At 41.5% G+C, this 144,179-nt stretch overlaps 1 protein-coding gene across 1 annotated transcript; it reads left to right on the top strand.

Annotated features, from left to right (window-relative positions):
• Nucleotides 1-32,453: 32,453 nt before the first annotated feature.
• LOC145344312 (synaptopodin-2-like) lies at nucleotides 32,454-137,515 on the top strand. The gene is made up of 5 exons (XM_080191413.1): nucleotides 32,454-32,615; nucleotides 88,919-89,070; nucleotides 101,874-102,694; nucleotides 104,508-106,690; nucleotides 131,752-137,515. The coding sequence occupies exons 1-5, from the start codon at nucleotides 32,511-32,513 to the stop codon at nucleotides 132,337-132,339; spliced, it is 3,849 nt and encodes a 1,282-aa protein (XP_080047539.1). The 5' UTR covers nucleotides 32,454-32,510; the 3' UTR covers nucleotides 132,340-137,515.
• Nucleotides 137,516-144,179: the final 6,664 nt, after the last annotated feature.

Genomic DNA, 144,179 nt, shown 5'->3' with positions numbered 1-144,179 from the left:
AAGGAGTATAGTAGAGGGCTGAGATCACCGCCTTGAGGGGCACCAGTGTTGAGGATGATCGTGGAGGTGGTGTTGTTGCCTATCCTTACTGATTGTGATCTTTGAGTTAGGAAGTTCAGGATCCAGTCGCAGAAGGAGGTGCTGAGGTCCAGGCCACGGAGTTTGGAGATGAGTTTCATGGGAATGATAGTGTTGAAGACTGAGCTATAGTCAATAAATAGGAGTCTGACATAGGTGTCCTTGCTATCTAGGTGTTCTCAGGGAGATGGTGTCTGCTGTGGACCTGTTGCGGCAGTAGACAAACTGTAGTGAATCCAGGTAATCCAGAGGGCTGGAACTGATTTGTGTCATGACTAGCCTTTTGAAGCGCTTCATAATGATGGCTATCAGAGCCACTGACTGATAGTCATTAAGGTACGCTGCTTGGTTTTTCTTAGGTTTTTGCTGGCTTCAAGGTGTCTGCACAAACTAACTGCAACTAGACATGGTGGCTATACTGGTACTTTTGGTCTGCAACATGACAGGGGCGAGGCAGAGTAAAAGTAAAGTAAAGTTTATTTATTAGTCACAAGTAGACTTACATTCATACTGCAATGAAGTTACTGTGAAAATTTCCTAGTCGCCACACTCTGGCTCCTGTTTGAGCACACCGAGGGAAAATTTAGCATGGCCAATTACCTAACCTGCACATCTTTGGACTGTGGAAGAAACCAGAGCACCTGGAGAAAACCCATGCAGACATGGGGAGAACGTGCAAACTCCACAAAGACAGCAAACCAAGCCAGGAATCGGTCCTTGGCACTGAGGCGCAGTGGTAACCACTGTGCCTCCATGCCATGTAGGTTCCAATATATTCACGGCTGGTCTGCCACATTCTACCCTTTGTTATTGAAAACTTTGCTGCCCATGTCTTAGTGTACTGCAAATCCTACTTACACTTGTGCTACATTAGCTCCTGGTCAAGCAGTGTCTTGATTTTAAAAGTTCCATCTTTGTTTTCAAATCTTTCCCTGCCTTGTACCTCTGCCTCCAGTCCCACAACATTGACAGATCTGCTAAGATCCTATAATTCTGAACTCCTGAACATGCCAACAATTGTAATCACTCCATTGTTCGTGGCCATGTCTTCTGTTGTCTAGGCCCTATGGTCTAGAATACCCTTCCCAAGCCCTTCTATCTCATTGTTCTCCTTAAAGATACTCATTAAAACATAGTTCTGTGACTAAGCTTTTGATTATCTGATCCAGTCTTCTATATGGCACAGTGTCATATTCGATTTTATAATGCTCCTGCGAGGTGCCTTGAGACATAAGGACATAAGAAATAGGAGCAGGCGTAGGCCATCTAGCCCTTCGAGCCTGCTCCGCCATTCAATAAGATCATGGCTGATCTGAAGTGGATCAGTTCCACTTTCCCGCTTTCTCCCCATAACCCTTAATTCCCTTGTCTATCAGAAACCTATCTACCCGTGACTTAAATATATTTAGCGAGGTAGCCTCCACCACTTCAACGGGCAGGGAATTCCAGAGATTCACCACCCTTTGAGTGAAGAAGTTCCTCCTCAACTCCGATCTAAACTGCACCGCCCCAACCCCCCCCTCCTTATCTTGAGGCTGTGCCCTCTAGTCCTGCTATCCTTTCTAAGCAGGAAGAATCTCTCCACCTCTACCCTATCCATCCCTTTCATTATCTTATACGTCTCTATAAGATCCCCCCTCATTCTTCTAAACTCCAACGAGTACAGACCCAGTCTATTTAGTCTCTCTTCATAGTCCAACCCCCTCATCTCTGGTATCAGCCTAGTGAACCTCCTCTGCACTCCCTCCAAGGCCAAAATATTTTATACTGTTAACAGTACCTATCTAACTATCAAGTATTGTTTTTGTTGGCTAGGTGCTAGATGAAGAAGGAAAAAGATAGAAGAGCTCTCAGCAGGAGACCACACCAGAGGGCACTACTCCTGAGTCACATTAGGAACAACGCATGAGACATTAAGCCATTACGGCACAGCGGCTAGCACTGCTGCCTTACAGCACGAGGGACCCAGGTTCAATTCCCAGCTTGGTCACTGTCTGTGAGGAGTTTGTACATTCTCCCCGTGTCTGTGTAGGTTTCCTCCAGGTGCTCTGGTTTCCACCCACAGTCCAAAGACGTGTGGGTTAGGTTGATTGGCCATGCTAAAATTGACCCTAGTGTCAGGGGGGATTGGTAGGGTGAATGTGTGGGGTTACGGGAACGGGGCCTAGGTGGGATTGTGGTCGTACAGACTTGATAGACCGAATGGCCTCCTTCTGTGCTGTAGGGTTTCTACGATTCTGTGATCTATGCTTCAGCAGAGCCAGCCTCACTGAAATATGTCATAACTGCAAACTTTGAGAAGGGGGCCAGGTCTGCATTGCCGGCGACTGTGACAGTGACCAAGGTGATAATATTTGTTTGTCTGCTTGGCCATGCTAAATTGTTCCTTAGTGTCAGGGGGACTAGCAGGGTAAATACATGGGGTTATGAGGATAGAGACTAGATGGGATTGCTGTGGGTGCAAGCTCGATGAGCCGAATGGCCTCCTTCTGCACTGTAGGGATTCTATGACCTTTTAGACAGGAGCTGGAAATATTTGCAACAGCTTCCAGTTTTAACAGAATCCCTACAGTGCAGAAGGGGGCCTTTCAGCCCATTGAGGCTGCACTGATTCTCTGACAGAATATTTTACCCAGGCTGTCTTCCCCATCCTATCCCCATAATCCCACAGATATACCATGGCTAATCCATCTAACCTACACATCTTTCGACTGTGGGAAGAAAAGGAGCACTTGGAGCAACCCTACACAGACACAGGAAGAATGTGCAGTCTCCACACAGACAGTCACCCTAGGCCGGAATTGAACCTGGGACCCTGGCGCTGTGAGGTAGCAGTGCTAACCACTCTGCCGCCCAATTTTCTGACCCTGATGCTTTCTATTCAACTCTATATTTAATTCTGTTCTGCTGGAGACAAGCAGAGTGAGGTCTCAGCTTTGTTAGGATTGCAAGCTTCCCCATGGCGCAAGGTGGCATTGACTGCACACACATCACTATGGTGGATCTTCATAAAATCCTACAGTGCAGAAAGAAGCAATTTGGCCCATCGAGCCTGCACCAACCACAATCCCATCCAGGCCCTATCCTCAAATCCCCATGCATTTACCCTAGCTAATCCTCCTGACACTAAGCAGCAATTTAACATGGCCAATCAATCTAACGTGCACATCTTTGGACTGTGGGAGGAAACCGGAACACTCGGAGGAAACCCATGCAGACATGGAGACAGCATGCAGACTCCACACAGACAGTGATCCAGGCCAGGACCCAGGTCCCTGGCTCTATGAGACAGCTCTGCTAACTACTATGTTGCTGTGCCAATTCTACTCCTTCAATATCCAACTGGTGTGTGAACAAAGCAGCGATTCTGCAGGTCAATGGCTAGTATCATGGCAGCTGCCACATTGCCTTCAGGCTGTAGCAATCTGCTATAAGAAGTCTCACAACAACAGGTTAAAGTCCAACAGGATTATTTGATAGTAAACGCCACAAGCTTTCGGAGCGCTGTTCCTTCGTCAGGTGAGTGGAAAGTTCTGACCAGAAACAGGGCATATGAAGGCACACACAGTTTATAGAATACTGATTAGAATGCGAGTCTTTACAGCTAATCTGCTATTCAAGTCATAAAGGTGCAGACAATGTGAGCGGAGATAGCATTAAGCATAGGTTTCCGCACACATGAGGACAGCCCCAACTGGGATCTTGGGTTCACGTCACACTATATGTAACCCCCATGACTTGCCTGAACCTGCAACATCTCACTTACTGTCTTGTCTGGAGACAATACACATCTCTTTAACCTATGCTTAATGCTATCTCCACTCACATTGTCTGCACCTTTAAGACTTGAATAACAGATTAGTTGTAAAGACACACACATTTTAATCAGTATTCTATAAACTGTGTGTGCCTTTATATGCCCTGTTTCTGATCAGAACTTTCCACTCACCTGACGAAGGAACAGCATTCCGAAAACTTGTGGCATTTAAGAACATAAGAAATAGGAGCAGGAGTAGGCCATCTGGCCCTTCGAGCCTGCCCCGCCATTCAATAAGATCATGGCTGATCTGTCGTGGCTCAGTTCCACATTCCCGCCCTCTCCCCATAACCCTCAATCCCCTCTCTTATCAAAAACCCATCAACCCGCGCCTTAAAAATATTTAGCGAGACAGCCTCCACCACTTCAACGGGCAGAGAATTCCAGAGATTCACCACCCTTTGAGTGAAGAAGCTCCTCCTCAACTCCGTTCTAAACCGCCCCCCCCCCCTTTATCTTGAGGCTGTGCCCCCTTGTCCTACTGTCCTTTCTGAGCGGGAAGAGCCTCTCCACCTCTATCCTATCCATCCCATTCATCATCTTATACGTCTCAATGAGATCTCCCCTCATTCTTCTAAACTCTAACATTTACTATCATATAAACCTGTTGGACTTTAACCTGGTGTTGTGAGACGTCGTACTGTGTTTACCCCAGTCCAACGCTGGCATCTCCACATCACAATCTGCTGTGCCCGCTGCCAGAGCCAGCACACAAAACCATAGGCTGTTTACTGGGCAACAAGAGATATCAACTGCAGACCTGGCTGACGGTTCTGATGCACAACTCATGCAGACTTACTGCAGCATGCATACAGTGAATGTCACGCCACCACAAATATTTAACAGAACAAATTGGTGCGTTGAAACATTTGTTGCCTGAAGCACACTGGAAGAGCCCTAGAGTACTCAGAATGGTATGTCATGGTTAAAAAGAATTTGACATGCAAAAAGAGAAGTATACTAGCAAAGTCTCCAAAGTTTGTGATTGCTGCACTGGAGATCTTTTACCAGTGTTTTTCAGCCCATTGAGTTTGCACCAACTTTTCTACCAGTAGTGCCCTTGCTGTCACCAAACCAGTCTCGGCCAACTGTCTGACAAGCATCAGCGAGAGCACTGGCAAACAGCAAAAAGGTAGGAGGATGAATGCTGTCTTCAAGCCAGAGGGCAACTGGTTCATGCTTCATGAAGCTTCTGTTGACGGCTTGCACACCACAATCCAGGATCATGATAGCAGCTGTCCCAACCTGCAAGATAGATAGCTGACTTTATGTGATGGCTGTGAGCTTCCACCGTAAACTTAGATATTGGGTGACTATTACTTGTGCTGCAATGAAAGTCGTGATATCAAGCAGAATCTGCATTACGATGGGATGGACATTTGCACCACCCCTCTACTCCACCGCCAAAAGCTGCTTGACCATAGAACCATAGATCCCTACACTCAGCCAACCGAATCCGCACCAACTCTCCAAAAGAGTATCTATCCAAGCCCACCCCTGAGTCTAGTGATAATGTGGCTATCATGGATGAATAACTATTAACGTGAGATGTGGGTAAGTGGCTTACAGCAGGACTAAGTACGTGAGAGTGAGGTTAAACGTATGAATGTGAGGCACGGGGACTCATTGATAAAGATTATTGCTAGGTGGATGATGGGGTGTGCTGAACTGAGCACTATCTGAGGATAGCAAAACAGTTTATAGGATATAGCATTTGAAGATGCATTCACTACTCGTGTAAGGTCATACTCTTGCGACACTGTATCAAGGGCCTCACGCTAGACTTCTAGCATTGATGTCTACAGATATCTGTTCCCATTGTTTGTGGCAATGTGTCTGGATGGCCCCTTTCTCTCCTGCTGATAGAAGAGATTGCTTATACTTCTTGCCTCCTCCATCACAACAAACATAGATAAAAGATCGCCACTGCAACAATCACAAACCTTGGAGCCTCCACTAGTACGCCATTCTTCACTCTTTTTGCATGTCAAATTATTTTCAACTATGACTCCCAGTGCCTGGTCCAGCTCAACGTATTTCCCTTTAAGACGTGCAGGCTAGTTTTAAACACTACTTTTGGGGATGCTTGCCACACCTATTGATACATCCATCCAGTGTCATTAACATCAATTTGTTACAGAAATTATGAAAGAGGCAGCATGAAGCTGGGGCACTACAATCAATGGGCATGGTTTGACAGTGCATTGCGATCCATGTGGCATATTTTGATGGGAATTGTTTTTCTGTCAGAGGATTATGGGTCTTTGGAACTGTCCTCTCCAGAGCATAGCAGGGGCTGGGTAATTATAATTGTAAGGCAAATTAACAAGGGAGTTAAAAAGTATAGGGATTGGGCAGGAAAATGGCAGAGGCCACAATCAGTTCAGCCAAGATCTTACTGAATGGCAGAGCAGATTTGTGGAACCAAATGGCCTGCTCCTGCTCCCAACTTTAATGTTTGTACACATGTTTACAGGGGCTATCCATTTCAGCCCTGATGTTTATTGCAAAGTGTGAAATCCAAACAATTCTTCCAGCTTGAAATTTTCATTTCATAAAGACAAGCATCCTGAAAGGAGGGATAAACACGAAAACAAATCTTTTAAATACACATTATAAAGGCAAACATACAGACCATATTGATCAGGGTAGTTTAATATTTGACTTTTAGTGCAGCAATTAATGTAAAATGTTCTTCGTATTTATATAAGTAGCTGGAGATGATGCAAGGCCTCATGTTTCTTAAGCATTTTTTTAAATGACAAGAGAATAAAAATAATACAAGAGCCTAAAACATACATTTGTCGAAATGTTGCATTGTCCTGTGTCAGATAATAGCTGAAATATTACTTTCCCTTTGAAGTGACACCTCAGACCAGTTGTCAAGTCCTAATAGTGAATGAATTGCCACGTCAAACTACCCACAAACACAAGACTGATACATTACAACCCCTTTACTCCAAAGGAATATTCAATTGGTAAGAAAATGTTGAGCGTGGCAACATTTGCCACCGTTTGTTGACAGAATGATTGCAACAAAAGAAACATTGTAAACAGCACGCTTGAAAATGAATTATCACACGAGTGAAATGTAAAATGATGAAGGAGAGGGCTGCTATTTTACCTGGTGGCGGGCTGGTGCTGAGTGCTGACTGCTAGCCGGTGCCCCGGTAAGAGCCGGTGCCCTGAGCCTTTCTCTGCTGAGATTGTGGTCCCGATGTTACTCTGTATCCACCAGCTGAGGAAGTGCCACGTCAAGAGGTGGCCGCCGGCACTCACAGCGCAGGGCAGGCGGCAATGCACGCATGCGCGGGTCTCGGAAGCACACGTCAGCGCTGCAGCACAATGGGAATCCCGGCAGCTGAGAGAAGCAATGGGAAACCATGGCAACGGGGGCTGGGCGAGGGACAGAATCAGATGGGTGAGGGGTTTGCACGGGGTTTGGGGGGGGGGGAGGAAACCATGGCAACGAGAGGGAATGATGTGGGTGTGCCGGCGTTGGACTGGCGTAAACACAGTAAAAAGTCTGACAACACCAGGTTTTAGTCCAACCTATTTATTTGATAATATACTCACTAGCTTTCGGGGTTACCCCCTTCGTCAGGTGAATGGAGAGTTCTGGCCTCAGACAGAGCATATAAAGCACAGACAGTTTAGAGATTACTGATTAAAATGCGAATCCTTACACCTAACCTGCTGTTCAAGACCTGAAGTGGCTGATAATGTGAGTGGAAGGAGCACTGATCACAGTTTAAAGAGATGTGTATTGTCTCCAGACAGTACAGTAAGTGAGGTTTTGCAAACCCAGGCAAGTCATGGGGGTTACAGATAGTGCGACATGAACCCAAGATCCCTGTTGAGACCGTCCTCATGTGTGCGGAACTTGGCTATCAGTCTCTGCTCAGCGACTCTGCGCTGTCGTGTGTCGTGAAGGCCGCCTTGGAGAACGCTTACCCGAAGGTCAGAGGCTGAATGCCCGTGACCACTGAAGTGTTCGCCAACAGGAAGGGAACAGTCTTGCCTGGTGACTGACGAGCGATGTTCATTCATCCGTTGTCGTAGCGTCTGCATGGTCTCCCCAATGTACCATGCTTCGGGACATCCTTTCTTGCAACGTATCAGGTAGACAATGTTGGCCGAGTTGCAAGAGTATTCACCATGTACCTGGTGGATGGTATTCTCACGTGTGATGATGGTATCCATGTCGATGATCCGGCATGTCTTGCAGAGGTTGCTGTGACAGGGTTGTGTGGTATTGTGGTCACTGTTCTCCTGAAGGCTGGGTAGTTTGCTGCGAATAATGGTCTGTTTGAGGTTGTGTGGTTGTCTGAAAGCAAGAAGCGGGGGTGTGGGGATAGCCCTGGCGAGATGTTCGTCTTCATCAATGATATGTTGAAGACTCCGGAGAAGATGTCGTAGCTTCTCCGCTCCGGGGAAGTACTGGACGACGAAGGGTACTCTGTCCACTGTGTCCTGTGTTTGCCTTCTGAGGAGATTGGTGCGGGAGTTGCAAGAGTATTTACCGTGTACCTGGTGGATGGTATTCTCACGTGTGATGATGTCATCCATGTCGATGATCCGGCATGTCTTGCAGAGGTTGCTGTGGCAGGGTTGTGTGGTATTGTGGTCACTGTTCTCCTGAAGGCAGGGGGTAGTTTGCTGCGAACAATGGTCTGAGGTTGTACCGCAAGCCCACAGACAACCTCACAATGTTCCACTTCTCCAGCTTCCACCTTAAACATGTTAAAGAAGCCATCCGCTATGGGTTTTTGATAAGAGAGGGGATTAAGGGTTATGGGGAGAGGGCGGGAAAGTGGAACTGAGCAGCGACAGATCAGCCATGATCTTATTGAATGGCGGGGCAGGCTCGAAGGGCTAGATGGCCTACTCCTCCTCCTATTTCTTATGTTCTTATGTTCTTATATACACAAGATTTGCTCAGATGAGGAGGATCGTGACAGACACCTCCAGACGCTGAAAGATGCCCTCTTAAGAACAGGATATGGCACTTGACTCATAGATCGACAGTTCCGATGCACCACAGCAAAAAACTGCACCGACCTCCTCAGAAGACAAACACGGGACATGGTGGACAGAGTACCCTTTGTTGTCCAATACTTCCCCTGAGCGGAGAAGCTACGAAATCTTCTCCAGAGTCTTCAACATATCATTGATGAAGACGAACATCTCGCCAGGGCCATCCCCACACCCCCACTTCTTGCCTTCAGACAACCACGCAACATCAAACAGACCATTGTTCGCAGCAAACTACCCAGCCTTCAGGAGAACAGTGACCACAATACTACACAACCCTGCCACAGCAACCTCTGCAAGACATGCCGGATCATTGACATGGATGACATCATCACACGTGAGAATACCATCCACCAGGTACGTGGTAAATACCCTTGCAACTCAGCCAACGTTGTCTACCTGATACGTTGCAAGAAGGGATGTCCCGAAGCATGGTACGTTGGGGAGACCATGCAGACGCTATGACAATGGACGAATGAACATCGCTCGACAATCACCAGGCAAGACTGTTCCCTTCCTGTTGGTGAACACTTCAGTGGTCACGGGCATTCAGCCTCTGACCTTCGGGTAATCATTCTCCAAGGTGGTCTTCACGACACACGACAGCGCAGAGTCACTGAGCAGAGACTGATAGCCAAGTTCTGCACACATGAGGATGGTCTCAACAGGGATCTTGGGTTCATGTTGCACTATCTGTAACCCCCGTGACTTGTCTGGGTTTGCAAACTTCATTTACTGTACTGTCTGGAGACAATACACATCTCTTTAACCTGTGATCAGTGCTCTTTCCACTCACATTGTCGGCCACTTTAAGACTTGAACAGCAGGTTAGGTGTAAAGATTCGCATTCTAATCAGTAATCTGTAAACTGTCTGTGCTTTATATGCTCTGTCTGAGGCCAGAACTCTCCATTCACCTGAAGAAGAGCTTAACCTCGAAAGCTTGTGAGTTTACTATCAAATAAATCTTAAACCTGGTGTTGTCAGACTTTTTACTGTGTTTACCCCAGTCCAACGCCGGCATATTCACATCAAGATTCCACACAGACAGTGACCCAAGATGGGAATCGAACTGGCAGTGTGAGGCAGCAGTGCTAACCACTGTGTCCCCCCGCCCCCCCCCCCACCTCCCCAATGCTGCCATTATAAGACTACAGATTCACATACTGAAGGACTCTTGACACCAATTTTAGGATTCCACTGCCAGAGTTGGCAGTAAATGTAAAGCTTTCAAATTTGGTTATTCAACTCTAATTGGTATATTCATACAGGTTTTATCATGTGACACTTGATCATGTGATATTCAAAAACCCACATGGACCTCTGGAATTTGCAAACTTTATTCACTTTTATTAACGAAGTATTCTCAGTGAAGAAGAAAGCAGCCTGTTTTCTATGACACTCAGGGCTTGTTGGACAGAAGATAAGGAGGTTTTCTCCATTGTAAATCGTGGAAAGTAATGTTCATAGGCATAGGGAATTTCTTTGTGATGGGTACCAGGGAAACAGTCTCTTACTCTTGGATCATTCTATGTTTTGCAGAGATAGGTTTTTGCTTTCAGTAGGTATTCTTTTCTCCCCTTCAATATGAAGTTGGTTTGTTGAGAAGCATGTAACTGAGGATATTAGTTTATTATTTTGTGTGCAGAGAAAGATTAAATTATTTTATATTAACTAATTCCTTCAACAATATTTATAAAGCTTTAAAATAATATTTTTCTCCAAGTGAAGGTAGGGAATTAATTTTAATTGCGAATGCACTGTAATATTTGCAGTTTTGAACAAAAAGTTTACATACTTGAAATGTAGTAATTAATCTGCACCATTACTGTCTGATCTGATGCCCTTCATTTTACCTCCTGGGTAGGAACAGATCTCATTAACCTGCTTCTTGCTAATTTCTGACCAAAACAGCCAAGAATTGGTGAGAAATGGCTAATTTTAATTACTCCATCATTGGTGGCCAGGCCTTTAGCTCCTAGGCTGTAAGCTCTGGACATCTCTCCTTAATCTTTCCCTCCCTTTCCACCTTTAGGACCCTCCTTAAAACCTGTGTCCAAGTCTTTGGTCATCTGCTCTAATATCTCCATACTCAGCTCAGTGTCAGATTTTGTTCTGTGATGGTCCTGTGAAGCATTTTGCATGTTTTGATATGTTAAAGGGACTATGAGTTAAAATAATGTGGCAGGGGACTGATGCCAGCGACTAGAACATAATCCTTGGCACAAATATTTCAGGAGAGTGGTTCCTGTCTGGCGATGGCATCAGCCAAGATAGAGTAAGCCCTTGATTTCCCTGGGTGGACCTTGTTAAAAATGTATGCCAGGCCCCTTTCCTGTAATCAAAGCATAAACTATATATTTAAAGAGAATCTTGGAATGGGTGTCCAGATCACTAGCAATTTAGAATTGCAGTTGGCAGATTGGAACAGAATCGGAGTGGGCAAGCACTTCAAAATATTTTAACTGCTGTCTCACCATCCATACATCCAGCAGAAAACACCCCTAATAGAGTTACAATATCAAAATACTCTGGGCGCTGAAAATCTGAAAAAAGAAACATAAATGGAAATAATTAGCAGCTCTGGTACCACCTTTGGAGAGAAAAACAGAGTTAGCCATCCAGGACTGTGATCTTTCCTTTAAATTCTAATAGTCAGAAAGTCTCAGAGTCTTTTACTGCAGAGAAGGAAGCCTCCTCAAAATTCCCATTTGAATTTAAACTTTCATCATGCCCTGAGGTAGACACAATTCTGATGACAAGATATTTGGACGTACCAGAGGCTTGAGAATCTTGGGCCTTATCAAAATAAGTGTAAGAAACTAAATGCCGAGAGTGACGTAAAATAGGATGATCTCTCACTATTGCCTATTATATTACAAAATCTGGAAATGAAATCCCAATTTGTCACTCAGGCATTTCTTAAAGAAAGGTTTTACAAATCTCTCCTTGATCCTAGATTCACCCCATCTTGCACAATCTTGTTTAAAATTGAGCAGAAGTTTGTCACACTGATGGGCTAAAGTTTCTCTGAGAGTGAGAATCCCTGATCACCCATTATAACTTTGACACAAAAATGTCAATATAAATACATGAGAAATAGCATGAAGGGCTTTTACAATAACTGACCTTGATAGGAACCTAATCCTATGACTTTAATGCTTCTAGAAATGATTTCTAGATCAGCCTACTCCTGATCATCAGTAAAATGGGGTAATCAACAGTTCTGTCAAGTGGCACTTGCTCAGCAATAACCTGCTCATGGACACTCAAGTCAGAATTTGACCACCTCACTTGCCCCAGAATTGGGGCAGGTGAGACTCGCAGAACGGTATCCTTCGTTGGCCTTATGCAGGATCTTATGAGTCTTGGGCAGGCGAAGCTGTAAATGTCCGCCCTCAGTTTGCGTTCCACCAGAGTGACTCAGCTCCTGCTCCAGTTTTGCTCGGTTTCCTTGTTCTAATGCTGCCTTGACGTCAAAGGCAGTTAATCTAACCTCAACCTCTGGCATTCAGCTTTTTTGTCCATAGAATCATAGAATCCCTACAGTGCAGGAGGAGGCCACTTGGCCCATCGAGTCTGCATCGGCAATGAGCCAACCCGGGCCCTATCCCCCTTAACCTCACGTATTTATCTTTCTAATCCCCTAAGGGACAACTTAGCATAGCCAGTACACCCAACCTGCACATCTTTGGACTGTGGGAGGAAACCCATGCAGATACGGGGAGAAAATACAAATTCCACACAGTCACTGGATGCTGGAATTAAACCCAAGTCCCTGGTGCTGTGAGGTACTAGTGCTAATCAGTGTACCACCGTGTTGCCCATGTTTGAACCAAGGCTGGAGTTAAGTTTATTTATTCATTACTATTTCCCATTTAATTTCTCTCACATCTCAAGCCACAACTAGATTTTCAAAAAATACTATTTGTACATTTGTTTCGTATAAATGTAATGAAACATCATATGGAACCTGGGGATAGGCTGCAAATTGACAATGTACAGCACAATTTGTATGACAACTTCTGGGTAAGGGATAAGAATCCAGTTCTTGAGGAAGGCTGTGCTGAATTTTTGTACCATGGATCATTCTTTGAAAAATTCAGATCAATTCAAATGATGTTTTTCCTGAGCTGTTGCCAAATACTTATATATCTGACAAATTCTGGGGATGGTGTCATTAGTGTAAAACACGCAGATACCATTCACGGTAAATTGTGGGTTGACATTAGAGAAATAAGATTGTATCAGCTACAGAGTTGAATTGTTTTGTAAATGTGATTCTTTTGTACCCACTTCCTAACATTAGTTGTCTGCTCTGTGTTTAGTTATCCTTAGAGAATCCTCATTGCTGTAGTCACTGCCTAATGTATGCTTGTGCAATGAAAGAAAGACAAAATCTACATTTTTACAGCCCCTTTCATCATGTTCCAAATCACCTTTCAGCCAATTTAGTACTTCGGCATTATAGTCACTGGTATTATGTAGACAATATTATTAAATGACTTCAAGGGCTAAACAGCTCACTTTATGTTCCTAATGCATATGTTTGTATTTCGTTCTGGATGGATGAGATGAGCTTGGCTGTTTCACCTTTGTCATCCATAATTACCTTGTGAATAAAGAGTGGAATTTTGACTGAGTTCTGTTTATTTTGCTGCAAATGAAAGTTTGTTCTAAGCAGTCTTGTCGGTGAAATTGCCAGGACATAAGTACGTAATTGGTTCATAAGTGAATCAGTAACCTACTTTACACTGCAGATGATACACAAGAGTCTTTTGCATTGACTTCAATATTGTCCTTTTATCTACTCACCTATTATCTTACTTTATCTTGGTACTTTCGTGAGTTGTTTGAGGAATGAAACATTGTGATAATGTTATATTGTACAGTAGTTGGAAGAAGCAGCAATCTGCGGAGTCTTCATCCACACAGCAATAAAACACAGATATAATTGTGAACAATCCTGTCTTTGTCCTCTGGACTCTTAATGGAGGGCTCCAATGCTTCTCACTGACAGTGAAGACCTAGGTCGTTCATTCATTCCATTTTGTTGCTTAGGAGTCATTTGATCTTTCTACCTTGTGAAGTTACTGGTAAAATAAAATGTAATTACTTGTATAAAATAATTATATTGAATAATATCATGCAGCTTTAAGGAGAAAATCTTTTAATTCATCTACAGAACAGAAAAAGATCTTGTGCAGTTTATGTAGAGGGCAAGTGTTGAATCTTTTCCTTCAAAAATTAATTTACTGTCACTGAGTTCATATGGTGCAATGTGCAGAATGTTAATGGGAGTTATCTAAAGTAGTGACTGAAATCTGTGTTATCGTCAGCACAGTGTTGAAAATAACAAAAGGGATATTTTTCTGTTAAACTAACAATATTGCATAGTGCTGTTTAACTAAAATTCGTACTCTCTGGTTTGTTAAGTAGTTATGGTGGGATCACTTATAAGGTGGATAATTGAAAATAGTGCTTGGCCTGAGTTTGGGGAAGCCATGAGTACACAGATTAACATTGCATTATATTGTTTCTGCTGTTAATATTAATGGTGCATGCTGCATATATATTGGATGACATTTGTAACCAGATGCCAACAATGGCTATTATTTTGTTAGCACCTTTCTGTGATTGTCTGGCAAATTGATCAGGGAATCCTGAAAGGGTGACAATATCATGCATGATTGAGGGCTAAGGTCAGGGTGGGGGGGGGTGGGGGGAATAAAATATTCTGTCCCTGGGCCTGGTCTTGTCAGGTGGATGCCAAGAGGATGTTTTCCTTCATGAGGAATCCAGAATTATGGGGCATAGTTTAAAATTAAGAGGTCTTCCATTTAAGACAGTGTCAAAGAGGATTTTTTTCCCAGTGCGTGATTAATCTTTGGAATTCTTTTCCACAGAGAGCAGTGGAGATTGGGTCATTGAACGTATTGAAGCTGGATTAAACAGATATCTGATCTACAAGGGGGACAGGAAGGAAAGTGGAGTTAAGATCACAATCAAAACATCCATCATAACTGAATGCCGGAGTAGGTTTGATGGCCGAATGCCCAATCATGCTTCTATTTCTTATGATCTAATAACCTTATTGAACACACTTCTGATTAACTCCTTTGTGTGCTTTAGAAGAGAAGTAGTAACAGTTTGAAACCATGCATTTTAAAGGATGATAAAGGTATCTAATTACAAATATGTTAGATATTTGTCCAGAAAGGCTTTCAGTCAGAAAATGTAACACAAGCAAAGCAGGGAAGTCAGGAAATACATATCAATGAAAAATTTTCATGAAAATCAGATATTGGAAAGTCAAAGAAAATCAAGAAACCTGTAGCAAAGCACAAGTTCAATCTGAAACTTGCATTTGAATTTTTTGTCATGTTGACATCTTAAAGATGATTTGCACAGTTTATTTCTAGAACCTATTGCACAGAACACTCATGCGCAGAATGGACTGCGGGATGTGTACTTGGTTATCACTGTATTTGTTCTTGAAGTTGCCAACATCTCAAGACCACTTTTCTTCCTGCAAACAAGGGGGAATGTTAAGCTTGAGTCCATTCAAAGAATGGATGTCACGGAGTATGAAAATTTAGAGGAGATCGAAGAGGGTAAAGCTAGTGGCTTCCTCAGATTCAGGATAAGCACCCTTCAAATTTCCATCGGTGTTCTTGCAATTGTCTACTACTTAGTAGTCAGCATTGTAACATATGTTTCTCTTCTGATTGTGTAGGCAGAGCAAGACCAGCAATTCCTATGAGGCAGAGGGGCCAGCTCCTCACAACAATCTAAAACATTCTCAACATCTGACTCAGGCTTCAACACAACTGCATCCACCCAAAAGGGTATGTAGTTAGTGAGCCAAGGAGTTTGCAAACAACAAACATGGTGATGAGTGTGGAGTGCTTGCAGTGGATAGTGGGGCTTAATGGCAGCGGACTCAATTGTTTCTTCCTTCGTTAAAGAACCAGGAGATTTCAACATCAAAATATCCTTCTTGTAAAAGGAGATTGCTCACTGCTGATGGATAGAACATGAGCTCTGAACTACCAACAGCTCCATGTCTGTTTCAACATGATCAGAAACCAGGCTGTGAAGAACATGTGACAAGGATTCACGTACTTTGTTCCTGCCTACAATCTTAGTGGAGGTTGCCTCATGGAAACATAGAAAATTCAAAACACGGAAGGAAGCCATCCAGCTCACTATGTCTGGGCCCAGTGAAAAAGAGCTCCCAGCCTATTCCTACTTTCCAGCTCTTCGTAGCTTATGGGACCCCAGAGGCATATCTAAGTATTTTTAAAATGTGATGAGGGTTTCTGCCTCTAACACCTTTTCAGACAGTGACCTTTGGGCCCCCAACAATCTCCAAGCCTTTCTACTACATGCAACATCCAGCCCTTCTACACGGGTGGCTCTAGATCATAGAATCCTACAGTGCAGAAAGAGGCCATTTGGCCCATCAAGCACCAACCACAATCTCATCCAAGCCCTATCTCCATATCCCTACATTTTTACCCACTAATCCCGCTAACCAATGCATCCCAGGAGACTAAGGGGCAATGTATATGAAGCTGGACGAGCTGCCACAACATCAGTGGAGGTAATTGCGGTGCCATTATAAGAGCTAATATGAAAACAGTCACCTGAAAGCAAAGCAGCCGCCAGGAATACTCAGTGGCCAACCAGCACCTTTACTCTTACAACTGGGGAAATCAATAATGTCATAGGTCTGGTGTTAGAGGTCACACATAAAGCATTAAATTGACTGTGAGGCCTTTATGTCAAGTGAACTTGGGCAGTGTTGACTCAGTGACCAATGAGCATCCACCAAATACAGAAAGTTGCTCAGAATTCAAGTCCAAGATACAGTCAGGAAGTTGGTATTGGATGTGTTGAACTTCACCCTGCTGCAGTAAGAAGCTTAAGCACAATACTGGGGATGTTAGAGGAGTTTTTGCACCACAGTCAATGTGTATTGTGCCAGACATGGGCACCTGAATGCTGAAGATTCAAAGTGAGAAATGTTTACCCAGTGTATGAATTCATCAACTTGACTGTTTATTTTCCTTTAACAAATTAAGTAAATCATACCTAAAAAAGAAAAATCATCGGCAAAGCATTTCTAATATCCATCAGAATAAATTAGCTGCATGGCATTTTTCCAGATAATGTATTTCCTAACTGTGCAGAAACAGCAAAAGGTGCACATTGATATCAATTGAAAGGAGGTATCCTGTAGTTCTGCCCTAATTTTGCCTTGGGATAGGGAGTTAGCAGAGCCCATGCATTGTTATTCCTCAGGAAATGTATAGTGAACATTTGAGATGAAGAATGAGCTTTGCGTCAATTGTATAAAATTGTGATTCAAGCATGGGCCCTCATCTGCAAAATATGCATATTAGGAATTGGGAGTTCCCAATGATTTCCATCCAACGTAGATGGATAATACTAACAGGAGCAGGCCATTTAGCCCCTCGGACCTGTTCCACGATTCAGTGGACTTATGAATGACCTGTGACCTAATTCCACATGCCTACCTTTGTTCCATATCCCTTAATATTTTTGGTTAACAATAACTTATCAGTCTCAGATTTAAAATTAACAGTTGACTGGACTATTTGTGGAAGAGAGTTACAAACTTCAACCATACTTTGCATATAAGTGCTTCCTAATTTCACTTCTGAAAGGTCTGCCTCTAATTTTCAAGCCATGGCCCGGCCCTTGACTCAGGAACTAGTGGAAATACTTTCTATCAACCCTAAATGTTTCCCTTAATATCTTGAAAGCTTCTGTCACCCCTTAACCTTGTAAATTCCTTTTAATCCTGTGAAGTATGCCCCTGAATTACCAGTGTGTACTCTAGTAGGCGAGGCTTTCCATCAGGAGGCAATTTCGTAAAATTGTCTACTTTTGTGTAATTTTTATATTTCTCAAGTAGCAAATCCATCCTGCTTTAATAGGAAATTTAGCTTATAATTGCTAGCTTCAGGTATGTCAACACCAAACAGAACAGAAAGTTGAAATTCCTTGTTGAGAAACATGACACTGGCCCACCCAGATAAAGAATTCTCAGAGCTTGTGCAGATGACCTCTTGGTGTGCTGACACTGTCTAAATCCTGGTGTATTATTCCTCCTGTGGATTGTGAGTATTCAAAAGCTCTTGTTGGTGGTTCCAAAACACTGTTTGAGGTTTGTGCTGATGATTTTTGTATGGACGCTCCTAAGGCTTTTTATAAATAATGTGGTGCACACTGTTAAATTATCCTTCATAAATTTCAATATACATATATTGAAAATCAAAAAAAAAGTGGCAATGTTCTTCCAAGGTTAAATCCAATCCAAAAATTGATGGATTTTATATTTGCACTAATGGGTTGTTACTTTTAAAACACAGCAGATTATTTCTAAGGGCATACATTACTACTGATACAACATCAGTTCTTGCATTGATCATGTTATCGTACCTTGATACACAAATCTGAGAATGTTTGATTTATGTATTTTTTGGTTGAGATTTCTGTTGGTTAGCTTTGCTTGTTCTGTTTTTCCAAAAATACTGACCAACCACTAGCATACGCAGAACCAAACAGGAGGGGTAGAAATTACAAATTGCATAACACAGGGAAATATCTGAACACTCAACAATTCGAAATGAAAAGTAGACTTCATAATTCTGGAAAACACAACTATTGTCAAATTGAAATGAAAATGGCATTGCACTCTCAGAACAAGCAAGATAGGTGGTGGAAAAAGTAAATTAAACCAATTTCACCTCATTATGAGAATTTAAAGTATTTGAAATTTTCTCATACTGGCCATGGGAATAGCCGAAAGAAGAATTAAATAACCTGGGGGTGAAGTTTGTTGAAGTCAATAGAAAAGGAAATTGTACAGGGAGTACAACTGCAACAGAAACCCATAAACATTGGCAATCAGGTCTAACTGACCTTGGGAGAAAAAGTGGAAATCGTGGCAAGAGAAAGGCCATGATCTTCAGGAATAGGCCCATCCATTTTGTTTGTCCCCTTCATCAGGTCAATCTACGTGAAGGAGCTGGGGATACGTTGCAGAGGTGCCAGAACTAGGAGGAGTGAACAGCTAAGTTCAAACAGAAACTAGATAAGAGAAGCAGCACACCCTCTCCAGTAAGTTAAGAACAGAGACGTCAGGTGCAGAGGGCTGTCGGTGTTGCTATGCATGATGTAATATATTTTGATTTATTCCTTCATAGGTGTGGCTATCACTGGCCAACATTTATTGTCCATCCCTAATTACCCTTGAGAAAATGGTGATGGATTGATTTCTTGAACAGGTGCTGTCCATGTGGTACAGGTATCCAAAAGTGCTCTTAGGAAAGGGTTTGCAAGATTTTGACCCAGGGACAGTGAAGAAACTGCGATATAAATCCAAGTCAAGATGGTTTGTGACTTGAAAGGATACTTGCAGGTGGTGGCATCCCCATGAATCTACTAGCCTTGCCCTTCAAGGTGTTGAGGTCACAGGTTTCAAAGGTTCTGTCCAAGGAGTCATTGTGAGTTGCTGCAGCGCACTTTGTAGCTGGTACACATTGCTGGCACTGTGCATAGTGGATCAAGTGAATGTTTAAGATGGTGGATGGGATACCAATCAAGTGTGCTACTTTTTCTTGGATGGTGTCCATCTGTTTGAATGTCATTGGAGCTAACTTATCCAGGCAAGTCAGGAAGGGAGTTACTCACCACAGCATTCCCAGTCTCTGACCTGCTCTTGTAGCCATAGTGTTTATAAGCTGGCTGAGTTATTTTTCTGGTCAATGATAACCCCCAAGATGTTGATAGTGGGAGATCCAGCAATAGTAATGATGTTGAGTGCCAAGGGGTTATGGTTAGATTCTCTCTTATTATGGATGGTGATTGTCTGGCACTTGTCTGGCGTGCATGTCCTTGCCACTTATCAGCCCAAACCTGAATATTGTCCAGGTCTTGCTGTACATGGGCACATACTGTTTCAATATCTAAGCAGTCACAAATGATCCTGAACATTGTGCAATTATCAGCAAATATCCTCACTTCCAACCTTATGATGGAGGAAAGATCATTGATGGAGCAGCTGAAGATGGTTGGGCCTGAACACTATCTTGAGGAATCCTTCCAATAATATCACCCTCACCTCACCTTGTGAATTCAGCTCTTTTGTCCATTCTTGAAGGTCAGGAGCTGAGTAATCGTGGTGGAAACCAACTGCACATCAGTAAGCAGGTTATTTCACTGTCAGCAACACTTTCCACCACTTTACTGATGATCGAGAGGAGATTAATGGTCTGGTTGGATTTTTCCTGCTTTTTGTGGATCAGACATAATAGGGCAATTTTTGGCATTGCTGGGTAGATGCCAGTGTTGTAGCTGTGCAGGAACACCTTTGCTAGGGTGTGTTAGTTCTTGAGAACAAGGTTGAAGTCCTTTTATCAGAATGTTGCTCAAGCCCAGTGCCTTCAGTCATTATTGGAAGGGTTATTCACAATAGTGTCCAGGCCCAACCATCTTCAGCTGCTTCATCAAAAGCAGAACAAATCCAACCAGGCCAGTTACCGCCCATGATGTCGTCTATATGGATTTCAGTAAGGCGTTTGACAAGGTCCCTCATGGTAGGCTGATAGAAAAGGTGAAGGCTCATGGGATACAAGGCCAGGTATGTAGATGGGTGGAGAACTGGCTTGGGAGGAGGAGACAGCGGGTAGTAGTGGAAGGCTCCTTTTCCAATTGGAGGTCTGTCACCAGTGGTGTGCCGCAGGGCTCGGTACTAGGACCTCTTCTATTTGTAGTATATATTAATGACTTGGAAGAGGGGGTAGGTGGTGTGATCAGCAAATTTGCTGATGACACTAAGATGGTTGGATTGGCGGGTACTGAGGAGCAGTGCCTGGCAATGCAACAGGACATAGACAGGCTGGTAGATTGGGCAGATAGATGGCAAATGGAATTTAATCCGGAGAAATGCGAGGTGATGCACTTTGGCCGGAATAATGTGGAGGGGAGTTATACGATAAAAGGTAGAACTATCCGGAGTATAGATACGCAGAGAGACCTGGGGGTGCAAGTGCACAAGTCCCTGAAGGTGTCGGTGCAGGTGCAGAATGTGATGAGGAAAGCGTATGGTATGTTAGCCTTCATAGGAAGGGGTATAGAATATAAGAGTAGGAGTCTGATGTTGCAGTTGTATAGAACGTTGGTTAGGCCTCACTTGGAGTACTGCATCCAGTTCTGGTCGCCGTACTACCGGAAGGATGTAGAGATCCTGGAGAGAGTGCAGAGGAGATTTACCAGGATGCTGCCTGGTATGGAAGGGCTGTCTTACGAGGAAAGATTGAACGAACTTGGGCTGTTTTCCCTTGAGAGACGTCGGCTGAGGGGGGATCTAATAGAGGTTTATAAGATTATGAAGGGGATAGATAGAGTAAATGGTGGTAAGCTTTTTCCGCTATTAGAAATGGATAGAACGAGGGGTCACGGGCTTAGGGTGAGGGGGGCTAGGTATAAGACAAATATTAGAGGGCAGTTTTTCACGCAAAGGGTAGTGGGGGTGTGGAATGCACTGCCGAGTAAGGTGGTGGAAGCAGGCACGCTAGGGTTGTTTAAGAGTCACTTAGACAGCCACATGAGCGGTCTACATATAGGGGGATATAGCAGGCCTTACTAAACATTGTAGGCTTGGGATTCCGTTTTTGCCTCAGGGATGTTACAGTCTTTGCCTGTTTAATAATGAATTTTTTGTCTCCACAGGCATTTAAGTCCACCTTGTTGACCAGCAAGGGGCATGCATGCGGCAGGTTGTAGTGGGCTGCTCTTGGATGTTGCTTCGGGAGTTGCCTATTGCTTCATGTCGTTAGTGTGCTTAAACTGGACCATCTCGAGGGCAACATGACAGCTCAGAGACTATCTCTGTTGCTGTGCGGACACATGGATTTGGGCCTGTGTCTGTGGGAGTTTGCGCGTTCTCCCCGTGGTTGCGTGGGTTTCCTCCGGGTGCTCCGGTTTCCTCCCACATCCCAAAGATGCGCTTTTAGGCTGATTGATTGGGTAACAAATTGTCCCTATATTGGACCTCCCTGATCCTCGCACATTAGGCATAGACTAAAATCATGAATAGGTCACTGAGACAATGGGGCGGCGGCGCGGGCTCGTTGGGCCGAAGGGCCTGTTTCCCGTGCTGTGTTGTTCTTTGTTCTTTGTTCATTAGTTTCCTCTCAATCATCAGTAAAGTGGTGGAAAGTGAAGTGAATCGAATAGGCTGAAGACTGGCACCTGTGATGCAAGGGACCTCAGGACGAGGCTGAGATGGTTCATCCATTCAACACGTCTGGTTGAAGATTGTTGCTAAAAATCAGCCTTGTCTTTTACACTCATGTGCTGGGCTCCCATATTGAGTTTGGTAATACTTGTAGAGCCTCCTCATCCAGTTAGTTGTTTAAATGTCCATCACTACTCACATCCACGTGCAGCAGAACTGTAGAGCTTAGAGCTGATTCATTGGCTGTGGGAGCACTTAGCTATGTCCATCACATGTTGTTTCTGCATGCAAGCAAACCTGTGTTGTAGCTTCAACAGGTTGACTCCTAATGTTTAGGTAAGCTGGTTTTGCTCCTGTCAAGCTCTCATGCACCCTTCATTGCACCAGGTTTGATCCTCTGATTTGACAGTAATGGTAGAATGGGAAAATGCCAGGCCATGAGATTACATATTGTGGTTGTGTACAGTTCTGTTACTGTTGATGGCCCATATCACCTCATAGATATCCAGTTTTGAGTTGGTGAATATGTATGAAATCTATCCTATTTAGCACGGTGGTAGTGCCACAAAGCATGAAAGGTATCTTCATTGCGAAGATGGAACTTTGTCTCCACCAGGTGTGCAGTAGTCACTTTGACCAATATTGCCATGGGTAGATGCTGCTGCAACATGTAGATCAGTGAGGTCGACGTCAAGTAGTTTTTTTCCCTCTTGTTGATTCCCTCACAACCTCCACAAACCCAATATAGCTGCTACGTCCTTTAGGACACAGCCAGCTTAGTCAGTAGTAGTGTTACCAAATCACTATGGTGGACATTGTTGGGCCCATGCCCAACTCCTGCACCACAGTGGCCTGAATGAACCATGTCTGCAGGACCATCATGTACAATTCTCATAATAAAAGAGGAAGCATACTGACATGCTTGCATCCTGTTGGCCACCTTTGTGTGCAGCTGCATTAAGCTGAATAAATTCTCAGTACACAAACACCAAGTGCTGCTCAGTGCTGAGAATCTATTTGTCCCTGGCGTTGCAAAGAATGAGTCTGGTCAGTTTTCTGTGGAAAATGCCATTCATTTGGATCATGTCCTACCACCTCTCCTTCATGGAAAACCACCTTTGACTGGAATGTCCATCAGTTTGTAATTTGTACATAACTTTCCTGACACTCTGCAGGATAAGGAGATGATCAAACTATCAAGGTTATTTGATAAAATGCCTGATTGCCAGGACTTTCACACAAACACCACAACCCATCCTGGCTATGAGAAGCACACCAGTACCCTGCATCACCCCCCAACTCACCTCACCCCCAATCAAGTGACTTCACACACATCTGGAGTCTCAACTCCACCACTCACTGGCTTCAAGGGGGAGGAGCTATTCCCCACCTCCTTTGTTCCACTGTCAATGGTTCACTCCCCAGATTGATGGTCCTCCACCAACAGTTGATGCTTGTTGTGTGCATCCCTGGAATGGTCCAAAGAGTCTTATGTTATGGAATTGTTCGTGATAACCTCCTTCTGCAATGTACCTTTGTAAAAGAGGTTTGGAAAGAGAAGTGTGTTTTTTGTTAAGTTTCATTCTTCTGTTACTGCTGGTAAATGCACTGGAAAATTGATCTCTTAGTGCTACTGATTTACCCTTAGGATCATGTAGAACTCTATTGTCTGCTTTGAAATGCCCATTTCTTCCTTTTTGATTTTCTTAATAAATGACCAGAAGCTCAGAGGATTCTTTTTAATAGAATAAGATACTCAGAAACATAATTTTACCTTGCTGTGTTGAGAACTTTCTTTACTTTCCACTGGCAAGATTTGAATTCATTCCAATCCTCCTCTTCCCGCACTTCTTAGCCTTGTTGTAGAGATGCTGTGTCTTGCTGCATAGTCCACAGTGTTCTATACCAAACCTGTTGGATGATAACTTGGATGGTGCATGTGTGCGCATGGCTTCTGTCAAGACATTTTGCAATGTGTTCCCCTTTTCTTGCACTGACCTTGAATCTAAATTAATAAATTAACAATTATTAAAATTCTGAAGATTTTTCATTCTTTTCTTGTTGGCTTTTTTCCTAATGAAAATTTTCCTCTTTACCTTTTTCTTATACTTACGTAAGAGATACAGGTCAGATACAGTGACTGAGTGATCACTGATCCCTGGTTAGCGAGTCACCCTTACAAAGAAACTTGTCATGTTGGTGAACATAAGGCTTAGGAAGGTGATTCCTCTTGTTGGTTCTTCAAGCAGCTGTTCCTTTCCATTATCTACAATCCACATCTAAAAGATATTTTACAGGGATATTTGAGGTAGTGTCTTCTGTACTCCAGTTAACACTGGATTTATTAATTACTCCTATTATTATTGTCAGCATATGGAGTGTGATTTTGGACCCTTTTCAGTGCTTTGTTGAGCTCCTCAACTGTATGTTTGGGTTTACAGACTGTTCCTATGATAACTGTACATCTTTTGATTTTTAGTTGACTATTTCAATACTCTCAATACTACTAGGCTCATGACAAGTTTAGTCCTCCAAGCTAGTAGGACTTCCTCCATGGCGATCTGTTTGCCTGCCTTTCTGAAAAATTGTGTAGCCTGGTTAAGGGAATATGGTGGAACAGACTCAATGGGCTGAATGGCCTATTTCTGCTCCGACGTCCTATGACCTATGGCAACATTTAGTCATGTTTCTGATCCTTGAATAATATCTGGACCATGTAGCTTTATTAATATTCCACAGTTTATTCCCAGAGATGCATTCCATGGACAAGGATCAACTGCTGGATGACCATCAATTCGAGAAGTAAACTAATATTACTGGGACATACTATATGGCAAGGGACGTATGGCTTTAAGAGGTTTGGGCATAACTGTGGAGGCATGTTTAGGATACAAAATTGCTAAAATTGGCCACTTGAGGACTCAACTTGGATAAGGACAAGCTTCTCATTTGATGTCTTGCTCACCCTAACATAAAATCCGTGTGTAGTAAGGCAGGCAGGAACCCAGAGGGAATCCCATCGCTTGAATTTCATGTTGCCCTAAAGTCATCCTCTTTACGTAAGTGATAGATTCTTTGCCCAGCTATGCCACCGACCACTCGAGGGTTTCAATGGCCTCCGCATGCCCCAGTGTGGCAATCACACCTGGTCTCAGCTATTAGTGACCAGTACTGACTCACGCCTGTGTGACGTTTCCAGAGAGGCAGGAACATTCCGGGAGCAAGGGAATAATCATGTGCCAACCTCGCTAATGAGACTGAAATCATATCAATTTCATGCCAGTTGGCCTTGTGCCCTTTCTGAGCGAGATCCAGTTTGCATCAGTAAGAAGGGGCTGGAATGATTGTGAACCTTTGACACTGGATGCAGAACGAAGTTTTAAACCCGCACATTATTTTCTGGGATTGGCACAATCTGCGCCAGGCATGGCGAGGTCAGGAAATCGCCCTCCCCCCTCCCAACCCACATGTTCTATATGGTGAGGGTCTATGTCAGTCCTAAGTAGCAAAACATTTATCAACACGAACAGAAGGAGTGGTCTAGACAACAACATGTAAATTAATGCTAAATAACAATTCTGATCCCTAACCAAGTTATAGGAATTTGAGAGAATAAATCTGAGGCAAGCATAAAATCCTAACTGTGACATCATATTTATCAATTGTTTCTGAAAGGAAAAATAACTTTTTTGGAGTAAAAGTCAGATGTGATTGTTCAAGAAGAGCATGTAATCTTGCTGAAAGAAAATTCCATCAATGATTTTAGCCACTTACATTTATTTACTAGATATCAAAATGGCAAAATAATTACAATATTCCCTTATTTTCAAGTGTGTTTAGAATTGCTAGAAGTATCAAATGAAAACCACAGAACTCTCCAAGTTGCACATGATTATGTGCACAATGCATAAAAATTTGGGAGACTTCAAGTCAATAGACACATTTACCTTTCATCAGTCCCACTCAACCAACTTTACATTTATGATTTCAAGCATGCAATATTTTAAAAGAAAATTTATGTAACCCCTTTCACGACATCAGGATATCCAAAATTGTTCTACAGCCAATGAAATACTTTGGTGAAGTACAGTAAAAGGAAATATAGGGGGTGAATCTCCCAAAATTACTGAATTGGTGGGAGAACTGTTCTAAAACCCAATTGTTCTGTCAGTTCAGCTTCTCACCTGAATTTCCACACTCTGTGCATTGCGAAGGTCCCAGTCATGAATCTCATTAGAAACCCAGGGGGTCAGGGCTTATTTGCGCTGGAGCTTGACAGTTCTGGCACCCTGCACATGCGCAGTGTTCCAATCTGTCAGATTCCCCATTTGCTGGCCAGCTCAATCGCGGCCCCCACAACAATTCCCAGGCCAGCCCTGAACCCCTGTCTCAGAGTACCCTGATGCACAGCTCCCCCCCCCACAACAATGGTGATTTTCCCCTACTCCCTCACCCCAGCAGGCCCCCCCAGCCCACCTCAAACACTGCCTTCCATTCATCAAAGACCGATCCTGTCTGTAGAGTGGCAGCAGGACCCCATGCCCCCACCGATCACTGCTAGGCCCTGCTCCCTTGGCACTGCCCAATGCCTAGTGTGCACTACCAAGATGCCCCCTGGGCATGGACACTTTGGCCCTTGGGCAGTGTCATGGGGCACAGGCTGGCACTACCAGGCTGTCCATGTCCAGGGGGAACCATCCCCCACCGCCTGACCCCTAGAAGGGCCCCAATTGGCCCCCCTTCACTCTGGTGAGGATTCCCATTAGTTCCCCGAACATGGGGAGCTAGTCTGAACCCTGCCAGAATGAAGTACTCCTGTTGGGTGGGAGATTCAATTGGGACCTGAAAGGTCCCGGTAATTAATTAATAAACATATTTAAAACATATTAAAAAAAGATTTAAATTACTTACCTGCCTTCCCACCAGTTTCCAGTGTGGTCGACCAGTGACTGTTTGCTGGCTCTGGGAGATGCGCATGCATTCTCCGTGCATGCACATCTCCCACCCAGACACAACAGAAAAGTTGTGGGTCACGATGAGTGAATCACAGCCGTAGCAGCCAGTCTGCACAAAGCAAGATTCCACAAATAGCAATGAGATAATGAGCAGGAAAATGAGGACTAAAACTGAGACTCCATCCATTCGTATTAGCGTTAGGATTAGCAAGTTTATTAATCTGAAGTTATTTAGTGTGTGAATAGACTACATGATGTCGGTGGGCATCGCAAACCAGACAAATTTCATTACCTGGTCTATTCTGGGTCAGCAGTCATTAACCCCATAGTAACAGTGAGATATTATTATTCATTTTACTCTCAGCTCCAAGTATATTTGTGCATACTAAATGCGGGAAGATTTTAGCTTGAATACATCAGTACTCAACTCCCCCAGCTCATTCATTATGAATATTTGAGTGAGATAACAAAAAGCCAGATGTCCTACTTGCCTTCAGAAAAAGAATGAAGACAAAAAAGGAGAAGGAATTAATTCAACAATCAATTCTAAGCAATGGTCAGATAGGTCATTTGATCTACTATCTTTGCTATTATCTTTGATCAATAATCATTACTTTCCACCCTACTTCTATCAGGAAAACCAAGATAGTTTAAGTGATCTATATTTGTGTTGTTAAATATTAGAAAAATAGGTACAGATTTAAGTGAGTTTAATTTAGTGTTTCTCTGATTTCAGAGTAGTATAGAAGTAGGCTAAGCAAAACTCTAGTTTGATTTATTTTGGACAAAGATGTTGGCATGTATGGGGGTTTTGGTTTCAGTTCAAAGTTTCTATTAAGCTCAGAGAGTTTATAGCGTGCAAAGTAAACAAAAGCTTGGAGAAGGAATAAATGGTTACTTAGCAACCAGGAACACCTTTAGGGTAGGAAGGTGTTTTGTGATTGTGTTAACTGAATTCATATCGGTTACTGCCAGGAAGCTAGAGGTTGACTGGTTCACAGCTTTAGAAGAAAAGGCATATGATGGAGTAATGATTAAGAAAACCAGTGCCAAAATCTAAAAGAAGGCTAGTTAAGGAAACTAGAGAAATTAAGAGAAAGCCTGAAGTTAAAGGAACAAAGGAAAGTGAATCTAGAACAGGGAAACTGTCCATTGAAGTCACAGATAGACCTGACAAAGGGATGGTTAATGGAAAGCCAGAAAGGTATCTAAAGTGATTCTAAACTTTGTAAGATCTTACTACTGATTGTGTAGCGATAGGTGAAATAATTGTGGAACAATTGGTAGCTGGATCTGAGTTTGTGCAAAAGCATTTAAGATAAAGGTATACTGAAAGGAGAATTGGAAAACTGAGAAGCGGATCCTGGCTAACACAACTGTGAGAATGCCTTTTTTGAAAGAATGGTTGGAAATGGCTATGAATTGGGAGAGGGGAATGTGCAGTGGACGTGGGTGTCCATGTGCGCCAATCACTGAAGGTAAGCATGCAGATGCAGCAGGCGGTAAAGAAGGCAAATGGCATTTTGGCCTTCATTGCAAGAGGTTTTGACCACAGGAGGTGGGAAGTGTTGCAATTATACAGCGCCTTGGTGAGACCACACCTAGAGTTTGCATGCAGTTTTGGTCTCCTTTTCTGCTCTCAAGGGAGCGCAACAAAGGTTTACCAGGCTGATTCCAAGGATGGCGGGACTGATGTACGGGAGAGATTGACTGAGTTAGGATTGTTTTCAGTGGAGTTCAGACGAATGAGAAGGGATCTAATAGAGACTTATAAAATTCTAACAGGACTAGACAAGGTAGATGCAGGGAGGATGTTTCCAGTGGTGGGGGAGTCCAGAACCAGCCTGAGGATTCAGGATAGACCATTTAGGATGGAGGTAAGGAGACATTTCTTCACCCAAAGAGTGGTGAGCCTGTGGAATTCATTATCACAGAAAATAGCTGATGTCAAAACATTGAATGCATTCAAGATGTGGCTATTTATAGCACATGGGGCAAATGAGATCAAAAGCTATGGGGATTAGACTATTGAGTTAGATGATCATCCATGATCATAATGAATGGAGGAGCAGGCTCGAAGGGCCAAATGGCCTCCTCCTGCGCCTTTACGTTTCTATGAAAACCTGGAGGTGGATCATTGATGAAAACAGCTGAGAGAAAGCACTGATTTTGAAGAAAATTTTAAAGCATATCTTCTTGAGAGTGTGATTGGAAAACACTCACATGACAATCATCTGGGGTGAATTTGAGGAAAAATCCATGGAAGATTGATTGAGTGGCATCTGCTTTCATTGCAGGGTAGGTTGTTGTCTGATCACAGTCAGTGTGGAGGGTTAAACGGACTGTGAGTTGACTGAAAACATTGTAGAATGAGATATTTTGCACACCTTTGTTATCTTTAAAATTTGTGTACCTTTGTGAAGCTAATTGGGAGTGAAGGAGTGTTGTATTATCGTTAAACCTTTCATGTTTAATAATTGTTTTGTTGTTAAAAGCTAATTGGTAGTCCTGTGACTCAATTACTCACATTTTCTGAAAAAAAGTAGAAGTTATGATCTTTGGAGTCAGGATTCCATTCTGGAACCTTCTTATTCTGTAGGTCATAAAATGTAGGAGCAGAAGTAGGCCATACGGCCCATTGAGTCTGCTCTGTCAACATTGCTCATTTTACTTGCATATTGCAAGATATTTGGGAATAGTGATCCATTGGGATTCACTATTCTTTCTTGATTTAAAGCTTTTGTAAGGAAAATAATATGCAGTGTTTAATTCACTGAGGTTTATATTTCTCTCCTCAGGTACCGCAGATTCATAAAGTTGTCCTTATAGGCCCTTATTTTATGTCCTTCATAGTTTTTGTATTCTGACTTTATTCCAGCTATTAAACTGTTCCCCTTTTCCTTGATATGAGGAAAGTACTGGTCACTCATCTAAAAGGCCTCTTCCACTTCATTTCTTCTTAATGTAGTAACATCTATAACTGATTGGAAAAATATGTTCCATCCAGTCCGTGGGAGCTGTGGACATTTGTCTTTCTCCGTCTCAGCTTTAATGAAGAGTTTTCCACGCCATCACTCTTGGGAAGTTAATCACACAAAAAAGTAAATTGTGTTCTCGCCTTCTGCCCTTGGAACAGATGCAATATATTTTTCCATTGTCTCTGGTTATCTTTTGTATCAGTTTTGAGGAATAATGAGTTGCTCACTGATGCTTTCCTTGTGTTCAGAATTCCCACAATTTACAAACAACTTTCTATCCCTCCAGCAATGACACACTCTGAACTATTTTCCATTCCTAGAATTCAATCACTGCAGATTTGCTGTCCATGTTTAGTACTAACTTGGTTGCCTGATCCATTTTTGTATTTAGGAAATGAGTCAGTTTGGCAAGTGAATGTCCCTGGACAGACTGACTGCCGGCTAACTTCACTTTTCTACTTTGCACTGACTTTACAAAGGCCAATTTTGTAAATGCTTATTTTGATTTCACCTTTTCGAACTCAGAATAATATTCCAAGCCATTTGCTTTTGGTTGTTTTGAATTGATTTTAAGTGTTTTCTTTTGTAGCAACGAGAAATTAATGGGATAAATTTTCCAGTCCTGCCTGCCGTGTGAATTGTCATGGACAGGAACGGAAAATTTAATGGACCGTTTCAAGGTCCATTGACCTCAGGTAGAACTTTACAGTCTTGGGGTGGGCGCAACTGGAAAACCCCACACCATGTTTCAGTATTTTGTTTCGAGTCCACAGAGCTCGATCATTCTCTGCAAATGCTGAATTAGCACCAACAACTCTTCAATTGATCTGGTCTCCTCTCTTTTTTCCCATTCTCCTTACTTGAAGATGTTGCCTGCACCAGCACACATTTTCACAAATGGTACCTGCCATCAGGTACTTCAAGTAATTGGTAATTTTTCATAAATAAGCCTACACTGTGAAAGTTATCAGGCTATTTAACTGGGCATCACATCTAGGCTACTATTCTTACCCAATGCCCAAGGTGCCTGATTTCCAACAGGGGTCATTGAAATATGGAATAACTGCATGCTAATGTGGCTAATTTTTCCATTTTTTAGCCGAGAAGGTCTGGGATCAGTAATGCCCTCTGTTGCTGCTAAGATCAAGTAGCTTAGCAGGAATCAGAAACTTTAGCAGCACGGTAGCACAATGGTTAGCACTGCTGCTTCACAGCTCTTGGGTCCTGGGTTTGATTCCTGGCTCAGGTCACTGTCTGTGTGGAGTTTGCACATTCTCCTCGTGTCTGCGTGGGTTTCCTCCAGGTGCTCCAGTTTCCTCCCACAGTCCAAAGATATGTGGGTTAGGTTGATTGGCCATGCTATCCAGGGATGCATAGGTTAGAGGGATTAGTGGATATAATATATAGGGATATGGTGGTAGGGCCTGGGTGGGATTATGTTCGGTGCAGACTCGATGGGCCGAAGGGCCTCTTTCTGCACCGTAGGGCTCTATAATTTGGTGTTTTACACAAGTACTGGATAGTACAATGCACAGTGGCATTTACCTCCCTCGGTGTACCCGAGCAGGCGCTGGGTTGTCACAACTAGGGGATTTTTGAAGTATCTTCATTGCAGTATTAATGTAAGCCTACTTGTGACACTAGTAAATAAACTTAAAACTTACATATCAGTGTTTTGATCTGACATTCATAAAGGTGTCAAAACTCCCCGAGATTTGACCCATCTGATATTCCATGCAAGGGAAAAAATCCCCCAAACAGCAATAGCCCTAATCAATACTTTTCAATATATTTTTGTAGCTAGCCATATTTTTGAAATTGCTTCAGATTACAATTTCTTTCAAGTCAGCTCTTTTCTCCTCACTGTGCAATCCTTGTAGGTTCAATTTTGCTGACTGTTAAGATTTCTGAATTTCCCTAATATCTGTTTGCTATGTTACTTTCTGGATTCTTTCCCAGCTGAACTGCTTTTTGTGTTTTTACATGAGATGGGAGGAGTTTCTTTTCGAATAGGCAGGGCTGCCTGCCCTCTGTTTTGGAATAGCGACTGCTCTCAGTTTGGAAATAATAACTGCTCTGTTTTTTTTTCCTTACATTTCCTTTTGTTTATCTTGAGCTAGTCACTGGTGTGTTGCAGTTTGCCTCTTGTGTGCTCCACTTTCTGGATAACTTTGTTTGGATGGGCTGAGCTGTTTCCTCTGACGTACATTATACTGTGGTGCTGTAAGTGGTTGGTAAGTGTGTTGAGTGACTGCCTTTTTTCTCAGACAAACTGAGCTGTATCTCCTAACTAGAAAGCAGTTTGAGTCTGACCCACACTCCATCTTAGAGGTTCACCCGTTCCACAGAGAGGAAGCTGTATACAAATTCACCTCCATGGGCATTGGGGATTATGTCTGTGTCACAATCGGTGGTGGAGCACCTTGGGGATTCAGACTGCAAGGTGGCAAAGAGCACAAGCAACCTTTACAGGTTACAAAGGTAAGCAGAACAATTTAATCATGATGGTCATCAAAGGCAGAATATTCCAAAGTAACACCCTGGAACTCCTTCAATGTAGTTGCTCAAATTAGTTAATAATTTTAAGACTGTGCATATTTATCACCCACTTAAAATCGGTGGGATTCATGGAATTAAAATTATTTATTCTTTTGGAACTTTTTGCAAAGTTTTTCCAAGTGTAACCGTTACCCTTTTTTTAGCATTCAATGATGATCTGTTCCTGTTTCTTCCAGTTAACACAAAATCATATATTTTAAAATTCTTCCAATGAGGCAATATTGCATGAAAATCTGATAGTGACCGTGGTGAAATTAAAGTTAACTGTGAGGTGAAAATAGTATTATCAGCAATAATCTTAAAAGAACTTCCTGTTGCATATGATTATGGAAGAGATTATGGTCTGCGGGTTGTTCTTGTTTTTTTTTGCTGTAGGTAAATGAATATTGAATCTTACACTGGGCAATTGCAGGGATCTGCTTTTGATTAAACCACACCAGTTAAGTAGCATGAAAAGCATTACCGAACATTAATTGACAGCACATAATTCAACTTCAGGAGAAAATTCCTGCTTTCAAGAGGGTGGGAGTAGTATTTATGTTCACTAGTCTATATTTAAACTTTTGCGTAATAGAAAATTTTCTGTTTAAAAGAGACAGCAGAATACAATGCAAAACTCATTCTACCCGATAAGATAATGCATCACAGATGGCCAAAAAAAATGCACTAAATGGCTGTTTCTACCCAATTGGATTTAAGATTTGAAGTTTTATATTATTGATAAATAATATTTTACTATGTTATCTTTTAATTAATTTTTTGAAACTTTTATAAGGCTTGAACAGTTCAAGTGTTGGAAAACATGTGGTTTGCTGCATTATCCTCAAGTCGATTATTTGAAAGATACGATCATAGAAATGAAAATTTACTTGATTTTAACCCAGCATGTTGACCAGTGATGTTGTACATGTTCTGCCCTGTCGCTTTTGATTTAGACAAAATATAGTGAAATACTTTGTGCCTTACAATCTGTTAATAAAAACTTGAAATTCAAATGTATCTGCCTTTAAGAACAATGTTTGAATTATTGTTAAGTCAGGAGGAAACATTAACAAATCTCTTATTTATAATTTGTAGCCTGTAGCATTATTTTAGATTTAGTCATAAGGTGATTTATTATGTAGTGCCAGTGTGAGTATTATTTTCTTTTGTAAGAAATCTGGTTCAATAGCTTAACGAGTAATGAAAAAAATTGGAAATAGTTACCAAGCTACATTGAAAAGTGGGAAAGAACAACAGCTTAGAAAGTCTGACATCTAGTGAATCTTTTGGGCAGTTGCAAAATTTTTTAAAAACCCTGCAGGGTGAGAGACCAATTTAGCCATATGTCTGGGCTTCATGAGTGCACAGCAGGATTTAGTATTCCTCAAAACAATTTTCACTCTACAAATTTACAAAACTGAAAGACAAGTAAAAGAAAAAAACGCACATATCATGATTACCATCTTCATTACAATGTATTTGGTTCATCTTTTTTATTTGTTTATAAATGCACAATGTTAAAATGCATAGAAACACATTATTGAAACATTTCATTGTCTCATTTACACAAATGTACACCATTACCATGATGAAAGCAACACGTGATACTTCATAATCCCCAAAACAGAAAATAGTTTTGCCAAATATTTCTAATCAAAACTTTGACCTAATAAGTAATTGTGATGAGATGTTAAACAAATGATTCAGCTGTAAGGATTTATGCAGGCTATTTTAAAAAGGTTTGCTGCCTGATAAAGTTATTCTAATTATTAACAGATCAGTTATCCCACACAGTTTACATTGCGCTTGATTTTGGATACAAAAGTGAAGTGAAGTACAGAGCATAAGTCCTTCACACAATATTCTCACACAATTTCAATGTTTTATCAGTTGAGGTGCAAAGAAATATTCGGCTGGTATCTGATCAATCTGCCCTTCAGCCTCACATTTTGTAGACTTGGAAGGGATAGAATTTTACAGGACAGGTTAGCCATTATTTCTCAGAATTGATTGTCATTTTTGACAAATACCTCCCATCATAATCATTAAACTATGCAGAAAACATTCTTCCATTATTATAATCCAGTCATTAAAAATTAAGAATTTGTTTGCATTAAATTACCACTTTCATAAGTAAAGTACGGTCTGTCATCCCAGTTAGGAATAGAGCCCTTATTGCTTTGGTAAAGAGAGGTTTTCGGTCAAGCCATGGGAAGACATTGGTTTAGGCCTGTTTTTGGGTGCAAGATGATCAGTGAACTCTAAGCATCACCAAAAGCCAGAAGTCTGTGGCTTGTCCAAAATTGGGTCTCGCCTGAATAATCCTAATGAGTGCTAAGTGCCAACTGGGTATCCAATTTTAGTTCTCCAGTTTTCTGAAGACCAACTTGGACCACCTGTGACCCAGCTCAGGTCCTGGGTGAGATAGGTATGGTGGTAAGGGAAAGGTGTGTAAGAAATTGAGATTGAAGAAGAGAGAGCTTGAAGTATTGCTGTGGAGGTTGGGTGGAGGAACAAAACTGTGCCTTCTGGCTCCTCGTTAAGGTAGGATAAAATTTTAAAACTTAATGGCCAGAATTTATCACTGTTCATGCTAGCAGGATTTTCTTATCCTGCTGCAGTGAATGCAGGTTTGGCTGGGCCACCAAATTCTCTGACCTCGCTACAACAGGTGTGAGGCATGAATGGCAAATAAGATTGCACCCAGTATGAGGTTTACAGCCTCCAGAAGATGCTTACTGAGTCCTGATCAGGCCTGATCAGAAGACATTGACAATTAAACAGAACTTGTCTGATGCATCCTCTGATCAATCTTTAATAAAATTTTGATCAGGCCCTTAAATATGCATTAGGTCTTTCACTGAGTTCCTTCAACATGGGAAAAAAATTCAACACCATATATTAAAAGCTTTATCCTTATTGCTAATTTGGAATAGATGGCTGTTACAAGTCACATGACCATAGGAATGACCCTTTGTCTGTGAATTACACCCCCCCCCCCCCCCCCAACAGGGGCCTCGAGAACAGGATAAGTATTTTCTCTGCTTTTTGAACCTCATACCTCAGCATACAGATCCCTGGTAATCACAAAACCCTGCCTGCAAATCTGCTAACAGATTCAAATCACACAGAGGACTGCCCAGTCCCATGTCTGAAGGGAACCATAGGAAAATCATTTGCATCCAATAAGTTGACCTTGCTGGCAGAGTCAGTGAATCTGTCTAAACAATGTCAGACCCTCAGTATGAATAGTACCTCTTTCAACAACTAAAACCTGGGACATAATCAAAGCCAGTTCCAGACACATGATGAATATCCTTATTGAAGTCATTGTAGAGAAAAATGGCCACATGATCCAAGTGACTACTTTTAAATCTATATATTCATTTGTGAACTGAGAAAGCATCAGTCTGCTGTTTTAACATTCAATTGGTAAGCTACGAAGAAGCAGACCTCTCCAGCAGAGCAGCAGCCTGCACACCAAGCATGTTTCTGATGGAAGATTACCTACTATCACATACAGAACCAATCCCATCTCTGTACATTTACTTTATCTTGTGTTATCAGCATCAACTGAAAGTGGATGCTATAACTTCAGACTTTAGCCAGCCGAACACAAATGTCAATGTGAAAGAATTCCTCATTGGACTCTGACTTTGGATTCTGAAAACACAAGAACTCTTTTCTGTTTTTATTTTTATCCCTGTGTGTGTAGTTGTGTGGATGTATCTATGGAGTGCGGAGCTGCTAACACTCCTCCCCAGGTTTTGAATGTGAAAATAAACGGGGGGAGCCAGCCAGGCAAAGGGGTTAGGTTGGGTCTGGGGTTGAAGGGTGTTCTGTGCTGGGGTCAGTCTGGGTGTTTAAAATAGTTGCATAGAGGTAAGAAGAGGTTTTATTTCTTTGAACATTTTCTGCTCAACTATTAGTGCAACCCTGGGTACCGTCCAAAGTTAGCGATTTAAATCATTTGGGGTTTCTGCCAATCCAGTGCTAGGGAGTCCAGCTGTTATGGCTCAATAATTCAAAGCTTTTGCTTATAAACAGGTGGTTGGAGAAAATTGATAAAGTTTGCTGGTCTGTAACAATTAGCCAATGCAAAAGCTAAGATCTGGTGGCCAGGGATGCTTGAATATCACCCACAACAATATGGCATTGAATGGATTTCAGTGGACATGCTTTATGTAAATACGTTTTTTTTTTGTCCTGTTTCATGATCAAGAAACAAGGCCTATTTAGTTTTTTTTGTGACCTTACTGAAAGCCATATTGTATTTAGAAATTTCAAATGGAATCCCCTCATTAAGAAGAATTGTTAATTGTAAGCATGTAGAAGGCTTATGGGCCCTGCACTGTCTCAAGAGCCCGGCAATGCATCAGAGGTGACCACACTGCAAGCGATTATGCGGTCAGAAGCATTCTTGTCGAGGAATCCTCCTCTATACTGGTGGCAGTAGCAGCTGAGACCATTATTTTTATTAGCCACACTGAAGCCTTTTAACAGAACTCCCAATTGAGGTGCCTCACCCATACCATCTGCTTCAGCAGCACTCACATCTCCCAAGGGGCTGCTGGCTATGCATTATTGTGGGCTCTCCATTAGATTTCGCACATCCGTGTCCCACACACCATTGCTAATTGTTCTCCTCCTGTTGGATCACACCACAGGGTGCCTCTCTAACGTGAGTGAGGTCGGAATCGGCAATTGGTCTTGACATTTGACAATATTTAAAGTGGAGGTAATTCCTCTCATGATGAGAAAGGGATTTTGCCACCTCAGTACAATACTCATAAGACTAAAGCTTTCTTATAGCTCCCACAAAAAGAAATTCCCCATTGTAGCCCTCACGCCCATCTTCTCACTTGGTTGTTCCCATAGGCTGAACTCATGAACTCAACAATGTATAATCTCAGGGTAATCTGAGCATAGATTTAGGCCTCATTTTGACTAATGTGAAAATTGCTGTGTTTTATTTTTTATGATATTAGACAGCATCATTTGATGTAAAGCTGGCTTCAGTCAGTATGACTTTGGGACCGTTCTATTGTTTTGTGGCAGTATTGGATGGAACCTACTTCACTCAATCAGACCCATTTAAAGACTGCTACCTGTAAAATTAGGAAATAAGGCTGCCAGTTTCCCCAGTGTGCTACAACATGCATTTCCTGCCAGTATCAGCCTGTCCATCTAATGGGCAAAATTCAACCCAATAAATATATTTCTTTTTTAAATTAAGTGGTTTTGTTCAGAAGGTAACAAAGCCAAACATCCTGGGTGGCTGGAAGAGTTAAAGCATTGTTCATATGTGGATTGACAGATGGAGGCACTGACCATTCCAATCTCACTCATTGCTGAGCTATTAAGGCAAACCTGGAAAGAAAATGATGAGAATCCAGACACCAATAGCTCACCTTATAAGGTGTAAGATCCACTACACACACAGTCCGCCTGTTTGTTTATGTTGAGGGAACGGTAGTAACAGAAAAGGCATTCCATGGTATAAATCACAGGTTCATGCCTGCCAAGATATCTGAACTCTGGGTGAACTGAAATTCAAACTGTTTATCTACAGCATCACTTCTTGAGGATCTACCAAGAGACTGACAAGGTATTCATCCAAAAGTCCCTGCACTTATCATAATTGAAGAAACATGGGAGTGATATTGATCTTCACCAGTTGTACATGACAGCCTCATCCCTCAGCAGTCGGTTTTAGTGTATGTAGTTTTCCTTTTCGTTGCCTTCAACAGAGAAGGAAATCAGGCATTGCGTAACACAGGCTGCTAATTCATGATGAGCCTATCTCTATGGCAAAAACAGTTTTCACTCCCACATTCAAGGAAAAGGTACATTACATCTTTGTGCATTATACCTCTTTGTATTGCTTTGCTGTATCGCCTGGCTTACACAAACTTTTCAAGTCATAAGTAAACATAATCAGATCATTTGGGGCAGCATGGTGGCACAGTGATTAGCACTGTTGCCTCACAGTGCCAGGAACCCGGGTTCGATTCCTGGCTTGGGTCACTGTCTGTGTGGAGTTTGTACATTCTCCCTGTGTCTGTGTGGGTTTCCTCTGGGTACTGTGGTTTTCTCCCACACTCCAAAGATGTGTGGGTTAGATGGATTGGCCATGCTAAATTGCCCTTTAATGACAGGGGGGCTAGTTCGGGTAAATGCACGTGGTTATGGGCATAGGGCTTGAGTGGGATTGTGGTTGGTGCAGGCTCTAGGGGTTGAATGGCCTCCTTCTGTACTGTAGAATTCTATGATGCTATTTTAGCCTGTCATGGTATATACGGATGTATCCCTTAGCATCCCCTCAAGGGATGCACAGTATTTAAATATCAATTGTACATGATAAATCCAGATGCAGGCTTCAGATCAAAGGAAACTCAGTGATGGAATGGATCTCAGAGAACACTGGATCTATTTCATTGTCAAATATATCACATCTTAAGATGTCCCAGAGTAATTAACAGCCAGTGATTTGTTATGGAAGACCACTTTCTTTGATATTTACATCATTCTCCCACAGCAGTGCTATGGTTCCTTCTAGTTGCTGAGGAATATATAGTACAAAAGGACAGTGTCAGCTATCTCAGGGAAAAGGATGCGAAGTAGAAAGGGACTACAGCACTGCATTAGGAGAAAGTGAGATTAAAGAATTTCAGTAACTTTTTGCCAGCATTCTTTGAGAAAATAGGTCAAGTTGGACAACAAAGGGTCATAGGGCTGTTGATGGGCCTTTTAGCAACAATCTTTTGCCATCGCAACATCTAGGAAACTAATTTCAACAAACTAAGGAGAAAAAAAGGGAGTTTAGCTGTTAGGTTCATCCATTAAAAGTTAAAGTTAAAGTTTACTTATTAGTCACAAGTAAGACTTACATTAACACTGCAATGAAGTTATTGTTATTAAGTGAAACATCTCGTGAACATGCAGAGATTATAAGCATCTCTTGTTCAAACTCAGTATACAGAATGTATGCATTAAGATAAGAATTAGGTCAAATATATTTCCAACATTGAATAGTACTACAGATGACCATGACATGCACAATTGTTCAAAATGTACAGAAAAAACAAATATGAGGAAAGCTGAGCCTTCAGTTAAGTTACACTCTCTGAGTGAATTGTACCACCAGTGTCATTGGTAGAGGATGATTGTTCACCATTGCATCTGAAGCATAGATGACGAGGTTACTGTAACATCCTTAAGTAAGCAGCCACAAAGATACTGGATGCATTGGTTTTAATTTTCCAAAAATCTTGGATTCCAGAAAGTCCCATCAGATTGGAAAATAGCAAATGTAACAGAATGCAACTGAAAGCAGGTGTCTGCAGGTCAATTAGCGTCACATTTGTCATCAGGAAAATACTGGTATCTACTATTAAGGATGTTTTAGTAGGGCACCCAAAAATATTAATGCAATCAGATAGAGTCACCATTGTGAAAGAGAAACAATGTTTGAGTAATTTATTGAAGTTCTTTGAAGTAACAAGTGATATGCATAAAAGGGAAATGTGGTTCACTTGTATTTCCAAAAGGCCATGTCAAAGATTACTGAACAAAATAAGAGCACTCAGTGTAGGGACAACATATCATTCTGGATGGAGGATTATTAGCTAACAAGAAGCAGAGAGCAGAGACTAAATGGGCTATTTTCCAGTTGGCAAGCTATAACTAGTTGAATTCCCAAGGGTCACTGCTCAGGCCTCAACTATTTATAATCTATATCAATGACTTGGATGAGGGGACTGAACGTATTGTTACTAAGTTAGCAGATGATACAAAGATAGGTAAGAAAGTAAATTTTGAGGAGGACACAAGAAATCTGCAAAGGGGTTTAGACAGGTTAAGTGAGGGGACAAAAAATTGATAGATGAAGTATATAGAGTGAACCTGTCCAATTTAGCAGAAAGAATAAAAAGTAGTAAATTATTTAAATAGAGAGAAATTGCAGGACTCTAAGATACAGACAGATCTGGATATCCTGGTACTGGAATCACAAAAAATTGATATGCAGGTAAAGAACATAAGAACATAAGAAATAGCAGCAGGAGTAGGCCATCTAGCCCTTCGAGCCTGCCCCACCATTCAATAAGATCATGGCTGATCTGTTGTGGCTCAGTTCCACATTCCCGCCCTCTCCCCATAACCCTTAATCCCCTCTCTTATCAAAAACCCATCAACCCGCGTCTTAAAAATATTTAGCGAGGTAGCCTCCACCACTTCAACGGGCAGAGAATTCCAGAGATTCACCACCCTTTGAGTGAAGAAGTTCTTCCTCAACTCCGTTCTGAACCGCCCCCCCCTTTATGTTGAGGCTGTGTCCCCTAGTTCTACTGTCCTTTCTGAGCGGGAAGAGTCTCTCCACCTCTATCCTACCCATCCCCTTCATCATCTTATATGTCTCAATGAGATCTCCCCTCATTCTTCTAAACTCTAATGAGTACAAGCCTAGTTTATTCAGCCTCTCCTCATAGCTCAACCCCCTCAACTCCGGCATCAGCCTAGTAAACCTCCTCTGCACTCCCTCCAAGGCCAAAATATCCTTGCGTAAGTATGGCGCCCAAAACTGCACACAGTACTCCAGCTGCGGCCTCACCAATGCCCTATACAGCCGCAGCAAGACCTCTCTACTTTTATATTCAATCCCCCTCGCTATGAAGGCCAGCATCCCATTAGCCTTCCTGACCACCTGCTGCACCTGCAAGCTGGGTTTTTGCGACTCATGCACAAGGACCCTGAGGTCCCTCTGCACCGTCGCCTGCTGCAGTTTTTTGCCACGTAAGTAATAATCCTTCCTACCATTATTGCTACCAAAGTGGACCACCTCGCACTTGCCAACATTAAATTCCATTTGCCAGTTCCTGGCCCATTCGCCCAGCCTATCTAGATCCTTCTGCAGACTCTCCACACTCTCCGCACAATTTGCCGTTCCCCCAATCTTGGTGTCATCAGCAAATTTCGACACCATACACTCGGTTCCCTCCTCCAGATCATCTATATAAATGGTAAATAGCTGAGGTCCCAGCACCGACCCCTGGGGCACTCCACTAGTCACCAAGTGACTAGGAAGACAAGTGGTCTTCAAGCAAGTGATTAGGAAGACAAATGGAATTTTGTCATTTATTGCAAGGTAGGGAGGCTATAATTGGATAGGAAATTGGTGAGATCATATCCAGAGTACTGTAAATAGTTTCAGTCTCCTTAATTAAGAAAGAACATAATTACTTTAGAAACAGTTCAGAGATAGTTCACTTGACTGATTCCTGGGATGAAGGGTTTATCTTATGAGGAAAGATTGGAAAGGTTTGGCCTGTAAACTTTGGGGTTTAGAAGAATGAGAGGTGATTGTATTGAAACATATAAAATCCTAAGGGGACTTGATAGGGTGGATGCTGAGAGAATGTTTCTCCTTTTGAAAGAGACTAAACTAAGGGACACAGTTTAAAATCAAGGCGTCTCCCATTTAAGAAGGAGGTAAGGAGAAATGTGTTTTCTCACAGGGTTGTCGGTCTTTGATATTCTCATCCATAGAGAGCATTGGAAGCAATGTCATTGAATATGTTTAAGGCTAGGTTAGATAGACTCTTGATTGACAAGAGAGTCAAAGAGTATAAGGGGTAGACACAAAAGTGGAGCTGAGGCCACAGTCATATCAGCCATGGTCTTATCAAACAGCAAAGCAGACACAAGGATTCCAATGCTATAATGCTGGAAGTATTTAGCATCTGTATAGAGAGAAATGAAGTTGATGTTTCATCACAATTTCATCAGTGCTGTGACTTCCTTTCTGTGATGGGAAAGAGGGAATGATGGAATACAGCATACAAAATAGGAACAAAAATAAACCATACGGCCTGCCTATCCTGCTCTGCCATTCAACATAACCGTGGCTGATCTTCGGGCTCAATTCTATTTCCCCATTGCTCTCCTTATCGCTTCAGAGACCAAATCTGCCTATTTGAGCCTTAAATCTATTTCAGGTGCAGCTTTCATCATCTTGTAGGTCAAAGAATTCGAAAGATTCACAACTATATAGCTGAATAATATTTTTCCTCATTTCAGCCCAAATGATTGATCCCTTAATTTGAGACTATTCCCTGTGTTTTAGATTCCTTGACCAGTAGAAACAACCTCAGTTTCTACCCTATCATGTCCCTTCAGAATCATATATAATTTAATGGGATCACCCCTCATCCTTTTAAACTCCAGGGAATATGGGCCCAATTTACTTGGCACTGAAATAACTCCTCGGAGGAATTATTTGTCCCTTCAGAAAATTCAGATTTATTTACCTTGTAAGCTACACTCAGACAGGTCTTTCCTCATACAGAGTATATTGCTGGAATGCCAGTAACTCTGACACTCCACATTATGTGCATGCGTGGGGCTCCAGATTGGACTACCTTAATCAGGGAGCTTGTATTTGAAGAGGTCCACATTGTGGACCTCATTAAAGTCATCACAGGCACCTCATCATTAATACTCTCTCATCCCAGGAACAAATCTATTGAAACTGTACCATATTGCCTACAAGACAAATATATCCTTCCTTTGACATGAACTAGAATGATCAGCATATAGCATTGGTGGCAATGATGGCCTGATATTAGCCAGCAGGTTCCCATTGGTGAGGGTGGCAAGGCATGGAAAATGCAATTGTTTTTGGTGGAATCAGAAGATCCCACTGCTAGCCAATGCCGAGCTACCTCCACCATTGGAAAATCCACTGCAAAGGGATTGGAACACCCCAGCCATGGAGGCTAAAACTGTGCATAGTAGTCCAGGTGTGGTCTCACCAAAGCACCATAGAATTAGAGTAAGAGTTCCAATCTATTGTAATAAAGGTCAAGATCCCATTTGTCCTTCCAATTCCTTGCTGTAGCTTCATACTAACTTCCTATGTTCCTCATAATGTGTACCCAAGTCCCTGTAAACATCAACATTTACAAGATTCAAGCCTTTCATTAACATTTCCAAGTTTCACAAACTCAGATAACCGTTAACAGCAGGAATTTTTTCCACATTTGTAAGACTGCAGAGATCAAATTACATGATCATATTCATGGAAATTCCCTATTAGCTCTGTCATATGTATCAAATTAAATCACACATTTTATCTAGCAATTTTCTATCCATCATATGTCTGTACATGCAGACCAAAAAATTGAGTGACCACCTTATTTTTTTCTGACTTTAAGTGCAAATGTATCCTCCATTGAATTCCTTACAAGGTTTATGCTCATGTTATTCACACATTTATTTTGAGGGAGGAAGTCTAATTATTTCTGTACTTAGCACAATTACAGTCATTAGCAGCTCAACTTACATTCCTAATATTGATGTGGAGATGCTGGTGTTGGACTGGGGTGGGCACAGTAAGAAGTCTCACAACACCAGGTTAAAGTCCAATGCCAGAGGATGAAGGGGTAGCCTGATGGTAGCACTGTTCCGAAAGCTCGTGCTACCAAAAAAACCTGTTGGATTTTAACCTGGCAGTGTGAGACTTATTATTCCTAATGCTTGGATGGTGGTCAAGATGAGTGATATTTTCACCTGGTATAAAAGGACATTAAAGAGAAGTTGGCTAAAGTTCCAATTTAATGGGATGGAAAGAAACAGTCTAATTAAAAAATATATATATTCATATGGGCCCCAATACCCATGATGTGGCACATCACAATAATTGCCAAGATTAGCCTTCTCAAGAGCTGGGTCTCTGTTTTCACCAAAGTTCATTGGGTTGGGTAATATGGGTTTAAAATGCTTTGTCCTCGAACTGAAGAGTCCTGAGCTGGGGTGGTGGCAATTCCTCACCTTGAAAATAAATATATGTCCTGGACCAAATTCCTTTGCTTAACAAACACCAGAGGAACAGTAATGTCAGTAGTAGGCAACAGCTCTAGCATACTTTTCCTCCTTCCTTTCTGTGGATATCATTTTGCACTATCCGTCACCATCATACATCTGCCCATAAATGGCTGATACATCAGTTGGCATAGCGAATAGGTTATCTCCTTTGCTATTGATCAGGAATCATACATGCTCCTGCCCAATTGCTGCATTTCCCAAATTACTCTGGGAAGAAAAGGAAGAGGATATGCAGCAGTAACAATGCAAGAGGTTTACCTGGAAATGGCACTATTGTTTGGCAGCTATCTTAATGCTTGTCATCTTCTTCGCTGTTTGTTCCCAGAACTATATTACAGCCACCGTTGATGTTGTAACTGGACAGGAAGATCCCAGAATGGCATTCTGGTTCAGAAAACTGTAACCTTTGTTTTTTTTTCATTAAGCATGAAGAATCAGGATCACAGGACCGCCAATCAGTTTTAATAACAAGAAAAAGCATTATTAAGCCTGAAACATTGGATTGCTAAATAATACTCCTTTACCCCAATTTAGCTTAACAAATACACACAGATTTTAAGATTCACATAGATTACAAAGTACATCTTAAACTACAATGGTCCAAATTAACCCACGGTACTGGACTTTCCATCCGTGCGCGCCATGAAAATGGAAAATTCTGTCTGAGATCAATGGATCTTTCCATGGTCTGCCCCTTGCCCCCTTTGAATCAAATGCGGGTGGAATGGGAAAATTAGCCTTTTTTAGGCATACAAATAACTGGTTGTGGTCAAATACACTCCCCAACACCCCCAGTGAACCCAAATTGGCACTATAGTTTTCTCCTCAGTATCCGCCCCACCCCTGAGTTTCCAAACTTCATTCCCAAAAACACGCTTTAAAATCTTTTCTCATAAGTATTTCCCTTAGTGGTTTGCATTCCAAATCCAGTCTAGATTTTCCAAATGATACTTCTAAACAAAACATCCGCTCCACTTTTAATAGTGAATCCAGTCCAGGATTTTCAATTCCTCCTTTTAGGGTTTCTTTTTATTAATTGTACAAACTGTTCACAATTGCTTTAACACTAGATTCCCAGACTCTAGTACAATGGCGTCAAACATTTCATTTATCTCTGAAGTCTACTGTCCTACTTTAAATCTGGTTACTGCAATTGTCTCTTTAACTCAGAACGCTTTATTTACTGTTCCTTGAATTCTTCTGATAAATACCTTTGTCTCTATTCTCTTAATTCCAATAATCTTAAATGTTCTTTCTGTCCCAATTCCCTAGTTATCTGGCCAGTAACTTGTCCCTTAGAAAGCCTGCATCTTTGCAAACTCCCTTGTCCCATCCAGCTTAGAATCATAGAATTATAGAATTCCTAAAGTTCAGAAAGAGGTCATTCAGCCCATCAAATCTGCACCAACAACAATCATACACAGGCACTATCCCCATAACCCCATGTATTTACCCTATTAATCTCCTTGACACTATGAGGCAACTTAGCATGTCCAATTAAACACTTGGATTTTACAAGTTTTAATAAAGGATGAATAGAACATAGAACCAGCACATCTTTGGAATGTTTGAGGAAACTGGAGCAACTGGAGGAAACACATGCAGACATGGGGAGAACATGCAAACTCCACACAGCCAGTCACCCAAGGCCAGAATTGAAGCTGGGTCCCTGGCACTGTGAGACAGCAGTGCTAACTACTGTGCCACAATGCCACCTGCTCCTCCTGGCAGGGTTGAAAGATGTTCGCTCCCTGGTATCCTGTGTCCAGCTGCAATCTATCCAGCTAGAAGTAAAATTTCAAAGTTTTTTTTACAAGGGCCTCCAGTTGCTAAGCAATGCCAGCAGACTTTTGCTGGTCTATTTATTCTTCATGCCATAGCCCACTCTAAGCACAATAGAAATACAGTTGGAAATTAACCAACCCCCACACATACAAACATCTTTGTCCAGCATGAATATAACTATAGGTTTTAACCTTCCAGACATATAAAGTTTAAATTAAACACAATTAGAACTATACCTTATTTCTAATGTTTACCAGTACAAACATTAATCCCTGAAAACTACCTTTGTTTTCCTAACATGCAATGTTTTACAAAGTGTACATTCTACCAGCCAGGTTTCTCTAGTGTCTTAAAGTGACAAATAAAGCAATGCTGTCAAACTTACCTTTTGCAAAGGCATATCCACCTCACCTGCCATCAAACAGAAGCTTTGGATCATGGAGATTACGCATTGATTTGATTTGTAATTTTATTTTGGCAGCTGATGTGTTGTTCTATTCATCTTTCATTAAAGCTTGTAAAATCTTAGTGTTTAAGTGTTGTTCATCAAATTTTAGTAACAATTGTTTTCATTAATAAAACCTCCATTTTTATCCCCATATAAATGACTACTTAAAATTAAATGGTCATATACCTTTTAGTATTCACAAGCTATACTCACCTTGCATACTAACCCCACTGCCACAACAAGCTCCATTTTTTTTACAAGGGAGGAATGTCCTTCTGCGGATTTCAACCATTTTTCAACCTATCATGAGACCCTAGTGAAACTGTTATTCATCAAAAGTGACAGGCATAATAATAAAGAAACTCTTGAAATTCCTCCATTGGACCAGTCATAAAGCCAGTCTGCAATAAACCAAAATCTTGGTAATGCAAAGCACATCCATCAGCAGTTGGAATAGAAGATTGAATAATATTTAACGATGCGAAGGAGAACAGAAAAGGGAAGGTAGACAAATCTCTTTATTGAACCAACCAATACAAAGAGAGGTGAGAGGAATAACAGATAGAGGTCATCACTTAAACATATCTAAAGAATAATCTAGTTGACTTTAATGGCCTGTGAGTGAATTTAACTGAACTTTCATTGTATTTTAATTTGTTTTCCTTAAAGATTCAGTCAGTCTACCTCCTTGTACTTTAGATCAATTAGTTCTTAAGAATGCCACAGCATACACATGTTGAGTTCATGAGGAGTGTTATTTGTCTGAACTGCAACAATGGGTTAGATTTTTTGGTGGCATTGGGACATTGATATTGGGCATATATGGGGTTTCAAACATGCACATATTGACAGCCTGTCCACCAACAGACCCTTCCAGGACGCAATCTCCAAACCAGCTACCTCTGTGCTTGCTGTGCTATGAGAGACTCCTGATGCTTCAGGCCAAATCAGAGGGAATACTTTTTTTGTGACATTAAACTGATTCCCTGTCTATCCTTTCATGTGGTGGCACAGTGGCATAGTGATTAGCACTGCTGCCTCACAGTGCCAAGGACGCAGGTTCAATTCCTGGCTTGAGTCACTGTCTGTGTGGAGTTTGCGCATTTTCCCCGTTTTTGATTGGGTTTCCTCCAGGTTTCCTCCCACAGTCCAAAGATGTGCAAGTTAGGTGGATTGGCCATACTAAATTGCCCCTTGGTGTCGGAGGGACTAAGGGATAGGGTCTGGGTGGGATTGTGGTCGGTACAGACTCGATGGGCTGAATGGCCTCCTTCTGCACTACAGGGGTCTGTGATTCTATAAAAGACCCCGTAGCAGTGTTTTGAAGAAGAGCAGGCTAGTTCTTGTCAATGACTTTCTCAACATTTGTCCCTCAGTTAAACATCATTAAAACAGATTATCTGGTCATTATCATATTACTGTCTGGGGGACCTTGTTGTGGGCAAATTTCCTATATTACAACAGTGACTATAATCCAGTATTTGTACAAATGTATTTCAGTTGCTGCAAAGTACTTTGGGATAGCCTGAGATTTAAAACAAGCATGAAATAAATGTAAATTAGTTATTTTACGTTGTATTGTATTGTCAGAGTTATATTGCTTTTGAAAATGAAATTGCTGAATAAATTAAATCATAACATTTAATAGAAAGGGATCTCCTCCTGTTGACACACCTCGCCAAAATGTGTTCCTGAGACTTCTTGACACAGCAAATCCTTTGCATAATGATGGCAGTTTGATTTCAATTTTATCTCCTTTTGGCAAAAGCACTATTAAAAGATATCCAAAATTAAAAGATGGTGAAGAATTTGTGACAAATACAAGACTTACAGTTCAATAGAAGAAATCATTAAACCTTTACACCAAACAATGATGGCAACTTTGTAATACTCTGTGCTGTCAGCATGTGCAGCTCCAACAACTCTCAAGAAGCTTGACACCATCCAGGACAAAGCAGCCTTCTTGATTGGCACTATGTCCACAAACATCCATTCCCTCCTCACTGACACTCAGTAGCAGCAATGTGTACTATCGACAAAATGCAGTGCAGCAATTCACCAAAGATTCTTAGACAGCACCTTCCAAACCCACAAGCACTTCCATCAAGAAGAATAAGGGCAGCAGATACATGGGAATACCACAATCTGTAAGCTCCCCTCCAAGACACTCACAGTCCTGACTTGGAAATATATTGCCATTCCTTTGCAGTCGCTGGGGCAAAATCCTGAAATGCCCTCCCTAATGGCTTTGTGGGCCAACCCACAGCATGTGGACTGACTGCAGCGATTCAAGCAGGCACCACCTTTTTGAAAGCAACTAGGGATGGGCAATAAATACAGGCCAGCCAGCGGTGCCCATGTCCCATGAATGAATAAAAAATTAACTGGACAGTTTCTATCACTTCATCAGTCCATTTATATTTCTTGTTGTCTTTTACCTTCATGCTGGTGAAACATGTTGAAAGAAAGTAAAAATGCATCAAATAATTCGGGAATGGTGCAGCCCAAATGTTCAAAATACTGAATCTGAAATGTATGTACATATGGTGGGGAGAGAAGATACTGAAATAGCTATTAGCACTGCTATTTTGACATTCTGCCTTCTATTGGTTTGCAGACTGGCAACCTTCAACCTAAATAGTCATATTTATTTAGCATTAAGTAACACAATTCTCTTTGGTGCGTGAGTTCTTTCTCTGGTCAGCATCTACAGATGTGAATATGAGAACAAGTTTAATTCAACTGCAGGGATTGATTCCCTTATATGGAAGTTGCTTCTAACTGTGTGCTTCTCCAAAGAACTGGCTGCAAAGTAGGAATTATTATCTTATGACTCACAAAACAATGGCACAAGTCCATAGTGCCAATGTAAAACAATATTTTTATAGAGTCCTTCAGCCTTATAAGCCCAAAGATCAACAATTAAAAAGCTTTAACCTAACACAAGCAATCACATATCCCCCTTAATGCTTTGCATAAACTGAGTTTAACATTAAACATCACAGACATGTTGAAAGCTTTACTGCAGTTTCTCTATGTGTGTTCTAATTTAGCCATCTCCAAAAACTGCAGTAACATAATAAGCAGCTATGCATTAAATGGCAGTAATTCAATTAACATCAATAAAACTTATAAATATTTTTTGGATGACATCAGATTCCTGAAATTAAATTATTCCATTATTAATACAAGTTTGAGTGGCATGTAAAACATATAATTTGTCATTATTTGGCCCCTCAAATTTGCCTTCCTTTTAAAGTTGTTTTACTAACATCTCCCTTACCTGTTCAGTGTGGTAGCGGTGACATGAGATGAGCAAATGGATCATTAACGCAACAGTAAATAAAATTAGAGCTAAAACATAGGGTTGATTCCTGTTTGCAAGTAATGCATCATACAGAAGCTTGTGGGCATTCAGCCTCTCATTTTCACACATTAAAATAAATTGTGGCATTGTGGCACAAAGGTTAGCACTGCTGCATCATAGCGCCATGGACCTGGGTTCGATTCTGGCCTTGGGTGACTGCCTATGTGGAGTTTGCATGTTCTCCCCATGTCTGTGTTAGCTTCCTCTGGGTGCTCTGGTTTCCTCCCACCATCCAAAAATATGCAGGTTAGGTGGATTGGCAATGCTAATTGCCCATTAGTGTCCAAAGATGTGTAGATTGTGTGGATTAGCCATGGTAAATGCACAAGGGCTATCGGACTAGGGCAGAGAAGGATGGCCTGAGTAGGATGCTCCTTTGAGGCAGCGCAGACTTGATGGGCCAAATGGCCTCAAGAGTTTGCACATTCTCCAGCACTGTCAGGATTCTATGGTTCTACCCTGCGGTTCAAGCTCAATTTTACACCAGCCACAAAATTTAGCTTCTGGCTACATTGTTTAGCTGCAACAGATGCTGTTTTGATTGAAAGTAGTGTCCACAGCATGACTTTTGTGCAAATGATTTCATAATATGCCTTGAAGAAATATCAGCATGACATCACTAGAAGAGAATTGCGTCATGTGATCCAGTCTTAGTTTCACTTTTGCTTTGAGCACAATACAGCACATAGCTCTGATATCATCAAGCTGTATACCAACGTATAACTGTTCTCATGCGCCTAGTTTTAATAAACAAACATAATATGTTTGCTCAATCCCTTAGGAGCAATTGGTGGCTTGTGTCCTATACAGTAAATAAGGCCAAGGTACTATATCATTATAATAACATAATAGAGATGCTAGTGTTAAACTCAGTGAGTACTTTAGCTCTGACAAATGGAGAGCATGCCAGGGGTTTGCAGATTCGGCAGATGATGACATCAGTTAGCTTGCAATGTTGATTTAATGCCAGAATGCTATTTTGGAGTGTAACCCCCCAATTAATGCTCTTTCTCAAAATTGCATTCAGCAGCAGGAAAGATCGCTAATTAGAAGAGAATATCAACCACTTTCCGGTTAGTTGATGATTGATTTGTTACTGACTGTTCCTGAGTTTGTAGAAGTGTTTAGTGGTTTGTAAAACTATTTAAAACATGTGGTGATGTGGCAAGTGCTGCAGAGCTTTTACACAAGTAAAATATTGTAAATGCTGGAAATCTGAAATGAAAATATAAAATGCTGGAAAATACTGGCACAGTGGCACAGTGATGCCAGAGACCCGGGTTCAATTCCAGCCTTGGGTGACTGTCTGTGTGGAGCATGCACCTTCCCCTCGTGTCTGTGTAGGTTTCCTCTGGATGCTCCGGTTTCTTCCCATAGTCCAAAGCTGTCTAGGTTAAATGGATTAGACATGGTAAATGCACAGGGTTACAACGATAGCACAGGAAAGTATGTCTGGGTAAGATGCTCTTCCACACAGTCGGTGAAGACTTGATGGGCCAAATGGCCTCCTTCTACTCTGTAGGGATTCAATAGTCAGTAGGTCAGGCTGTATCTGCGGAGATAGAGAGAATTGTGACCTTTCTTCAGGAGCGAGAAAGTGAAGATTGCATACTTAATGATAGAGTAGGACATCATTAATTGCATGCATTTCACTCTGAAAGGTGAGCATTTGTCACCCATCTCTAATTGCTCTTGAACTGAGTTGCTTGCAAGGCAAGGACATGGGCACTCTGCTGAATGCTAACTCAGTTGTGACCATATTCTTGTCCCACCCAATGGAGATGTCTGGAATGAGCTTCATATTCTATCCTTTAAATTCTGGGGAAAGAATGCTATCGCAAAAGTTCACACAAATACAATAGTAGCACTAATTTATTAATTAGTCAAATTACCTGAAAATATGCATTGACAAGCATGCTGATTAGTTCAGTTAGCTTGATAGCTAAAGTGTAGTTCAGGCTAACACAAAAGCTTGCGATTTGATCCCTTTTCCGGCTTGCCTCCCTGTTCTACTCATAGTATAAAATCACAGCACTTTGCCAAAGTTGACCAAAGATCTGCCTTTAGGCAGAGAATGCATGAAGAATGGATTGTTAATATAATATTTCATATATCTTGATTTTATTTTTATTATTTTAGCAGCTTAACTAGCCATTACAATACAAATACAATTAAGATAAAAATCAATTGGATAATTTTAAACTGTAAATTCACATTAATACTTTTTAGTTTATTAATAACAGCTTATAGAAGATACAAAAAAGACAAAAAATATCACTTGGTCCATCAAGCCCTCTCTAAACATGATGAAGCCATTTGTATGATCAACAATCTATTCATCATTTACCCGCCCACCTCCCTGCCACCCATCCCCACTCCTCCAACAATTCAATCGCACAGTATCCAAGGAGAGGCAACTAAACCTGTAGTCAATTTAGGAAAGGTTCCAAGGAATTCTTCTCCAGCTCCCTGAGGCAATTATGCAGGCTCCGGGAGATCATATTTACATATGATGGAGTGAAGAAGATGTGTACTTTTTGTTTTAGCTCTGAATGAAACAGACAATAACTTATTCGATCTCCTGTAAAGTTGCATTCCAACTTGAATATTCCAAACTGAAGGATAAAATGTTCAGAGTTATCCTAGTCTTTTCAAAACTGAAATAAAAGTTAGGGTTTTAGGTAGAAGTGTGGATAGAATCTCCCATCATCCACAATAAATGAGAAGAAAATCCTGACTGTTCAATTCTTCCATTATGCGTGTTTGTGCATTTATGTGTGTGTGTGCGCCTCTGTGTGCGCCCATGTGCATGTGTATGTGTGCCCGTGTGTGTGTGTGTCAGTGCAATTCTGCGTGTGTGTGTGTGTGTGCACCCATTCATTTGTGTATGCCCGTGCATGTGAATATGTAAAAATTAAAGAAACTACCGGAGATTAATTTTTACTTTTCCTTTCCAACCTCTGTATTGATCTGTTAGATGATCATGTAAGTGTTGCAATGAACTGGTCAAAAATACAGCTTGGATTTACCAATATAGTTTATCATGATATCTGATGTAGGCGCCCACGTAAGAAGTTTCAATCTTAAAATTTAACAGCCCTGTTTGGCAATCTTATGTTCAAGTATAACAGGCAAATTTGGCTGCACTTTCTGAATTTTCTTGTGACTGGCTCATAAATAGTACAAGATTATATGTTTCTACTGAAAGTGCTGATAATCAGGAAAATTTGATTTATAATTAGCTCATTGAATTTCCAGTTAGCTACAGCTTGTTAAGAGTGAGATAAGGCCAGGATTATTAATCAGATCAACCAACAACAATCCTTGTGAGACTTGTTGACATTGGGCAGAACTTTACAAGACCCTATTCTCAAGCAGGTCTTTAAGGATCGCTTATTGTAAATTATGTGTATGCAGCATGCAAATTTTGGTCTGTTGATGTCAATGGACAAAAAACTGTGGACAGTCCATCTGTAGTTTTCTGATATAACGCACACTTCCCATGCGGCTTAATCAGTAAGGTCTTGAGAAAGTTCCTCCCAATGTTTCCAAAGATGAGTGTTCCAGATGTTTGAGTTCAAATAGTTCTATGAGATATCAGCAACAAAAATATTAAGGCATTCCTATGAAACTTTCTTGTTTTGCTCTTTTAACAAAGGCATGGACCTGTTTAACACTCTCAATAACGTAGTGGCCAGGATAACTTCATAAGATGATGTGCAGAAAGTGTCAACACAGATGGGAAAAGTGAGATGTAGCCTGCCGGCTGCACTACTGGCTTTTCCAGTCAAAATAACCCTGGATAAAGGCAAAATACTGGGGATGCTGAATTGTACACCAAAAACAGAAAATGCTAGAAAATCTCAGCAGGTCTGACAGCATCTGTGGAGAGAGAATAGAGTCAATGTTTTCAGTGAGGATTAAGGCTCAAAGATAATAAAGAGGCCTGGAGGTATGTGGTGCTGGTGGAAGTCAAACTGAGCATCAAATAGCAAGCTATTGGTGAGTGGGTGTTGTTGATGACACTCTCGATTATATTTTTGATCACTGCACTGATGATTGGGAATAGTTTGACCTGGCGGTCATTAGCCAGGTTGAATTTTTCTGCATTTTGTGTACAGAACACATCTGGGTAATTTCCCACTTCTTGGGTGGATGCCAGTTTTGCAGGTGAATGGAACAGCTTATAACAGCTAGTTCTGGAGCATGTTTTCAGTATCACACCGACAATGTCAGTTGACTTCATAGTCTCTGTTGTATCCAGTGCATTCAGTTTCTTTCTTGATCTCATGTGTTAAGAATGTTATTAAATGAAAAATGGCATATGTGATGGTAGAACCTCAGGAGGAGTTTGAGAAGAATTATGCATTAAGGACCTCTGAGTTAAGATATTTGTGAATGCAATATTGTTGTCTTTTGAATTCACATGTTGACCCCACTGTCATTCAAAATGGTAATGTTTATGGAGCCATGTTCTCATGTTATTTGATTGCACACCACCATTCATGACTGCATGTTGTAGGAGTCTAGAGATTGGATCAAATTTGCTTGCTGTAGAATTGTTTAGCTCTGTCTGCGGCAGGCTGCCTTTGCTGTTCAGTACGCATGTAGCTTAGTTAGGATGCAGGGAACTGGTGCCGGAAAAGGTTACAGATTGTGGTGACATTCAATTCTACAGTTTCTCAGAACCCACAGCATCTCATGGACTACAATTGTAAGTTACTTGATCTGGCCTTAATCTATTCCACTTATGCAATGTGATTGGTAACAATTTTGGTTCTACATATTTATTAAATCTGATGACACAAATAGGAGATGCAGTGGTATTGCCACTGGACTAGTGACCCAGAGCAAGATCTGGGGACCTGGGTACAAATCCTGCCAAGGTAGATGGTGAAACTTCAATTCAATAAAGATCTGGCATTAAAAGACTAATGATGGCCATGAAACCATTGTTGATTGTGATAAAAACCAACTAGTTCACTAATGTCTTTTGGGGCGACAATTTGTCATACTCTCAGATGCCCTCTGAAATTGAGGACAATTAGAGATGGGCAATAAATGTTGGCCTAGCCAGTGATGTTACATCCTGTAAAATGAATTTAAAAATATGCACAATGCTTATATATGGTAATGTGGAGTTGATGGTTTCAGAATGGATTCATGATGTTGGGTACCTGGGTTAGCTGACTCCAGGTCGTAAATATATTTTGCCATTTGCTATGGTTCAGGTTATAAACTCCAAAGAGTTTTATGAAGGCCACCCGCATCATAAATTTAGCATTTTGAATTTGGCTAGGATAAGCATGAAATGGTTCACTTCAGGTGTAATTCAAAAGATCCACAAGGGAGCTTTTATCAAACAAAATTTATTTAAGAATATAGTTAACATGTATAATAAGAAAATTAGCCAGAATTTTAATTAATTACAAACAGGAAACAAAACAACTACAATGTATAACCTTTAATGAATATATATAAGTTGTCCCAATCAAAGCCAAAAGCTCCCATAGACTAAAGACCCTTTCACAGGTTTAACATAGCACAGACAAATGCTTGCGTGACTAATGGAAGTTTGAGTCCTTTGGTTGAAGTCTGCTGTTCTCTGGATTCACTCCAAACTGTTTGAAGACAAGATAGCTTCCCAAAGCACCAGAGAGACACTGGTCCAGCCCCCCTAGAACAACAGATTTTCACCCTTCAGGAAACCAACAGAAGTTTCAAAACAACAGGGAGGGAGGGAAAATACATCTTTTAGCTTCTAAAACTCAAACTCCAACCTGCAGCTCCAAACTGAAACTGAAAATGAAATCCTTGTCACCTGAGTTGCACACAGTTTTTTTTCACCAACAATGACATCACCTAAGGCTGTGAGCATGAATTTTTAATAAGCTCTTAAAGTTACGCTAACATCAACCTTTGAGTTTTCATTCACTAATTCACATTCTGGATTAAGGTTTTTATTATTTAAATCATAATAAAATATTTATCAAGGTGTGAGATGAAACTTTCCAACACATATTTGGAAAGTAAGCTTAGACATTCTTTCAGATAATGCCTTATCTTTGTAACTCAAAGCGTATTTAGGGACATATTAATCTATGTGAGTAGTATTGATTGGTTACTATGATCTTTATTAAGTAAGATATAATATTTGAGTTTAACAGCCATGTCTGGAAACTGAGGAGAATCTGCCCAAGTGAAGGTCAATATTTGAACACCAAAGTTCATGTATCAGTTTGACTTGCTTAAGTTTGAGTTCACTTTCGCAGTGTAATTAAGTTAAACTTTCAAAATCCTGAAGAAAATTAGTCCTATTCGTTTTGGAAATGAGTCTCACTCCACTGATTCCAGACAGTATAACGGGGTAGAGTTTCTAACTGATTGCACAATCAGAATGGAGGAATCAAAAAGTTGAAAGTTAAATTTGTAATCATTTGCATTTAATACTCTGTTTATGATTTTTGAACAAGCTACATTTTGTTTGTAAGTATACTGCTTACATTTCATGCCATTGTTTCATTTTGGCCAAACAAATATTAGTTGCTTTGCTCTCAATAATTTTTTAATGCCTTGTTGCTTTATTAGGCACTACTCCTGTTACTTCTGTACACATAAGGCACCCCTTCCCCACATCTTGATGCCAGGTCCCTCAATCAGAGACTGTTTGTCTCTTTAAATGAGAGGCTCCTCACAATTAATAGCTTAGAGGTTTGTTGTGAACATGGTGAACCTTGTAACCACTACGGAGTTTGTGGCAGGGTAGGAAGGCTATTCACAAATAGCCACCACCTTCTTGCCTAATTGAATGCCCCACCACCATCAAACTCACCATGGGCGAGGGCACAAGATGATGCCTATGAATCTTATTAGCACAATTTTTATTTATTCTTCGAAGCCTGTGCGCCTTGGACAATTACTGCCAAAGATAAGAGAGCCAGTGGAAACACTCAATATTTCTTCATTGAGCTATTGCTACAAATTCCTCTGCATTTCGTCCTCCCCACCCGGGTCAGCTCTATCTTTGACCGTGTTTACCACTTTGCCAATCATCCCACTTCCCCCACCCCCACCCTCTCCTCCGCCGTCCTGATGGTTTCTGCTTAGCTAGCAAGCTTTTAGTTGCTGTCCTCAGCTCACTGTCTCAATGGAAATGAGACCCAATATCAGAGTGCCCAAGGCCTGGCCATCCCAGACTAACACACCTTCCTTAACATAAATATATAAGCACCAGTGTAAACTTACTGTGTGAGAGTGAAGTTATTGAAATATTTCTAAGTGCTGTTGTCTAGTGCATCCCCAATATCTGCTGATTTGGTGGAAGCAGCTGCCGCTGTCTCTGTCCCATAACCTTTGATGGTCATGATGGTCATCATCTTGCAGTCTGAGGCCCCTGTGGGCCAGGGTATGTAAGATTACACTCTCTGTGGCATTGCCACTGGAGGTCATTGGCAGAGAGGCTGTGAAACTCCTGGCAATACGTGGAGTGTAAATTGTGCGGAGGGTGTGGAGTCTGCAGAAGGATCTAGATAGGCTGGGCGAATGGGCCAGGAAATGGCAAATGGAATTTAATGTTGGCAAGTGTGAAGTGGTCCACTTTGGTAGGAAAAATGGTAGGAAGGACTATTACTTACGAGGCGAAAAACTGCAGCAGGTGACGGTGCAGAGGGACCTCGGGGTCCTTGTGCATGAGTCGCAAAAACCCAGCTTGCAGGTGCAGCAGGTGGTCAGGAAGGCGAATGGGATGCTGGCCTTCATAGCGAGGGGGATTGAATATAAAAGTAGGGAGGTCTTGCTGCAGCTGTATAGGGCATTGGTGAGGCCACAGCTGGAGTACTGTGTGCAGTTTTGGGCGCCGCACCTGCGCAAGGATATTTTGGCCCTGGAGGGAGTGCAGAGGAGGTTTACTAGGCTGATACCGGAGTTGAGGGGATTGAGCTATGAGGAGAGGCTGAATAAACTAGGCTTGTACTTGTTAGAGTTTAGAAGAATGAGGGGAGATCTCATTGAGACGTATAAGGTGATGAATGGGATGGATAGGATAGAGGTGGAGAGACTCTTCCCGCTCAAAAAAGACAGTAGGACTAGGGGGCACAGCCTCAAGATAAAGGGGAGGCGGTTTAGAACGGAGTTGAGGAGGAACTTCTTCACTCAAAGGGTGGTGAATCTCTGGAATTCTCTGCCCGTTGAAGTGGTGGAGGCTGCCTCGCTAAATATTTTTAAGAAGCGGGTTGATGGGTTCTTGATAAGAGAGGGGATTAAGGGTTATGGGGAGAGGGCAGGAAAGTGGAACTGAGCCACAACAGATCAGCCATGATCTTATTGAATGGCGGGGCAGGCTCGAAGGGCTGGATGGCCTACTCCTGCTCCTATTTCCTATGTTCTTATGTTCTTATGTTCTTATGTCTTCATGTAGTAAGATGAATGTGGTCGAAGAATTTCATAGAATCCCTCTAATGCAGAAGGAGGCCATTTGGCCCATTCAGTCTACACTGTCTCTTGAGACAGTGCATCTAACCAGGCCCTATCTCCGTGACCCTGTGTATTTACGGCTCTAATTCCCTGTAACATATTGGAACACTAAGGGGCAATCGTGTCAGAAAGTTACTCACCAGTCTATCTGGGTAACATGGCACCATCCTGCTTTGAGAGCATAGGCCATTGTTCTGTGACATAGGCTTGATGTGATTCTCTGGAATAAATGACTGAGGAGTTTTATAAAATTAGTGATAACTTCATGGAACTGAAAAGAACATGGGTGACATGATGGCACAGTGGTTAACACTGCTGTCTCACAGTGCCTGGGACCTGGGTCAATTCCGATCTCAGTCACTATCTATGTGGAATTTGTATGTTCTCCCTGTGTCTGCATGGGTTTTCCCCGGATGCTCTGGTTTCCTTTCAAAGTCCAAAGATGTGCAGTTTAAGTTGATTGGCCATGTTATGTGTAGGGAAATTAGTGGGGTAAATACATGGGGTTACAGGGATCAGGCCTGGTCAGATGCCCTTCAGAAAGTTGGTACAGACTCGATGGACCAAATGGCTTCCTTCTGCACTGGAGGGATTCCATGAAATTCTTTGAACACATTGCAACTTTGTTTTCAGAAAATGTTGTCACAACTGTCTTACTTCATGAGCTATGGTGCACTATAATATGACCATAAAAATTGTAACTGAAACTTCTAAAAGCTGTAAACACAATTATAACTTCCTACCACTTTACTTCACTCTTCAGTACTATGGACTGGGGTACAGTCCATAGGCATCAACACACAGCTGGCATCTCAATCATTTCTCAAATATGAGTCTAGATGGTGAACGTTGGCATGTTATGCATACATAGAAGGCATCACAGCTGAGCTTGATACTCAATTCACGCAGTGTCCATTCCCATATTCTTTCCAGCAGATGACACACAGTACTGATAAGATTACTGCTGACTTTCCATAAGACATAGGAACAGAAACAGGCCATTCGGCCCGATGAGTTTGTTCCACCATTCAATGAGACCATGACTGATTAGCCAAGATAATCTTCAACTCCACTTTTCCATCTTATCCCTATAACCCTTGATTCCCTGACTGATTAAAAATCTTTCTAGCTCAGCTTGAACATACTTAATGACAATTCTTTGCAGTAAAGGATTCCACAGATTCACCTTCTGAGAGAAGAAATTCTTCCTCATCTCTCTCTTAAATGGGTGGCCTCTTACTCTGAGATTATGCCCTCTGGTCTGAGACTCTCACATAAGGGAAACACCCTCTCAGCATCTACCCTGTCAAACTTCCTGAGGATCCTGTGTGTCTCAGCAAGGTCACATTCTTCTGAGCTCCAATGTGTACAGGACAACTGACATAAATTGACCCTACACTATTCTCCCCTGAATCTGGTTATGATAGGGGTACCATTAGCATACACACGGGGCAAGGTAGGTGTAGGAAAATGCTTTGTTAGGATGGCGGCGTGGGCTCGTTGGGCTGAAGGGCCTGTTTCCTGTGTTGGGTTGTTCTTTGTTCTTTGTATAACCTCCCCTCATAAGAAAATCCCTCTGTATTCAGAATCAACCTAATGAACCTTCTCTGAACTACCTCCAGTGACAGTATACCTTTTCTTAGGTAAGAGGACCAAAACTGCTTCACAGTATTCCTGGTGTGGTCTAACTAGTACAATGTATAGTTTTAATAAGACTTTCCCATTTTTGTCCTCCACTCTTATTTGAATGGCGGGGCAGGCTCGAGGGGCTAGATGGCCTACTCCTACTCCTATTTCTTATGTTCTTATTCCAAAGAACAAAGAACAATACAGCACAGGAACAGATCCTTTGGCCCTCCAAACCTACACCAATCATGATGTCTGCCTAAACTAAAACCATATGCACTTACGGAGACTGTATCCTTCCATTCTCATACTATTTATATATTCATCTAAATGCCCCTTAAATGCCACTACTATACCTGCTCCGACCACCTCCCCAGGAATGCATTCCTGACAACATTTCCCTTTGAAATAAAGGCCAGCATTCCATTTGCCTTCCCAATTACTTGCTGAACTTGCATACTGGCTGTTCAGCCAAACACCAGTTGCCTTCACCAACACCCTTTATTGTGGACTAAAGGAAAGCTCTTGAGGCTTGCAGTCAGGTAGTCCTCACCTCAGGACCTACAACACTGGTCCAGCTAAAATCACCAGCTTAAAAACCCTGGTTGGCTGCTTCTCATTGGGTGAGCCTCTACTCACTCAATATGGCGGAGTATTCCACAAAGCCCACAGGTAGATCTACTGATGATCATCATAATGTCCATCCCCACTTAGGTCTATGTCTCTCTTAGCATCCCCCCTGCGAGGAGGTACTTTCCATTTCTTGATGCTCAAGCAGAGGTCCATTGAAGACAGGGCTGGGTCAGGCAGTGCAGACTGAACAGGGGACTTTCTCTTTCAGGGGGAGCGCTGCAAGGTTACTGAAGCAGGTTCCTCCTTAGGTTCTGCTTCTGTCCGGAGGCCCACTTCTTCAGCCTCCATCTCCAAAGTCTGTACCTTGGCTATCCGTAGGGATAAATGCAGAGTCAACTTGAAACTGAGGACTGACTCTGTCCATCTGTATGGCCAGTGGTGGGGCAGCTCAGGTAAGGACTCCCTGGCCCTGAGGTGGTCTAAATGCTTCTCCAGGGTTTTCTTCTGAAATTTGACCTTGTAACTTATTGGTCCTGTTTTTTTCATAATGATCTGGGGACTCATCTGGGACCATCCCCAAAGTTCTTTACATGAACCAAATCACCCATTGCAAAAGTTCTTTCTGTCTTTCCAGAATCAAGGTTTCATTTTTGCTTTTCCTGTCGGGATTCCATCTTCCCTGCCAAGTTTGGGAATAATAACCTCAATCTGGTACAAAGCTGGCATCCCACCCACAGTTCTGCTGGAGCAACACCTGTCGTGGTGCGTGGTGTGGTCCCATAATTGAATGAAAATAGTGCCAGTTTAATCTTCATGGACGCTGCCCATTGTTTCTTTGTGTCATTTTTGAAGGTTTGAACTGCCTGTTCTGCCAATCCATTTTACAATGGATGATAAGTTTCAGTTCAGATACCATTGGAGAGCACAAAGTTCTGGAAATCACTGCTAGTAAAGGCCACGTTATTATCAGAGACCAAGAGCTCCTGTATTCCATGTGTGCTGAAGCTTTGCTGCAATTTCCTGATTGTGGCCTGAGTAGCTGTGGAGCTTGTGCAGTGCACTTCCAAACGCTTGAATTGTGCATCCATCATGATTAAAAAATGTAGAACACGTGTAAAGGGACCCATGTGGGTTTCCTCCAGGTGCTCCAGTTTCCTCCCACACTCCAAAGATGTGCAGGTTAGGTTGATTGGCCATGCTAAATTGCTCTGTAGTCTCAGGGGGATTAGCAGGGTAAATATGTGGGGTTACAGGGATAAGGCCCAGGTGGGGTTGTTGACAGTGTATATTTGATGGGCTGAATGGTGTCTTCTGCAGTGTAAGAATTCTATGATTCTATGACATGTACACATACCCATGGCCTACAAGGCCACTCCCATGGGGGGTGTTGAGGGTGGCAGTTTTTGATTTTCCTGGTACAGGTCACATGACTTCACCGAGTCTAAGATGTCAGAATCAAAACTCGGCCACAAGATTTAACTCCTGGCCAGCCTCTTCATTTTCGATACTCCCAGGCGGCCATTATGTCTTTCTGTTAATGTTGGATGTCAACCTTGGAGTGGAACAATTACCCGGGACCCTAAAGAATAATCCCATCCTCAACAGTAAGTTCAGATTTCTTAATGAGATAGTATTTCATTTCTTCAGAAAATCATCTCCAGAGTTTACTGTGTAAAATCATGTGCCTAATTTTGGATAAGATTGGGTCTTTTTTGAATCCAGGCTTTAATCTGCCTTGTTGACACTGGCAACATTTCCAAAAGATTTCAGGTTCATCACAGCCTCTTCTACTGCTGGTAAAGGAGCCAGGCTTGTGGGCAATGGAAGGTGACTCAATGAGTCTGTATTAGCTATCCAGGTGCTTGGGCGATGTACCAGAGTGTATTCATAAGCTGCCAATCACAAGGCCCAGCACCGTATCCAAATGGAGGTGACGGAGGGAATTGCTTTGTCCTCTTTGAAGAGGCCCAATAAGAGTTTATGGTTGGTTATAGGGTATCTACTGATAACTTTGTACAGGCCCCCCCATGTCTTGGCTGAAAACCTCGAGTCACATGAGCTGAATCTGCTGAGGCCCATCTGTTCTCTTAAGGCTTGACCCATGCTCCCATACAACGAGTGGAAGATGAGCTGATTGCTGTCTATAAGTTACCAGGGTCATTGTGGTGTCTTATATTAATAAAGGTCTCCCCATGTAGTTGGCTAGCCTGGCTTTCATATCTTCCAGCCTCAGGAGTTGAATGCCTATTGGAGGTGCTTATAGATCTTTTCTTCTATAATGGGCTTTCTCCCCAGGCAGCACACATTTTGCCTTTTCCTGAAATATCACTGTGGCTTTCATAGTCCTTGCAATAATCCATCAACTGGAAACTGCACCATTCTGGAGTATGTTCTTTAATGCACTTGGAGTCGGCACTGCCATTCCTTGACTGTCTGGTGATGAACATTGGGGTTCTTAAATCAAATGGGGCCCATTAATACCTGATTTACACTTTCCATTGAGGACTGGTGGCATGATGTTCCTCCCCCATCCCCCCCAACACAGTTGGAAAACATTGCTGCCTGTTCCCGATTGTAGTTCCTGAGCCCCTTTCTCTGCATTCTCAAATGATAAAGCTATATCAGTGACTTTTGTAAAGTCCACATTGGGTTTTGCCAACAGCTTCTTTTGTATGGTTAGGTCATTTACACCACATTATCAATCTGTCTTGCAACTGTTCATTAAGAGGAGTTCCAAATTCACAATTTTCAGCTAGTTTCTGTAACCAAGGGGTTCTCCCAGCCATATTGAAACAATATCCCTGGAGAATTACTGGGGGCTTCATGTGTAGTGTGTTTTACCAATTCTACTAGTTCATTATAGGTTTTTGAGTCAGGGGCATGCAGGTAGGTCAGACCTGTTATTGCATTGAATGTTGGTGCCTTGTTTGCTGTTAGCAATATCACTCTTTGTTCCTCATCGTCTTCAATGTTGTTAGCATGGAAGAAGTAATGGCATGCGTCAGACTTTTTATCAAACTGAAAGTTGGTGCTCCACAGGCTATCAGCAATATCATTTTTTTGCTTTTTGTCTCCTTTAATATTGTTAACACAGAAGTAATGCATGCACTCAGCATATTGGGCCCAGTCTTCCCCATTGGCGTTACAGGGCTCAGGTTTGCTGAAAAGGCATAATGGCTTTTTCTTATTGGAGAAATTCTTGATATTTGGAAGTTGTGCAGATGGAAAGATGGAGGATTTTTTTTCCCTCATTGCCAATGAGGTAATTCAGCCAAACACCAGTTCCCATCACCAACATCCTTTTTGTGCACCAAAGGAAAGAGGCAGTCCTGTGACTTACAGTCAAGTGGACTTTAGTTCAGAGAAAGTTAAAGATTTAAAAAGCCCCATTGGCTGCTTCCCACTAGGTGAGCATCTGCTTATTCAATAAGGTAGCCTGTACTCCATGAAGCTCACAATTGATCTATTGATGATTCTCTGTGGCCTTCATGGTCATCATATCACTCATTTTTTGTGAGTTATGCACAAGGAACCCCAAACCCATTTGTGCGATAGTTTTCTGCAGTCTTTCTCCATTTAAATAATATTCAGCTCCTGTATTCTTCCTACTGAGGGACATAACTTCACATTTTCCCACATCATATTCTATCTGTCATGCTTTTGCCACTTTGGTTAGAACTTTCTGGATGTTCACGCTGGCAGGCCTTCCAGTCCTGCCAATGGCACATCCCTGCCGTGGGTTTCCTAATGGTGTCATAGATAGTGATAGAGGTTACAGCATGGAAACAGAGGCCCTTTGGGCTAATTGTGTGGTGGATTCAATGGGAAATGCCACTGATAGTGGTGGGATCAGAAGATCCTGTCACTGGCGAATGGCGTGCTACCTCTCGGTATGAGAAACACATGGCGGGGAGGCCAGAAAATCTTGTCCCACACCACTCTAATCAAATTCCTAATTATGGCTTCTGTAATTATGGCTATAGTGCATCATCCCTCCTTGTCCTTATCAATCTTTCTTTAGCTTCTGGTACAGTGGGCCGCACAATCCTACTCCAATGTCCCTTTGACTCAGGTTTTGGCCATCTAATCTAATATCCCTTCTTTTTGTCTGATTTCACTGCTGTTAAATATATTGGGATTTCTTTTCACATCAAAGATGCTTCATTGCTGCAAGTTCCTGTGTTGTTCATCTGTTAAAATAATTAGGAAACTCAGTTGTAAACAAGCGATGTGTTCTGATGACCCAGTTGGACTTATAAATTATAGTGCTCTGTATTAAATAATTAGCAAAAAGATTGTTAAAAGAAGTTAAATATGCAAATTTTTATTGTGGCTGAATAAGTCAAATTCCACCTGGAATTCCAAATAGAGATCTCATTCTGCACACAATTCTGTCTGTTTAAAAGTGGGTTTGTAGTGAAGGGGCAAGTCAAATTAAATTTTATGACATGGTATTTTTCTGAAGTTTTACCAGTGGTGAAAAGACTGTGTGTTTCAAATCCACTCCTTTTTTGTAAAATAAAAAGCAACAAAACATTTGCCTTGAATATCCATCATGCAAATCAGGCATAGCTCATACTACAGCAGAAAGCAGGTCCATACATGGTATGATATAAGGGCACTGTTGGATTAAAACTTTCCAATCAAGATTTGCCTGACCATTCCAGGAACTGATATTGTTTGAGAAGGTCCAAACATTTTATTATGCTGGATTTATGGACCTCGTTTATTTATTTATTATTTCATTTATTTATGCGTGCCACAAGTAGACTTACATTAACACTGTAATGAAGTTACTGTGAAAATCCTTTAGTTGCCACACTTCTTTACCTGTTCGGGTACACTGAGGGAGAATTTATCACGGTCAATGCGCAAAACCAGCACGTCTTTCAGATTGTGGGAGGAAGCCAGAGCACCTGGAGGAAACCCATGCAGACATGGGAAGAATGTGCAAACTCGGCACAGACAGTGACCCAAACAAGGAATCAAACCCAGGTACCTGGCACTAGTGCTAACCACTGTTTCCTGAAACATATGTGCCAACGTGCTGTCCCATGTCAGTCAGGGTTTAGCTAGTGCTTAACATCGTAATACATTTCAAAAGAGAAGAAAATATTTTGCTATTATTGAAGATTTTGATGTACATTTTGACGTAGATTTTGAAGGGTAATGCCACTAAAACAAGCAAATCTTTTGCAATATAAAATAATGAGAGGGACACCCTAAAGTCAGTTGGGGAAATGTACTGCAGTAACTGCATTTATCAACTGATGCCTTTGCAGATCAAAAGAAATACCTGCCAGTGTTTTCACTGAAGACTAGGCCACAACAGGCATAGAAAAATAAGTTCTAAGTTGTATGGTTATTTAAAAAAAAGTAGTGGATAAGATGAACCATTGTTGCTTTTGGAACCTGAAAATACCAATTAACTTGAAGTTTTCATTGATTTCATCATTTGAGTATGAACATACAACAAACCTGTGTATTGTTTGAACCGCCTACATTATATTTGGGTTCCAGTAACTCAATCAAAATGAGGGGGAGATCATATAACAACAGACTACATTGGGTGCAGGATAGATGAACCAGATTGTGCCGCTATTTATTGGATCAGGTCATTTTGTGGCCTGTTTGTTTTGTCAGACTTTTTCCTGCACCCAAGAGTTCAAAGATGCTTTGTCCTGTAAATTGTTGGATGTATGAGCCAACAAGGGCAACCAGGCAGCTGGGACCTTGGTGAACAACCAATGAAATTGAAAGATGGAGAACAAAACAGCGGTAATAAGACTGAGAAAGAGGTTGAAATAAATTACATTACCTTACAGAATCAATTTTCTGAATTCATGCTGCTCTCACCACATTAAATTGAGGGAAAACTCTGGCCAGTGCAGTGCAATTTCCTGACATGTGCAGCCGGTGGCTTCTGGCCAACAGCACAAACTCAGCAAATTGCCCCATGCTTGTGGGTAAGCTGCAAGTCAGAGCGGGTGTCTTTTTAATGGCAATGATGCACTTTAAAAAAGTCCCACATGACAATTGGGATGCGATCAATTCAGGTGAAGCAGCATGGACTTGTCCACACCAGGAGCCCACCATTCCTCCCCCTCCCCAAAGCACTCTATTAATCTTCTGTCCATTATCAAGTTCCCAGTATGCAGACCTAATATGCAAAGTTTTGCATCAGGAGCACAGAGGGAAAAAAAAACAATTTTTATCTCCAAAAGTCTTGATCAAATTCAGTCCAAATTGACGTAATGTTTCCCTGCTCACTACATGAGCTGTAATTGAAATATGCTCAGACAGTTTAGGTTTGCACATGCCCTGTGTTAGATTGAAGTGCAGAGAAGGCTTCCTGCATGACTGCACAAGATGCAGATAGTAGATTTGTTCACACTCTTATCCAGTACTTAAGAGTACTGGATAAGTTCAAATTACTATTGAAGATAACAACTTGTCTTAATATAGTGCCTTTAGCATAGAAAAAGAACTCTCAAGAGGACAAACTTGATGCGCTGCCAAAAGGTGAGAAATTCAGAGAGCAAAAAGGTTTGAAAGCAAGTCTAAATTGGAGGAGAGGGAAGTGGAGAAGTGGAAGGATTTAAGGAGGGAATTCAGGACAATGGGGCCTAGGCAACTGACAGCAAATATACCAATGGTTATAAGACACAATCTTATGGTACTTAGGAAAAAAAGAGGCAAAGTGTGATTCTTGCTAGTAGGGGAGTAAATGGAGTCTATTCATGCCAGTAAGCCAGCTGCAGACTGCTAGATGGCACTACTGCGCATGCACCCCAATCTCCCAGTGCACTGTGCATAAGTGCCCCCCCCAATGATTGCCACAGCTCCCCGTCTGATCGCTGCCTTTGATTCCATCCACCAGCCAATCGCTGCCCTGATTCCCCCTCACACTAGCAAATCGCGCCTCCGAATCCCCCTCCCACAGGCCAATTGCTACCCCCCAATTTCCCATTCCCTCCCTGATTTCCCATTCCCTCCCTCCAACCGACTGATCGCCATCCCAGTGATATATGGTAGGTCCATTCAAAGGTTTGATGGCAGCAAGGAAGAAGCTGTTCTTGAGTCAGTTGCTACGTGTTTTCAGACTTCTGTATCATTTCCTGATGAAAGCAAGTGGAAGAGAGTACGTTCAGGGTGCATGGGGTCCTTAATGATGCTGACTGCTTTTCCGAGGCAGTGGAAAGTGTAGATGGTCAATGGATGGGAGACTGGTTTGCATTATTGGCTGTGCTTTGCCTCAATCCTTAATAATTTCTTGGTCAGGTTTGTCACACCGGTCAATTGGCGTGACGAGCCAGTAACGCCATCCCCTGAATGTTTTATGAATCCTAATATCAAAATCTTAACAGTGCAATAAAACTCTGATTTTGTACCCAATATCAAACCCATTTGGGAATAATCATATTCATAAAATGCCACAACCACTGAAACTTATCACACTGTTTCTGAGTGAGTGTTGACAATAAATGGAATTTGGTGAAAGTTAGTTACTATTGGCACAGTAGCTCTTGAGTTGGAAGTAGATTCAAGGTCATTCTAAAGATTTGAGCACACAAACTCACTTGAACTCTAGCACAGTACAGAGGGAGTGTTGCACTGTCAGACTGTTAAACTGATGTTAAACCAACTATTTGCCCTCTTGGGTGAATGAAAAAGATGTCATGACACTACTTAAAGAATTGCAGGGAAGGTATTCCTCAACTAACACCCACGGTAGATAATCGGTTCATTTATATCATTGCTGTGCACAATAGATGGCACTACTGCTGCATTCCCTCTATTGCAAAATGAACAGCACTTCAAAGTACTTAATTGATTGTACATGCTTTGGGACCTTCTGAATGATATAAGTGCAAGTTCTTCCACTTTTATACTTTTTTAAGTGCTTTAGTGATGGTGCTGTGTCTGACCCTGTTGTTAATAAATCAGTTAGTAAGGGATTGAAGACGATATTGACGGTATGAGATGTGTTTTGTTAAACTGAAGGACTTAGCTATCCGTCGCAGTCCATGGCAGTGAAACATTGAGACACATGTAGAAAGGCTGCTCAGCAATGCACTATGTTTGACAGATAACGCTCTGCATGCCCAGCTGTCATTAATCAACTTCATTGTTATTCAACCATTCTTTCTAGCCAGCCCATAACTGGTGATACTGCTCTTCCCTCCCACCAGAGAACAAGACACAATTCTAAATGTTTTTTGCTGTTGCACTGTATTACTAGTCGAGATTCTGATTTTGCTTTTTGTGGAACTGGGCCACATTCAAATTAACCATGTCATTGCTGAATCAGTTTTTCTAGTTAATCCAGAAGCTGTCGCCATCTGGCAAAAAGCATAACAACGAAAGCCACAAGTTGTTTTAAGGGGGAGGGAGAACATAATATGTTACAGCCAAAGGCAATTGTTCTAAGGAAAAATGTCTCCCAAATTTGATCCACATGTTTCCTTGGGGCAAAGAATAATCTGCGGATATAGTACAAACAGGCAATTGAGAAAATCCTGCTTTTGGCAAGTAATTAACTGCACTGAAATGATTGCACTGAGGAATCAGACTCATGGCAGCAACCTTATACAGAAGAGAATTCCACAAGTATCACGTATGGTGGATGAAGATTCATTGGTGGTACTCAGTGCTGATTTTTGCACTGAATAATAATAAGGTGTAAGCATAGCAGTTCCTTTGTCCCTGATATTGATATGCGAGTCTGTTTAAAGTATTAACCATAACCTGTAGAAACCAGTCAGACCTGACACACCTGTTGAGGCAGGCAGTCTTTCAGATGTGGTTCACAGTCATGGTGATGGACTGGATATAAAGTTTGAAGCTGTGCTCTGGGAAAGAGTTTCAGCTGGAAGCCAGATCGGCTGCTTTTTGTCTTGCTGGTGTTGATTTCCAAAAGGTTTGTCCACAATATGATGATGCCTGTGAGGCAGTTGGACATTGTAGTGGGGAAGGCAAACCTGGATATCATTGCCTTACATGCTGAGAAACAATTCCAATGGGCAACATAAAGTTGAGAGGACGAGATCAAAGATTGAAACCTTGCAGGACACTGTAGGTGACTGTATAAGCAGATCTGTATAAGCAGAGGAGCAGGAAATCTGCTGATGCTAAACAGGAATAAAATCTTCTGTGAAGTATGAGGAAATGATGAAAACTATTATTGTATTGATTACTGTCACAAGTAGGCTTACAGTAACATTGAAATGAAATTACTATGAAAATCCCCTAGCCGCCACACTCCGGCACCTCTCCGAGAGAATTTATCATGGCCAATGCACCTAACCATCAAATCTTCTCTTTCTTCAGACTATGTTCCCTCACTAATTCAACTCCACTGAATTCTTCCTATGCCTTCAGCTGCCTTTCTTTTACCCCTTTGCCTCTTCAATGACAGTCTATCTCCAATCTTTCCTTACACACCAGTGACATCTGCAGGTGCTAGAAATCTCAAATACGAACAGAATGTTCTGGAAATGCTCAGCAGGTTAGCAGCTGGAGGGAGAAACAATTAATGTTTCAGGTTGATGAAGTTTCATCAGAACTGCTTTCCATGTTCTTCAAGGTTCTAGAATCAATTGCTCCAACTGAATGACTTCTCCATCTCTCCCACAACTTTGTTTGAATTCGCTCAGTCTGGATGTTGTCCCTTGTATCACCCGGAGATGTCCTGGTCAAAGTAATAAACAATATGCTGTCTGACTATCACTATGGCATGTTAGCGGCACAGTGGCACAATGGTTAGCACTGCTGCCTCACAGTGCCAGGGACCGGTGTTTGATTCCAGCTTGGATCACTGTTTGTGGGGAGCCTGCACATTCTCCTCCTCCGGGTGCTCCATTTTCCTCCCACAGTCCAAAAGATTGGGATATAGTATTTTGAGCTTGAAACTGTGTTTACAAGATAGATTAAATGCATCTTTTGAAAATAGTATCGTAAGCAACATTAACTTAGATTTATGTAGTGCCTCCATTGTGGGAAAACATTCCAAGGCACAGCATTGAAATGTAGCCAATAAAAATAAAAACTCTAATCCTAATGGATTCTGAGCCATGGAAGGCGATATAGGGAAGAATGAATAAAAGTTTGGTGAAAAGAGTGGGTCTTAAGAATGTTTTTAAAACAGCGGAGGGTAGTAGAGAAGCCGAGTAATTTAGGGAGGGAATTCCAGAACTTGGAGCTGAGGTGACTGAAAGAAAATCTGTCATTGGTGCAACAAAGAAAAAGGGAGTTATAAAAAGGTCAGAGTCAAAAATGAATCTGTAGGACTGTAGGGGGTTATGGAGATAGTGAGCAGTAAAATGCTTTCAGATTCTTCCTCTATTACCTACGAGTACAAATATCCATTACAGTCACATGGTGCAGAGCCTCAAGCATTAAGAGCAGTTATTGGGAATTTTGTTTGATACGCATCCTTCTGTGATTTTCCATCCCTTAGTTTTAATGGGCAGAAAATTAGGTGGACCATAAATTGGAAAAATTCCTAAAATTTCTTTATGTGTGATTATATCAATCAAAGCTCTATATCTGAGGCAATACGGACAAAATATGCCTCATATCTGAAAGTAAGTAGTTCGTACTTCGGTTACCACAGCAGCAACAGCAACTGATTGTTTTAAATCATCCATGCATTAAAGGAATTTTGCATATACCCTTTTTTCACATATTTTTACTTGCTGAGTCACACACACCCTCAGTGCACATCAAGCATGGAGGGCAGTGCATTGCATCAAAATTATTGTCTCGTACCTTGATACTAAAATTTGCAAATCATATTCACAATATATTGAACGCTGCATCAGCAATGCAAAATCTATCCTGGAGAATCTTAAGGCTCGTTGCATTTAAGCTGAAGATGTTTTGTATAAGAACATAAGAAATAGGAGCAGGAGTAGGCCATCTAGCCCTTCGAGCCTGCCCCGCCATTCAATAAGATCATGGCTGATCTGTCATGGCTCAGTTCCACATTCCCGCCCTCTCCCCATAACCCTTAATCCCCTCGCTTATCAAAAACCCATCAACCCGCGTCTTAAAAATATTTAGCGAGGCAGCCTCCACCACCTCAACGGGCAGAGAATTCCAGAGATTCACCACCCTTTGAGTGAAGAAGTTCCTCCTCAACTCCGTTCTAAACCGCGCCCCCTTTATCTTGAGGCTGTGCCCCCTAGTCCTACTGTCCTTTCTGAGCGGGAAGAGTCTCTCCACCTCTATCCTATCCATCCCATTCATCATCTTATATGTCTCAATGAGATCTCCCCTCATTCTTCTAAACTCTAACGAGTACAAGCCTAGTTTATTCAGCCTCTCCTCATAGCTCAACCCCCTCAACTCCGGTATCAGCCTAGTAAACCTCCTCTGCACTCCCTCCAAGGCCAAAATATCCTTGCATAAGCATGGCGACCAAAACTGCACACAGTGCTCCAGCTGCGGCCTCACCAATGCCCTATACAGTCGCAGCAAGACCTCCCTACTTTTATATTCAATCCCCCTCGCTATGAAGGCCAGCATCCCATTCGCCTTCCTGACCACCTGCTGCACCTGCAAGCTGGGTTTTTGCGACTCATGCACAAGGACCCCGAGGTCCCTCTGCACCGTCGCCTGCTGCAGTTTTTTGCCACGTAAGTAATAGTCCTTCCTACCATTATTCCTACCAAAGTGGACCACCTCGCACTTGCCAACATTAAATTCCATTTGCCATTTCCTGGCCCATTCGCCCAGCCTATCTAGATCCTTCTGCAGACTCTCCACACCCTCCGCGCAATTTGCCTCTGCAATTTGCCAAACTTTATGTTTATAAAGTTAATAGTCATGGGTGTTCCTTTTAAGCTGCTAGATTTCAAAAGACGTTTCCGGTTTTCTATTTGTGTTTCATAATCTTGGCTGGAATTCTCCAGTCTCGCACACCCTGCCACCAGCGAGAATGGAGAATTCGGCGATCAGCCAAATCTCCGTTCACTGCAGCAGGACTGGAGAATCTTAGCCGCAGGCGAGGTCAGGGAATTCCAGCCATTATATTGAATCAATGAAAAGAATATAGTGAAAGAAAACAAAAACTAAGTCAAGAGGGGAAATGACAAAGAAAGATACAGAAAGGAATGAAATGACAAGGATTGCATACCACATAAAATGCCCTAAAGCTCTGTAATCCTCACCATCCCTTGCTGAATGACGAGGGAGTATCTCCCCCTCCCCCACTTTTCTCTCAGGATGACATTTTCTTAACCTTGAACAGGTGTGTGCATTTATGGAGCAATACCACTTACTTACATACCAACCAACTCCAATTCAGTAAATACCATATTCAACCGTATAACATACATTCCAGAACCATTGTAAGCTACTGCCTGAAATCTGCCTGTGCTTCTGTTCATTGCAAAGGAAACACAAAGATATGGAACTGAAGCCCTTAGAAAACAAAATGAAATTAAGCTTCCCTGATAAATTGATTTGATGACGTGTTACTGAGGCTACAGACCACACTGGTCTAGGTGTGATCCCTGCTATGAACGCTGAAATTGAGAATAAGCCAGACAAATGCTCTCCCCTCCCTCTCACACCTCCCTCTTACACACTCACGCCTCTGTCTCTCACACACATACACACATGTGCAAGGCTATGCCACTGGCCTCTCCAATGAAATAGGCCCCGCCCATAGCTTTTCAACAGGATTTATACTGAGGCACTCTGCATGCACAGAGTGTGGGAGATTCATCTTAAACTCCCACTGAAAAAAACAGCATGATTTACTCCAGGTTTTTTTTTCACAAATTCGACCAGTTTTTTTGGGAGAATCGCCCCCACTGTTTTTCCCTTTATGGAATAATGGGGAAGGATTCACAAGCTGATTATCATCAATTGAACCGCATTATAAACACTCCTTCTGTAATCAACAAATCTTGGCATTAGATTTGAAATATACAATGAGATGAAAGATTCATTCACCAACTGAAAATACTTCACTTCATTACATAATCTCTTAAATATGGTGGCTGTTTTTAAAATTAAGAATCAGATATCACCTAACATCAGCTGTAGTCTCGTTTACCACATCTTTTTCACCTGAGATGTCAACGTCAGAATTGGATTCAATACTCTTGAATGATTTTTTTTTCAGTGCTTTGAAGAATGATGCATTTTATGTGATGATTTGTGAACCAGGAATAAGAGTGATGATTGATTCTTTTGTGCTGGTCACAGAAAATGGATGGGTGTCATGACTCCAAAATGAGACTGTCTACTGAGCTTAAAGGTGTAGTTCTAGATTGCATATTGCACTCCTGGTTGATCCTTTCATTCACAATTACGTTTGTGTATATGTTGTGTGATTAGCTCTGTAAGGTAGTTCAGGAAGACATGCGGATTTAGAATGTGCAAGGATGAGTGTAGTGAAGCCTTTCCAGTAGCAAAATGAGGAGTTGATCTGTAATTACATAAGAACATAAGAAATAGGAGCAGGAGTAGGCCATCTAGCCCTTCGAGCCTGCCCCGCCATTCAATAAGATCATGGCTGATCTGTTGTGGCTCAGTTCCACTTTCCCGCCCTCTCCCCATAACCCTTAATCCCCTCTCTTATCAAGAACCCATCAACCCGCTTCTTAAAAATATTTAGCGAGGCAGCCTCCACCACTTCAATGGGCAGAGAATTCCAGAGATTCACCACCCTTTGAGTGAAGAAGTTCCTCCTCAACTCCGTTCTAAACCGCCTCCCCTTTATCTTGAGGCTGTGCCCCCTAGTCCTACTGTCTTTTTTGAGCGGGAAGAGTCTCTCCACCTCTATCCTATCCATCCCATTCATCATCTTATACGTCTCAATGAGATCTCCCCTCATTCTTCTAAACTCTAACGAGTACAAGCCTAGTTTATTCAGCCTCTCCTCATAGCTCAATCCCCTCAACTCAATTGTGAGGAAAGCAAGGCAGCTCTTTTTCCCATGAGTTGCTCTCATCTTTAGTTGTATTTGTCACTTTTTTCAACATACAAATAAATCACTCAACTTTTCCATTGGGTCCTGGATAATGGGTGTGATTTTGCAATGAGCATGTCACCATTGATATTCTGCATGCCTTCAAGTCTTTGTGGTACAGACTGAATAATGTGCCAAGACACCTCAGCTGCTGAATTGACTCCAGAGTTGAGTGTCTTGTATTGAAAAAATCAAATCTGAGTGGAGAATACTGTAAAATACCTCATTTTTCTGCAAGTTCAATTTAATGTATCCTGAACTGAGGTCAAGTTTAGCAAAATGCTTAACAACATACACTTTATTTATGATGTCATCATTTGTTAGTGTCAAGTATCCTTCTCATTGCATAACTTGGTTGTACATCAACACAGATTCTAATCTGGTTCATAGGATCATAGAAGAATTATAGAAACCCTACTGTGCAGAAGGAGGCCATTCGGCCCATCGAGTCTGCACCGACCACAATCCTACCCAGATCCTACTCCCATATCCCTACATATTTACCCGCTAATCCCTCACAATCCCTCAAACCTATGCATCTCAGGACTCTAAGGGGCAATTTTTAGCATGACCAATCAACCTAACCTGCGCATCTTTGGATCGTGGGAAGAAACCGGAGCACCCAGAGGAAATGTACGCAGAATGAGGAGAATGTGCAAACTCTACAAGTCATCAAGAAAGCCAAGTCTGGTTCTCAGACTTGGCTTTCTTGATGACTTGTATGGGTGACACCCAAGGGGTAGACCAATGGCCAATTTTCTCAACAATATCAAAGTCAAGTAGGTGCTTAGGTTTCTTCTCAGTCTGCTTCCTGATATGAAATGGTATTTGTCACTGTCGATACATTGTGTGGAGCAAGTCAACGTTTGCAAGTGACTTGCATATAACAACTTTCAGTTTGCAGATATCAGTGAAGCAGTCAGCATACAATTTAAGAATGTCGTTGGCGTGTGTAGGAATCGTGTATGTGGTTGTAATTAAGTGCAGATCTGTTGTTCTGTGGAAACTGATAAGCATGTCACATTCTCCGGATATGATACAACATACAGTCTTCAGTCTGATGACTTTGAATGAGATAGGCATTCCAAAAGGCCTGAAAATTTTTGACAGTTTGTCACTGATGGAAAAGAAAATGTTCATAGTCCCTGATTTGAGGAGAATGGGACAATCCTGAAGTTTATTGCCTCCCATGACATTGACAGATGCCCCTCTGTGGGAGCACCTATGTCTGAGCAGCAAATGATCTTTCTCAAGTTGGAGGGCAGTAACCAGTGGAGTGCCACAGTGATTAGTGCTGGGACCATTTCATAATATGTATTAATGACGTGGAACAAGGAACAGAGTGTACTGTACTGTGGCCAGATATGCAAATGATATGAGTACGGGAGAGGAGGCAGGTTGTAAGGAGAATTTAAATAGTTTACGAGAAGATATTAAAGGTTAAGTAAATGGGAAGAAAATTGGTAAATGAAATTCAATGTGGGAAAATGCGAGATTGTTCATTTTGGAAGAAAGAATGAGAAGATGGATTATTATCAAAATGGAGGGAAATTGAAGAAAGCTGTAGCACAAAAGGATTTGTCCATGAAACACAGAAAGCTGGCATACCCGTACAAAGGTAACAAGGGAAAGAAAATGGAATGCTAGTTTTATTTCAAAGGGGGATAGGGTATAAAAATAAAGAGGTGTTGTTGCAACTGTACAAAGTACGAGTAAGGCCACGTTTAGAATAGTGTGCACTGTTTTGATCCCCTATTTTAAGGCAATATTGTTATTGGAGTCAGTACAGGGGAGGCTTTGTAGAATGAGCCCAGAAATGGAAGGGCTGTCATATGAGAAAAGAATAAATAGGCTGGGTCTGCACCCATTGGAGTGAAGAAGAATCAGAAGTGACATGCTTGAACATATAGGATTATTAGGGGGCTAGGCAGGCTAAATGTTGGGAGGATGGTTCCTGTCATGGGAGAGTGTAGGACCAGGGGGCATAGTTGTGGAATAAGGGACTGCTCATTTAAGACAGTTTTGAGGAAGAATACTTTCTCAGAAAGTTGTGTATCTTTGGAATTCTTTACCCACAGAAGCTCTGGAGGCCAAGTCCTTAAACATTTTGAAGACTGAGATTGAAAGGTTTTTAATCAGTAGGGGAATTAAGGGTAATGAAGAGAAGGCAAAAAAGTGGGTTAGTGAATGCTAGATCATTAAATGGCGGAACAGACTCGAAGTATTGAATGACCTAGTCCTGTTCCTGTTTCCTAGGGTTACATGTTACATGTCATCCGCTTCTACTTTGGCTACCATCTTTTGCCCTTTTGCTGTGTATGCAAACATGGCACCCTTCTGTTGGGATTGGTCTGAGTGGTTGATTTTGCACTGTTTATTGATAGCATGACGCTGTTCGGTGATGGATATGCACCACTCTATTGGAAAAATTGAATATATCATGGCCCTGATTGTGTGATTGCTGCTGTTGGTTTCCTGGCACATGGGCAATGAATAATATTTACAGGAATTCAACTTGGAATGTGGTAGTTACTGTTAGCAGCCTCAACTTCAGTAGCTCTGGACTCTCTGAAAGTGATAACAATTTTGCTAACTTCAACAATTGTGATAGCTTTCTGCCTTTCTCAGTAATTTTTCCATAGTTGACAGGAGAGACATTGTTTGATTATTTGTGTTTCCATTTCCCTTTCAACAGATTCAATGTCACCAAAGTTGACTCAAACATGTGCAGTGTTGGTTAATTGTTTGCTTCTTGCTTCATGCATCAGAAGATGATTTTCCTCATATCGCTTTTTCCCCCGGGCATGAAGTAGATTGTGAATGCGTTTATAGCTGATTCTAGTCATTTTGCTCAACGTTTCAAAAATATCTTCCAATTCTTCTCCACCATAATGGAGTAAAGCCATTTTCTTTTCGCTCTCTGTGATAACAAATCTGACTTCACATCTCAAAATATTGCCGCTACTTTTGCCAATGTGGAAATAGAGATGATGGCTCCAGATACACAAGGAAAGGTAATAGATTGGACATAGATAAAAGTGTATTCACCAGTAATATTAATGAAACTTATCAGTAAAAGTTTTCCTGATTCCTTGTTGCTGCACGCTTAACGTAGCCCAAATGTGTATCTATATCCACAACTTAAAATGCTGTCTGCAACTTAAATGCTGTTTCCTCTGCAGAAAAAAGGAAAAAACCCTTCAAAAAGGTTGATACCTGGAAGGAATGTTTTGTCGTTTTTCGTCGTCCTTATTGCCAGTATGAAGCTCTTGGGACATACTCAAAAGCAAATAATACCTTCCTTCATTAAACTGCTTCTGCAGGTTCTAGCAAACTCCCTCTACTGGCACAAATGTGTATATTAGTTTCAAGTGAACAAAATTAACATTGCGTTTTTCAAAAGACAACAGTGTGGTCTCACCAAGGACTTGAGTAGTGTAGAAACAGTTCCCTACTTTCATACAGCATCTCTTTTGTAATTAAGATCAATATTCTATTAGCTTAATTACTTGCTGTACCTGCATACTGACCTTTTGTGATTCACGTGCAAGGATACCCAGATCCCAGAATTCTGTAGTCTCTCCATATTTAAATTTTCTGATTTTTTTGTCCACTTATGTAACCTTTCTATGTACCTTTGCAGACAATTCATGCTTTCCTATCTAACTTTGCATCATCAGCAAATTTGACTACAATACACTCTGTCCCTTCATCCAAGTCACTAACATAAATTGTGAATAGTTGAGGCCCCAGTTTGCCAAACTGAAAATGTATTCCTCTATAACGACACTGCAGTGATAGCTATACCACATGGACTGCAATAGTTTAAGAAGTCAGCTTACCATGGCATTTGCAAGGACAATTAGTAACAGCTAACTGATGCCGTCTTATTAATAATGCTCTCGTCTCTCTCTCTCACACACACACACACACACACACACACACACACACACACACACACACACACACACACACACACACACACACACACACACACAACTTGGCAGCAACACAATTTCTAGGCCAATTTTGGCAAGGTAAGGGATGGTAGTGACAGTTTGCATTGAATTTTAATTCAGACACATTTATAATTTATATTGGCCCAAATCATCTACGAGGATTTTTTGGAGCTCCTGATGTGGGGACATAAGTGGGAATTTGCTGAGAAGTTTAAACATCCAATGGGAAATATCCTGCAGTCTAGGACCTGCCACAAAAGTCTTTGACTCTGAGCTAGAGTTGGAGATTTGTGCTACGTCTGTGCAACTTACCTCGATAGTTACCCAGGGAATGGTAGACAGTTTAAAACCTGGTCTAACAGTGGGTAAGCCCACACCTGACCTCCACAATCACTCCTTCCTACCAGCCATTTAATCCCTGACCGCCTGACTATCTCCCGACCTGTCTCGAATATCACATCTGACTATCCACAACGACCCAACCATTCAACCATCCTCTCTGACCACCCAACTAGCCCTTTAACCCAACACCATTCCCTGCCCCAGCCAACCACCACCTTGACCCAACCCAATCCATTAACTACCAGTAACTTATTGTTTCACTGCTCTTCACTTACCGAACCATTCATTCATTCATTCATTAACTCATACATATATGAAAGGATTGGACTTTTAAATACGTACCAGAATGTAGCAGCTAAATAAAAAGTGTTGTGTCCTCACCTTTCCCTGACTCTATTTTCCTTGCTGAACTTACATGGGAGAGAGATGCTGCAGTGTACATTTCTTCTTCAACCAGGAGCAGAAGATTCTGGAAGAAATGGATAGTAGTGTAAAGTTGAGAAAATCTTCATGGGCAGCAGCAATTCACAGAGTATTGCTGCTGCGTTGATAGCAGTGAAATTGATATGTATATATATATGTATTGTATTGAAGGAAATGTTTAAAAAATCAGCTTTATACTACAGGCAGTCAGTATGCGGGTGGGAATGCAACTCGGATGCTGGGAGAACTCATTCTACCCTTGGAAGTGGTTGTGTTAAGTGAAGTTAAAGGAATTTTGTTTACTTAAGTTCCCCTGGGATTTCTGATTAGAGTGATTGACATGGCCATATTATGATGTGACTTATTTGCAGTCCTAAGTCTGTGGCAGAGAAAAAAGTTTTTATAGAAAGTAGTTTAGCTTGCATCTCAAGCACTGTTGAAGTTAGAAGGATTCACAGGCTTCTGGAACTCCATCTATCTCTGAAAGCTCAAGACTGTTAACAAATGTTAAAGCAAGTCTTCTTGGGTTTGTTAACTATATTTATTTAAAAGTGGATTTGATTTATGCATAAATGGGGTATATTTGGACCCAGAACAGTCATAAGTAGAAAGTAAAGATGCTTCCTTTCATTTTAAAATATTGTTTAACTGTTGATGGTTAAACTGCTTCATTTGTTAGAGTTATATTTAACTGTGTTATTAAATAAAGTTTGTTTCACAATTTTTTAAAAAATCCTTACTTTGTATGTGGAATCATTCCTGGAAGGAAGTATCCTTTCTTTACATTTATATCAAAAATAGTTGCCACACTCCAGTGCCTATTCGTTTACACTGAGGATGAATTTAGCATGGCCAATGCACCTAACCAGCACATCTTTCAGACTGTGGGAGGAAACTGGAGCACCTGGAGGAAACACGCACAGACACAGGGAGAACATGCAGACTCTGCACTGACAGTGGCCCAAGCTGGGAAAGGAACAAAGATCTCTAGCGCTGTGAGGCAGCAGTGCTAACCACTCTGCCACCATGCCGCCCCTTTATTTCCCTCAATGTCACATTGCTTCAGTTTTGACTTTAATTCCATTCTATCAATTCATTATATCAACTATATCACTCTTACACAGAAACAAGTGAAAACTGTTTGAGAAATTATAATTACAGAGGTATAACACTGTAATTTTGTTGGTGTTGTTGCGCTAACAGAAAATATTCACAGAATCTGCTAAAGAAAACATTAATTTTATTTAGAAAAATCTTACAATGGCTTCATCTTGCCATTGGGTCTATAAGATAGAGACATTGCACCACTTCCTGTAATTATGTCTACAATGCTTTATTAGTATATCGACTGTTAGAATTAACCCATTATTCTAAATTTCCCCCTCCAAAGTCTCTTCCGTTTCAAATTATAGAGACTACCTTGACTGAGTGTGGGTTAAGGAGCCCTAGCAAAACTAAAGTAAATAGGAATCGGGGGAAAACTCTGGAGTAATACCGAGCACAAAGGAAAATGGTTGTATGGTTGGAGGCCAATCATCTCAGTTCCAGAACAATACAGCAGGAGTTTCTCAGGATAGTGTCCTAGGCCCAACCATCTTCGGCTGCTTCATCAATTATCTTCCCCCAATCCTAAGGTCTTAAGTGGGGATGTTCGCTGATGATTGCACAATGTTCAGCACCATTTGCAACTCCTCAGATACTAAGGTAGTCGATGTCCAAATGCAGCAAGACCTGGACAATCTCCAGGCTTGGGTTGACAAATGGCAAGCAACATTCAGGCCACACAAATCTCCAACAAGAGACAAGCTAACCATTGCCTCTTGGCAATCAATGGTATTACCTTCACTGAATTCCCCTAATATTAATATCCAGACTGATAACATTGTCCAGAAACTGGACTGGACTAATCAAATAAATACTGTCACTACAAAGTGGGTCAGTGGTTAGGAATCCTGTGTTAAGTAACTCACCTCCTGACTCCCCAAAGCCTGTCCACCATCTACAAGGCACAAGTCAGGAATATGGTAGAATGCTCTCCACTTGCCTGGATGACTGCAGCTCCAACAACACTCAGGAAACTCAATACTATCCAAGCAGAGTAGCTCACTTGATTACTAATCTTTCCACAAACATTCATTCCCTTCACCACTGATGAACAGAGGCAGCAGTGTGTATCATCCTCAAGATGCACAGCAGGAACTCACCAAGGTTCCCTAGGCAGCACTTTCCAAACTCATGACCACTACCATCCAGGAGAACAAAGTCAGCAAACACATGGGAAACCACCATGTCATAGTCTGGCAATTAGGTAAGCAACAGTGACCTCTGCTGACCAGTAATCAATATTACATTGACATCAGAGATTGTGTATATTATGGGCTGAATTGTACAATTTTGATTTGTTTGATTTATTATTGTCACATGTATTAGATAACAGTGAAAAGCATTGTTTCTTGCACACTATGCAGACAAAGCATGCTGTACATAGAGAAAGAAAGGAGAGAGTGGAGAATGTAGTTACAGTCATAGCTAAGCTGCAGAGGAAGATCAATTTAATGCAAGGTAGGTCCATTCAAAAGGCTGATGGCAGCAGGGTAGAAGAGTTGGTTAATACATGTCTTCAGACTTTTTTACCTTTTTCCCGATGCAAGAAGGTGGAAGAGAGAAGGCCCGGGTGTGTGGGGTCCTCTGATAGCAGTGGGAAATGGTAGATAGTGTCAATGGATGGGAGGCTGGTTTGTGTGGTGGATTGGACTACATTCATGACCCTTTGTAATTTCTTGCAATCTTGGACACCAAGCTGTGATACAACCAGAAAGAATATTTTCTATGGTGCATCTGTAGAAGTTGGTGAGAGTTGTAGTGGACATGCCAAATTTCAAGGTATCAGATTCCCCAAGCGTTGGCTAAAGAGTTGGGGTGGGAGTCTGCTTAGGAGAGCACCCAGAGTCCTGCAACCATTCAATGATCAATTGGCCGTTACAAGGCTGGAAGCAGAATTTCCACAGCTCAGGAACAGGAAATCGTGCCTCAGAGAATTGCTGGTTATTCAGAGGTCAGCTCTTCGGCATTTCAGGACAGAGGCTTACGACATTGCATTTAAATTTTTTAAATTGTTTGGGGGTTTCACCCTGTGCCCAGCTGGCAGACCCTGGTGAGGGGGGAAGAAGAAGCTGAGAGGGTGGGTGAGAGGCCAATGAGGAATGGTAGGGACTTTGTAAAATCTTGGGGGTCCCTCCTATGGATCCAAGGTACCAGATAAGAATGGGTTCCTCCCTTGCCTGCCACCAGCCCACACTTAGAAACCTGCCAGGCCAGCTGTATTCCCCTGCTGCTGCTTAAATTCCTGCAGCAATGGGATGAGGCCTTTATGTGGTAAGTAATTACTAGCTTAAAAGTCTCAATTTGCCCATTGGAGGGCCACCCATGCCATTCCAACAGTTGGCATAATTGCAGTGTGGGCAGGGGTGGGTAGATGGCAGGGAAGGGTGGAGTCCAAAGATGTGCAGTTTAGGTTGATTGGCCATGCTAAATTTACCTTTAGTGTCAGGGAGATTAGCAGGGTAAATATATAGGGTTACGGAGATAAGACCTGGGTGGGATTGTTGTTAGTGCAGTCTTGATGGGCCAAATGGCCTTCTCCTGCACTGAAGGGAATTCTATGAATCTATTCTATGATTCTGAAGTGAGTAACCTACCTCCTGACTCTCTGGTGACAATATACAAGTCACAAGTTAGGAGTGTGATGAAATAGTCTCCATTTGGCTGAGTGAGTGAAGCTCTAACAACACTCAAGAAGCTCAGCACCATCCAGGGTAAAGCAATGCACTTGATTGGCTCCCCAACTGTTATCTCAAATATTCATTTCCTCACTATTGGTGCACAGTAACAAATGTATACAAATCTCTGAGAAGCAATGTAGCATCTCACCAAACTTCCTTCAACAGCACTTTCCAAACCTGCAATCTTCACCACTTAGATGAATGAGGGTAGCAGGTGCATGGGAACATCATGAACTATAAATTCCCCTCCAAGTTACAGAGCATTCTGACTTGGAACTGCCTCACTCTTTCTTCAAGGCCACTGCATCAAAATCCTGGAATTCCCTTTCCAACAGTACTATAGGATGTAGGAGTAGAAGTAGGCCATTTGGCCCATTGAGTCTGCTCTGTGTCATCCTCTGTGGATGCACTACAACCATCTGAGGTACCCCACCATCACATTCTCAAGGGCAATTAGTGATATGCAATAAGTGATGCGTATATCCCATGAGCAAATAAAAAAAGACAAATATCTAACTTTAATTTATGAAAACTACCTCAATCTCTCAGCTGGCCCAGTCAGTTCTCACTGCATTTAGAACAGAAGCAAGAGATTAATCATAATTTAGGAACACATAGGCACAGTAGTTAAATTTCATTTGGCTTCAGCTGGATAAGTGATGGATCAGTTGACAGGACTGCCTAACAATGAATCAATACGGCAACAACCGTGGTCTTTCAGAATTTATCATCTATTTCCATTTGTGGAATAATTTTGGTTCACTGAAATAATAATAAAACTCTTGGTTCATAGGGAAGCCCTCAATTTATACAGCAGGTTTAACAAGTATAAGAATTAAGCAATTACAGAAACAATCAGTAATAAGGTAGCACCTTAGGATGTGCCAAAACATTTTACAAGAAATGGGTTAGTTTTGAAGTGTAGACCATTCTGAGGGAAACATTGATTAAATACAATAAGACATTTATAATCTTGCAGATTGGGCATGTAATAAATGAATTTTCAATATAGCAAAATGTGCGATGGTGCATCATTTTGGTAGGAAGAATAAGGTGAGTGCATGGTCCTAGGAAAATAAGAATGTAAACGTAATAGACGAGCAAAGGGGTTTAGGATTATAGATGCATAAATCATTAAAAGATGCAGTTGATAACTTGACAAAAGCCACAAAAGATGCACTGGGATTCATTTCTATAAAGATAGAATTGAATAGCAGAGAAGTTGTGTTAAACTTTTACTGAACATTGGTTAGACCATACTTGTATCAATTCTGATCTTTATAGAATGGGTATAGAAGCACTGGAGACATTACAATAAAAATTTACAAAGCTTTCACTCTCAGGAGTGATTCAATGGGGTGGAAGATTTAGGCTGGCCTGATAAGGTTATGAAAGGGTTCAATAAGGGTAGATTAATAGAAGATGTTTCCACTTCTGGTGAGACAAAAACTAGTGTTCATAAATGCAAGATAGTCATTAATATTTCCAATAGGGGATCCTTTACCTGGAGTGCGGTTAGAATGCGGAATTTACTACTACAAGGAGAAGTTGAGGTAAATAGCATAGATGAATTTAAGGAAGAGCTAAGTAAAATGAAGGCAAAAGGATTGGAATAGTATGTAATGAGCTTTAGATGAAGTAGAGTGGGAGTTCATGTGGAACATAAACATCTACATCAACTAGTTGGGTTGACTGGCTTGTTTTTGATAAGAGAGGGGATTAAGGGTTATGGGGAGAGGGCGGGAAAGTGGAACTGAGCAGCGACAGATCAGCCATGATCTTATTGAATGGCGGGGCAGGCTCGAAGGGCTAGATGGTCTACTCCTGCTCCTATTTCTTATGTTCTTATGTTCTATGCCATACATTCTATATCATGCTCTGTACTGACCACTGATAGAGGCATGTCAACCAAATCACCCTGTTCTTCTTCAAATAATGCTGTGAGATCTGTTACATCCACTTGAATTGGCAGTCGGCATCTCAGTTACATTATTAATTTGAAAGGTAACATCCAAAAAAAATGAAGCATTCCCCAGTAGTGCACTGAAATAGCAACCTAGATTCTGTGCTCAAATCTGCTGTGAGACTAATTCACAACTTTTTGACTTAGCATCAAGTGTGCTATCAATGAAGCCAAGTATTATGTACAGTAAATGAGAAAAGCAACTAACTCTATTTGAGTGGCATTCTTACAAAAACATCAGACAACTAATATTTGAGAAAATTCTGCTGTATTCGATAGGAATCGAAAGCTTCTTTGGATGGGAATGTTTTTAAAGTCACGTGAATGTACTGATTTAGGTCGGATTAGGGAATATAAAACACAACTTCCATTATACAGAAGTTATTTTTAGATCGAGCTGGGAACTTTCATGTTTGGCTCAACCAGAACTTGCACATAAATGGCAAAGATTAGACTGCAAGATACTGAAGAGCGAGATCACTAATTAACAGTGATTGAATAATTTCCTGATCAACGATTTTTACTGGTATTTTACGTTGTATTATTAATCCTAATAAATCCCAATATGTGAAAGATTTGGATTAGAATGGATGATAAGCAATGTAAAATGGTATTAACCTGAAGTTGGACTAGCCTGTTGTGTTGGCTTCCCCTACCTCTTTCCTTGCTCTTATAGAATGGGGGTTGGGGTGGGGGGCTGTGATTTGAACATTGCCCAGCTGAAACTTGAATTATGTGCCAGTTATTGTGCATTGTGCAAACTGGACTCAAGATGCTTTAAGTTGAAGGAATCCATCCAAAGGGGCAGAAAAATGCTCATTCTACAGGCCAGCCTTACTATGTTCCCTCTAATTTCTCTACAGTGCACACCTTCCATAAATTGCACAGGTTCTTTAAGATTGCAGCGCTGCCAAGCATGCAAACATCTTTAAGGAAATACATCTTGTGGGCAGCCTATTGTTTCCCTGCATAAGAACAAAGAAAATTACAGCATAGGAACAGGCCCTTCGGCCCTCCAAGCCTGCACCAACCATGCTCCCCGACTTAACTAAAACCCCCTACCCTTCTGGGGACTACATCCTTCTATTCCCATCCTGTTCATGTCCTTGGGAAAAAAATAAGCTTTTAATTGTACCTTGCACCCAGAATCTGTTCCCTGCTTGGGTATGGGTATGAATGAGATGAAATAAAAAGCAGCAAGTATGTGTGAGGGACATGGCATGTGCCAACAGTAAATGTGAACCAGTTGCCGAAGAATACATTTTCTGACCTTAATGCAGCATTTATTTCCTTTCTCCAACACTGGGCAGAACTTTACATCAAAAGTTTGGATTGACTCAGAAGTACATCAAATTTTGCAAGAAGAATTCAAGCGTGCACTCGAACAATAATCCAGTTGGCGGCATGAGCAGTGGGTCCAATATGTGCCCACCGCGAATTAATAAGGCAATTTAAATGAGTTGAACACCAATTAACCTGGCTTTTACTTCACCCATAAAAAGCTGGCTGTTGAAGCTACTCAGGCACCCAAAGACAGAGGCAGAGGAAAGATACAATCGTTGTCATGCCTCCACAAGGGTAGTCACAAAGAGGACAATAGGTCTGCTGAGAATTATGTTCCGATTTCTGTACTGCTCGGGGAGTATCCTGCAATATCTGCAGGGTAAGTGCTGCTCATCATTGTTGTCTGTTGTGCCCTGCATAATCTTGCTCTTTCAACAATCAACCAGAAGGACACTGAGGTAGGTGCACTCATCTAAGTGGAGGAATCCAATGATGTCTCAGTTGTGGAGCTCAGGCAGGCTACATGGTGAGGACAAGAAGCCAGACATGAGGACAAAGCTTTGACAAATAAGAATGCAAAACATTCTGCTTTGACAAAGGGTCATCTGGACTCAAAACATCAGCTCTTTTCTCTCCCTACAAATGCTGCCAGAACTGCTGAGATTTTCCAGCATTTTCTCTTTTGGTTTCAGACATGAGGAAGCTTCAGGGATGCAGGGGCACTAGGAAGGCATTGATTCAGTATTCCTCCAGCTAGGTTTCCAAGGCTTGCCTTCTGTCTGAATGCAGGGACACTGCCTCCTTCTCAAACATTTCACACAAGACCATGACGTGAAGCCAATGTCACATCACAGCCTCTGTAATAAAATTTGCTGTCTCAATTGTCTTTCACCAGGCACTGAAGAAGCCAAAACCTGTTGAGTACATAGAATACTCAGGGCTTGTGAGCAAAGTAGTCATTTATCTTTATGACATTTAAGAAGTGAAATAAAAAGAAACATAACCTTAACTGATAACTGCACATGTGAAATTGAACAAACCAGATTTAGCAATGGAAATCAAGAAGAAACAGCTTCTTTAGACACTCTCTGGGTGTCTCTTAGACTATTTCTCTGGGCATTCCAGCAAAAGTATAACTGAAGAACAGGAGAAGCTCCCAGGCACATTTTCCCTCCAGACTACCGGAGATAAAGTAATTTATTAAAAAATAAACGCTAAAGCACTATGAAATAATAGCATGGTAGGGTAATGTACGACACTATTAGGAGTCCTAAATAAGACAAATAAACACAAAGATCTTAACAGAAACATATATCTCTTGTAATAGATGCCACTGTCATTAATTATTATGTTGAGGTAATTGCCTAGAAATATTTGGGCCTTCTCTTGATCTCCGAGATAATGTGGTAAGAAGTTGGCAGAGCCCCAGAATAGACAATGTAAATGACCAAATGTGTTTCTTGTTTCTGCTCACTTTACATTAGAGTTGCAATGGGAGATTGGAAAATTAGAAACATCTTTGTGGAAATTTTCCCTCACTTTTCTTTTCTACTCATTGTTTCTCATCTTTATCTGGATAGGTGGCTTTCCCTTGTACCTTGTCTAACGAAACGCAGTATGCTTTCCATGTTATTGATGAAACACCAGGGTACAGAAATTTCTTCACCCAGAGGGTGGTGAATGTGTGGAATTCACTACCACAGAATGTAGTTCAGGCCAGGGCATCATCTGATTGCAAGAAACTAGACATAGCTCTTAGGGCTAAAGAGATCAAGGGATAAGGGGGGGAAAGGGGTGATCAGGATATTAAATTCGATGATCAGTCATGATCAAAATAAATGGTGGAACAGGCTCGAAGGGCCCAATGGCCTACTCCTGCTTCTAGTTTCGATGTTTCTACAGCTATATTGTTACATTAATATTATTTAGTGAATTAACTTGCTAGGACACAATTGCCTAGATATATCAGTTAGTGAGATTACTCCAGTCTAAATCCAGCGTTTAAGTACAAAGGGGTGAATCCTGCACCTATCTGCTCATTCATCATAGTTTTCATGGAAGAGCTGACAAATATCCTGGAAAAATGGCAAAAGCTACAGAGCAGAGAATTTAGCAGAGAGTCTCATGAATAATATGCCCACACTTCATGATATATTCAATGATCCTTACATCTATTGCTATCAGTAAAAAGATTTATACGCTAAAAAATGTTTCCAGAATTATAAGTGACAATATGTGTACAAATCTACCTTTACCCTTTTGATTAGATCTTCAGTGCTTTTATTCCCATATACCATTCAAATGTACATTTTTCTAGCTGGATCTGCTTTGTTGTGTCCATTATATTTCTAGGTTCGTAAGAAGAGTAAAGCCTGCAAAGCTGGATTATGTGAGGGAGATGAACTTATCTCGATCAACAGTAAACCTTGTTCAGAATTAACCCATTCCGAAGCCATGCAACTCATAGACGGGACCAGTGAAACTCTGCAAATCCTCATTAAAAGGTAGAACCATCTTTGCTGAAAACTAAAACGGTCTGTTTTTTTTTATTTATTGGACATGGCCGTCACTGGCTAGCCAGCATTTATTGCCCATCCCTAGTTGCCCGAGGGCAGTTGAGAGTCAACTGTTGCCCTGAAGTTACATGTGGACCAGACCAGGTAAGGACAGGAGATTTTCGTCCTTAAAGGACATTAGTGAACCAGATAGGATTTTCCAAAAATTGACAATGGCTTCAACTGATTCTTAATTCCAAACTTTTTTTTAATTGAATTCAAATGCTACTATCTGCTATGGTGGGATTTGAACCCAGATCCCCAGAACATTAGCCAAGTTTCTGGATTAATGGTCTAGAGATAATACCACTAGGCCATTGCCTCCCCTATATTTATTGATTAGCACTTACATTGTTTGCAGTCTACAATGATAAAACCTAACATTAAAAAATGGGCGGCATAGTAACACAGTGGTTAGCGCTGCTGCTTCACAGCTCCAGGGGCCTGGGTTCAATTCCCGGCTTGGGTCACTGTCAGTGTGGAGTTTGCACATTCTCCTCGTGTCTGCGTGGGTTTCCTCCGGGTGCTCCGGTTTCCTCCCACAGTCCAAAGATGTGAGGGTTAGGTTGATTGGCCATGCTAAAATTGCCCTTAGTGTCCTGAGATGCATAGGTTGGAGGGATTAGTGGATAAATGTGTAGGGATATGGGGGTAGGGCCTGGGCGGGATTGCGGTCGGTGCAGACTCGATGGGCCGAAGGGCCTCCTTCTGCACTGTAAGGTTCTTTGATATCTATGAAGGAAGTGAAACAAAGGAAACTGGGCCTTACAATAGTGTCATTTAAAGCAGTGGTTCCCAATCAGTGTGCTGTGAAAAAGGATCCAAATTATTCAAAATACATGTAATTAAACTAAAACTAACCTTGGCATTTAGCTCTGTGGTTAGCATCTCCAAGACCTGACAAATCTTGGGCCTCTCTTGTATATGCAAACTTGTGGTTTAGATATTTTATGTTGGCCAGGCCCATGCACATAACTAACGGATTTGGGGCTGAAGACAAAAGCCCCATGCATTGGCACAAAAGACAAAATCTCAGAAAGGACACATAAACCCTGGGAGAAGCGAGAGAGACAGGGAGAAGTTAAAAATGAAGTTCCCAGTAAGGAAAGAAGAGAGAGAAAATGGGAGGTGATTCTCAAAGTCTTTTCATAATATAAAGGTGTGCCAAAACATATAAAAGATTGGGAGCTACTGATTTAAAGAATCTTGCATTCTGGTTAATGGATAAGTGACTTGCCCACATAAAGGCTGCACCACATGCAGGGACAATAGTGTCAGTGCCTCCAGCAAAATACAGGGATGAAGCAGAAGCTGGGGAGAATCATCCACAGCATTCCAGTTGCCGAGTGGGGTTCAAACTTCTCCAAGCTCTTCACAACAGTCACAAGAGGCTATATGGCAGCCAGTCAAAACAGCCAGCATTTTGGTATTCATGCTCATTCAGCACACTCCCAAATGCCCAACAAGGTCCTTATCTGAGTCTTCATAGCAGGATTTGTTACAATCATTGGGTTCTCAAGAACGGTACTGCTATAATTGTGGGAGACTTTAATCTGTATATAGATTGGAAAAATAAAACTGGCAAAGATACCTTGGAAGGTGGGTTCATGGAGAATATTCAGGACAGCTTCTAAGAACAACATGTTCTGGGACCTATAGGGAACAGGCTATCTTTGTTCTAGTAATGTGTATTGAAACAAGATTAATTAGTTAACCCATAATAAAAATCCCCCTTGTAAGAGTGATCATAGCATAAGAGAATTTCACATTCAGTTTGAGGGTGGGAAATATAAAGTTTATTAGCCAAAAGTAGGCTTAAATTAACACTGCAATGAAGTTACTGTGAAAATTCCCTTGTCACCACACTCTGGCGCTTGTTCATGTACATTTCGTAGAGAGCGCTGGAGGCTGGGTCATTGAATAGATTCAAGGCTGGGTTAGGCAGATTTTTGATCTACAAAGATATCAAGGATTATGGGAGCAGGGTGGAAAGTGGTGTTGCGGCTACAATCAGATCAATCATGAATGATGGGCGGGCTCGATGAATTGAATGGCTCTCTGCTGCCCCTATTTTCATCCTATAAGATGAACTTACATCACCGTCCATTTGAGTGGCAATTGAAGCATTCCTCACCCCAGACTGGCTGCAGCCCTCTCATTCTCAAATCACCCACTACATTGTTGATCCCAAATCTACATGACCCTCCAAGGTACATGCAGTGCCAAATTTGGAGTTGGTGGCAGCAGATGTTCAAACAACTGATGGGTCTTCTTCATCAATGTTTTGTTCTTGCTCTCTGTTCTCCTGCTTGGGCTCATGTAGCTGATCAGACAGCAGTTCTTAACTGTTTGAAAGCAGGAACTCATAGAGGAAGGTTGAAGTGAGGTAAATGGATTTGGGTGTAACATAAGTACATAAGAACTAGGAGCATGAGTAAGCTATCTGACCCCTCGAGCCTGCTCCGCCATTTAATAAGATCATGACTGACCTTTTCGTGGACTCAGCTCCACTTATCTGCCTACCCACCGTAACCCCTAATTCCTTTACTGTTCAAAAATTAGTCTATCCTTACCTTAAAAATATTCAATGATGTAGCCTCAACTGCTTCACTGGGCAGGGAATTCCACAGATTCACAATCCTTTGTGTGAAGAAGTTCCTCCTCGACTCAGTCCTAAATCTGCTCCCCACTATTTTGAGGTGATGCCCCCAGTTCTAGTTTCACCCGCCAGTGGAAACAACCTCCCTGCTTCTATCTTATCTATCCCCTTCATAATCTAATATGTTTCGAGAAGATATCCTCTCATTCTTCTGAATTCCAATGAGTATAGAGGTCCTTGGTCACAGACAACAGCTTGCTCATTGTGCTAGATAACACGATGAAGTTGTGTTGCGAACTGAAAAGGGGCATAAAGCAGGGACATCATCCTAACTGTCTGCAACATCATTGATGTCATAGGTCCCATCGCAATTCGTCCCATGATGCACAGAACCACCTCCTCCAAAGGCTCTGGCAATGCTGGTGTTCTCGTCCTCCATTCATTCTATTCTTTTCTCTTCTATTGTGTCCTGTGAGAGTGCAGAACGTCAGTTGTTGTGTAGCGTTGTGCTTGGGTGATATGTCTGTCACAACTGAATATTTGGAGTTAGGTGGAGGCAGTGAAGGGTGACTGTGGGACTGATTATTGGCATAGGTTTCTGAGGCTGAGCATCTGGATATTAGGCATGGCTCTCAAATATCAGGACTGCCACTGTAGAGTGATGGGGATGTGGTGCATTGAACAGTGTATGAGGACAGAGGTGAGATGGGTAGATGTCATTGAAGTTGCATTCACTAACCTTGAGCACTTGCAATGAGATCTTTAGACTTCTTGTGGCAATGCTGCCAAATCCTCAGTTCTGGTCTCCAGGAATTAATGATCCTGGTCACCTCCTCCTGCTCATATCTGAGGGTGGGCCTTGTAGGTGTCCTGCTCCCCTGTAGGATATGACTTTTTTCCTCTTGCCTATCTGCACCATTAATGCCTCCAGTGCCACTTACATTACTAATAGGGTCTTCTGAGTGCCCTGATATTCACATTCCAAGAACTTACATTTCAGCAATCCTTTTGTGAACCTTCTCTTTAAGATACAGCCTGCTTTTAAGGAGAATGGGCTGATTGTACCACATTGTTTGTAAAGAACACATGAGGGGCATCCTGCAGTTTGTGAAGTTCACCAGTAATATTCAGGGACCGAAAGCAGCACTGGAGGTGCACCAGTTAGTGTTACAATAATGTAGATGGGGGGTACTGGGTACATCTTGCCTACTTCAGCTGAAGTGGGCACAAGCATTTCAGTTGACCCATGCACCCAAAAACAGGGAATCCAATTTCTCATCAATGAATGCAAGCCTGCTTGTTTGCAAATCATTCATTTGCAGAGCTGCAGGAGCTTTTTCATTTCATATCCAAGCCACTAGATGGAGAACCACATGGAAACAAGACATTCCAACTCAGGCACAGGGAAGAAATGGCATCATTCAGCTCATCTGATTCGAATTACACTTCCTGGCACTCTATGACAAAGTTGCATTAATAGCAGTTAAATAATTTGTGAGCCAGATCATCTCACTCTCTGGGCTACAGAGGACCATGTGACAGTGAGTCAGTCATGACTGATAGTAGAAAATCGATGATGAAGGTAGATTAGAAAACTACGTTACACGTTATAGAGTTTTGCTGCTTGTCAATTTAAAAGGTGTCACTATTAGGAAAAAATATTAGATACTTCTCACACCTGGCATTAGCATCAAGCAGATTTGGGTCAAGTATTAGACAGTAAATAGAGGGAGGAAAGCTCTCCTATTTCCCTCCAAAAGAAAGCTCCAGGGTAACTTTTATGTTTTTAATATGTCAGCTTCCAACTTCCTCCTGTCATGGAGTATTACCCAATGGGAATATAGATCAGAATGCTTGATAGGGAGGTCAGTATGTTGGATTTGCAGTAAGTGGCCTGAACCTTCTGATGAACGTTGGGGGTGGCAGTGGGCGGCACGGTGACACAGAGGTCAGCACCACTGCCTCACAGCGTCAGGGACCTGGGTTCAATTCCCAGCTGGGGTCACTTGGGACTGTGTGGAGTTTGCACATTCTGATCATGTCTGTGTGTCAGGGTGCTCTGGTTTCTTCCCACAGTGGGTTGAGTTGATCAGCCATGGTAAATTGCCCCATAGTGTTAGGAGGATTAGCAGGGTGAATACATGGATCTATGGCGATAGAGATGGGTGGGATTGTGGTCAGTGCACACTCAGTGGGCTGAATGGCCTCCTTCTGCACTTTGCGTATTCTATGATTCAATCAGGCACGTGGCTTCCTCATCCAATTTTCCATGACAGAAGCAGAGTCTTACACAATTACCCTAATATTTTCAATTAATATTCAGGCCAAGAGCTAAAGACGTGTTACTTGACAATCTTCACGGACAGTTACTAATTGTTGCTCTTACTTCCAGCTGCTAGAGTTGTACACCATTAAATAATTAGTGATTTAAATCATAATTGAATAGCTTGACAAGATGCATTAAGAAGCTGAAATGATATTTATTCTTTCTTCATGTCTGGCAGTAAGAAAGTTCAACAAATTCGGGATTACATTTGTGCACAATGTACTACTAGAATGTTTTGAATTGATTAAATGTCATGAAAGGTACCTTTGCATAATAAATTTGCAGAAATTTTTACAGTTCCAGGAATATTAACTTCTTAAAAATGAGTTGTGTTACTGGTTGTGCTAATGCCACAGAATTCCATTTCATTAACACGTTAAGGGTTAACCTATAATGTAGTACATATTTATGTGGTACGTGTCACTTCCAAAGCATTTGTGATTGCTTATGCATTAACACTGTCAAAATGCCTTCAGAGATTAATTTAATGGTTGTGGGGAGTTATAGACTTGACCTTTTAACATACTTCTTTTACAATTTAATTGACTTGCTGATTGCTTGCATTTTCTTGAACATTTAATTAACTTTAGTTTGGCTGGTGAAAAAAAGGCTCGAAATCTGAATGATGTCATCTGGAGCTTTTCATCTTTCTGAATGCCTGGCTCATTAGAATGCTTTACAGGTGCAATTTTAGCCCCCTGGTTTCGATATCTTCAATGTATATTTAGGTAATTAGATTAGAGACTCGTTACTTGATAGTTTGTACAGGCAACTGCTGATTGGTGCACTTCCTTTCTATGTCACCAGTCTAAATACAATCTCCGACCATTACATGATAAATTCTAACCTCAAAACATTACACATGCTGATCAGAAACATATGCCAAGAAAGGTTTAAGCACAGTTATAGATTTCTATATTTTAAACATTTCGCAAGTATGACAAGATTCTAAATCTTTAAATATCTTGACTAGACACAGATTTAGATCATAATGCCAACTATGAAAGATTAAATTTAACAAGTTAAAAACCAAGTCTCTGCAGCTACAGAATCGTTACATTTCAACAACTTCCATCATGGTAAAATTCAGGTGAAATTTGTTGAACAGAATAGCTCAGAATTCAGGTACATTTTCCACTTGGAGCTCAAGTGGGAATTATAGAAACCATCTGATTTTAATCTCCATTGAAATCAAGCTGAAATCCACCCAGTGGTTTTCCTCTGATACAACAGATTCTGGGTAAGAATTTGGGCTCAGCATTTTTTTAGGGTGCTTTGGGTGCCCTCACAACTCCAAAATAACATCCAGTCGCGTAATTATGGGATGAATCAGGCCGGACACCAAACTGGCAAAAAGCATTAGCATGATCACAAAGTGAATGTTCGCAGAGTAGACAGATCTTGAGATTAATCAGCATCCAGCATTAATTGAACACAATGCCATTTCTGAACTTAAAAGCTCCAGCTAATGGCCTTTTGTAACCTCAGCTGAACATATGGTCAGCAGTAGGAAGGACCCTTCCTCTGCAATTTCTATTTAAAGCATTATCAACTAGTTAGAGGTTATTTGCTGGTTTGTTTCTTTTGATTGTTTTTAGAAGTCTGCACTGCTTTCAATATTTGCTTCGACTTGTAGAAATCCACAAAGTAATGTGGAGGTGTTCAAGGGCTTTTGCTGACCTCAAAGCTTTTATGCAAATCAACTGCTCACACCCATGAGTGTGCTGATAGGCAGTGTCCTTGACGTGGAGAATGAACAAAGGGCATGCAAGAGCATAAGATCAGAAGTAGGGATGTTGCACAATATTTAGCACCATTCATGACTCCTCAGCTACTGAAGCAGTCCATAGTCAAATGCAACAAGATCTGGAGAATATCCAGACTTGGGCTGACAAGTGCCACACAAATGCCAGGCAATCACCATCTCCAATAAGAGACACTTTAACCATCGCCCCTTGACATTCAATGGTATTACCATCACTTAATCCCCTACATCCTTGTCAATCAACCAATCAACATCCTTGGGATAGTAAGAAGTCTCAGAACACCAGGTTGAAGTCCAACAGGTTTGTTTGGTAGCACAAGCTTTCAGAGCGCTGTCTCTTCACCAAGTGACTATCCTTTGGAAACTTGTGCTTCCAAATAAACCTGCTGGATTTTAACCTGGTACTGTGAGATTTCTTATTGTGCCCACCCCAATCCAACACCAGCATCTCCACATCACGTCCTTGGGGTTACCATTGATCAGAAACTCAACTAGACTCGCCACATAAGCACAGTAGCTACAAGAGCAGGTCAGATACTAGGAATACTGCAGCAAATAACTTACCTCCTAACTCCCCAAAGCCTGTCCACTATCTAGAAGGCACAGGTCAGGAGTATGACAAAATATTTCCCACTTGCTTGGATGAGCGCAGCTCCACTCTAGAAACTTGACACCATTCAGGACAAAGCAGCCCACTTGATTGGCACCACATCCACTAACATCCACTCCCTTTGCTACTGACGCTCAGTAGCAGCAGTGTGTACTATCTACAAGATGCACTGCAGCAATTCACCAAAAATCCTTAGACAACACCTTCCAAACCCACACCATTTCCATCTAGAAGGACAAGAGCAGCCAATAAATGGAAACACGACCACCTGCAAGTTCCCCTCCAAGCTACTCACCATCCTGACTTGGAAATGTATCTCCATTCCTTTACAGTTGCCGGGCCAAAATCCTGGCATTCCCTCCCTAATGGCATTGTGGGTCAACCCACAGCAAATGGGCTGCAGTGATTTAAGAAGGCAGCTTACCACTACTTTCTCAAGGGCAATTAGGGATGGGCAATAAATGCTGGCCAGCTGGCGATGCCTATATCCCAGGAATGAATAAAAAAAAGGAAAAGTAGTGGGAGGGGAGAAAGTTTTTCAGCAAGAGATCATCTTTATGCATGGTGTTGATAAAGTAATTCTCCAATCTGGAGCTCAGTGAGGAACAACATGTGAGAAGTCCTCACTGAAATCTGCTACCTGTTGCAACCAATTTGCAACTTCAAAGCAGAAAGTACTTCATTGTCAGTGGCTGTGAAGGTGATCGTAGCAATTAACATTTATGCATCTGACTCCATCCTGACTGAAGCTGGAGATATTTGCAACTTTTCACAGTTTTAGTGGGTATGGGTGGCCACTGAGGTTGCCTATTCATTAAGAACTGATTAAGCAAGCGGAGTGAACATAGGGCTTCACATATATTGAACATAGGTACTTCCCTAGAGCGGAGAAGCTACAACATCTTCTCCAGAGCCTTCAACATGTCATCGATGAAGATGGACATCTTGCCAAGGCCATCCCCACACCCCCATTTCTTGCCTTCAAACAACCGAATAACCTCAACAAACCATTGTTTGCAGCAAACTACCCAGCCTTCAGGAGAATAGTGACCACGACACCACACAATCCTGCCACAGCAATCTCTGCAAGATGTGCTAGATCATCGACACGGATGTCATCATCTCACATGAGAACGCCATCCACCAGGCACATGGTACATACTCTTGTGACTTGGCCAACCTTGTCTACCTGATATGCTGCAGGAAAGGATGTCCCAAGGCATAGTACATTGGGGAAATCATGCAGACGCTATAACAATGGATAAATGAACATAGAACATAGAACGTAGAACATAGAACATTACAGCGCGGAACAGGCCCTTCGGCCCACAATGTTGCGCCGACCAGTCTTATTTTTTAAAAAAAAAACATTGACCCACTAATCTAAACCAATCCCTTTTCGTCCATAAACCTATCCACCAATCTCTTAAACGCCCCCAAACTAGGCGCATTTACAACTGCAGCAGGCAGGGCATTCCAGTCCCTCACCACCCTCTGGGTAAAGAACCTGCCCCTGACATCCGTCCTATAACTACCCCCCCTTAATTTAAAGCCATGCCCCCTCGTGCTAGATTTCTCCATCCGAGGAAACAGGCTATCACCATCCACCCTATCTAAACCTCTAATCATCTTATATGTTTCTATAAGATCCCCTCTTAGCCGCCTTCTTTCCAGTGAAAACAACCCCAAATCCCTCAGTCTCTCCTCATAGGACCTCCCCTGCATACCAGGCAACATCCTGGTAAACCTCCTCTGCACCCGCTCCAAAGCCTCCACATCCTTCCTGTAATGTGGGGACCAGAACTGCACACAGTACTCCAAGTGCGGCCGCACCAGAGTTGTGTACAGTTGCAACATGACGCTGCGACTCCTAAATTCAATCCCCCTACCAATAAACGCCAAGACACCGTACGCCTTCTTAACAACCTTATCTACTTGATTCCCAACTTTCAGGGATCTATGTACACATACACCTAGATCCCTCTGCTCCTCCACTCTATTCAAAGTCCTCCCGTTAGCCCTATACTCAACACATCTGTTATTCCTACCGAAATGGATTACCTCACACTTCTCCGCATTAAACTCCATCCGCCACCTCGCGGCCCAGCTCTGCAACCTGTCCAAGTCACCCTGCAAACTTCGACACCCTTCCTCACAATCTACCACACCTCCGACTTTGGTGTCATCAGCAAACTTACTAATCCACCCAACTATACCCTCATCCAGATCATTAATAAAGATTACAAACAGCAGTGGCCCCAAAACAGATCCCTGAGGCACACCACTCGTAACCGAACTCCATGATGAATAATTACCATCAACCACCACCCTCTGTCTCCTATCTGCTAACCAATTCCTGATCCAAGTACCTAAATTACCACCAATCCCATACATCTGCATTTTCTGCAGAAGCATACCATGGTGAACCTTATCAAACGCCTTACTAAAATCCATATATACCACATCTATACCACATCCATATATACCACATCTAAATGAACACCACTTGACAATCACCAGGCAGGACTAGTCTCTTCTGCTGGGGAACACTTCAGCCATCATGGGCATTCAGCCTCTGATCTTCAGGTAAGCATTCTCCAAGACGGCCTTCATGGCACACGACAACGCAGAATCGCCAAGCAAAAACTGATAGCCAAGTTCCGCACACGTGAGGATGGCCTCAACCGGGCTCTTGAATTCATGTCACACTATCTGTAACCCCCATGACTAGCCTGGGCTTGCAAAATCCCACTAGCTGTCCTGGCTGGAGACAATACACATCTCTTTAACCGGTGTTTAACGCTCTCTCCACTCACATTGTCTGTACCTTTAAGACTTGATTACCTGTAAAGACTTGCATTGTAACCATTATCTTATAAATTGAGTTTGTGTCTATATATATTCTGTCTGTGAACAGAACTCCCACTTACTTGAAGAAGGAGCAACACTCCAAAAGCTTGTGCTACCAAATAAACCTGCTGGACTTTAACTTGGTGTTGTGAGACTTCTTATTGTGCTTAGTCCAGTCCAATGTCGGCATCTCCATGTCATACTGTAAGCCATAGCCATGCTGGCATCAATCTGATCTTGCATGTCAGCAGTCTGAACTTCCTCTGAAACTTTCTACCACTGGTATTTGTTGCTTGTACTGCAATGGAAGCTGTAACATTGTCCTTCAGATACTGTAACATGATGGGATCTACAAGTCTGCAAAAGAAGATAACCACACTTTCTGACATGGAATAGATGTGGAATGGACTTGTCCATTTTCCTTAACATCGACCATAGGCTCTCTGGTGAATTTCCTCAACATCCAGCCAGTATGCGACCATAGGCTGTGAATTAATCTTGGCATTATTCACGATGCCTTAATTCTGCCACGGTATTTTGCATCATCTACATTTGAGCCATCATGAAATACCAAAGTTTGGCACCTGGATGACAAGGGCAAGCAATGATGTCATTGAATTTCTTGCATCTACTACTTTACTCTTGCATTGACCTCAGGACTATCTGCTCCCACTGCCTTTTGAATTTGTTTCAGGAAGGCTATCAGATTGAGAACATCTCTTCTTCTTTCCACCTCCTCCACTAAGACCACCAGTGCAGTGACTAACAACCTTAGAGCATACTCTCTCCTATATTATTCCCATGCACCGAGTATTTTGTTATGCATATCCATTGGTATTCTTCTGTACACTTCCTGATTAAGATGTTCATTTGAGTCCTTGGTAGCAGAATCCCTGACTCCCAGAGATCTGGCACCTGTGTGATCCTTCCTGCTGCCCTGGTTGCAGATTATTAGTGCCCAGTGACTTAACCTTCTGCAGATCCTACTTCTAATCTATTTGCAAAGAAATGCACAACATCAGAACTTGAGGAATACATGACAGTGCTATGTTTTCATCATCATTGTCTTCTTGTTGTTCCTCCACCACCTAGACAGATTGGGTACATCAAAGGTGCAAGGATAAAGTAGTGGTGAGGGGAGCATGGGGAAAAGCAAGTATGTCTACACCGTCTGCAGAACAGAGTGTAGTATGAGAGGGAAGTAGGATGTGGGAAGGAGGAGTAAGTATGAGGATGTCATTACCTTTGAAGTTTTCAGTCCTCCTGCTGGCTATGGCCACAGCAATAAGCATCCTATTAATTCCCAGCATCGATTTCTCTAAAGCGCGTGGGACATGCTTCTGTCCTGCCCCAGTTTGCTCCTCCAACTTCTATTTGTGCAATTGCTTGCCTTACAACAAAGAGGGAAGTGTGTTGGTGAGTGCCATGGAATATGTCAATTTATGTGGTTGTGACGACTGAATAACTGGTAGCGTGAAAACTGTGGGATGTGGATGTGAGGCTTTCAGCAGTGAAAAGTGTGCGAGGGTGACGTAATGCATAAGAAGCTTACATATGAGTCCTGATTCAAGGAGACTGTTGTGAAGTGAGCAATAGAGTTGTGGTGATTCAGTTTAGTTGGTAGAATATGGCATTAACTCACCTAGAATGCTCATGTGAGCTCATTGAATTTTTGCATTTACTCTTGCATTGTCCTCAGGACTATCAGCCCCCAATGTTTTTTGTATTTGTATCAGGAAGACCTACAGATTGAGAAGATCTCTCCTACTTTCCACCTCTGCCACTAAGACTTCCAATGTAACGACTAACAACGTTGAAGCATATTCTCTGCTATGTTATGCCATTTTTCAATATTTCCCAGGTTAAATTCTCTTTAATAACAACTCCAAGTAACTGCTTAAGCAACAATTTACTTCCCATTTAAGCAACGTAAATTAAGTGCAAGTAATACTGGAAAATTAGAAATTTTGCTGCTTTGTTCAGCCAATGAACAGTGTGCTTATAGAATCATAGAATCCCTATAGGGCAGAAAGAGGCCATTAGGCCCATCAAGCCTGCACCGACAACAATCACACCCAGACTCTATCCCCATGACCCCACATACTTACCCCACTAATCCCTCTAACCTACGCATCTCAGGACACAAATGGGCAAGTTAGCATGACCAATGCACCTAAACCATACATCTTTGAACTGTGGGAGGAAACCTGAGAAAAATGGAGGAAACCCACATAGATATGGGAAGAATGTGCAAACTCCACAGACAATGACCCAAGCCAGAAATTGAACTCGGGTCCTTGGCGCTATGATTAGTGCTATCTGAAGAATATTTAAATGATAGTAGCACTATGTTAGCACGATGCCAATATTATAGTAAATAGGCTATTTGCACATCACGATTTCTGCACGTTTTCATGGGCTATCCAACTTAGTCACCCATTGTGCCTGTTTTGTAGAAACCAAAGTGCAACAGACTCAGAACTAACATCAATGTGAGGAATCTAGAAATAAGACCTAGCAGCCTGGTGAATGAATGCAATAGAATAGAGATGTGTATTTGTTTCTAATGCATTCGGGGAATTTTTTTTTGTATTCTTTTTAGGCCCATCAGTGAGAAAACTGATCAGCCAGATTATGAAGAATACGAAGGAACAGAGAACAAGGAGACAGTGGAAACGACATTAGAAATTAGCGGCAGCAAAGCATCTTGCAAGCAGGCCCTGCCTTTTGAACTTTACATTTCTGAGTCTCAGGATGAAGCTTACTATGGAGAGACAGAAAGTGACACAGATATTACAGGGAGGAAAGAAGAAAGGCAGAGGCAGAACAGCTCTAGGTTGTTTTTGAAAGAATGCACAAGCTCTGGAGAATCACTGCAGGACTCCAGCTGTAAAGATAGAGAACCCCAGCATATGGCCATGGTAGAATTCCAGTTGTCCCTTACTCAAGGGAAGCCAGAGGCAACTGCTGTAACCATCACTGGGGCCGAAAAAATCAATTCTGCAGACAGAGATCCAACTATACTGCACGAGAGCATCCAGAGAACTGAATCAGCAGCACCAGAGCCTAATGGAAATGTTGCAATCCAGACGGCCTCGACTACTATATCACTCCAGAGCAAGAGTGACAAGAAGGTCAAGCTGGTCGAAAGTGAGCTGCAAGGAGCAGAAGGGGATTCATATCAGTCCAGGGTGGAGCCTCCTTTAGATTTCTCTGACAGAGAGCAGAGTGGAAGGGAAGCCTCCACGTCCGAAGTTGGCAGTGGGTGTGCTGACTCTCTGGCTGAAGAGGGACAGTCAAAAATACGTAGCACGCCTCCTTTCTCCATTGGAATTTCATCAGAGGGAACAGAGCACGGATCAGAAGGGACACGCTCTGGGAAGGATTTGGCCAGAACTCACAAACACAGGGCTAGACAAGCCAGTGAGTACAACTCTTCTTGTAAACTTACACAAAAGGAAATGTGCTGTTAATTTTATTTCCCTATAAGATATCTAACGGAGATCCAAGGAGACAGTGTACTAATGTGCCATTTGTCACATTAAATGGCAACAGATTTAAAGTAAAGGTTGCAGACTGATGATGCTTGCAGAACTGAGTTTGACAGACACAAACAGTTGTAATCCTGGGAGTTATCTGATCCCCTGAAATAGCAAATCTTTGCTCCAGTGAAAAGTGAACTCAGAATCTTGCCTGCCTTGTAGTCGGGAGATCAACTTTTGATACTGTAAGCATATTAAGATTTTTACCTCAGTCCATTTGGATTGAATGCTAGTAATTTATTATTAAATTATGTTTTCAGTATTTTCTACAGAAAGAGTAAATGGATGGAACCCAAACTAAGTTACGTTTGAAGGATTCATATAATTTACAAATACTTTATATATTGACCATGCAGTAAAAATTCTAGGACTCATGTATTAAGCACATGGAATAGGTAAACAAGATACATTATGATATTAACATTGCTTTAAATGTTATTAAATTAGTGCATTATTTCTGTAAGTGTTTCAGTTTAGGAATTGTGCAGATCTTGAAGCCAATCTGGTTAAAATTATTCTGGTTTAGGTTCAATGGTTAACCGATCAGTGGCCGAAAACCACTAATTATTTTACTTGACCTGCAGTTCCTGTTCAGAGATGCAAAGGATCTACACATTTTGTGAGTTGTAGAAACAAAAGATTTTAGAGATTAAATGCATTTTAATTGAACCCACTCAAGATTTATTGTGTTAGCAGCAAGTAGTCTGATTGAAAGGATTGCCAAATTCTATAATTTCCCTGCTATACAAAAACAGTTTAAAATACATTTTAAAACTGAATAATATCAAGTAAGCATGAGTGTTAAATTCTAAATACAAATGGCTTGTAGATGAGAATTATAAAGGTAATTGCTTCCCTAATAAGAATTTCCTGAGAATAATAGAGAGCATTTAACTATCCAATCATACCGTGGTGGTTTATATAGTATGTAATTAATATCAAAGTGTTTGAGTCTATTGTGGTAATTTACAGAGTAAACACTGTAAAGTCTCTCCTACATACATAGCTATCTATTGCCTGTGTTTTAAAAGGAAATGTCTTTTTGCAGACCATTTTTAATACCCAACTTCTGTATTTAAGACATAGGATTTGAAACATGTGAAAATATAATATAAATCTGTTGACAGTTTTGAGAGTTAAATGTTTATTCCAGTTCATAGGTACACAAATTATGATATTCGCAACAATCATGTTTCAAATGTGATATATATAATGTACGCGTTCTCTGAGGTACTCAACAAGTCTTTTTTAAGGCTCCGATTTATTTAGTGAAGTATAAAATAAGCCAATTGAAAAACTGCAAGTGACTGAAATTCTATCTCCTGTATCATACATTCTGCAAAGACTAACGAGTTATTTCATAATCAAGAAAGTAAATCTCAGGAAAATATTTATTTTTCCTTTAAAATTTATAGTTTACATTCTTATTGCTTTTCTGTAAAATCTTTACAAGTCAATAGATTTTTTAAAATGCTGGAATATAATTTAAGAACATTGCTTTTAACACAGGGAAGAGTATTATTCAAGTGGATTAACTGACTCAAACGTATTGGTATTAATTTATCTTAAAAGGTCAGACTGTCATGTAGAAATTGCCTGTTTGACTTTCAAATTTTTGTTTTTAATGGTGATATTTTGTTGAACGAGTTATGTGTGTTTTATTTTAAAACCTGAGTTTGATGTGCTCCCTACAGAGATCCGGCGGAGTGAAAGCCTGTCAGAAAAACAGGTTAAAGAGGCCAAGTCAAAGTGTAAAAGCATTGCCCTACTGTTGACAGCAACTCCTACCCCTAGCTCCAAGGGGGCGTTAATGTTTAAGAAGCGTCGCCAGAGGGCAAAAAAGTATACTTTGGTCAGCTACGGCACTGGCGAGTTTGATCCTGACGACGATCAAGAGGATTCCATAGAATTTACTCTGGTACCAACCAGTGACTCTGATCTCGACGAGGACTTTTGTGCCGATGTCAACACTGCCCAGGTTGTGACATTTGATTGGGACACAGGTTTAGTGGAAGTCGAAAAGAAGGAGAAGATAGAGAACGAAATGCAGAGATTACCAGATACCAAGGGCAAAGGTGCCTTATTGTTTGCCAAGAGGAGGCAGAGGATTGATCAGTTTACAGCTGAACAAGAGGAAATGAGGAGAGCTGGAGTTAATGAAGCTGTCTCTGCTCAGACTGTAAAAACAGAAAGTTATTACCAAACAACAAAAGGCAGTTTAAATGATTCATCAAACATAATGCAAAATCATGCCACTGAAAATTATATTGATGTAAGTAAGTTACGTGGGATTGAAAATGTAAGTGGAGTGAAAGGGAGATCTGAAATGATTATCCAGAACTCGAAGTCTGCTGAAACCAGTAGAGCAGGTGCAACAAACAGAACAGCTACACCATTCCCTGGTGTGCAAAATCGAGCTGCCGCTCCTTTCTCGCCAACAAGAAATGTGCCAAGCTCCTTGTCAGATTTACCTCCCCCACCCACCTACTCTTCCATCAGCCCACAACCTGACAATGTCTACCGCATTACATCTCCTCCTTTGGCTGCCATGGCTCAACCAGCCATATGGTCACCAACAGGAATTGCAGGGGAGCAGATAGCATCCAGAGATGAGAGAATCTGTGTACCAGCAATAAAAACTGGTATCTTACAAGATGCAAGAAAACGGAACACTGCAAAGCCCATGTTTACTTTCGTTGACCGCCCTAAGGTAGCTCCAAATCCAGAACTCCTGTCCATGGTCAAAGGTAAGACAGACAGACGTAGAGGAGTAGATCAGCCTGGTGGAGGTTTTGAGTCAGGACCTGAAGAAGATTACCTTAGTTTAGGTGCAGAAGCATCAAACTTTTTGCAGACCCCAGCAGTAAAGCAGAAGACACCTCCTCCAGTTGCACCAAAGCCATCTGTTAAGAGCCCTCCTACTGGGGCAACCCCAACGCTACCGCCATTGTCACCTGCAGAAGTAACCAATCCTCAAGCTCCAGTCTATCCTTCTAAAAGCACTAACCAGATGCCAGTAAAGTCACATTCAGTTCAACCTGTTAATGCATGGTATCCGTCCCAAGGTGCTGCCAACCAGCCTGTATCTTCAGCAGGACCCCGGTCAGTAACATCAACACATTCATATCCTTCAAAAGCACCACGCGTAACTCCCCTAGCAAATTCTGCACCAGCTGGAGGTATGGGTCCAGCCTATGAGATGCCAGCTTTGAAAGGTAAAGGAGCACAGTTATTTGCAAGGCGACAATCTCGAATGGAGAAATACGTAGTAGACTCATCAACAGTCAAAGCCAGACAAGCACGGTCATCATCCCCAACCCCTTCCATGCCAGCATCTTGGAAGTATTCATCTAATATAAGAGCACCTCCCCCTATGGCTTACAACCCTATTCATTCACCATCTTATCCTCCTGGCATTTTGAAAGCACAAGCACAATCCTCATCTTCATCTAAGCCAAATAAAAGTGCCAAAGGTAAAGGCACTAAAAAACCTCTCAATGCTTTGGATGTCATGAAGCACCAACCATATCAGCTTAACTCATCTTTGTTCACCTTTTCATCCACTCCTGATGCTAAAGCACCTCTGTCCACAAGCTCATCACTTTCTAAGCAAGCTATAACATCTGATCCTGTTCCACTTCAACCAGTTAATGCTACATATCCTGTTTCTAAGAGTGTCTCATCTGTGCCAACAGGACCATCTTTCAATCAAGCTAATACAGCTTCTGCTGATGAAGAGCATGTCTATCCTTCTGGAAAGAATACCTTTGTAGCCCAAGGTTATGCATCATACCCAAAGAAAGAACCATCATCTCTGTCACTTGCCATGGCGCCAAGACCAAAGTTTTCAGCAAAGAAAGTTGGAGTTACAGCACAGGTGTGGAAACCCTCTACAATAGTAGAGTAATGTAGTTGTTGGAAGACAACATTAATTTTTCTTTGTGCTATTTATATTTACTTTTGCTATGATGTAGAACTGGAGTTATTGGCAGTTTAAAGAGGTACACTATTCTCTACACCCCTCTCCAATAGATCTTTTACTTAATCTCTAAAGCTCTAATGTTTTGGGGGGTTTGAACAGTAGGCTACAACAAATGTACCTTTTCTCTTCTAAAATAACTCACCTTTTAAAAAAAGTGAAGAGGTGGGCAGAAAAATATTAATAATTCCAGCAGCATATTGCCTTAAAAAGCATGAGATAAAAGGAGAGATGTATGATGGTGTGAAATTTCTTCACAATAGGCCTTGGGTGAATCTATGCTGACCTAATGACCTATTCAGGTCTTCAGCAGGTCAAGAGAAAGGATAACTAGAGAATAATCAATAAAAGTTCAACTACTTTGCCTAGAATCAAATAAAACTTGAGGATCAATTTTAATGCGGGAACTTAAATTATCTCTAAGATGTAACAGAAAATGTGCAGAGGTGGATTGTATGAATAAAGTCAGGGAAGAAAGAGCCTGGGAAAGATGGCAATGTTTGGTGATGTGATACAGGGACAAGATTTCTGTTTACTTTTCAAACACTTGGGCTCCAAAATAACAAGAGCCTCCTAGACAAACACTAAAGGTGATGAAAGCCAATTTCAAGTGTAATTTTTGGCCAATGATTTATTTTCTTGTATGCACAATGTATAAGGATGGAATAAATTCTGCTTAGGACAAGGGCAACATGTAAAGTATGCCTTACCAGTGTCAAGGATGCTTTAAAACATCAGTTATGGCTCAGGGGGCATGCTCTCTTATCTGAGAGTCTGAGGCTTGTGGGTTTAAGACTTGAGAACAAAAATGGCTGATGCTTTGAGTATTTTAGGGAGTGTTGTACTGTCGGAAGTGTCCCTTTTGAATGAGATGTTAAACTGGGGACCCAACTGTTCTCTGAGATGGGTTCATGAGATCTTCCAGCACTATTTCGAAGAATCGTGGGGAATTACACCTAGGCTGGATCTTCCAGCACTTCCTGCTGGCAGGATCCACTGGTCCTAACAAAGGCACTCCCCCCTCCCCTATGGCGGGTTCCGTGATGGTGTGGCTGGCAAGCAACGTGAATGGCCATTGATTTCAGCTAACGGCAAGCTGCCCCCACCAGCAGAAAGCCTGCCTCAAGAGGGTGGGGGTGGGAAGGGGGGGTTGGATGCAGGGAGCGCTGGTGGTGGGGGTTGGCGGGTGGGGAGGAGGGAACAGAAAATCCTTGCCCTTGTGTCCTAGCTAATACATATCACCCAATCAGCATCACTAAAGACAGATTATTTTCTCATTATCAAAATTGTTTTTGAGAGCTTCCAGTGACAATGTGGCTGTTGTGTTTCTAGATTACAACAGTGACTACAATTCAAATGTACTTCATTGGCTCTAAAGTGCTTTAAGATGTCCTGTGGTAATGAAAGGCACTATATAAATGCAAGTCTTTTCTTTATCAGTTTAATAAATTCACTTCATCTTTCTGTTCTAAGACATCTTTGTGGTTTTAATGTGTTCTTATTATTCTTTCTTTGTTGTATTCGATCTGCTTTCACTTCTGCTGTTTCTTAGAGATTGCGAAAGAGGTTGTAGTATCATCCAAATAAATAAGAACATAAATTGTGTTCTATGCTTCATTCTGCCAAAGAAAAACATCTTTAATTCCAGAAAAAAGTACGCAGTTAATTACTTACATTCACCTTTTTGCTGATGGATGATACTGGTATCCTCATGACTTGTGACTTTCTTTCATTTCTTAGTATAATTTATTCATGCCTCTTCCTGTATTCTTCTCCATTGTCATTATTAAAATCCCTATTTTGTGTTTATATACTTTATTTTCAAACCTATTTCTTTCCCCTTGTGGAATAAGCTTCAGTTTTATCAAGAAAGCACCGGCAAAATGTTACAGGAAGCAGGCATGCAATGGCAGCAAGAACCATCTCACATTATGATCTTCAGACAGGATTTTATAAATAAGCCCAAACGCTAGTGTAGAGACTGCAATAGGAATTGTAAATTGACAGAGCCGTCGCCTGCTGCAGCACTATCAGTCTGACAGTGACTCTCCTAATAGTGAATTGGCAACATAGTCAGATAATGATACTGGGTGACAGCTGGATCCTGTCAAAGTCAGTCTGAAATGTGTTGAGCGACTTGTAACAACTATCTGTGTATAGAGAAGCAGAAAACAAGTGCACTGAAAAAAACTGATCACGAGAAAATAGAAGAGTAATTAACTACGTTTCTTCTTAGCTCAGTGTATTCAAATCTCAAAAGATAGATCATTCGACATCTGAATTATTTGAAAAAAATTAGAAATTTTATCATTTTAAATCAGCTATTTAGCATTTAATTATTCAAGATAGTCCATACAGCACTTTCAATTGCTATGGTTTATTAGCATTAAACACAAATTTCATTTTAAGTAATTACCAACTTACACATTTACAATAGCCCATCTGCTAATTGAACATATTGAATTGTGGTCATATTCCTCATGCCAGAAATGTATATCCAAATGAATTTTACAGCATGATTAGAAAACATGCAGAGTGTGGTGATTTATTAATGATTTATCAGGATAGTGCTTCCAGATAATTGGCTGACCAAATATGAGCTGACCAATTTTCTCACTAAGACCTTATGGAAGATTTTTATCTCCCATGATTCCACTTCATTCTATTGCTTCACTGTACATGCTTTATTTTCTTCTTTACAACGCACATCCTGGAACATAGTTATGAGTTATGTTCCATACTGTCTGGTGCCTGTTTCCTTCCACTACCTGTTCATACTAAATAAGACAAGATATTATGATGCTGAACAGATTTTATTTCTGGACCCACATATGCAATCATGAGATGTCATTTGCTGCTGCAATATGAGTTCACTGATGTGTCATGAACTCTTTAATAGCAGGATTATTCTGAAACCTGGAGGCATACTCAGGTCCCTTTATTTTGATTATCCTAGAATACCTCAAATAACGGTTACTTGAGTTGTGCTACATTTTGCAATCGGGCAACTTTTATGGAGATTTTTAAAAGTGAATAAGCTAGAGGCATTAGGTGAAACATCAGAACGTAACTTCTGAGATGGTCTTGTTTTCACAAATTTTGATGAAAACAAATAAATCACTGAGGGCAATTTAGACTTTGTATGATCTTATAAAATTGGTGATAGCAAATTGGCAGGACATTCAGCTCTTGCATTTAATTCTTTTAAAGTTAAAAAAACTGGGAACAATGTAAACAGGTTGCTGATTCATTATCGCAAACTTTATAATATCGCAGTATTTACACTACTTTCATTTTGATCTGTAACCATTAATTGTTGCATTGCTCTAAATTATATCCCCAAAGCTGGCAGTGGACACAAGGAGGGAAATTCAAAGATCTGGCCCAGTTACGTGATCTTCTACTCATAATCACTTGATAATACAGAACTTGAGTATTGATGAAAAAAAAGAGACTTTTTTGCCAAAATCTTTGTTTTTCATGCATCAGAACAATTCACAAGAATACTTAATGTAAAGGGAGCAACAATTTCTACTATAGAAGAGGAGAGTTTTGCTAGGTTGGCCAACCCATGAATTTCAGCTCCTCAGTTTACCTCAATAGGTATTCAACTCAAGCAAGAACTAATTATTACTGGAATATAAAATATCAAATAAATTGTAATTCTCTACAGTTTACCTCAACTAGCATTCCTAATGGACCTTTCCTTCAAATGTCACTAATAAACTATCCTTTGGCATTTCCCACAATCAAATGATGAACAAAGTATTTTTAGATGCAATATGATGATTGATTTGGGAAAAAAACAGTTCAGAAGCTGTGTGTAATTTTGATTTTTGGTGATAGTGTAAGATGAAATGGTTTCAATGGAAGTAAAAATGATAAGCTATAAAGCAGGCCACCAATTTACTGTCATACATTTTACACTGTCTCATAAAGTCAATATATCAATTTCAGTCTAGCATTTTCCAAGGAAGAAAACAAATGTGGAGAGACTACCCGCCCCAAAAAACAGACAGACAATTTGCATATGTAAAGGTTCAAACAAGGGCCATGTTACATTGCCACTGGCATTTTGCTGAATACAGGCAGCCCCTCCATGGCAGCAACAGGGAAGGTATTAATTACCAAAGAAAGGGTCACAGGCTGGGAAGGCCTCAAGGGATTTCCCTTCAAACATGGCCCCGTGATTTTTTTTCCTTACCTTTATGTTCGATATTTCCTATATACCTCAGCAGTAACTGCCATTCCCAATGATGCTTCTGAAGTTTTAGAGTTGCCTGCCCAGTGATTGATCTCCCAACATCAGGAGATAACATGCCACCCTTAATTAGATGGCAGGCCCACAGACAGCCAATTAGGAGGATGTTCTTGTTTGGCAGCAGGAGTAGAGGCTACAAAAGAGAGAGCTGATTGATAAGTAGTGGGCAAAGTTGGGTAAGTATGTACTAATTTTATCACTTATGGTTTGTAAGGTTTTTTTATAGTTACCAAGGGCTATATTCTATAGTAGTGAAACAAGTAAAGAAGGGCCCTAAAGTAGTTGATATTATATGATATTAAGTATCTTCCAAAAGGTTTAACTTAAAGGGGCAAAGTCACAGCAGAAAAGCTCAAATTTGTGGGTACGCTACTCGTGCTTCATGTGGGAAGCTGGGAACATTTCCAGTGCCTGGGGACAGCATGTGTGCAGGAAATGCCTTCGGTTTCAGCTCCTGGAAACCCAGGTGTCAGAGCTGAAGCAGCAGCTGGGGACACTGTGAAGCTTCTACAAGGTGAGAGAGAAACCAAGAGCCAGATTCAAACAGGGCCTTAGTGAAAAGTAGTGAGGATGGGGCTATTAATGTTAAAAAGGTGAGCTTAAAGACTTTGTGCCTTAAAGTGTGGAGCATTAGCAATAAAGTGGATGAATTAATCACGCAGATAAGTCTAACCAGGTATGATATAGTCGAGATTAGGGAGACTTGGCTGCAGGATGACCAGAGATAGGAACTGAACATCCAGGGATATTCAATATTTAGGAAGGACAGACAAAAAGGAAAAGACGGTGGTGGTGCATTGCTGGTTGAAGGGAAAATTAACACCTTACTGAGGAAGGATATTAATTCGGACAATATGGAATCTGTGTGGGTAGAGTTAAGAAACAACAAAGGGCAGAAAATGTTAGTTGCGATTGTATAAAGATTCCCAAACTGTAGTGGTGATGTTGGGAATGACATTAAACAGGAAATTAAAGATTCATGTGATAAAGGACCATCTGTAATTATGGGTGACCTTAATCTGTATATGGATTGGGCAAATGAAATTCATCATAATACTTACGAGAAGGAATTTCTGGTGTGCGTATGATGTGGTTTTCTAAACTAATACATTGAGAAACCAACTAGAGAACAGGGTAACCTAGACTGAGTATTGTGTAATGAGAAAGGAATAATTGGCAGTCTAGTTGTGGGGGTCCCCTGTGGATAAGTGTAATATGATAGAATCCTTCACTGAGCTGGAGACTGACGTAGTGGATCTAAATAAAGAAAACTATCATGGTATGAAGTTTGAGTTGGCTATGGTGGTTTGGGAAATGTTACTTAAAGGGATGATAGTGAATAGGCAATAGCAAACATTCAAATAGAGCATGCATGAACTGCAATAATTGTTCATTCCTGCCTGGCACAGAACTAAAACAGGAAAGTTGGACAAACCATTGCTTAGAAGAGAAATTAGACATAGTATTAGATCCAAAGAGGAGGCATACAAACTGGCCAGAAAGACCTGAGAATTGGGAGTAGTTTCGAACTTAGCAAAGGAGAATCATGGCATTGATTAAGATGGGGAAAATAAAGCATCAGAATAACCTTGTAGGAGACATAAAAACTGACTGTAAAAGTGTTTATAGATACGTGAAGAGAAAAGGATTGGTGAAGACAAATGTAAGTCCCTTATAGTTAGAAGCAGGGGAATTTACAATGAGGTACAAAGAAATGGCTGACTAACTGAGTACATACTTTGGTTCTGTCTTCACAAAGGAATACACAAACAACATACCAGAAATGTTGGGGAACACAGGATTAGTGACAGGGAGGAACTGAAGGAAATCGGTATTAGTAGGGAAATAGTGTTGGAGAAATTGATGGGATTGAAGACAAATAAGTCCCCAGGGCCTGAAAATCTACCTCCCAGTGTACCTAAGGAAGAGGCCCTAAAACTAACAGATGCACTGTGGATCATTTTCCGAGATTCTATAGAATCTGGAACAGTTCCTACGGATTGGAGGGTAACTAATGTAACCCCCCCATTTAAAAAGGGAAGTAGAGAGAAAACAGGGAATTATAGACCAATCAGCCTGATGTCAGTAGTGAGGAAAATTCTGGAGTCCCTTATCAAAGATTTTATGGCAGACGCAGAGAAAAGAGTGGTAGAATTGGATGGAGTCAGCATGGATTTATGAAGGGGAAATCATGCTTGACAAATCTCCTGAAATTCTTCAAGGGTGTAGCTATTAGAGTTGATGAGGAGGAGTCAGTAATGTGATTTACTTGGACTTTCAGAAAGCTCTCGACAAAGTCCCACATGAGAGATTAGCATGTAAAATTAAAGCGCATGGGGGTAGTGTGTTGAACATAACAACATAAGAAATAGAAGCAGGAGTAGGCCATCTAGCCCTTCGAGCCTGCCCCGCCATTCAATAAGATCATGACTGATCTGTCGTGGCTCAGTTCCACATTCCCGCCCTCTCCCCATAACCCTTAATCCCCTCGCTTATCAAAAACCCATCAACCCGCGTCTTAAAAATATTTAGCGAGGCAGCCTCCACCACTTCAACGAGCAGAGAATTCCAGAGATTCACCACCCTTTGAATGAAGAAGTTCCTCCTCAACTCTGTTCTAAACCGCCCCCCCTTTATCTTGAGGCTGTGCCCCCTAGTCCTACTGTCCTTTCTGAGCGGGAAGAGTCTCTCCACCTCTATCCTATCCATCCCATTCATCATCTTATACGTCTCAATGAGATCTCCTCTCATTCTTCTAAACTCTAACAAGTACAAGCCTAGTTTATTCAGCCTCTCCTCATAGCTCAACCCCCTCAACTCCGGTATCAGCCTAGTAAACCTCCTCTGCACTCCCTCTAAGGCCAAAATATCCTTGCGTAAGTGCGGCGACCAAAACTGCACACAGTACTGCAGCTGCGGCCTCACCAATGCCCTATACAGCTGCAGCAAGACCTCCCTACTTTTATATTCAATCCCCTTCGCTATGAAGGCCAGCATCCCATTCGCCTTCCTGACCACCTGCTGCACCTGCAGGCTGGGTTTTTGCGACTCATGCACAAGGACCCCGAGGTCCCTCTGCACCGTCGCCTGCTGCAGTTTTTCGCCATGTAAGTAATAGTCCTTCCTACCATTATTCCTACCAAAGTGGACCACCTCACACTTGCCAACATTAAATTCCATTTGCCATTTCCTGGCCCATTCGCCCAGCCTATCTAGATCCTTCTGCAGACTCTCCACACCCTCCGCGCAATTTGCCGTTCCACCAGTCTTGGTGTCATCAGCAAATTTCGACACCATACACTCGGTTCCCTCTTCCAGATCATCTATATAAATGGTAAATAGCTGAGGCTCCAGCACCGACCCCTGGGGCACTCCACTAGTCACCAACCGCCAATCCGAATAGCACCCATTAACCCCCACTCTCTGCCTCCTATTTGACAACCAATCCTCTATCCACGCTAACACCCTACCCCCAACTCCGTGCCCCCTTACCTTCTGCAATAACCTCTTGGAAACAAAGAGTAGGAATAAACAGATCTTTTTTCCAAATGGCAGCTAGTATGGTGAGGATTGGTGCTAGGATCCCAGCTATTCATAATGTTTATTAATGACTTGGATGAGGGAACTAATTGTAATATCTCCAAATTTGCTGATGACACAAAGCTGGGTTGGAAGGTCAGCTGTAAGGAGGATGCGGAGATGCTTCAGTGTGATTTGGAGTGAGGGGTAAATGCAAGGCCGATGCAATATAATATGGAAAATGTGAGATTATCCACTTCGGTAGCAAAAACTGAAAGGCAAATTATTATCTGGATGATTATAAATTGAGAAAGTAGAATGTACAACAAGACCTGGGTGTCCTCATACACCAGTTGCTGAAGTGCATGCAGGCACAACAGGTGGTAAGGAAGGCATATGGTATGTTGGCCTTCATAGTGAGAGGATTCAAGTACCGGACAGCTATCTTTTTCTCCAATCATGCAGGGCCTTGTTGAGGCCACACCTGGATTATTATGTGCAGTTTTGTTCTCCTTGTCTGAGGATGTTCTTGCTATTAAGGGAATGCTCCGAAGGTTTACCATACTGATTCCTGGGTTGACAGGCCTGGAGTTTATGGGGAGGTTGTGGCAGTTAGGATTATATTTGATGGAGTTCAGAAGAATGTGGTGGGATCTCAGAGAAACCTACAAAATCCTAACAGGACTAGACCGGGTAGATGCAGGAAGGATGTTTCCTATGGTGGGGGTGTCCAGAACCAGGGGTCATAGTCTAAAAATACAGAGTAAACAATTTAGGACTGAGAAGAGGAGAGATTTCTTCCCCTAGCGAATGGTGAGCTTATAGAATTCAGTACCACAGAAAGGAATTGACGTAAAACATTGTGGCCCGGATTTTCCAGCCTCGCTCATCCCAAAACTGGAAAATCCTGCCCGAGGTCATTGGAGCTTTCCATGATCCATCCCTCACCTATCCCGCTTCCTGTGGCAGGTGGAACAGTAAAATTTGCCCATTATGTTTTCAAGAAGGAGTTTGATATAGCTTTTGGGGCAAATGGGATCAAAAGATATTGGGGGGGAAACTGGAATCAGGCTATTGAGTTGGATGATCAGCCACAACATAATGAATGGCAGAGAAGGTTCAAAGGGCCAAATGGCCTACTTCTGCTCCTACTTTCTATGTTTCTATGTAAACTGTTGATCTAGTCCCATTGACGGCAAGTGTGAGTTTGACAACATTACCCAATGTCGGGGTCCCATGCCCCTCATAAAAATTCATTCTTTAGTCTTTAGTAATCACAAATCTTTGAAAAATGGAAAGGTGTGTTTATAAAGTTGTAATTATGGATATGGGATTTTAGGTTTTGTGAATAACGTATAGAACATAAAAAGAAAGAAATAATTCTAAATCTATACAAAACATTGATTAAGTAGCAGTTTGAACATTGAGGCAAAAATTTGTATGCAATGCGCCATTTATTTGGGCATAAAATTTATATCACATGTATCACATCAGTTTAAGGGTGGGGTGACTTGTGCACAATTTACACAGGTATTGGACCCAGTATTCCATTTAAACTGTGTGGGTGCAGGCGCAACCAGCAATCTGGAATGGCGTATTGTGGTCACCAATTGTCACCCCACCTTGCCTGAGACTCGATTGTTTAATTTTACATGAGGTCCACTGAGATGCTAGTAACAGTTTGATTTTCAATTACAGTTCACTAGGAGCTCAATGCAACTTGGCTCATTGCAGATCAGGCCAGATGTATAACATCAGAGACATCTCAGACATCATCTTTCAGGTATATGGATCAGACCTTGATCTCACATGCCCTGATATAACTAGACTGTAGTCTCCCACTGCTGTGACCTCTCTCCCTACCACCCATCTAAGATTCTCCTCCCCACACTTCCTCCATTCAGTGGTCACAATCTCCGAGACCAGATTCCCAGTGTTCTCAGTTCATCAAACCATGTAAATATTCCATAACCGTTGTACTTTTATTACCAATGATTTAGTTACAGAACTAGAGGGAATAGGGTCTAAACCTGAAGACAATACTAACTCAGAAGCAAAAGTTAATAACTCTGACCAGAATAAAATAAAAGGTCATTGAGATAATGGTGAATTTGGAATTATGTTTGCAGACGGAATTCCTTGTCAGTCTGCGATGGTACTTTGTGGGTAAACAAAGAAAAAGCAAAACAGCGCCAGTGATCAGAATTCAATTTCAGCCTTGGGTGACTGTGTGGAGTTTCCAAACTCTCACCGTGTCTGTGTGGGTTTTCTCCGGGTGCTCTGTTTGCCTCCCACAGTCCAAAGATTTGCAGGTTAGGTTGTTTGGGCAGAATTTTCCCCTTAGTGTCCAAAGATGTGTAGGTTAGAAGGATTAGCAGGGTAATTGCGTGGAATTACGGGGATAGGGGCTGGGCGGAATGCTTTGTCAGAGAGTCAGTGTAGATTTGATGGGCCGATTGGCCTCCTTCTGCACTGTAGGTATTTTGTAACTGGAATTTTATCAGCATGCCCGCCCCAATTCTGGGGCAAGGATCAGAAAGCAGCATTCTCCGTTGGCCTCAAGCAGGATCATACAAACCTCAGGCAGACGTTCCGGTAATATTCTGCCCTGTGATTCTAATTTGATTTGAGTGGGGGAGGTTGGATGTTGGAAGAAGAGGGGTTGGGTTTCAGGTTCATAATATTAAATGCATTATTTCAAATGAATAAGGCTATAAATTCTGCTTTTTCTGACAAGTGGTATAAAATTGTTAAAAACAATCTTTATAAAACTTTAGGAAGGCCACAGTTGCAGTTTTGGGCCCCTCACCATTGTGAAGGATGATCAGTAAATGTAGACAGTGTAGAGTTACTGTGATGGTTCCAGATCAGAGGATAAACAAACACACAGAAGGATCTGAAATATTAGAACTATTTTTCTTGGTAAAGAAGATCTGATAAAGATTTTTAAACTCATGAAGGTTATAGTGGGTAGAACAGGCTGTTTCCTGTGATTGAGGAGAATGAAACAAACAGACATAGAGATAAGATTAAATTTAGGATTTCTGTGACAGACTCCATTACACAAATTGTTATGAGGCAATGCAATGCACTAGTGGAGTTAATGATTGAAGCAAAGATATTTTTAAACTTTGAAAAACAACTTTTAAAAAAGGTTAGATAAATGGTTGAATGAGAGGGTATGCCAGGAACATGGGAAAATGGTGAATATCAGAAAAAACAAAAAAAAACAGAGTACTTCTTAAATGGTGAGAGGCTGGGAATTGTTGATGTCCAAAGGAACCCGAGTGTCATTTTTCATGAGTCACTAAAAGCTAGCAGATGCTGCAAGCAATTAGGAAGGCAAATGGTATATTGACTTTCATTGTAAGGGATTTGAGTACAGGAGTAAGGATGTCTTGCTGCAATTGTGTAGAGCCTTGGTCAAACTGCCCTTGGAGTATTGTGTATAATTTTAGTCCTCTAAATCTAAGGAAGGGTATACTTGCCATAGGGGGACTACAACGGAGGTTTACCACAATTCCTGGGCTGGCAGGATTGACTTATGAGAAGGGATTGTGGAAACTGGGCCTGTTGTCTCCAGAGTTTCTAACACTGAGAGTGATCTCATTGAAACTCTGGATGTTTTTACAGGGTGTGACAGAGTAGATGTAGTCAGGATATTCTCCCTGGCTGCCGAGACTAGAATGAGGGGACACAGTCTCAGTTTACGGGGAAGCGATGGCTCAGTGGTATTATCACTAGAATATTAATCCAGAAATTCAGCTAATGTTCTGGGGACTCAGGTTTGAATCTGTCATGGCAGATGGTGGAATTTGAATTAAATTTTTAAAAATCTGGAATTAAGAATTTGCATACGACCTTGAAATCACTGTCGATTGTTGGAAAAACCCACCTGGTTCACTAATGTCCTTTAGGGAAGGAAATCTGCCATCCTTACCTGGTCTGGTCTACATGTGACTCCAGAGTCACAGCAATGTGGTTGACTTTCCAATGCCCTCTGAAGTGGCCTAGTAAGCCACTCAGTTCAAGGGTGGCTCAGGATGAACAATAAATGTTGGCCAGCCAGCAACGCTCATGTTCCACAAATGAATAAAACAAAAGGGATAGGTCATTAAAGACTGAGATGAGGAGGTGTTTCTTCATTTAGAGTTTGATGAATCTTTAGAATTCTGTATCCTAGAGGGCTGTGGAAGCTCAATCATTGAGCATGTTGAAGACAGAGATCAATAGACTTCTGGATTTCAAGGATATCAAGGAATCTGGGATGCCACGAGGTAGATCAGCCATGGTCTAATTGAATGGTGGAGCAGGTGCGAATGGTCAAGTGGCCTACTCCCACTCCAATATTTCAATGTTTCATATGTTTAGGATTAGGCCTGATAATCAAGTGAAGAATGAATGCCAACATGGACTAGTTGCACCAAAATGGTCTGTTCATATGATTCTTTGCAACATCTTTGGTAATTAAGTTCAGAAACTGATCATAAGGATTGTTGCAACATGAAGTTCCATTCTTCTACACTCATTCTTTTTATTGGAGTAGGCAAGTTGGTTTTAAATGACTTTGATTGGCCTATTTTGAGTTTATTGTCAAGTATTCAAATTTAGCCAATTTGATATTTAGGATTCAGATCTCACAAATACTTATTTGAAATGAGACAATGATGTTTCTTATACATATGCATAAAATGACCCTCTCTAGACATACTGAACCTTAGTAGGTACGACAATGTGGAGTTAATCAGTGGCCTTCATTCCCATTATGTGTTATTTTTAGCATAGATGCATGCACATTTGTAATAACTTCCCATTTTTGTTATTTTAATGCCATAATTTATCCATTGAAAGTAGGTTAATTAAAGCATTAAATTGAACACACCAAAGTTTACATTTGAACATGTTAATGGTACACTAACCATTAACTAACCATCTAGTGCACAAGAAGATTTAAGTAGTAGGAATGGTAACTTCTCATTGAACATATTTTATCTGGAGACCAGGAACGGAAACAATGGAGGTAGCTGCATTCTATTTATAATGTAATTTATACATTATATGCTGGTCTGCCTGTGATGTTGGATTGATAAAATTTCCGATGATTTAATAGAGAACAGGGTAAATAGTCTTGTGTGTTCTTTTTTTAGTTCTGTCATAGGATGGCACAGTGGTACAGTGGTTGGCACTGCTGCCTTATGTCATCAGGGACCTGGGTTCAATTCCGGCCTTGGCTGACTGGCTGTGTGAAGTTTGCACTTTGTCCTCACGTCTGCATTGGTTTCCTCCTGCAGTCCAAAGATGTTGAGGTTAGGTGGGTTGGCCATGTTAAATTGCCCCTTAGTGTCCCAAGGTGCCTAGATTAGGGGGATTAGTGGGTTAAATACAAGGGGTTACAGTTAGGGCCTGGGTAAGATGCTCGGTTGGAGAGTCGGTGCAGATACAATGGGCCAAATTGCCTCGTCTGCATTAGAGGAGTCTATGATTCTATGACGTGGGTGTAAGGCATAAAGCTGATAATTATTATTCATCCCTAATTGCCATTGAGGAGGCTGCAGTGAGCTGCCATATTGAACGTAGCCAGTCCATGTGGTTCAAGTACACCCACAGTAATGCCAAAAGGTTTCAGAATTCTGATTCAACAACAGTGAAAACAGCAAGTAGTTGCAAGTCAAGATGATGTGAGGCTTAGTGGAGTTGTTGTAGCCAGTGTTCCCATGCATCTGCTGCCCTTTTTGTTCTAGGTGGTAGAGGTTGGGGGTTTGGAAAGTGCTGTCAGAGGAGTAAGTTGCTTGGTAAGTTGCTGCAATACTTCTTGTGCATCATATAAACTGCTGCCACTGTGCATCGATGCTGAAGCAGCTGGACATTTAAGTTGGTGTACAGGATGTTAACGTGTCCTGGATGGTGTTGATATGTGGAGCTGGACTCATGCCGGCAACTGAGAGTTAGTTATTGCACGACATTTAATTTTGGGGCAGGCAAAAACCTGTCTTATCATTTTCACCCCTTTGTAAATGCAACCCTCAAAACTAGCCCACAATCCAGCGTCATTGGTGAAATTCGACAAACTAGCCTGGTCTACAGAAATTACATAGCAACGGTGAAGGCCATAGAAAATATCAACATCAATTTATATATATTATGAAATATTTGTATAATGTCAGAGGTCTTTTTCTTTTCAAAACTAGATAACCAAATAAATTCAGTGATCTGCAATAGCACTCTGCACCCTCAGGGTTAGTACAGTTTCCCTACCAATTGGTGGCAGCAGACGCTCTATTCAACCACTGAGAATCAGCTTGACTCTAGAAAAGAATGGAACTAAAGAGTTGATCTACTTTCTGAAGCTGGCTATGACCAATACTGGAACCATTCAGTTTTGTGAGTGAGTAAAAATAAATTACCTTAATATCAGCATAAGTAATATACCACACCTTAAAATAATGTTTCAAAAGTCTTTTACAAAAATACGTGACTGCAAACAATTTTTCACTGGCAAAAATGTAGTTTTTCTTAACCCATTATGTAATTTTTTAAACATTTATTGAGGAAGAATATTTTTAAAATTCCATCTAACTGGGACATTAAATTATAGCCGTATCTCACATTGGCAGTCACAGTTTTGTCTCCTAGTTTTTGCTTTTAATAATTTACCTGTATAAAATGTTCAGGAAAGCACATTTTTCATAGAATATTTTGAGTGGGCTGGTGAAGAATTTCGTGTAGATGTAAGATGTGAGATACAGCAGTGCACTTAAGACTCTGTTGGATTGCAAATTTGTTAAAATGTGGCTCATTCCCACCATGCCTTCATGACACTAAGGATTTTCCTCTTCCGATCACATCGGGTGGGTTCGGCAACAGGAGCGGAAAATATTGCAAGAACAGGCAAATTGCGTTTCAAGCCGTTGTGAGTGCGAGACATAGTTGTCCCCTCCCCCGTTTGAATTAATTAGCAGATAATTATCAGACATCTATGCCCCTTCAGAGAAACCATCCACGTTGACATGAGGGCAGAACAGTGTAAAACCTGACTGGTTCCTAAGGCGTGGACCAGGTGAACACATGACCCAAAGGAGCTCAGGTAGGTACATCACTCGGGTGAGAGGATCATGCCCAGGCACTACCAGGTGGCAGTACCAGGATGCAGTGCCAGTCAGTCAGAGAATCTAGGCTGTCAAGCACCTATCTATTCTAATCTCATTTTCTAGCACTTGGTCTATAGCCTTATAGGCAATGGCATTTCACATGCTCATCAAATGCTGCTTAAATGTTGTCAGAGTTCCCACCTCTATCACCCTTTCAGGCTGTGAGTTCCAGATTGCAATCACCCTCTGCGTGAAAAAGTTTTTTTTTAAATTCCCTCTAAAACTCCTGCTCCTTTCCTTAAATCTATGCCCCCTGGTTGTTGACCCCTCTACTAAGGGGAAAAGTTTCTTCCTGTACACCCTCTCGATAGCCTCATAACTTTGTACAGGTCCCTGCTGAGCCTTCCCTGCTCTAAGGAAAACAACTACAGCCTGGCTAGGCTTGTTGCAAGATGAATGGAATTTGAAAGTAGAAGAGTGTTGCTACAGCTATACAGTACCTTGGTCAGGCCACATCTGGAATACTGTCTATAGTTTTGGTTTCCTTCCTTAAGTTATGAATTAAGGAAGGAAACCAATCACTTACAGTACCTTTCTGTTAGCTTTCTGTGGTTTCTGCAATCTCTTCCCATTTCAATAATATTCTAATTTTCTACTCTTCCTGCCTAAGTCGACAAGCTCACATTTCCCACATTATACTCCATCTGCCAATTTTTTGCACATTCACTTAACTCTTTGTATCATCATCACAGCTTGCTTTCCTACCTACCTTTGTGTTATCAGCAAAATTAGCTACTACACACTCAGTCCCTTCATTCAAATAATTAAAATAGGGTTGTTAATAGTTGAAGCTCCAATCCCTGTGGCATTATTAGAATCATGGCCAGGATTTTTAGGGTAGCAGGTTTTCTCTTCCCGCATCCAAAGAGTTGGCACAAAATGCTTTGCGACCATATATGCCAAAGGGTATTAAATAGCTGTACGTGGGACGTCTGCCCCTCACTTGGGACAAAACCACATCTCAGAGAGCCACTGGCTGATAGCTCTCAAATCCCAACAGCATCAGAAGCTGCAGGTGGAGCTTCTTTTCCCTTATTTTCTTCTTTTCCCACCCGTTCCCCACCTCCCTGAAAATTGAGGCTGGGGGAAAAATGGACCTTAAATTGTTATTAATTGGTCAATTAAGGCCCTCAGTTAGACCCAGAGCAGAAGGGCTGGCATAAACCTTACCCATCTCACCATAAAATTGGAGGTTTACTAGGCTGATACCGGAGTTGAGGGGATTGAGCTATGAGGAGAGGCTGAATGAACTAGGCTTGTACTCGTTAGAGTTTAGAAGAATGAGGGGAGATCTCATTGAGACGTATAAGATGATGAATGGGATGGATAGGATAGAGGTGGAGAGACTCTTCCCGCTCAAAAAAGACAGTAGGACTAGGGGGCACAGCCTCAAGATAAAGGGGAGGCGGTTTAGAACGGAGTTGAGGAGGAACTTCTTCACTCAAAGGGTGGTGAATCTCTGGAATTCTCTGCCCGTTGAAGTGGTGGAGGCTGCCTCGCTAAATATTTTTAAGAAGCGGGTTGATGGGTTCTTGATAAGAGAGGGGATTAAGGGTTATGGGGAGAGGGCGGGAAAGTGGAACTGAGCCACAACAGATCAGCCATGATCTTATTGAATGGCGGGGCAGGCTCGAAGGGCTAGATGGCCTACTCCTGCTCCTATTTCTTATGTTCTTATGTTCTTATGACAGGTTGTTTGGGCAGGAACTCACTGAGAAGGCCATTGGTTCGGTCTCCACTTCCACACACACGCACACACACACACAAAACATCCCCCACCCCTCAGGTTCAAGGCAGCCAGTTGAGTTTTAGTGTAAAGATTACAGGTCAGGAATATAAATGCACCCTTATTACATGCTTTCTTATAGACAAGTGATTTTTTGTTAGCACAGTTTTGTCCAGCAGCTGTCTTTAAGAAACACCTTATCCTCATTTATCTCTAATTACCGTCAAAAAGCCAGCCACTACCCTTATCCTGGTAATTAACCATAACTATAAATCCTTCCTACAGGTCTTTTATTGTCATCATGATCATTTATCTTCTTTGACCTCAAGGCAATATTTTCTCCCAAAGGAAGCGAGAATGGAAGTGCAATTATGATTTACATTTCCGCTTCCCCCATCATTGCCAATAATCTAATCATTTATGAAGAACAAATTCTGGCCTAACCACTGGATGCTGATTCCCATCCATGTCAGCCTGCAAAAAATTAGGAATGATTGTTTGCTTTTTAATTTTTAAATGGTATCACTTTTGCCATTCCTTTGCAATCATCCATTGCCACACAACCTGAAACTTAGGCTGCAATTCTCCCATTACGACCTGCATCTTTTCTCTTGGGTCACAGTGGGAGACGCGTGTCTGCGGCCTTGAACAGGGATTTGCACATACATCGGGAACGCATGTGCATCTCCCAGAGCCAGCGAACAGTTGCCAGTCAGACCATGCTGGAAAGGGCGGGAAGGCAGATAAGTAATTCAAATCTTTTCTGCATGTATTTTAAAGATGCATATGTGTTCATTATCGGGATCTTTCAGGTCCTGATTGAGTCTCCACCCCGCCATGAGTACTTCATTCCGGCAGGGTTCAGATTAGCTCCCATGTTCAGGGAATTAATGGGGGATCTTGCCAGAATGAAGGTGGGGGGGGAAATCAGGGGCCCCCCAGGAGGTCAGGTGGTGGGACGGTGGTGCCCCCTGGGCTTGTGCTTCCTGGCACTGCCAGCCTATACCCCCGGCACTGTCCAAGGGGCAAAGTGCCCATGCCCAGGGTCACCTTGGCACTGCCATTGGGTAGTGCCAAGGGTGTGGAGCCTATTGTGAGCAGGGCCTAGGGGCGATTGGTGGGGGTGGGAAGGTCCTGCAGCCACACTGTAGACAGGATCAATCTGAGATGGAGGGGGGTCAGCGATTGGGGTGGGCCGAGGGGTGGCGGAGGGAGAGGGTGCAGCCTGCCTCCGAGAGGGTCTGATCCCACGGAGGATCAACCGGGGTGAGTGGATGGAGAGATCGCCACTGCTGAGGGGTGGCCTGGGCAACAGGGCGCCCTGGGCTTGGGGGGGGGTCAGGGCTGGCCTGGGAATTGCTGTGGGGGCCGCTATTGGACCATGGGGAAGGCTGGAGGGGCAGCACTGTGGGGGTCCCGGACTGGCCAGTGATCAAGCTGGCCAGCAAAAGGGAGGTTAACAGTTTGAGGCCACTGCGCACGCACAGAGCTCCAGAACTGTAAAATTCCAGTGCGAATAAGCCCCGCACCCTGGATTTTTAATGAGATTCTTGACTGGGACCTCTCTTAGAGTGCGGAGATTCAGGTGAGAAGCTGAACTGTCAGATTTAGAACAGTTTTCTCACCAATTCAGCACTTTTGGGAGAATCGGCCTCTTAGCTTCCACTTGCAAATGTGAGGTAATGCATTTACAAATGTGAGGTAATGCATTTTGGAAGGTCTAATACAGATAGGGAATATAGAGTAAATGGCAGAACCCTTAAGAGTATTGATAGGCAAAGGGATCTGGGTATACAGGTACACAGGTCACTGAAAGTGGTAATGCAGGTGGAGAGGGTAGTCAATAAGGCTAATGGCGTGCTTGCCTTCATCGGCCAGGGTACTGAGTTGAAAACTTGGCAAGTCATGTTGCAACTTTATAGAACCTTAATTAGGCTGCACTTGGAATATAGTGTTCAATTCTGGTCACCACACTACCAGAAGGATGTGGAGGCTTTGGAGAGGGTACAGAAAATATTTACCAGGATGTTGCCTGGTATGGAGGGGATTAGTTATGAGGAGAGGTTGGAGAAACTTGGTTTGTTCTCAATGGAGCGATGGAGGTTGAGGGGGGACCTGATAGAATTCTATAAGATTATGAGAGGCATGGACAGAGTGGATAGTAAGAAACTTTTTCCCAGTGTGGAAAAGTCAATTATTAGGGGGCATTGGTTTAAGGTGCGAGGAGCAAGGTTTAAAGGAGATATACGAGGCAGATGTTTTACACAGAGAGTAGTAGGTGCCTGGAACTCGTTGCCAGGAGAGGTAGTGGAAGTGGATACAGTAGTGACTTTTAAAGGGCATCTTGACAAGTACATGAATAGGATGGGAATAGAGGGATATGGTCCTCGGAAGGATAGAGGGTTTTAGTTAAATCGGGCAGCATGGTTGGTGCAGGCTTGGAGGGTCGATGGGTCTGTCCCTGTGCTGTAATTTTCTTTGTTCTTTGTTCTTTCCTTAGTGGGTATGTGCTTTCTATGAACCGAGACCCGATATTATGCAAGAAGTCATTGGGTTAACAATAGCATTTAGCAGGCAAGGAACCTTGTGGAATGCACTGGAAAAAGTGTTGACTGTCTGTTGTACCATTCTATTCTCTCCAAAAGACATTAAAAGGTGCATACTGGTGCATCATGTAAGAATGTTTCTGTATTTATTAAGAGTAAGGAGTATATATGGAAGTATCATAGATGATCAGATTAATTTCATCAATTCAATTTTCAAACAACATTTCTATGCTATTATCATAATTTTCAGCATAGTTTGCTTTACAGTATCTTTGATCTTTCACTCCAGCTATTGGTTGCTTGCAAATCAAGCACTTTGATTTTGCACTTTCTATTTATGTCCACAAAGAAATATTAAATTCGTCTTTTCTCTTAGATTGCATGATATCCTTGGTCTGCCTTTCCCTTAGATAAAGACTTTGATAAAGGACCAATTGTCACTATAGAATTTAAAAATCAGGAATCAGTGCCACTAGACTAGAAACACAATGTGTTAATAACAGTTAATAGATTTGGTGGAGTTGATTGAGGGGGAGGGAGGATTGTCACATTCGTTTCGACATCTATTAAGTGGAAGTAATTTAAAGATTCATCCGCCTCGGACATTTCCTTTAAACCTCGCCCCTCACACCTTAAACCTACACCCCTTAATAATTGACTCTTGCACTCTGGGAAAAAGTTTCTGGGATATACCCGGGCCAGATGAAACTGGTGCTGCAGGACATACATTTGACAGCCCTATTCTAGTGTCTCTGTGGTCAGTGCAACTTTATTACTATATGTGGGTCAGTTTAGCTCAGTTGGCTGGACAGCTGGTTTGTGATGTAGAGTGATACCAACAGTGTAGGTTCAATTCCTGCATCTGGCTAAAGTTATTCATGAAGACCCACCTCCTCAACCTTGTCCCTCTACTGAGATGTGGTGATCCTTAGGTTAAATCACCAGCAGCCTATGATCATCTGGGACTATGGTGACTTTATCTATCTACCTATATTGTGGGTTGTTCTGTGCTCAATTGTATGAATTGAAACTTTCAAAAAATGTAGGGGGGTGGGATCATTTTAATGCTATCAGTTCAGTGGTGGAGTGGGCAGTTAAAATGTGTAGGGTGACTTCTCTGCGGCATCCTACCTAGACCCTGACCATTATATTGCTGGGTCTGGGAATGCTTCTCTGGGTCTGCGTCTGGAACATTTAGATCTTCCCAGCTGCAAACTTCCCTCCCTACTCCCTAATCATAGCAGATTACATTGGATTGAGGGTAGTGCTTTTAGCGGTTAGCAGACAGGAAGCAAAGAGTTGGAATAAATTGGTCTTTCTCTGACTGGAAGCAGTGACTCGTGGAGTACTGCAGGGATCTATGCAAGAATCCCAACTGTTCACATTATATATCAATGATTTGGACGAGGGAACTAAATGTATTATCTCCAGATTTGCAGATGATACAAGGTTGGGTGGGAAGGTGAGCTGTGAGGAGGATGCAAAAATGCTTCAGCATGATTTGGACAGGCTGAGTGAGTGGGCATGTGCTTGGCACATGCAGTATAATGTGGAAATGCATCTCATCAGCCCTGGGGATTTATGCTGTCAAATGTCAAGGAGGTTGACCAATTGGTCAAGTACTGGGGCAGCATAATGGAAAGCAGGAAAAAGATATTCAGTTCAAGGGAGGGCAGGAGTGGTGAGGGGGCACGAGAAGGAGTCATTCAGTAATGGCAAGAGGAATAGGAGTATCAAGGCAGGTGGGAGGCAGCCATTACCAATCAAGAGGGACATTTAGCTAGCAGAGGGAAAGTACAGTAAGGGTTATCTGCCTTCATTGTCTGTTTATGTTTACTTGTGGTGTTTACTATTCCTTATGTTCATAACTTGTATTTAATTTTTAGGTTCATTTTTATTTGTTAAGAGTTTTGTTCTGCTTACATATGACTTTTTCATCTCAATTTCTTAGTTGTTGCCCATGTAGGTTTTGCCATTATCCATTGATAACAGGGGGGTTATCAGAGAATGTGAGGCTATTTTCTGATCACTTTGGATGTGAGGAATGCTACCACTGAGTTATGATTGACACTATGTTATGCTGCTAAGGTATCTATTGCAATGGTTAATCCTATCATGGCTTTTTCCATGTTTCTCAATGTGAAAAATTATTTTCCTATTCTGAGAAGTTTTCAATATAATACAATTTATGTTTTGCCATTATGTGATCCTTTGTGTAAGACTATACTCAAAAAATCAAAAATCTTGAAATGGTAAAATGCACCACATTAATAAATGTGTATATGTATAATGCATTCTTTTATATGAAGTGGGAAGAAAAATATCATTGTAAAACATTGAAAACTTGATATAAAAATGTGTACCGACGTGCCAATGCCTCCGCTTAATTCCAACTGGTTCCAGTTTTCCTGTCACCTTGTTCCAACAGAAGTCAACTGGTTCCAGTAAAATTCAAATGGTTATAGTTGAAGTCCACTGGGCAAGTGGAACCACAACTCATTCCCGTTATTCAGTACCAGTTATTCTAGCCATGTATAGTTAAAGCAGTAAACAAGTCAAATGGTTTCAATAAGATTTTGAAGCATGAGTTAAATACAACTCGACAAATGGGGGTACATCTGGTACCCAGATATAATCTACAGTTATGACTGTTGGGTGCAGTCAAAACTAGTTGTGGTCTGTTACTTCCAGTGGAAATCAGTTATAGTCAGTCATTATTCCCAATTGGTCCCAACTGATGCTCATCTGTCGAGGTGGTGTAGGAAAATGGGTCTTGGTCACACAAAGATTGCCACATGGAGGTATTAATTCCTGTTATAACATAACCTGACCAATCAAGCAAAGGTAACCTGGAATCAACTGCACCAACAGCATAGCCTGATTTCCTGATTGGGTCCCACTTATATCACTCTACTGAACCGAACATCTGTTTTAACCCAGCATTCAGGTCAATCAATATAACAAAGGGTGGAACTGAGGAATTTACAGGTCTGGGATATCTCTCCTGCTGGCCACCAGCTTCTGACATGATGGACAGTATTTAGAGTAGATGGAGGATGCACATCCAACTGGCCTAGTGGGAAGCTCATTGTCTGGGTGAAGACCCATTCTACGCGAATCCCAGCCAATTTTACATCCCCTCCACTGTACCTGGTTGGAATTGCAAATTCAATGGAAAAGAAAACTGGGCAGAGTTCACAACACATTGCTGATTTGTTTGTCACTTGTTTGATTATCCTTCCCAAGTCAAAATTAGATCCTACTTCATATGAAGTTAATGTTAAGGCCATTGTAGAATCTGATGATGAAATATTCCCATGAAAAGATACTTAATTATTTTCCAGGACTACCCGCAAAGTTCAACACAGTGGGCTTTTAACTTTGGCTGATAATATAAAATGAATAACATAAATTGAGCAGACCTTACACATCATTCCTAGTTTTCATTTCCAAAATAGGAGAGACATATTAAGCAACTAAAGCAATAGTGTCTATTTCACACATTTGCCCAAAGTCAAAATTACCTCCAGCATCTCCATCATGAGAAAAAGTGCCAGTTTCTTTATTTCACAGGTTAGATTCAGAGGCATTTAAGAAAAGATTGCCACAGCTCAGTGAAATATCCCAATTTCCAATTCTGCATGGGCCACTGAATTGTGAATTCTGTGATGTTCAATATGGGAGATGGATCATAAGTCAAACAAAGCAAAACTTTACAACGTGAAGATTATTTTGATATTCGTTCTATTTTTATAAAATTGTTAGTATGTTTACATTTACTTATTTCAAGTCTGTCATCTCTAATGCAAACCAGCTCATTGGAACATAAAGCATGTGATCCTTGTTATATGTTGGACTTGTAAGTTACCATATGCATTGATAATTTTTTTTTTAACAATTCTTAAATTACCCATTACTTATATAATAATACATATTCTACACATTTTGAAGCCTCAAATCTAGTGGAAATGGGACAACAGCCACCGACCCATTGTGAGGTATGACTCAACACTCCATTCATGCTGATGTTACGGCCAATGCTATTTCCCCAATAACCTAGCAGTGGGTAGCTGGAGCACTCACCTAAATCTGTATACAAATCTGGGTTCTTTAATCCCAATTGCCAATTCAACACAATGAGAGGAGCATGCACTGTGCACACTTTGTCTATTTTCAGCTGCTGCTCCATCCAGAAGGTAAGATTACGTTTATTTTAGAAGGGCCAAGGTGAGTAGGGGTGCCCCTCCACGCTCCACGCCAACAATTTAGAATATTTCCTTGTTAGGTCCTCCTCCTGATTACAGACCCATAACAGGTTAATGGCAGGTCACATGGCTCTATATCACAGTGGCCTGGAGCAGACTGGCTGCCAGCGCCTCCTGTCAGCACTAATAGGAAGCTAATCAGTGAACTCCATCAGCCAGCTACCCAAAAACTACTCTCAGGGAAACCCACCCCAAACAAAAGATTTTGGAAAACAATAAAAGACAGTGCAAGATCCCAGGACTGTCTGAAATTCACAATCTCACTGGGTGTGGGGGAAACATTCATTTTCAAATCCTCATTATTAAACCTTGACAAATTGGGAACAAATTTCAAATGAAATAAACTTGCAAATTCCAGAGCGGCATGGTGGCACAGTGGTCAGCACTGCTGCTTCACAGCACTTGGGACCTGAGTTTGATTCCCGGCTTGGGTCACTGTTTGTGTGGAGTTTGCACGTTCTCCCCTTGTCTGCGTGCATTTCCTCCGGGTGCTCTGGTTTCCTCCCACAGTCCGAAAGGTGTGCTGGTTAGCTGCATTGGCTGTGCCAAATTCTCCTTCACAGGTGCAGGACTGTGTCGACTAGGGGATTTTCACAGCAACTTCATTGCAGTGTTAATGTAAAACAACTTGTTACTAATAAATAAACTTTATGATGGACAAAAATAAACAATCACAACCAACAACAACATGATAAAAAATTCCATTCATATGGGTGACCATTAACCTATTTGTAATTTTTCTTCTTGATGGCTATCACCCATATCTTACTGATGACTAAGAACAGCCCAAGAGCAAATGTTTTGCGCTCATAGATGTTTCAGAAGTGAAACTTGCTTTGCATGAAGTAATTTAGGCAAAAAGCACAGATGCATTTAAGGAAAGGCTAAGTAAGTACATGGGGAAGAAATGAACTGAAGCGTAGGCTTATCAGGTTAGATGAAGAGGGGCAGGAAGTAGCTCTTATGGAGCATAACCACCATTAATGACTCACCAAATGACCTCTTCTGTATTAAAATAGCCAATTAATTATAAATAAACAAAGTAAAATATATCCTTTAAAAATTGGGAAACACATTGGGATTTGTGGTAAAGGTTCAGAAATGTAAATGCATGTTATGTCAAGTATAAAAGGATAGTAATAAATGCTCTTCGGAAACTATGTTGAGAAGATACCCACTGATTCCAAAAATAGCATAGATTTTAGGTGAATAACTGATACTTTTCAATGTAAACTAAATCATTTATGACTGATATCCCAACAAAGCTAGATTTTTTCTTGTTCCAGGCTGAGAAAGTTCTAAAAGGATACCAAAATATAAGAAATGTTAATGAATCTCAAATGTGCACAGAATTTTCATTTTACAATATATATCGCAGATAGGGTGCATGAATATCCAAGTTTTACACATTTGAGGTTTCTCTTTTGCTGTTTGTGTCCTGTGCATCTGTCTTGGTTTCCAATCAGATACTCGATTCACTGATTTGATTTACAGGTGCAGCCAAGAGGCTTTCAACCTATACAAGCACCAGCGAAGCTCCCACAATATGGCTATTCTCATGGGCTTTCGGGAAAACAGGCAATGCGACAGCCAGCAACCGTTTCATCAAGAAGATCATCTTCCCAGTCAGATAAAACTTTGTTGAAAAAGCTGAGCCCCTGGGAGGCTGCATCGCAGTCTGCTGTTGGTTCAGTCGAGGAAGCATTTCAGAGTAGAAATATCCAGGAGTCAATAGCAAAGAATATTGTTTCAGCAGCCCGCCGAAAGACATTGCCTGAGCCCCCAGAGGAATGGAAGACACGAGTAGCCTATGTTCCCCCAGTTTCAAGCAGTTACTCTTCTATTGCTGCTTCCCAGGTCAGAAGACCATCTAGCATAACATCCTCAATCAAAGCTAGCACATCCATTCCAGCATCTACCTTCTACGAGAGTTCAATGTATAAACAGCCACTAAATTATCAGCAATCACTGACTGACTCTGACCTATCTGCTGGGGCATACTCTGAACATGAAATTTCAGGAAAACAAATATCGGATCCAAATTATAACCCTTATCCACGGGGCTGGAAAAAACAAAGTTGAAACCAGAAAAGGAAAGTCTTGACCTGGGATTCATCAGGTGTTTCTTCATGCCGTAGATTACTGTGTGGTTTGCGTTGACAGGAAGTATGTTGAAAGAGAATTAGATAAGAAAAAGTAATATGCAAAATACTGTTAGGTGAAGGAAAGGCATTTTCTGGTTGATATCACCTTTAGTATTGAGTCTCCATTGTGTTGTGTAGTACCTGAAGTGTTTTCAGACACATATTTCAGCAAGGTGTTTAATTACAAATTATTTTTAAAAATACATGAGTGAAGACTATTGTAGTAAACACAAAGCATTTACATATAAAGAGTAAGCAATGATCTGTATACAGCAGCATTAACTTCATTATATCCAATTAAGATAACTTACTGTCATTGCCCTTAAAGACAAAATAATCAAGTCCTGGCAGAAATTGAAATACAATTGAGCAGTTATAAAAAAATGGGTGTTAACTAATTTGCAGAATTCATATTTTACATGGCATAATTTATGCACTTAGAGAATTTCTTGACCAATACGTGTTACACATAGAAATAACCATCGTGGGAGGATGTTATACATTTCTGTCTACACTTCCCACTGCCTTGGCAAAGCAGCCAGCATAATTAAGGACCCCATGCAACCCGAACATTCTCTCTTCCACCTTCTTCCTTTGGGAAAAAGATACAAAAGTCTGAGGTCACGTACCAACCGACTCAAGAACAGCTTCTTCCCTGCTGTTGTCAGATTTTTGAATGGACTAACCTTGCATTAAGTTGATCTTTCTCTATACCCTAGCTATACTGTAACATTACTTTCTGCACTCCCTCCTTTCCTTCTCTGTGAACGGTATGTTTTACTTGTGTAGTCTGCAAGAAACAATACTTTACACTGTATATTAATACATGTGACAATAATAAATCAAATCAAGTTATAGTCTGGAACAGGTCAAAAGAATTAGGATGGTAGCACGAGAGGAAACACAGATTCTTGCTCCAGACAGAGATCCGTGGAATATGACAAATGTCATAAACTAATGCAACAAATTTAGGGTTCGTTTTTTTTATGGCATTGTAACACACTTTGGCTAACTAGATGTGGTCTTCTTCTACATAATGGATTAACCTATTGCTCCCATCCCTTGTGGACTTCTCTATCCAGCATAACATTGACATCATACACCAAGAAGGAAAGCAAGATAACTTTTGCATAAGGCAGGCAGCGTTATATGATTAAAAAAAACAATATCCAACAGATTTTCTTTTTGCAGAGAAATGCATTCAGTTTTACTGAAATATTATGGATATTGGACATTTGTAAACAACAGCAATGTCTGCAGATAAGTAACAATAAACCATGTCATTAAGATGTTGTAATTACATGAAATTTAATCCGCTTGACATACAGAAATGTTGAATTTTCCTGTATTACTTATAAATTACTCATTAGAATACTGTGTTTTGTCTCCCCAAAAATACACTACATTATTATGGTATCGTACTATCAAAACTGTCTAACTGCTATATTACAGCCATTCAAAATGTACTGTGGAATTTTTAAAACCCTAGAAAATGTTTCACTACAAGTGATCGTTCTTAAATGCTACAAATCTGCATTTTTCTTGAAAATTAGATAAATATTACCTTCAAAAAGAGCAAATCATGAATGCATGGATTAAAAGGGATTGGTGGAAATTGTACTGAATTAATATATGTCATGAGGAGGTTTAAGAATTATCTGGAAAGTATTGCAGAGTTTTACTTTTTGACCAGGCTTTATTTCTGGTGAATGTGAAAGAATAATCAGTGAATTGGAAAGGTTATTGTAGGTTGCAGTATGTGCATTGTGTTTAGAGAGATGAGTCCAGAATTAAGAAGGGATGTAGAAATAATGTAATTATCCTGCTGACTCGCCAGCAGGCAGGGGGTGGGAAATCAGTATTGTTATGTTCTTTTATTCAATGTAAACATATCAATCATGTAACAAGGATTGATAAAACAATAACATGGATTTTTTATTTCAAGATAAGACCATATACACACAGTGTTAACTGGGAGAGTATGTATACATGTCTAACTACTACAAACTGCTACTATAGACTGAGTTCAGAGACATAGGACTGCAATATCATATCCTGAATTGAGGTGGGTAATGATTCACAGGAGTTGAATACACATATACATCATATCACAATGAGTTTAATGTTATAATTGCTAACTAAATAGAAAAATCTGAAATATATGTTTGATCCATCAACAACTGAAAAAAGAAAGGATCTTGGTTGTGAGCATTGATTCTTTGCAGGAACGCAAACATAAGTTATGATAGGCTCAAAAAAGTAATCTGTCTCTCTTTTCAGGGTTTGACAGATGTACTGTGTGTTTTCCAGATTCTTTGTTTTTTACATTAGTACTTAAAAACAAAGGGTGCAGAAAGTGGATGCGTATCACACATTTTTTGGGTGCTATAAGTGATCTTAGAGTGCCAAAACAGCATCTGCAGCAAATGCAGGCACTTCTGGTGCAAGTTGTGTGAACGCTACCTTAGCAAAAATATTAATATGCTTGCAGTTGGCATCCACTGGTGTATAGAGTAGGCAGATCAGCAAACAGTGTGTAAATCTGAGCTGATGCCATTTTGAAGCTCAACACTCCCACTAATACCATCTCTTAATCATGCAGAGCTGAGTACCCATTGAGTAGCAAGGCAACCCCACCCTCTTAACCCACTATCAGCACCACCAATATTAATGACATAATCAAGTATATTCAAGTAATTTGCTGATGACTTACTTTGGCTGTTGCTGTGATTGTACAAATTCTTGAAAGTTGCTAAGGCCTGCAAAGAATGGTGGAGCAAATGCCTACTGATACCACCACTATCAAGAGTTGGACTTGACAATAAGGCTTCTAGACAAACCAGTTTCTCCCAAACATGGGCAAAGTGGAAGACATTCCTCTTGGAAAATGGTATGACTGGGAGAATGAACAGAGATGACAAAGAGCAGAGCAGTTCTAGAGAGAGGAGGAGGAGAAAGAATCATCCGCAAAACCATATCAGCTAAAGGTGTTTAAGGAACAATTCTCCTATCTGAACTTCAGTGAAGAACACTGTTATATTTTAACTTGTTCAATATCTTTAATTTAATGTGAAGCATCCACAGCCAAATGTGCCCCAGCCACAACTGCAGCCCAGTTGTCACTGTTGTGAGGGTGAGTCATGGCCATGAATATTTCTGCATTGGACTCTATCCAAACTGGGGTAGGTGATTTTTGAAACATTTTGCAGTTGGCCATCCACTATTGCATTAGGATAGTCACTTAAGCTAATTATTCAATGTCAGCTGATTGCATTTCACCCACAGAGAGCAGCAGGCAGAGCAGGCAAATGCCTTCACCAGGATTGTATGCTTCTCCATGGTGCAGGATACCATTGACTGGCACACAATTCTTTGCGGGTGCTGCATTTTACTCGAGGATCTTTTTTGCCACTAAAAAGGATTCAACTCCCTCAATGTCCAGTTGGTGTACAATCATGTGCAGTGACTTAGGCAGGTCAACACTCAGTATCCTGGCAGCAGGCATGATGCCTTCATTCTGCACCAGCTTACTATGCCCACTCCATTTTAGCCACCATGACAATGCAAAGAGTGGCTGCTGTGCAACAAGGGCTGACCACTTGCTGATGATTCCAGTATGTGACCCACAGCATGCACTCAATGCTAGCATGCTGTCACACAAAATCTGATACAGTAAGCATGCTGAAATTATGTTGAACCACTCTGAAGGAGCCCTCCAGTACTCAAGTTTACAGAGGTCTACTGTATGCTGCACAACCTACTATTCTTGAAGGGACAGCTTTTGTTACCAGCTCTTTGGTGAATAGCTGAGGATGAGAAAAAAAGTAGAGGAATTTAAGGAGATGGAGAAGGAGGAAGAAGATTAGCAAGAGGAAGACAAAAGCAAACCAATGTTGTCTTTTCTGGCCTAGCTGCCACAAAGAACTCATCCAAGTGCAATACTGGAAAATTCAGCCATTTCCCATTCAGTAACAATCCCACAACTTGCCTTCCCTCTGTCACTGACCATTATAAATTGCAAAAATACCAAACAAAAGACAATACAAGATAAACATTACATGTATTAAGTAATTTTATATTGGATACAAAAATCATCTGATCACCCGTGGGCTTTTCCTTAGTGCCCATGTCTCCCTATGTCTATGCCTGTCCTACTGCTCCAATGCAGCACCTCCCCAATGGCTGTGGCATAGTTTGTAGAAGGCTGCTGACTGGGCACAAGAGTCTGGGCTAATTGGCTGAGGGGCAACAGTAAGTGTTTTGGGGGAGTGGTAATGATGCAATGGTGAATTATGCCATCCAGAGAAATGACAGGAGACAGCAGGCTTGTGGTACACAAAATCACCATAATTCCTAAAGGGCTAAATATCAGCTAATATTATGCTGGAGGGCTGGACTGTTGGACCATCCAATACTAGACTATCATGACTCACTACAAGATCCTTTAAACACTGATATCATCAACATCATGGCAGTAAGCAGTCTGAGCTTACAAGCTGTAATTGCACAAAAGCAGTGTGAACCTTGCTTCACTTCAGTCTAAGTTTCTTCTACAACATTTAGATATTGAGTGGCTGAGGAGTGTATTGAAATGGAAGCTGAGACTGTCATCGGATGCTGCATCATGCTTGGATCAACAAGTGTGTGGAAGTGGCTGACATTTCTGTTCTGGAATGGATGGGCTTGCAAAGTTAGTGCTGAATTTCTCCATGTTCCTTGACATCGACTACAGCCTTTCTGGAAGGCTTGCCAATGGATGAAGCATCACATTGTGCATATCCATGAACTTTCTTTTGTAAATTATCCTCTCAAAGTGCCCTCTGCAAAAACTCACTCTCCAGTGAGCTGGAGGCATTCTTGGTCCTCTGTATATAGAGCACATTTCTCCTCCTCTGCATCTTCACAACCAAAATCTCCACTGCAGCTTCGGAAAATCTTGGAGCCTGCTCTCTCCCATGGTGTGCTATTTCTTCTGTCTTTCCCAGGTCAAAATCAGTTGTGAAATGGCTTCCAATACCTGCTCCTGTCACAATACAGTTTCCCTTGAAGAGTTACAAGCTGGTTTTAAGTAATGCAGGTTAACTTTAACTGGTGTAGCCTCTTAATTTCCCACCTCCTCCCCACCGCCACCACTCCCCCCCCCCCCAACCCACCGATCTATGCAGCCTCCCAACAGTTCAGTTAGCATTAACTGCACACAGCAATCATGATAATGAGCAGGAATCACTAAGTTGTTATATGCCTGCATTGGAAGTAAAGAGCTCAGGCTGGTTGCTTATCACAATCCTCGTGCTTGTTCTGAGATGGAGGCATCAAATTGTGTGGCCAAGTTATTTTGCTAAAATATTAATTATTGTGTCTAGCGCTGAATCAAAAAGTTAGCATTAGATCTTGAAACTTACTACACAACTTGTTTAAGTCTTAAAGCATTGCACAAGGTGGGATTTTCCAGTTCCCCCACAGTGTGTTTTCTGGCAGTGTCATCATTGGCCAGTGGTGGGATCTTCTGGTCTACGGCATTTGCGTGGCATTTGTGGGAACCCACCCAGGGGAAGGTTACCTTCAGTGGGACCAGAAAATCCCACTGGCGGGAAGGGCCAGAAAATCCTGATCATAGTGTAAAACGTTTCAACATCAGGTACAATGCTTTATTGCAGCAACATTGAGTTATATACATACATAAAAAACTTGGAAATTAAGTAAAGCAATTTCAAAAACAAATGGATCATTTGGTCATTATTTGATGTTAATGTTCTGTATTTTTCTATTCATTACAAACAATGAGAGCACTGATGTCCATGTGAAACTCATACTATCAGGACCTTCACATAATGTTCCTGTCCGAACAAGCTATTATTGTCTTCACCATAGTTCTAAATACAATGTGGCCACATTGTGGAACAGAAACACAGTGGCATAAAAATAGGTACATCAACTGAACAAGGGTAAAGGAACAATATCTGAAGTGTCTTAATATTTACTGTATATTGTACACATTTGAGCTGATATTCTTACTTTGGTGTTATCTAGTGTATGACATAAATTGAATTTTTAGTTGTATTACATTGCTTGTGTTCACATGTAAGGGAGAAATATGCAACACTTCACTTGTTAAGCACTGAAAACTTTTTATAGCATGTCACATTTTTAAAATGGCAAATTAACACAAATATTGGTTTCTGTTGGCAATATGTATTCATTCTTATGCTGATATAGAGTGATACAAAAGCTCGAGAGCACTTATTTGATTTGCACAATTAATAATAAAATCTCTTCTCTGCTATAAAAACGCTTCAAAATAAAGTATTTGCTTGCTTTATCGTTTTTGAAGGAAATCATTTCTTGAAACACATTTCAATAGGCAGATTTATTTTTGTGAAGAGAAAAATTTTGAAACATTGCTACCATGAAGATCCTATACTTGCACTTCTTTTCTCACTGGGTGGGATCTTGAGCAGGAAGGCCAGTGGGGGCTCAAGGTCTGGTGAAACCTGAAGTCACAAATGTCGACTGTGAGACTACGACTTCCGATTCTCGTCCCCCCTTGTCATCGTAATCAGGTTTAAGCCCACAAAGTTGTGGACATAAACCTGATTTTAATATATTTGAAAACATTAACATGTTATTAAAGACCACCTGCCCCCCTCCCCCCCCCCCTTGCCCTATATTGAGCCAGAGGCATATTTTCAAAATTTGTAGACCTGACATCACATCAGCATGGTTTGCAGCAAGTTCACCCAGGCATGAACCCATCGAGGGGATCCTGTCCAGTGTGTAAAGGTGAGCATAACCCATGGAGGGGAAAGAACATGATCTGGCAGTACTCTGACAATGCTCCCTGGCACAGGTTGGCACTGCCATATAGGCACTATGTCAACCATGCAATGCCAGCCTGTGCCAGGAGTGCCAAGGGTAGGCCCTAGTGGGAGTCTCATGGGGGATTGGAGAAGAATTGTTTCTTTGCGGTGATAGTGGATGTGGGAGTTGGGATGCTGGCAATGGCTGTTTGGGCGGGGGCTTTGGGGTGGGAAAGAGTCCAATGTTTGGTGGGGGGATGAGTGGGTGCCAGTGATAGTTGTTTAGATAGGGTTTTGGGGGGAGGAAGGATTTCCAGTGTTCTGGTGGAAGTGGGGGGGAAGTGTCGGCTCTGATCGCAGGAGGGAGGGACAGATGCCAGCTCTGATAGTGGGGGAAGGGGGTTGGAGAATGCCAGCTCTAATCTTGGGGGTGGGGGAAAGCCCCTGAGACCACTGTGGTGCGGGTGGGGGTGGTGTTTGGTCCTGTCTGGTCTGGAGAAAAACACACCATTTTATTCATAGAGTTATAGAGTCTTAAAGCATGGAAACAGGCCCTTCAGCCAAACTTATCCATGCCACCCTTTTGTTTAATCACAAAGCTATTCCCAATTGCATGCATTTGGTCCATATCCCTCTATACCCATCTTACCTGTGTAACTAAATGCTTTTTAAAAGACAAAATTGTATCTGCCTCTACTATTACCTCACTCATCACCCTCTGTGTGAAACAGTTGCCCCTCTAGACCATTTTATATCTCTCTCCTCTCACCTTAAACCTATGTCCTCTAATTTTAGACTCCCCTACTTTTGGGAAAACATGTTGACTAACTGGTCTATGCCCCTCAATATTTTATAGACCTCTATAAGATCACCCATAGGCCTCCTACGGTCCAGGGAAAAAAGCCGCAGTCTATCCAGCCTCTCCTTATAACTCAAACCATCAAGTCCCAGTAACACCCTCGTAAATCTTTTCTGCACTCTTTCTAGTTTAATAATATCCTTTCTATAATAGGGTGACCCGAACTGTACACAATATTCCAAGTGCGGTTTTACCAATGTCTTGTACAACTTCAACAAGACGTCCCAACTCCTCTATTCAGCGTTCTAATCAATGAAACCAAGAATGATGAATGCCTTCTTTACCACTCTGTCTGCCTGTGATTCCAATTTCAAGGAGCTGTGAACCTGCATCCCCTTGATTTCTTTATTCTATAACGCTCCCCAACACCCTACCATTAATTGAGTAAGTCCTGCCCTGGTTCGATCTACCAAAATGCATCACCTCACATTTATCTAAATTAAGTGCCATCTGCCATTCATCAGCCCCTTAGTCCAATTGATCAAAATCCCGTTGCAATCTGAATAACCTCTTCTTTGTCCACTATGCCACCAATCTTGGTATCATCTGCAAAATTACTAACCGTTCCCCCCAAATGCTCATCCAAATCATTATTATAAATGACAAATAACAGTGGACCCAACACTAATCCCTGAGGCACACTGCTGGTCACAGGCCTCCAGTTTGAAAAACAACCCTCTGGAACCACCCTCTGTCTTCTGTCATCAAGCCAATTTTGTATCCATTTGGCTACCTCAGACTGGATCCCATGAGATTTAACCTTATGCAACAACCTACCATGCGGTACCTTGTCAAAGGCCTTGCTAAAGTCCAAATAGACAACATCAACTGCACTGCCCTCTTCTACCTCCTTGGTTACCTCTTCAGAAAATTCAATCAAGTTTGTGAGACATTATTTTCCACTCACAAAGCCATGCTGACTGTCCTTAATCAGTCCTTGTGTTTCTAAGTGCCTGTACATCCTGTCTCTCAGAATACCTTCCAACAACTTAACCACCTCAGGTATTAAGCTCACTGGCCTGTAATTCCCAAGCTTTTCCCTGCAGACCTTCTTAAACAAAGGCACAACAATCTTCAAGCAGAACCAACACTGCCATTTTTTGCTAATATTTCACCCATTTTGTTTTCAATGAAAATTAATTTGGGGGTATTAATTGGCTAGCAAAACATAGCCATTTTTTCATTTAAACTATTTACATATTTGAATCATTGCTTGACAAATCAGATTTGATTTTGATCTTTATGTACCAAAATAAAATACTGATACTGCATTGTCGGTACAACAATGAGAACTCACAACATCCTTAGGTTGGGAGGGGGAATAATCAGATAAAGTCCAAACTTCTACCTGATATCTAGAGATTCTTATAGAAAGGTGCATGAACATGGAATTAGTCTTGGTGATGTTCCCTATAGTGTTGAATAATTTGACTGCACTTACTGTTCTGAAACTTATAGTTACACCTGCGGCAGGAATTGTTGCAAGTGAGACTGAGAACTCAATGGATAAGCTAAAGGTCCGTTGACCTCGGATGGGAATTTCTGATTCTGGGACAGGTGGGACCAGAAAATTCTGCCCACGTGTAGGTTCATACATGAATAATGCTCACTTGTACAGCATAAAAAGAGGATGGCTGGTACCATTGGAACTATCCCTTACCATGAGTGAGAACATTAAAAGTAGAAGGAATGAACAAAATTGGGAATAAATAAATCCAACTGTTTGTGTTTAATCCACCCTCAGTTTGATCATGTCCATGTGCCCATTATTGCCACTCACTACCAAATAGGCAGCATCAGGCTAACTGGATGTTAAAATTTTAAAAAAGGTTTCTAATTTTTGAATTGTTTTCCTGGTGTTCTGGTTAAGTAACCTAATCCACTAGACATATGCAAACTATATAAAAGCCCAGAAAACAAATAAAGGAAAATAATTATCATCTTCAGCTGCTTCATCAAAGACCTTTCGTCATAAGATCAGGAGTGGAGATGTTCACTGATGATTGCACAATATTCAGCACCATTTACAATTCCTCAGATACCGAAGCAATCCATGTCTAAAGGCAGCAAGACCACGACAAAATCCAGGCTTTGGATCACAAGTAACAAGTAACATTCACATCACACAAATGCCAGGCAATGATCGTCTCCAATAAAAGAGGGTCTAACCATCACTCCTTCACATTCAATGGCACTATCATAGTTGAATCACCTACTATTAAAATCTGGGAGGGAACCATTGACTAGAAACTGAACTGAACTGAACTAGCCATGTAAATACTGTTGCTACAAGAGCAGATCAGAAGCTAGGAATCCTGCGGTGAGTAACTCTCCTCCTGATTCCCAAAGCCTATCCAAAACCTACAAGGCACAAGTCAGGATTATGATGGAGTATTTCTTTGCCTGGATAGGTGCAGCTCCTACAACATGCTTGAATACTCAAGAGGATTGCTCGCAACTAGAACAAAGCAGCCTGCTTGATTGGCATTCCATTGAGGGAGCGTAGTGGAGGACATGCTCCTGTCTACATCAATGGTGAAGAAGTGGAAATGGCTGAGACTTCCAAGTTTCTAGGTGTCCAGATCACTAACAACCTATTCTGGTCCCTCAATCGACTCTATAGTTGAGAAAGCCCACCAATGTCTCTACCTTCTCTGGAGGCTAAGGAAATTTGATAGGTCCACTATGACTGTCACCAATTTTTACAAATGCGCCATAGAGAGCATCTGGATGTATCACAGCTTGGTATGACTCCTGCTCTGACCAAAACCACAAGAAATTACAAAGGGTTATGACAATAGCCCAGACCAACATGCAAACTAGTCTCCCATCCATTCACTCCATCTGTACTTCCCACTGCCTCAGAAAAGCAGCCAGCATAATCAAGGACCCAATGCACCTCGGACATACCTTCTCTCACCTTCTTCCATTGGGAAAAAGATACAAAAGTCTGAGCTCATGTACCAACTGACTCAAGAACAGCTTCTTCCCTGCTGCCATCAGACTTTTGATTAGACTGACCATACATTAAGCTGAATTTTCTCTACACTTAGCTGTGACTGTAACACTATATTCTGCACCCTCTCATTTCCTTCTCCCCTATGTATTCTATGTATGGTATGTTTTGTCTGCACTGTGCAGAAGAAACAATACTTTTCATTGTATGTCTTTATATGTGACAATAATAAATTAAAACAAATCCACAAACATTCATTCCCTCCACCACCAATGCACAGCAGTAGCAGTGTGTACTATCAACAAGTTGAACTGCAGGGCCTCACCAAGACCTTCCAAACCCACTACCACTACCACCTAGAAGGACAAGGATAGCAAATAGGTAGGAATACCACCACCTGCAAGTACCTCTCAAAATCACTCATAGTCCTGACTTGGAAATATATTGCCGTTCCTCCACTATCACTGGGTCAAAACTCTGGAACTCCTTCCCTAACAGCACAATGGGAGCACTTACACTGCATCTACTGCAGTGATTCAAGGAGAAAATTCACCACCACCTTCTCAAGGACAATTAGACATCAGCAGCAATATCTTGATTCAACTAGCAAATGAATAAAAGAAAACAATTTTAAATCTAAGCCTGATAGAATTCTATAATCCAAATGTATTAATGATTATTGAAAAAAGGCAATAGGCTTACGGCCTGCGGCACTACAAATTTTCCTGATGACACCTCAGCAATCCTAATATTATTTTGAAGTACAGATTGCTGTGACACCTTGCTTACCTTTAAACACTGGTATCTGCTGTCATGAGAATAGCATTCCGAGTTTTCATGACAGAAGTGTGAGCTTTCTGATGGCTTTGAAACCAAACAGATGTTGCCATCTGAGCGTTCAGAGCATGGATTTGAACAGCTTGCTCATACCTTTGTTGAAGAGCAAAGATGAAGAAACATAAATTTGTCCAAGGGTATACACATGGTCATATTATACAATGCTGGCGGCACAGTGGCACAGTGGTTAGCACTGCTGTCTCACAACGTCATACCTTGCCTTCTTTCAGAATTGTGTAACAAGAGTCCACATTTTCACCTCTGCCTTCCATTGCCAACATGAAAAGACAGGGGGACAATCAAACAACAGCAATTTACTTCTACCTTCT

This window comes from Carcharhinus amblyrhynchos, chromosome 1 (assembly GCF_965287045.1).
Source record: "Carcharhinus amblyrhynchos chromosome 1, sCarAmb.v2.hapA, whole genome shotgun sequence".
Lineage (NCBI taxonomy): Eukaryota > Metazoa > Chordata > Chondrichthyes > Carcharhiniformes > Carcharhinidae > Carcharhinus > Carcharhinus amblyrhynchos.
The sequence above is the reverse complement of the archived record's forward strand: the minus strand, read 5'-3'. Positions and strand labels throughout refer to the sequence as shown.

What these genes read in the sequence shown, in the direction of transcription:
- LOC145344312 (XM_080191413.1), top strand. Translation starts at nt 32,511, where the DNA reads ATGGGCATTGGGGATTATGTCTGTGTCACAATCGGTGGTGGAGCACCT. An exon ending in CTGCAAATCCTCATTAAAAG is followed by an intron (nt 89,071 to 101,873) that starts GTAGAACCATCT and finishes TATTCTTTTTAG; the next exon opens with GCCCATCAGTGAGAAAACTG. An exon ending in AAGTTGGAGTTACAGCACAG is followed by an intron (nt 106,691 to 131,751) that starts GTGTGGAAACCC and finishes TTTGATTTACAG; the next exon opens with GTGCAGCCAAGAGGCTTTCA.